This window comes from Oncorhynchus masou, chromosome 30, assembly GCF_036934945.1.
Source record: "Oncorhynchus masou masou isolate Uvic2021 chromosome 30, UVic_Omas_1.1, whole genome shotgun sequence".
NCBI lineage: Eukaryota > Metazoa > Chordata > Actinopteri > Salmoniformes > Salmonidae > Oncorhynchus > Oncorhynchus masou.
Genome location: NC_088241.1, coordinates 27,401,758 through 27,527,628, shown reverse-complemented (window position 1 = coordinate 27,527,628; position 125,871 = coordinate 27,401,758). Strand labels below are relative to the sequence as shown.

At 44.3% G+C, this 125,871-nt stretch overlaps 4 protein-coding genes across 5 annotated transcripts; 2 read left to right on the top strand and 2 right to left on the bottom strand.

Moving 5' to 3' along the window:
• The first annotated feature begins 6,597 nt into the window (after positions 1-6,597).
• On the top strand, positions 6,598-38,295 carry LOC135521622 (microtubule-actin cross-linking factor 1, isoforms 6/7-like). Its single transcript, XM_064947328.1, has 36 exons — positions 6,598-6,611; positions 6,659-6,818; positions 8,432-8,516; positions 8,986-9,230; positions 9,449-9,568; positions 9,818-9,925; positions 10,041-10,259; positions 10,976-11,179; positions 12,945-13,176; positions 13,532-13,758; positions 13,989-14,111; positions 14,212-14,313; positions 16,434-16,535; positions 16,735-16,899; positions 17,147-17,302; positions 17,501-17,698; positions 18,003-18,131; positions 28,633-28,803; positions 29,109-29,264; positions 29,512-29,718; positions 29,922-30,041; positions 30,201-30,370; positions 30,692-30,851; positions 30,997-31,191; positions 31,481-31,606; positions 32,266-32,409; positions 32,896-33,084; positions 33,489-33,603; positions 34,241-34,410; positions 34,698-34,860; positions 35,123-35,277; positions 35,414-35,488; positions 35,636-35,753; positions 36,143-36,297; positions 36,536-36,653; positions 36,779-38,295. Exons 1-36 carry the CDS (start codon positions 6,598-6,600, stop codon positions 36,802-36,804), a joined length of 5,322 nt encoding a protein of 1,773 aa, XP_064803400.1. The 3' UTR covers positions 36,805-38,295.
• LOC135522467 (nuclear factor 7, brain-like) lies at positions 23,631-26,585 on the bottom strand. Its single transcript, XM_064948760.1, has 6 exons — positions 26,157-26,585; positions 25,037-25,132; positions 24,718-24,948; positions 24,593-24,615; positions 24,380-24,507; positions 23,631-24,278 (listed from the first exon to the last, which is right to left on the bottom strand). Exons 1-6 carry the CDS (start codon positions 26,550-26,552, stop codon positions 23,749-23,751), a joined length of 1,404 nt encoding a protein of 467 aa, XP_064804832.1. The 5' UTR covers positions 26,553-26,585; the 3' UTR covers positions 23,631-23,748.
• Positions 38,296-43,549: 5,254 nt separating the features above from the next.
• Positions 43,550-50,729, top strand: LOC135522464 (riboflavin transporter 2). 2 transcript variants are annotated; one of them, XM_064948743.1, is made up of 4 exons: positions 43,550-43,745; positions 47,834-48,918; positions 49,240-49,363; positions 49,662-50,729. In XM_064948743.1, exons 2-4 carry the CDS (start codon positions 47,879-47,881, stop codon positions 49,872-49,874), a joined length of 1,377 nt encoding a protein of 458 aa, XP_064804815.1. In that variant the 5' UTR covers positions 43,550-43,745; positions 47,834-47,878; the 3' UTR covers positions 49,875-50,729. The 2 variants fall into 2 exon arrangements, with proteins under 2 accessions (XP_064804815.1, XP_064804814.1); XM_064948742.1 differs by lacking the exon at positions 43,550-43,745 and adding an exon at positions 43,760-46,585.
• Positions 50,730-57,504: 6,775 nt separating this feature from the next.
• LOC135522463 (nuclear factor of activated T-cells, cytoplasmic 1-like) lies at positions 57,505-121,902 on the bottom strand. Its single transcript, XM_064948741.1, has 10 exons — positions 121,397-121,902; positions 116,924-118,040; positions 114,835-114,991; positions 104,779-104,981; positions 100,471-100,643; positions 98,997-99,137; positions 88,330-88,385; positions 85,734-85,866; positions 78,666-79,340; positions 57,505-59,193 (listed from the first exon to the last, which is right to left on the bottom strand). The coding sequence occupies exons 1-10, from the start codon at positions 121,527-121,529 to the stop codon at positions 59,138-59,140; spliced, it is 2,844 nt and encodes a 947-aa protein (XP_064804813.1). The 5' UTR covers positions 121,530-121,902; the 3' UTR covers positions 57,505-59,137.
• Between the last annotated feature and the right edge of the window lie 3,969 nt (positions 121,903-125,871).

Below are 125,871 nucleotides of genomic sequence, written 5' to 3'. Positions count from 1 at the left end.
TGATCTTGAGCTGGGGCTTTGTCTGTGAGCCACTCTGCTCTCTGATTCCCCCTGGGTTCCATGCAATGGCCTACATCATCTGGGCTGCAGACATGTGCATAATGAGACTGTAATTACTATAATGCACATGGAGAAGTCTAATCAAAAATGTTCATTTCAGCGACAGCCTTATTATATAATAGAAGACAGACACATCCTGGTATTTCATGTGGACCATGGCTGTGAAACAGAATGGACTGAATAGAATTATGAATAGAATAGAATTACAGTATGACATTACATTTTTTTTTTCATTTATTTCACCTTTATTTAACCAGGTAGGCAAGTTGAGAACAAGTTCTCATTTACAATTGCGACCTGGCCAGGATAAAGCAAAGCAGTTCGACACATACAACGACACAGAGTTACACATGGAGTAAAACAAACATACAGTCAATAATACAGTATAAACAAGTCTATATACGATGTGAGCAAATGAGGTGAGATAAGGGAGGTAAAGGCAAAAAAAGGCCATGATGGCAAAGTAAATACAATATAGCAAGTAAAACACTGGAATGGTAGATTTGCAATGGAAGAATGTGCAAAGTAGAAATAAAAATAATGGGGTGTAAAGTAGCAAAATAAATAAATTAAATACAGTAGGGAAAGAGGTAGCTGTTTGGGCTAAATTATAGGTGGGCTATGTACAGGTGCAGTAATCTATGAGCTGCTCTGACAGTTGGTGCTTAAAGCTAGTGAGTTGCTGACATGAGAGTCAGATAAATGTTTTAACAGCTGGATAGTTTTAGCTCATTCCATGTTATTACAATGTTACAGCTGTACAAGGATAATCAAATCCTCCAGGGTCTTATTGAATAACATGGACTTGTGCACATTATGTAAACGACTTGAGCACTTTGGTAAATGTATTGATAGTTTACACCTTATTCGCAGTAGAGGATAAAACAACCTTATGTTTCAAGATGCGTTTAAATGGTTGTAAATATTAGAGTGGCACAATTAAGGAAGTCATTGTTGAACACTGATCCTAATACTAGGCCAAATTGCTGACAGAGACACAATGAGGTTGTGTTCTTCCACAAGCCGAACAAGCTGTTTTTTCTCCAGGAAAGAGAACAGCCGAATCTAGTCATTCAGCTAATTGTTTCGAGCTCCTAACCTGTCAATACTGAATATTCATTGTAAGCAAAAAACAAAGAGCGGATACAGCCAGCAAGATGGCACTGTAAAATCTGGCGTCTTCTGGTCCAGCGAGCCAGAAAACAGAAAACCGTCTTGGCAGGTTTTTTGGAGCGAACTTCCCCAATTTATCTGACCTGACCATCTGAGACCAGTTGCGACCAGCCGTGACCTGGAATGACCTGTTGTCGATCCACAGGCACTAATCCACTCTGACTTCAGAGGAAGCAGTAACAGCAGAGTATAGCAGAGCCCCTCCCTGGTTGCCCCTGATGGGTCCACCTCAGCACCTATAGGCCAGGATAATTACACTCTTCTTTGAACCCTCTGTTATTACAATGACCATACTGTGGAGAAGTAACAGACAGTCTGAAACCGTCCCTAGTCATGGATAAAAACTCATGGCAGTTATGTTGGAATTAGTCAATGAACTCTTGGAAAAGGATGCATTGTAAGCCATGCAAAGAGGTTAAATACTTGAACATGTTGGCTTACAGTCCAAATTGTTGGGATGATTTGATTCGTTAGTGATCAGCCACAGCAGCCATCATGCTCCTATTATCATTCACAACACTGTACAGTACAAGCTGTTTACAATGCTTCTTGAGCCCAGTGTCTCTGCAGTTATGTCAGGTCATCACAAGTAGATCGGAAAGCGGAACAGTGTCCTGTGTCATCATAGACATCTTTTATCTGCGATTCCCCGACTACGCATCACTGCCCTCAACCGCCACGCCCCCTCCCCCAGCACAGCCACCCCTACTTCCTCCACCCCCTCCTCAGCACACACAAAAAAGAGGGGGCGTTTTTATGCATGTCATATTTGATTATGAGCTAAATAGTGTCCCCAGGGCCGGGCCGGGCTCGGAGAGGGCTAGAGCTGGCAGGGGAGAACTGGTCCTGCCTGCCAGAGCTCAACAGTGGATTTCCTAACAGTGGGTGTCCTTCAACATTCTGCTTTCAGTGGACAGGCCTGTCACACACATTTCAATAGCCAGAACGTTGCAGGTCATCCAAGACCAAGAGAGCCCAGATCAGTGCATGTGTTCCAAGGATGACAAAGAACCAGCCTTGTCTGCACAGTAAGCCAGCCAGGAGTCCCTGGCTCTGCTGTGCTTCAGTTTATTTTACTGTACTACTCCCTCTCTCTCAACAAATGGGCTGTGGCGGCGTGGATAGAGATGGAGTGAATAGGTAGTATCTCATGGATATGTTTCTGCAGTTGTAGTGGTTTTCACCATGTTTTAGTTAGTGATTACTTTCACAAGTCATGCACATTGCAAATAATATGATATTTAGCATTATCCAAAGTTGGTCCAATAACATCAGAGATCAACAAAACATTTCACATAAATCAAACTGTTTTGGGGGGGTCAAAGAGGAATGTTTTACAGTTCGATGCTCACCCCAAGCCCCCTTGTCTCACTCTAGGCATCTGAAGGATCTCCTGCATGCATGGCAGAGGGGCCCACTCTCGCCTATTACCTCACTATACCCTGGGCTGAAGGATTATGGGTAATCTGATCAGCCGGCCCAGCTGCCTGGGCCAGAAGTCCAAGCAGGTGAGGTCCGACGAGGACTTCCTGAAAGAGTGCTACCAGCGGCGCCGCGAATGGCAAGCACCGCCCCTGACGCACCATGGGGAGGCCAGGCGGGAGGAGGTGGTCAGAGAGAGGGAGGAGGAGGAGGAGAGGGTGACAGACAGGACAAAGGAGGATGAGGTGGAGGATGAGGTGTCTCACAGCAACACCCCTCCCTCAGACAAACCCCTCAGGACCAACCCCTCCCCCACCCCCACGGTCACCACCATCAGTACTCTGGACAATGCCTGGCAAGGCACCCCCTCCCCTATCAAGACATCCAGGAACAGCACCCTGACCAGGAAGGCCGTGGTCCAAGAGATCCCCTATGGGAGATCCCCTCTAGCCCAGCCTGACTCAGTCCCAGGCTCAGCGGAGAGGAGGGCCAGCTTCCAGAGGAGAGACTCCAGAGAAGGAAGTCTCCAGAAGAGAGACTCTAGAGAGGGCAGCCCCTGGTCCTGGAAGACCTTGGCCTCCCACGAGGTCACGGAGGTGACGGAAGTGACAGAGACAGTTGTGACAGAGATTGTGGAGGTGACGGAATACCCGTCTGGAGAGAAGGGCGGAGACCCCATAGTCACCAGGACTGTTAGGGTTCTGAATGGAGCAGCTGAGGAACTCGCTGAGGTCAATATAACTTCAACAGCAAACAGCCTCTCTAAAGTGTCTTACTATTCAGTACAGTAGACTAGGATTTGGCTCCCCCCCTTTCCATTCCATTCTTTCATTGAACGTCTGAAATTCAACTTATCATATTTACCGCTCTGCAATCTCCTTAACATCTCTTCAGCAGCATGTGCTACAGAATGTGTTATGTTTTTGACCGGTGCTCTTTTTTCAGAAAAGTAGTTGATTTTTATATTTCTATCCCAGCTGCATAGCGATGGACATTCTAGTTCAGACCAAGATTCCAGCTTGGACCGTTGGAGGGTAAGATATCCAGTGCATTGCTCTGTTTTTATGGGATTGACTATTTAGCATTATCTCAATCGCCTCTGCACAGTATGAAGGTAACACTGATATTACTGCATGGTTCCATGATGTCCGTGGTTTCATATTGTATAGTTACCATAAACAGAGTTAATGCTGTGTCACGCTCTCTTTTACCCCAGGGAATGAGATCTGCCTTGAGTCTGAGAGATGATTTTGCAGATTCTGAAACATTCCATCAGTCCCTGGAAGCACTGTTGACCTGGGTCTGTGAGATAGAGGAGCTGACAGCCAATCAGAAGCCTCCATCTTCAGAGGTCAAAGTGGTGAAAGCACAGCTACAAGAGCAGAAGGTACAGTACCAGTCAAAAGTTTAGACACACCTACTTTTATTTATTTTTTACTATTTTCTACATTGTATAATAATAGTGAAGACATCAACACTATGAAATAACACATATGGAATCGTGTACAGTAGTTACCAAAAAAGTGTTAAACAAATCAAAACATATTTTGTATTTGAGATTCTTCCAAGGTGCCACCCTTGCCTTGATGACAGCTTTGCACACTCTTGGCATTCTCTCAACCAGCTTCATGAGGTAGACCTGGAATGCATTTCAATTAACATGTGTGCCTTGTTCAAAGTTAATTTGTGGAACTTCTTTCTTTATTGCATTGAGTGAATCAGTCTCTGGGTTGGTATACAGAAGACAGCCCTTTTTGGTAAAAGACCAAGTCCATAGTATGGCAAGAACATCTCAAATAAGCAAAGATAGATGACAGTCCATCATTACTTTAAGACATGAAGGTCCGTCAATCCGGAAAATTTCAAGAACTTTGAAAGTTTTTTCAAGTGCAGTCGCAAAAACTATCAAGCACTATGATGATACTGGCTCTCATGAGCACCGCCACAGGAAAGGAACACCCAGAGTTACCTTTGCTGCAGAGGATAAGTTCATTAGAGTTAACTGCACTTCAGATTGCAGCCCAAATGAATACTTCACAGAATTAAAATAACAGACACATGTCAACATCAACTGTTCAGAGTAGACTGCGTGAATCAGGCCTTCATGGTCAAATTGATGAAAAGAAACCATTACTAAAGGACACCAATAATTAGAAGAGACTTGCTTGGGCCAAGAAACATGAGCAATGGACATTAGACATTTGGAAATCTGTCCTTTGGTCTGATGAGTCCAAATTAGAGATTTTTGGTTCCAACCGCTGTGTCTTTGTGAGACGCAGAGTAGGTGAACGGATGATCTCCGCATGTGTGGTTCCCACCGTGAAGCATGGAGGAGGAGGTGTGATAATGTGGGGGTGCTTTGCTGGTGACACTGTCTGTGATTTATTTAGAACATGGCTACCACAGCATTCTGCAGCGATAAACCATCCCATCTGGTTTGCGCTTAGTGGGACTATTTCAAAAGAACAATGACGCAACACACCTCCAGCCTGTGCAAGGGCTATTTGACCAAGGAGAGTGACGGAGTGCTGCATCAGATGACCTGGCCTCCACAATCACCCGACCTCAACCCAATTGAGATGGTTTGGGATGAGCTGGACCACAGAGTGAAGGAAAAGCAGACAACAAGTGCTCAGCATTTGTGGGAACTCCTTCAAGACGGTTGGGAAAGCATTCCTCATGAAGCTGGTTGAGAGAATACCAAGAGTGTGCAAAGCTGTCATCAAGGCAAGGGTGGCTATTATGAAGAATCCAAATTACATTTTGGTTTGTTTAACACATTTTTTTGTTTACTACATGATTCCATATGTGTTATTTCATAGTTTGTATTCTACAATGTAGAAAATTGTAAAAATAAAGAAAAACTCTTGAATGAGTAAATGTGTATCAACTTTTGACTGGTACAGCAATTTACAACACGGTACACAAAATGTCTAAACTTACACAAAGCACCCACGGCTAAGTAACTATAATGTTTGATCAATTGCAAGAGGATACTTTATCTATGGAAAATGGCACTGAGATTATGGAAATCACCCCCACACTAAGTAAAATGCTCCCTTTATTATATGAAATCCCTTGAATTCTGTGCTGAATAGGGAAGGTTCACTCTTACAATTCCTGGGGTTCATTTTATTTCCAGCAATTTACCTTTCAGTGTGAACCAGCTCCCATTGTGAGTACAGTGGGTGAGGTGAAACCTGCCTGGCTCCTCACAATGCAAGTCTAACACTTGAGATGGGGCTTTCACTGCACTCACACAAAGGAAGGAGAGACAAGAATACGGCACATGTACCCAAATGTAAATTCTCAGGACTAGCAAGTAGCAATGACTCTCTGAAGCTAAGACCCGAGTCGTCTGAGCTGTAGTTGTCCTAACTCCTAATACATCTATTTGAGGTATTCTCTGGCTTTACACTTCACTTCTCAATAGTTGTAGCCTATTTTCAAGCATTTGTAAGATTACACTGGATGTTCCAAAGTAGCTTTTCCCCAATTTATCACAGGTTTGGACTTTTTATCATTGTGAAAATATCCACGAGTTTCACTATCAGAAAGACAATGAGTAAGACTTGCATTTTCCCTGGTCAGGTACTGTGGTCAGGTAAAACTCCTGGACATAACAACAATAAGGCAATGGCTGAGTATCCATTATCACCTCACAGCTCCTGCAGCGCCTCCTGGAGGACCGGAGGCATAGTATGGAGACCATGATGCTGGAGGGCCCTCATATGGCCGATGCCTTCCCAGGCAAGGAGGGGGAGCAGGCCAGGGTCCAGCTTTCCACGCTCAGACACAAATGGGAGGCCTTACTGGTAGATGCAGTGAACAGGTCAGCTCATTGAACTGTGGTGCTGTCCCTTCATGTTATGCTATGGTATGCTATGTCATGTTGTGTTCTGTTTTGCTTTGCTTTGCAATGCTATGCTTTGCTATGCTATCATGTTGTTGGCAGCGTGGGCTGAGCTGTAATGTAATGGGTGTTGTGTATTGGGGTTGACAGGCGGGGCAGTCTGGAGCTCATCCTGCCCAGGGCAAAGCTCTTCCAGGAGAGGGTGGACAGCCTGCAGCAATGGCTCATCTCTGTGGAGCAGGACCTGGCCGAGCTACGCAATGCTGAGAGGGAAATGCTACACCTCCCCGAGGGTACGGAGAAAGCCAAGGTAGGATATCATTTATGTATACGTTTCTTCTGTATGCAAGCCTACCGTGCCTTGCAAAAGTATTCACCCCCCTTGGTGTTTTTCCTATTTTGTTGCATTACAACCTGTAATTTAAATACATTTTTATTTGGATTTCATGTAAAAGACATACACAACATAGTCCAAATTGGTGAAGTGAAATGAAAAAAATTACTTATTTCAAAAACAAAAAAAACAAAAAAACAGAAAAGTGGTGCGTGCTTATGTATTCACCCCCTTTGCTATGAAGCCCCTAAATAAGATCTGGTGCAACCAATTACCTTCAGAGGTCACATAATTAGTTAAATAAAGTCCACCTGTGTCCAGTCTGAGTGTCACATGATCTCAGTATATATACCCGTACACCTGTTCTGAAAGGCCCCAGAGTCTGCAACACCACCAAGCAAGTGGCACCATGAAGACCAAGGAGCTCTCCAAACAGGTCAGGACAAAGTTGTGGAGAAGTACAGATCAGGGTTGGGTTATAAACTCATGGACCAGGCAAGGAGGGCATTCATCAGAGAGGCAACAAAGAGACCAAAAATTACCCTGAAGGAGCTGCAAAGCTTCACAGCGGAATTTGGAGTATCTGTCCATAGGACCACTTTAAGCCGTACACTCCACAGAGCTGGTCTTTATGGAAGAGTGGCCATTGCTTGAAGAAAGAAATAAGCAAACACGTTTGGTGTTAGCCAAAAGGCATGTGGGAAACTCCCCAAACATATGGAAGAAGGTACTCTGATCAGACAAGACTAAAATTGAGCTTTTTGCCCATCAAGGAAAACGCTATGTCTGGCACAAACCCAACACCTCTCATCACCCCGAGAACACCATCCCCACAGTGAAGCATGGTGGTGGTAACATCATGCTGTGGGATGTTTTTCATTGGCAGGGACTGGGAAACTGGTCAGAATTGAAAGAATGATGGATGTCGCTAAATACAGGGAAATTCTTGAGGCAAACCTGTTTCAGTCTTCCAGAGATTTGAGACTGGGATGGAGGTTCACCTTCATGCAGGACAATGACCCTAAGCATACTGCTGAAGCAACACTCGAGTGGTTTAAAGGGAAACATTTAGATGTCTTGGAATGGCCTAGTCAAAGCCCAGACCTCAATCCAATTGAGAATCTGTGGTATGACTTAAATATTTCTGTACATCAGCAGGAACCCATCCATCTTGAGGAGTTGGAGCAGTTTTGCCTTGAAGAATGGGCAAAAATCCCAGTGGCTAGATGTGCCAAGCTTATAGAGACATACCCCAAGAGACTTGCAGCTGTAATTGCTGCAAAAGGTGGCTCTACAAAGTATTGAGTTTGGGGGGTGGGTGAATAGTTATGCACGCTCAAGTTATTTCTTGTTTGTTTCACAATAAAAAATATTTAGCATCTTCAAAGTGGTAGGCATCTTGTGTAAATCAAATTACACAAATCCCCAAAAATCTATTAAATTCCAGGTTGTAAGGCAACAAATGAGGAAAAATGCCAAGGGGGTGAATACTTTCGCAAGGCACTGTATACCCTGTGCCATATACTGCATGTTTATGTACCAGTGGAGGCTGGTGGGCGGAGAAATCATATTTTTGTAATACCCCTCAGGCTGTGGTGGAAGAGATCAAGGCGAAAAACGCTGACTTGGTGAAAATACAACAGAGCGGTCATGATCTCAAGGAGATGATTTCAGGTAACATAAATGATGGTGCAAAATCAACGTGTTTGTATATGTTTACCCTTACAAATAAACAAAATCCATCAACAGATGAGTTGCGACATGTCACAGGTGGCTGTTGAGGGATAGAACAACACATAATAATGGCCCGGAGCGGAGCAAATGGAATGGCATCAAACACATGGAAACCATGCGGTTGATGTATTTGATACCATTCCACTTATTCCACTCCAGTCATTACCGCGAGCCCGTCGTCCCCAATTAAGGTGCCACAACCTCCTGTGCTACATACTAATAGTAAAAACATGCTAAAAGCAACAACGTGCTAAGGGTACTAACATGCTGAGAGTATGAACATGCTAAGAGTATCAACATGCTAAGAGTATCAACATGCTACGAGCACCAAAATGATAAGATGATCCACACGCTAAGACTAGCAACATGCTAATCCTACACGTCTTTGTGTTTGGTGCGGTCCCCACAGAGGAGGAAGCCCAGCAGGTGCAGGAGCGTGTGGACAGCCTGAGGATACGCTGCTCGGTGTTGAGCCTGACCAGTGGTGACGTGCTGCAGAGACTGGAGCAGGCCTTGGAGGCATCCAGCCGCTGCACCTCCAGCCAGGAAGACCTTCACCTGTGGCTGGGCCGCATCGAGAGGGAACTGCTGGGGCCTGCTGGGGGGCAGACTGGGGGTGGAGACACGGTGCTCTGTGCTGCAGAGAGACAGAGGGTAAGAGGCGGGGCTTAGCAATGTTGCCCGTGTGCACAACTGATATGAGGTTGATGGACTGCTTACACCCGGGTCATGACTACTCATTGGGTCCCGTGCATTTAGGCAATATTGACAGTCTTCTGATAAGGAGGAAGTAGTAGGAACTCGGCACACACTTCAACTAGACAGCAATGTGTACTTTTATTAACCTGTCTGTATGTGTATGTTATTGTCAGTTGGAGCAGGCTGTGGTGAAGGAGATGGCCTGGTTCAGAGACACTGCCCTGAGCCTGGAGCAACTCAAAGCTATTACTCTGGAGCCTGAGCATATCGCTGCCCAACTCTATGAACAGAAGGTGAAGAAACCCATTGGAAACTGCATTTTAAAAGCTACTTTGTCCCTTAGGGCCAGCCTATACAAGCCTGTTCATCCACTTCTACATATGCTTTGTTTTGTTCTACAACCACCTATGTAGATTTGTATAGAGGTGTGATGTTTGAACATATGTCTTGGTTTGCAAATGCTTGTGTGTTTGCACAGCATTTTACATTACCTTCATTTTAGATTGTAAAATATGCCATGCTTTTGTGTTGTGTACATGAAGATCCTTGCGGTGGAGATTCTGCAACACAAGTTCAACATTGAGAAGATGGTGAAGATCGCTGAAATCTTGCAGACATACGGTGATGAAGGGGAAATAAGGGATCTGCAGGTACTAACTGTACCATCTTACCCATGATAACACCTGACTATAAAACATTCAAACAAACGAGACAAGCTAATAGCATACGGGTCACATTAAAGCTGTTGTCATCCGATCTGCCCAGATCCCGTTGGATGCCTTACAGGAACAATGCAACACCACGTCAGCCACCAACTCCCATGTGGTCCTGCAGCTGGAGCATGCCCAGTCCCTCTTGGTCCAGTTCACTGAGGGCCTTTCTGAGGTGTCACCGTGGCTACAGGAAACCCAAGCGCTCATTGGCCAGCTCTCCCTGAGCACCATTAGTTACAAGGCATTCCGAGAACAACAGGACCTCTTACAGGTAGCAGAGACCTGCCTTTGAGTGGAGTGCCAATTCTTTAAAACGTTTTTTTCCCCCCGTTCAACAATGATGCCCTTTTAGATTTCATAGCTCCCCCTCCGTTTTCTGCTCAAATGTGCTGTTCTACTGTTCTTCCCTTGTAGATTATTCAGCTCCGTTCATTAGAGTACTTTAATCTACTTGAAAGGAAACCATTGAACATTCCCACAGGTATATAAAAGACATCTCTATTCTCCTAGGTAGTTAATGGAAAGGGAGACAAGGTGACCCGTGTTACCTTTCCTCTTCAACAGTTCTCAGGGATAGTAATATAATAATATAATATAATATATCCCATTTAGCAGACGCTTTTGTCCAAAGCGACTTACAAGTCGGCTGGGGCCACTACTTTTGCATATGGGTGGCCCCAGCGGGAATCGAACCCACGACGCTTGGCGTTGCAAGCGCCATGCTCTACCGACTGAGCCACACAGGACTGAGACTCCTCGTTTCTCAAACATAGCCATTTACGTGCACTCAACAATTCCTTTACCATGCCCCAAAAAATCTTCTGGGTCGTAAACATTAGATACCAAATGGAAGAAAATGTGGAGGAACTACCTGAACTTGTCCAATAAGAAACTGTCCTTTTTTACTACTGTGTGCCCTAATGAATACAACCCAGATCGATGTGTCTAAGGATCTATTTCTATAACCCCTAACTGTTTCTCACCTAGGGCCTGAGGGAGTCCATAGCAGAGCATAGACCTCTGATAGCACGGCTGTGCTCGCTGGGGAAACGTCTGTCAGAGCTTAGTCCCGCCCAGGGGAAGGAGTTATGTCATAGCGCCACAGAGCTTAAGGAGCAGCACAGGGCCATCAGGGACAGGGTCAGAGAGGCTGCCAATCTACTGGAAGAGTCCCTGCCCAGATACACACAGGTGACAGTATGCACACACTGCTGCATGACCGCATGCAAGCATGCATGAAGACACACATATTTCACAAACACACACACCCAAAGCGCACGCACGCACGCACGCACCCACACACACATAAAGACACACACATGAAGACATACACATGGTGCATGTACAGTGGGGCAAAAAAGTATTTAGTCAGCCACCAAATGTGCTAGTTCTCCCACTTAAAAAAATGAGAGGCCTGTAATTTTCATCATATGTACACTTCAACTATGACAGACAAAATTAGAAAAACAAATCCAGGAAATCACATTGTAGGATTTTTAATGAATTTATTTGCAAATTATGGTGGAAAATAAGTATTTGGTCACCTACAAACAAGCAAGATTTCTGTCTCTCACAGACCTGTAACTTCTTCGTTAAGAGGCTCCTCTGCCCTCCACTCGTTACCTGTATTAATGGCACCTGTTTGAACTTGTTATCAGTATAAAAGACACTTGTCCACAACCTCAAACAGTCACACTCCAAACTCCACTATGGCCAAGACCAAAGAGCTGTCAAAGGACACCAGAAACAAAATTGTAGACCTGCACCAGGCTGGGAAGACTGAATCTGCAATAGGTAAGCAGCTTGGTTTGAAGAAATCAACAGTGGGAGCAATTATTAGGAAATGGAAGACATACAAGACCACTGATAATCTCCCTCGATCTGGGGCTCCACGCAAGATCTCACCCCGTGGGGTCAAAATGATCACAAGAACGTTGAGCAAAAATCCCAGAACCACACGGGGGGACCTAGTGAATGACCTGCAGAGAGCTGGGACCAAAGTAACAAAGCCTACCATCAGTAACACACTACGCTGCCAGGGACTCAAATCCTGCAGTGCCAGACGTGTCCCCCTGCTTAATCCCAGTACATGTCCAGGCTTGTCTGAAGTTTGCTAGAGAGCATTTGGATGATCCAGAAGAAGATTGGGAGAATGTCATATGGTTGATGAAACCAAAATATAACTTTTTGGTAAAAACTCAACTCGTCGTGTTTGGAGGACAAAGAATGCTGAGTTGCATCCAAAGAACACCACACTTACTGTGAAGCATGGGGGTGGAAACATCATGATTTGGGGCTGTTTTTCTGCAAAGGGACCAGGACGACTGATCCGTGTAAAGGAAAGAATGAATGGGGCCATGTATCATGTGATTGAGTGAAAACCTCCTTCCATCAGCAAGGACATTGAAGGTGAAACGTGGCTGGGTCTTTCAGCATGACAATGATCCCAAACACACCGCCCGGGCAACGAAGGAGTGGCTTCGTAAGAAGCATTTCAAGGTCCTGGATTGGCCTAGCCAGTCTCCAGATCTCAACCCCATAGAAAATCTTTGGAGGGAGTTGAAAATGTTTGACCTCTGTCATTGCCAACAAGGGGTATATAACAAAGTATTGAGATAAATAAGTATTTGGTCAATAACAAAAGTTTTCCACCATAATTTGCAAATAAATTCATAAAAAAATCCTACAATGTGATTTTCTGGATTTTTTTCTCATTTTGTCTGTCATAGTTGAAGTGGCCTATGATGAAAATTACAGGCCTCTCATCTTTTTAAGTGGGAGAACTTGCACAATTGGTGGCTGACTAAATACTTTTTTGCCCCACTGTATACTTACTGTAAATACAGTACATATAGCAGTCTCACCAGACTCTGCATACCTTGAGAATAGACTATACACCTGTAAACATTTGACCGTCACATACACACAGTGACACAATGGTGTCTTGTCTCTGTAGTTGAATGAGAGGATGACGCTGATTAGAGAGAGTCTGGATGGTCTGCTTGGTCACATGCAGTCCCCAGCCTCTCTGCAGGGTCAGACCCCACGCATCCAGGAGCAGCTACAGGACAACAAGCACACTCTGGCTGAGCTCTCCAAGCTGGAACTGGGCCTAGGGAGTATAGGGACCCAGGCTGACGAGCTCCTGGCCAACACACAGGCAGCTGGGGACGCATCCATCGGTACAGGTACACTCATCACAAAGTGCCCGAAATGTTGGTTCTTTGCATTCAATTGTCGGGAGTATAAAGGGTGTGTAACTTTCTTTCATGTGTATTGTTTAAATCAATGTGGAGCTTTTCTGTTAGGCAGCACACATCTGGAGAGGGGGAATCTTGGATTTATCTTGAAACAACTTTGACAGAGATGCTGCCTAGGTTACCTACAATGGGTTTAAAAAAAAATTGGAGTGTGTAGAGAAAGTAATTTGAGAGAAAATGCAGATGTCACTGACTTGTGATATGTGGTTAACATGTGTATGAGTGTCTGCTAAATTACTACAATGCAATGTATTAAAATGACTGTATTCTGTCTTCTCCCTAGCAATCCAGGAGCGGGTGTCCAGCCTGACTCAGCTGTGGGAGGAGGCTCAGAGGCAGGCTCAGGAGAGAGATGGCTGGCTGCTCAACCTGCTGGACCTGGCTCTCAAGTTCTGGAGCGATGTTAGTGATGCGACGGCCGGCCTGTACGATGCCCAACAGGCTGTCCTGGACCTGAACGCCAGCAGGACAGACTCAGAGACCATCCGCCAGAGTCTGGAGACTATGCAGGTAGCTGTGGACAGTGGAGCTATTGGTTTGATCTTAGCTGCTTTAAGATGAATGAAATAGTTCAGTACAATTTCCAGTGAATGTGTTTTTTTCCCATCCTCTGTCAGGTACTAAGATGATCCAAGACAATCTATTTCAACGAATGTACTTTACGCTGTCTGCTTCAATTTATCTCCCTTCTTACTGATTCCATCGTGGGGTCTCTCACCCCTGACAATATCGCCTTACAGACACTCAGGGAGGACATTGACAGTCTACAGGGGGACCTGGACACGCTTGGCATTCTGGGAATGGACCTGATGTCAGCATGTGGGGATACAGACAAACCTGATGTCACCAAGAGCTTAGATGAGGTGAGGAGTGAGAGGAGGTAACATTTATGTTAATATTCATTCTCCATAAGACAATCATTTCCCAATGTGTTTCTAAACAACGACATCACTGACTCCATAGCTCTACTGCACATGGAACAACCTGAGTAAACTCTGGAGTGAGGGTCACAAAAAACTGGAGGAATCTTTACAGATGGCTCTACATTACCAGGACACCATGCAGGTACGTGTGTACAGTATGTGTGCGTGTATGCATGTTTAGTGCATGCGTGCATTCTTGAGTGTGTCTGTGTGTGGGAGCCGGTCACTAACATATCCGTATTGTCACTTAGCTTTGCTTGGCTGCCGCTCCTCCTCTTAACTCCCCCAGTGCAGTGGCAACCAGCCAACAATAAACTCCACTAGGCTTTATGTCCATTGCAATGGCAGAAACCAGACTCTAACTCCCTGTAGTGTTGGTGATGAGTGACTGACAGACTGTGCATTTCCCTGCCAATGGGAAACAAATGGTGTTAACTGCGAGAGACACAGTCGATACCCGAGGTCTGGGAAGCCAGCCGCAGTGTCGCCACTTGTACAAGTCAACAGGATCGCATGTTTCATTGTTCAATATGGAAGTTATTTCACCACTTCAAAATACATACAGTTGAAGTCGGAAGTTTACATACACTTAGGTTGGAGTCATTAAAACTCGTTTTTCAACCACTCCACACATTTCTTGTTAACAAACTATAGATTTGGCAAGTCAGTTAGGACATCTACTTTGTGCATGACAAGTAATTTTTCCAATAATTGTTTACAGATAACTCACTGTATCACAATTCCAGTGGGTCAGACGTTTACATACACCAAGTTGACTGTGCCTTTAAACAGCTTGGAAAATTCTAGAAAATTGTCTTGGCTTTAGAAGCTTCTGATAGGCTAATTGACATAATTTGAATCAATTGGAGGTGTACCTGTGGATGTATTTCAAGGCCTACCTTTCAACTTAGTGCGTATTTGCTTGACATCATGGGAAAATCAAAAGAAATCAGCCAAGACCTCAGAAAAAAAATTGTAAACCTCCACAAGTCTGGTTCATCCTTGGGAGCAATTTCCAAACGCCTGAAGGTACCACGTTCATCTGTACAAGCAATAGTACGCAAGTATAAACACCATGGGACCACACAGCCGTCATTCCGCTCAGGAATGAGTTGCGTTATGTCTCCTAGAAATGAATGTACTTTGGTGCGAAAAGTGCAAATCAATCCCAAAACATCAGCAAAGGACCTTGTGAAGATGCTGGAGGAAACAGGCACAAAACTATCTATATCCACAGTAAACGAGTCCTATATCAACATAACCTGAAAGGCCAGCCAGCAAGAAAGAAGCCACTGCTCCAAAACCGCCATAAAAAGCCTGACTACGGTTTGCAACTGCACATGGGGGGGACAAAGATCATACTTTTTGGAGAAATGTCCTCTGGTCTGATGAAACAAAAATAGAACTGTTTGGCCATAATGACCATCGTTATGTTTGGAGGAAAAAGGGGGAGGCTTGCAAGCCGAAGAACACCATCCCAACCGTGAAGCACGGGGTGGCAGCATCATGTTGTGGGGGTGCTTTGCTGCAGGAGGGACTGGTGCACTTCACAATATAGATAGCATCATGAGGTAGGATAATTATATGGATATATTGAAGCAACATCGCCAGACATCAGTCAGGAAGTTCAAGCTTAGTCGCAAATGGGTCTTCCACATGGACAATGACCCCAAGCATATTTCCAAAGTAGTGGCGAAATGGCTTAAGGACAACAAAGTCAAGATATTGGATTGGACATCACAAAGCCCTGAGCTCAATGCTATAGAAAATGTGTGGGCAGAACTGAAAAAGCGTGTGCGAGCAAGGAAGCTTACAAACCTGACTCAGTTACACCAGCTCTGTCAGGAGGAATGGGCCAAAATTCACCCAACCTATTGTGGGAAGCTTGTGGAAGGCTACCTGAAAGGTTTGACCCAAGTTAAACAATTTAAAGGCAACGCTACCAAATACTAATTGAGTGTATGTACATTTCTGACCCACTGGGAATGTGATGAAAGAAATAAAAACTGAAATAATTCTCTACTATTATTCTGACATTTCACATTCTTCAAATAAAGTGGTGATCCTAACGGCATTTTTACTAGGATTAAATGTCAGGAATTGTGAAAAACTGAGTTTAAATGTACTTGCCTAAGGTGTATGTAAACTTCCAACTTCAACTGTAGCAACTATTCATAGTTTCTTGTGACACGAACTTGTGTGTATATGAAGGAATTATGTTTTTAAGCATATAAAAACAATACATTTCTTGTTTTTCCACAGGGGCTTTTCGAGTGGCTCAAGTCAGCAGAGCTGAGATCCACAGAGGAGTTCTTGGTAGGAACTGACCTGGAGTCAGTCAAAGAGCAGCTGTGTGATCTCAAGGTGAGTCTACTCTACACAAACAGAACCCACTGAAGAGCTCCCACTCTTTCCTAAATTCAAACCAATAATCTGTCATGGGAGCAATAAGCAAGACATTCCATAATTGTCACTTTAAGCACTTGAGTCTTTTGCTGAATCTGACAGTTCTTTCTACATTGCCAGCTCTATAAAGGTTATGAAATGTGCTGTTTCTCCCCAGGGGTTTAAACGGGAGCTATACCAGAAGAAGATCGAGATGGAGAGCCTGAACCACCGCTTTGTGTGCAGGCTGTCTCCAGGCTCTGAGCGTCCCGGATCTGTCTCTCCCCTGTGTGACTTCAGACAGCGCTGGGACAGCCTGGAGGCAGAGACTGTCAGCAGACAGGTTAGACTTCACTCAAATCACTCATCAATATGTGCAATTCAATTGGCTGGGACTGGTTTCCCCAGACATAGATTAATCCTAGTACTGGATTAAGAAATTCCATTGAGGATGTTTTTTTAGTTTAGGATAAGGCTTAGCCTGTGTTCAGGAAACCGACACCTGTTCAGTATTTTTTTTAATGGCTTGGGTTATGGCATTGAAGAGGTCGGACAATGCGTTAATGTGTTTTCACTACTTGTGGTTGCAGCATCAGCTGGAATGTTCCCTGCTGGGTCTGGGTCAGTTCCAGAACACTCTGGATGAGTTGCACACCTGGCTCTCCCACACAGCCGACCTCCTCCAGGGCAGTCGGCCAATCAGCATCGACCTGCAGGCATGCGAGATAGAGCTGGCCAAACACAAGGTTTGTGACTTAAATGAATCAACACAATGTATGGGGATCAATGCCATTTTAAAGCTTCTGACACCTATGGGTATGTGTGTGTTTGAGGAAGGATGATACTATTGGATAATTCCTCTGAGCATAAGATGTTTGTATGCAAATATCATGTGTATTACAGTATTGTCATCAAGTGTGCTGTTATGTTCCTCTCCACTCTAGGTGCTGCGTAATGACGTCATGTCCCACGTGCGTACGGTGGAGTCTTTGAACCAGGCGGGGCGGGGCCTATTGGAGGTGGGGACTGGGGACAGCCCTCACGGTCTGCACCCACAGCTGGAGCAGCTGAATGAACGCTGGGAGTTTGTCCGCTGTGAGACAGAGCGCAGACAGCTGGAGCTGGAGAACAACCTCAGTCAGGTGAGGAGAGATTGGGAATAGACCAAGTGGCAAGTTATTCTTCATGATCACGCCATCTCTTTGTCTTATTCACTATCACATATGCAAAGAGATGCCAAACTTATTAGAAGTCTTAGGACAAACTACTTATTAGGTTTCTCCCAACATTGCAATATCAGTAGTACTGAATGATTATCTGCTTTGTGGTGCCCTCTAGTGGTGAATCAGACTTAGTAAAATCTAAAATATTGCAATCAAAACAGATTAGTAATTGATAATTAAATATGGTTTTCAGAGGTGTATTTATGATTTTGTTCTACCCTAGGTCCAAGATGTTACAATGGAGATCCAGGATCTTCTTCAGTGGTTGGAGAACACAGACCTGAGGCTGTCCTCCAGTAAGACAGTGTGGGGGATGCCTGACTTTGCCAGCGAGAGGCTCAACGCACATCTGGTAAGGCCAACCCAACACCTAACACCAACATGTACATCTTGGTGAGGCAACCCCCCCCCGCAGTTTTGTAATGCATGCCATCAAAGCCACACAACTACACAACTACAAAACACAACTCTAAACAATACATTAATTGCACTATAACGGGGACAACAAACTGTTAGGACCTACATAAAAGCTGTCCTAACAGCAGTCCCAACGCGTTATCACTGATATCTTGTCTATATCTGAGCCTTGTCTGGCAGCAAAACAGTTCATTTAGCTTCATTTACTGCCTTTGCATCCTGTTTCCATTGATCATCCTTGAGATGTTTCTACAACTTGGAGTCCACCTCTGGCAAATGTAATTGATTCTACATGATTTGGAAAGACATACACCTTTCTATATATGGTCCCACAGTTGACAGTGCATGTCAGAGCAAAAACCAAGCTATGAGGTCAAAAGGAATTGTCCATAGAGCTCCGAGACAGGATTGTGTTGAGGCACAGATCTGGGGAAGGGTACCAAAACATTTCTGAAGCATTGAAGGTCCCCAAGGACACAGTAACCATTGGAAGTTTGCAACCACCAAGACTCTTCCTAGAGCTGGCCGCCCGGCCAAAATGAGCAATCGGGGGAGAAGGGCCTTGGTCAGGGAGGTGACCAAGAACCTGATGGTTACACTGACAGAACACCAGAGTTCCTCTGTGAAGATGGGAGAACCTTCCAGAAGGACAACTATCTCTGCAGCACTCCACCAATCAGGTCTTTATGGTAGAGGGGCCAGACGGAAGCCACTCCTCAGTAATTGGCACATGACAGCCCGCTTGGAGTTTGCCAAAAGGCACCTAAAGGACTTTCAGACCATGAGAAACGAGATTCTCTGGTCTGATGAAACCGAGATTGAACCCTTTGGCCTGAATTCCAAGTGTCACGTCTGGAGGAACGCTGGTACCATCCCTACGGTGGCAGCATCATGCTGTTGGGATGTTTTTTAGTGGCAGGGACTGGGAGACTAGTCAGGATCGAGGAAAAGATGAATGGGAAAAGTACAGAGAAATATTTGATGCAAACCTGCTCTTGAGCGCTCAGGACCTCAGACTGGGGCAAAGGTTCACCTTCCAACAGGACAACGAACATAATCACACAGCCAAGACAACACAGGAGTGGCAAGTCTCTGAATGTCCTTGAGTATCCCAGCCAGAGCCCGGACTTTAACCTGATCAAGCATCTCTGGAGAGACCTGAAAATAGCTGTGCATTGACACTCCCCATTCAACCTGACAGATTGAGAGAATCTGCAGAGAAGAATGGGAGAAACTCCCCAAATACAGGTGTGCCAAGCTTGTAGCTTTTATAGCCAACAAGACAAAAGGCTGTAATTGCTGCCAAAGGTGCTTCAACAAAGTACTGAGTAAAGGGTCTGAATACTTATGTAAATGTGATATTTCCATTTTTTAATTTTTTATATAAATTAACAAAAATGTCAATCAGTTTTTTCTTTGTCATTATTGTGTGAAGATTGTTAAGAAAACACAAACAATTGAATACATTTTGCAATAAGGCTGTAACATAACAAAATGTGGAAAAAGTCAAGGGGTCTGAATGCTTTCTGAATTCACTGTAACTATTTGTTTAACACTTTTGAAATGTACAGTGACAGAATTCAGGACGTGGGCCGTTCTTACGGTATTCTCCATGTAACACCAAGTCAGAACTGTAGGATATATAAAGGGGGTGTATAAGCAGACAATGACAGCTCTTACAATATTCAATGAATACTTTTCTCTAAAACAGGCTATAGGCTACATGTGCACCACCAAGTTAGAACAGTAGGCTAAATTATGAGGGGAAAATGGACCACATTGTTAGGGTGAGGCACATGGGCTACTTACAGCTTACTACACAACATACTGTACACTTAGTATTACTTTCTTAGCTACAGTATATATCTCCCTGGCATATTACATTGTTCATGCAGCAGCATACAATACATTTTGGACTCCCCTTGTTGTGCTGTGCTTACTTGAACAGGAAGGTGGTGCGGCGGTCCTTCGTGGGCAAATTTTGTCATCAAAGTCTGGCACTCTCTGGATTTATGGTGCTTTCAAGACAACTGTGAACTCTGATAAAAACAAGGTTGAAACATGATGACATCAGTGATCTTCAGGTTGAAGCTCTAGAAAGAGGCCCGAGTTCCCGACTTGCAGTTCTGAGTTGGATGACCGAGTCAGAGCTATTATTTTTCAGAGTTCCAAGTTGCCTTGAACTCACTGAAGTCTGAGATTTCCCAGTTCTGAGTTTCCAGTTGTTTTGATCGCAGCAGAAGTTATGCTGGATTGACAGCATGACCAATGTTAAATGTTTATCCTTTTAAGCTTGGAAAAGAGACCCTTAAACCCAAACTTGGACCACACACTTTGCACTGCTTGCAGTTAGCCACTGATTCCTTCCAAACCACTCATTGTTGAATTTGCGATTTCCAACTTGCTGTGTAACGTTTATATCCAATGGCCGATGAGCACCAATACATTTTATCTATAATTTCTCTTCATATGACAAGGATTTGCCAGTAGATTGTCACATGATTTAGGATGATGACTGCTAGCTTGCTACTTTTGAAAGTATGATGTTGACATGATCAATCCAATCAAAGCTACTGTAGATTTGATGTAATTTTATCTGTGGCCAATGACCTTGAGCCTTCTTGGATGGGCACTTCTAATGTAACTATGGCAGCACCAAAGGGGCATGCATGTTCTAGGTCTACCTGTATATTTTGCGGTGACGTAGTGTCCCCATGAGTGAAAGAACATTGAGCCAATTACAGTGCAACTAGTGAACATTACCAACTCCTACGTTCCATATATTCTGCTGGCTGCCCCACCACCACAGAAAGTGCTGAGCTAGGCTGAAACACCTGCCTCACTCAAGAATGCTAAAAAAAGAGACCAAGTTTGTATGCAGCTTTACTGACTCAATGTATGACATTTTTAATTTACATTGTTTGCAAACTGATGACACATACTGTAGTAATGCCAAAATAACATGCAAACAGGCAACAAAACAAAAAAACTCAACTGCCTTGAATGATGGGTCGCCACTGGACCTACAGTGCCTTGCGAAAGTATTCGGCCCCCTTGAACTTCGCGACCTTTTGCCACATTTCAGGCTTCAAACAAAGATATAAAACTGTATTTTTTGTGAAGAATTAACAACAAGTGGGACACAATCATGAAGTGGAATGACATTTATTGGATATTTCAAACTTTTTTAACAAATCAAAAACTGAAAAATTGGGCGTGCAAAAGTATTCAGCCCCTTTACTTTCAGTGCAGCAAACTCTCTCCAGAAGTTCAGTGAGGATCTCTGAATGATCCAATGTTGACCTAAATGACTAATGATGATAAATACAATCCACCTGTGTGTAATCAAGTCTCCGTAAAAATGCACCTGCACTGTGATAGTCTCAGAGGTCCGTTAAAAGCGCAGAGAGCATCATGAAGAACAAGGAACACACCAGGCAGGTCCGAGATACTGTTGTGAAGAAGTTTAAAGCCGGATATGGATACAAAAAGATTTCCCAAGGAGCACTGTGCAAGCGATAATATTGAAATGGAAGGAGTATCAGACCACTGCAAATCTACCAAGACCTGGCCGTCCCTCTAAACTTTCAGCTCATACAAGGAGAAGACTGATCAGAGATGCAGCCAAGAGGCCCATGATCACTCTGGATGAACTGCAGAGATCTACAGCTGAGGTGGGAGACTCTGTCCATAGGACAACAATCAGTCGTATATTGCACAAATCTGGCCTTTATGGAAGAGTGGCAAGAAGAAAGCCATTTCTTAAAGATATCCATAAAAAGTGTTGTTTAAAGTTTGCCACAAGCCACCTGGGAGACACAACAAACATGTGGAAGAAGGTGCTCTGGTCAGATGAAACCAAAATTGAACTTTTTGGCAACAATGCAAAACGTTATGTTTGGCGTAAAAGCAACAGCTCATCACCCTGAACACACCATCCCCACTGTCAAACATGGTGGTGGCAGCATCATGGTTTGGGCCTGCTTTTCTTCAGCAGGGACAGGGAAGATGGTTAAAATTGATGGGAAGATGGATGGAGCCAAATACAGGACCATTCTGGAAGAAAACCTGATGGAGTCTGCAAAAGACCTGAGACTGGGACAGAGATTTGTCTTCCAACAAGACAATGATCCAAAACATAAAGCAAAATCTACAATGGAATGGTTCAAAAATAAACATATCCAGGTGTTAGAAAGGCCAAGTCAAAGTCCAGACCTGAATCCAATCGAGAATCTGTGGAAAGAACTGAAAACTGCTGTTCACAAATGCTCTCCATCCAACCTCACTGAGTTCGAGCTGTTTTGCAAGGAGGAATGGGAAAAATTTCAGTCTCTCGATGTGCAAAACTGATAGAGACATACCCCAAGCGACTTACAGCTGAAATCTCAGCAAAAGGTGGCGCTACAAAGTATTAACTTAAGGGGGCTGAATAATTTTGCATGCCCAATTTTTCAGTTTTTGATTTGTTAAAAAAGTTTGAAATATCCAATAAATGTCGTTCCACTTCATGATTGTGTCCCACTTGTTGTTGATTCTTCACAAAAAAATACAGTTTTATATCTTTATGTTTGAAGCCTGAAATGCGGCAAAAGGTCGCAAAGTTCAATGGGGCCGAATACTTTCGCAAGGCACTGTATCTAGTAGCTTCCCACAGAAACGGTCCTGTGCCCTGATCAAAAAATGAAATCCAAGTACAGAGATTCATAGTACTATAGGGTGAGACCCCTTTACCCATCCACCTGGATCTCATTGAAACCTAATATGTATTGTCATTGTATGATTTTTTTTACAAGGTTTTATCTCAACTCAGAGGAACCTACTCTGACTGTACGCACATTTTACAGTGTGGCATTGAGCAATAGGGATGTCTATATAGCTCGATATCCCCATCTAGTGGTTGATATCTTTAATGACAGTACATTCAAACTTTTTATGTGAATGTGTAAATGCAAGTGTTAATTGAATGACTAGGAAGGTGCAATTGAAACTTACATATCATTTATTTTGATTACTGACATTACATTTTTTTATATACTGTATCAACTGCTTAAAACACTTGTTCATTAATTCTGAGATGGCAGTGTCTTATTCTTTCCTCTGGTCTAAAAACTATCCCAATGCACCAGGGCAGTGATTACACTACCCTGTGTAGGGTGCCGTCTTTCGGATGGGACATTAAACAAGTGTGCTGACTCTGGGGTCATTTAAAGATCCCATGGCACTTATCGTAAGAGTAGGGGTGGAAACCCCGGTGTCCTGGCTAAATTCCCAATCTGGCCCTGATACCATCACGGTCACCTGATAATCCCGTTTACAATTGGCTCATTCATCCCCCTCCTCTCCCCTGTAACTATTCCCCAGGTCGTTGCTGTAAATGAGAATGTATTCTCAGTCAACTTACCTGGTAAAATAACTAATAAATACCATTTTAAAAAATATTAAAGGAAAGTTTTAATTTTAATTACATGGAGTTTTAGTCAAACAATTTTCACAACCTTCCAGCTAATGTCAGTACATAATTGCATACGTTTGTCCTCACTTTACCCTGGCAATTAGCTAGTTTTTGCCTTTCCCGCTACAAAAAGGCGCAGTGGGCAAATCTTACTTCCACTATTAAAGTACGGGAACACCTTTTCAGTGAATTTGTCTTTGAAGGTGTAGAGAGTCGTGTTCTTGGTGATGTCGCAGAATGTCACCTCCCCTTTGTCACAGTCCAGTCGAACTCGGATCACTTGTGGGCTCTCATCTACTTTGATCTGGACATGCGATTTTATACATGCTTTGTATTTGCCACTGATGTGTTTGATGATCCACAATCCACTCTGAGGCTCCATTTTGACTTGCTTCTTGCGTGGAATGGACTCTTTGGCTACTCCTAAGATCCAGTTATCATTATCTCCAACCTCCACATCCCAGTAATGGATGCCTTTACTGTACCCTTCAGAACCCAACACTCCTACGTTAAGAAACCTTTCGGGATTATCTGGGAGACTCTGCCTCTCGTCACAGTATGTCATAGTGGTGAGGTCATCAGAGAGTGTGAACTTAGTGGACATTGTGTTCGGATCCATGGTCACAGGGGCTATAGGGATGTGTGCAGAGATATTGTATATTAATATTGAACTATATTGGTGGGAGACATACAGTAGAGAAACCATTTTTTGGGGGGGGAAATGCACTCACTGTAGTCAACAAACTCATACATCTTCTCCCAGACTTTGAACTTGAGAGATCCCACATGTTTGGCCACGTCAATCAGTGCTCCTGACACTACCTGAGTATCTTCAGTATCTGGGAATGTGCAATTGGCTCTATGGTAAAAAAAAGAAAATGGATGGCGTCAGTGGAATGGAAAGAATTATAATAATTTAGACACTTTAAAAAAAAGTGATTTACCTGTTAAGTATGGCCTTGTAGTTCTATGAAAAAAGAACGAGGACAAACGTCACTTAATATCATGCAACTGTGAGAGAAACCGTTTCACAGCAATGGGATTTTTAACATTTTGACAGACCCCTTACCTGCAGGAATGTGATATTGTCAACATCCATTTCCTTATCTATAACTACAATCGTCTCTGAAAGGGTTGTGAGCTCTCTGGTCAATGCCTCAGCTTTTTCTTGCATCACTTCAGATTTCTGCCGTTCTTCCTCTCTCAGGGTAGCTATCCTGGCCGTCTCTTCCTCGTCTAAGAACTGGTGGAGTTTCTGAAACTCCCTGCTGATCTGCTCCTCTGCAAATTGGGCCTGGCCCTACAATAGAACATTCAACTCAACTTTCAACATTGCTCAAACGCTCACTCAAATATTCATGTTACTTAAAATGCATTATAATAGCTACCTTTATGTGCTCCACCCAGCTTTGATGACACATCTTGGCTGTGTTCTTGTTTTCTAGTTTGTTCTTCAAAGTGGAAACCACAGCCTGGATTTCACTCTAGATTGGAAGTGATAATTGTCAAACATCTGATTTTGTTACCCACGCTGTAAAAATAATGTGTGTTGATTCAGCTTCAAAAACCAAGGCAACCAGATTCAATACCATTTTTTTGTTTGCGCAACATTCGGGCGTATAAGCTCAACCAACATTCACAAATTTGCTTGAATTTTTTAGGTTGTTTGAAAATACAATTCAACATGCCCAAATGTAACTACAAATCGTATTGCAGCTGGTTGGTTGCCTTGGGTTTTTGTATTGAATAATATGAAACCCTCTAATCTTTTTTTGTGCTAAATAAGAGTGGGATAAAAAAAAAGGAAAAATTATGTCAGGGATTGAACCCTGCAGGGTACAGTATATGTGCATGGAGCCGGGATGTTACCCCTTTGCCAGTAACTGAAAGGTCGCTGGTTCGAATACCCGAGCCGACGAGGTGAGAAAAATCTGTCGATGTGTCCTTGAGCGAGGGACTTTAATCCCTAATTTGCTCCAGGAGCGCCGTACTACTATGGTTGATCCCGTAAAAAACACATTTCACTGCACCTATCCGGTGTATAATTTAAACTCAATAAAAATATAAAAGCAACAACATCAACGATTTTACTGAGTTACAGTGCATATAAAGAAATCAGTCAATTGAAATAAATTTCTTATGCCTACCCACTTGGGAGCCACGCCCAGCTAATCAGAAGGATTTTCTCCCCACAAAAGTGTTTTATTACAGACAGGTATACTCCTCACAGGACAAGAGCAACGGAAATTGTGCTCTCAAAGACAGTAGATAGTGTTTCTCATCCTCAATGTAAAAAAAAAATAAAGTGCGTGTGTGCAGTGTCTTTTGCCATCGCCTTCCAAAAGCAAACATGAACTTGTAATTTTACGCAACGAGCTTTTTCAAATTCAGCTACGTTTATTTTTTGAAGTCCTGATTAATGCTGATTAAGCAATTGGTTGTCACAGAGAGGTACATTGCCAGTTAAATGCAAGCAAAGTAAACAAAAAGTTTACAAATTGGTCTTACCTTCAAATCCGGCACAGCCTCCTCAACGGGATAACAGTCATGACCTTTATGTTTTTTTGATGTGTAGCAGACAACACAGATGAGCTGTTTATCGTCGAAACAGAAGATTTTAAGTTTCTCCCCGTGCAGCTGGCAGTTGTTATCAGATCTGATGTTTTCACCCCCGTTCTGTAAGGAATCACAGAGACTCTTTAAGGCGAGGCTTAAACTCTGCTCCTCAGATGAACACTCTTTTTTGCATACGGGACACAGCGGATTCTCCATTTCCTTCCAGTATTTCTGCAGACACTCCTCACAGAAGCTGTGGCTGCATTTGAGGACCACCGGGTTCCTGAAGATGTCACCGCAAACGGGACAAGAGAGGTGCTCCTCCAAGAGAGACAAATTGGCAGCCATTCTTTTTCACACACAGGGATCGTCTGTGCTATTCTTTCCTCATTGGTTGAAATGGACCTCACCCACAAGTTACCAAGAAACAAAACAGAAACTAAACTCACTCTGACTCGGTGCAGAAACTCAGGCTTGGACGTATGTACAGTATAGTACCTACCGACAATAATATCAACTGTTTATGATTATAGCTATATGGTAAACAATGATCATAGGCAAAATATTGTACGAACTACTATGTTTTTTTGTCCATTGTGTATTTCCATTTGCGGAATATTTAGTTAAAAGCCTGGAATAAAGAAAATGGGCTACCGATAATTAAATTGTACATATATTTAGCTTCTATGTGGTAAATGGTACTTGTGCATATAGATTGCGCATAGGCTTGTCTCACACATAAATCTTCTCTTTGTGCCAGACTGGGTTCAAATGCCTTCTGTTTCTTTTTTTTCTGTATTTACTTATCTGTATATGTTATGTACGTATGTGTGTGTGTATATATACAGTATTTATGTATGTATATATTTTTTTAAATGTTTGGATAACCTTATTCACTATTATGTATTGATTTGTACCTTACATTATTCACTCTTTATGCGATGCGTAATGCAGAGAACACCAGAAGAAGAAATATAATTGAATTGCCACAGTGAATTTTTGTAATGTTTGTTTATGTGCCAATTAATCCCATAAGGGATGAGTTGCCAAATGGCGATTTGACGCGAAAATCAAATGTTACTCACTAATTCATACTAGAGGGACACAAAACAACAAACATGACCATTTTGTGAGGACTTTTACCTATGTGAGCACACCTCTTTACCACTGGCTGTCAGTAAGTACCCAGACATGGCAAAAGCAATGGTTGTTAATGGTGAAGACATGGAAATTATGAAGGTATTTCTTAAAACGGTGTAAAAATAAAGGCACGGTCACCCCATGACACTGTTGTAATCCAGTATGTAAGATTTTAGTCACAGTGAATCCCATTCAGGGTCAACCTGTCCCAAGGTATGCTTTAATCTTTTTAGCAAGCAGTTCCAAGTCATTGTCTGCCATCTCTCTTTCTTTAAGATGGAGTGGCAGGCAATGCAATGGACCCAGGCTTAGTGATTCATTATTTATCTCACACTGTCCAATGTTCTCTCTCCCAGGTAGCTAGGAGCCTTATTGGGGCTGAGGATGGCTGTCAATCCCCCTTGGGTCCACATTTTTATTTTACCTTTATTTAATTAGGCAAGTCAGTTAAGAACAAATTCTTATTTTCAATGATGGCCAAGGAACAGTGGGTTAACTGCCTGTTTGAGGGTTTGAACTTGCAACCTTCCGGTTACTAGTCCAGTGCTCTAACCACTAGGCTACCCTGCCGCCCCTAAGCTAACGAGCTTAGGCAGTTTGACATAGTGTTCTCTCTTACTGTTATCCCTTGGACTAGTCTCAGTGACAGATGCCTTCTGGAGAGCATCAAGACCACTCCACCAGTCTTACACCACTCTCAGGGTGTAACGGAGCTGACAGAACAGAGTGCTAGTGTGTTGTGCACTTCCCCAGGGGTCCTGGGAACAGGAGAGGGTGCTAGAGCCCAGTGCCTGTCCCAGAATAATCTCTTCCTCTTGAGCTGGCAGCACAGTGTCAGTGTGCTGTGCCTAGTGCTGTAATCAAGTTGCTAAAGTGGACTAAAGTGGAGTACTACAACACTGGCACTCCCCAGAGGGTCCTGAGAGAGGACCGGGTGCTAGTGCTCAGTGCCAGTCCCAAAATGCCCTAATCATCTTTGTTCAATGTCACAATGCCACTGTGCTGTAGAGCTCCTTCCTGCTGCACAGACACTGGAGAGACAGAAGGCATATCAACCGATTTGCAAAAAGATGACAATTAGTCAATAGGCTATTTCTCTTCTGTTCTACCCAGTTACGGTGGACAGTAACTCGTTAGCAGATGGACATTTGACTGCATACATAAAGAATAATATTTTGTCCATAAAAAATAATATATATATATATATATCATTTTGAAAGGAAAGTGGGAGACTTGCTGTATATAAGTGGACATAGTGGATGCTGAGCTTCCCTCTCTACCGTCCCAGGAGCTGTGTAACGAGATGGACTCCAAGCTCCATGCCTACACAGACGTGAGGAACGCCATCCGCAGGATGTTGGAGAGCGGCAATGTGACCAGGGGCTCCAGCACGGAACACAGCCTCTGTATCCTGGAGCAGAAGTGGACTACCGTCTACGGGAAAGTACAGGACCGCAAGGTGAGAGTGAGACTTAGGCTGCTCCCAGATCTATGTGCTTTAGCCAACCCCTCTGACCATTGTCAACCTTACATACAGGGTTGTGTTGATTAGGGCATGCAACAATGTTTTAGCTACAGAAAACGAAAAGGAGCACTTCTTACTGGATAAGTTCAGGTAGTCCCTCCCTTTTTCAGTCAGTTTTCTTCCAACCCAGATCTGGGACCATGCTAAGTGACACTGATGAGGGGCCTAAGAATATGATGATTAACTACTGTAAATTTGTGAATGACAGGGTAAAAGTGTGATATCTGTTCTGTTCGTAGGCTAAGCTAACCGAAGGGTTGAGCCTGGCAAAGGAGTTCCACTGTAATGTCCAGGAGCTGCTGACCAGGATGGCCAAGTATGAGGAGGCCATAGGAGACCTGCCTGCCCCCAGCTTCGTCCTGGACACAGTCTGTGGCCAGCTTCAAGAACACCGGGTGTGTCTGTGTGTCTGTGTGTCTGTCTGTCTGTCTGTCTGTCTGTCTGTCTGTCTGTCTGTCTGTCTGTCTGTCTGTCTGTCTGTCTGTGCCTGCGTGTGAGTTTGTGTTTGTGTGTATTAGCATGCATGTGCACATGCATTTGTGTCTATGTGTGTGAGAGTATGTGTTTGTGCATATGTGTGTGCATGTGCGAATGATGTCTGTGTGTGTATATGATAAATCATAGTGTATTTCCTCCCTACAGACTCTGGTGAGTGAGGTGAACTGCTACGGTGAGAAGAAGACAGTGGTGGAGACTGCAGGCTCCAGGCTGACCGAGCTGAGCAGGAAGGAGGACTGTGACGTGGTTCACAACCTGATCATGACCGTACAGGACCGCTACAGGAAACTTCACCAGTGCACCACAGAGAGGGGCCGAACACTAGAGGACGTCAAGAAGAATGCAAAACAGGTATAGATACAGAACCATCTATGAAATATTTTTTTTTGGTAATTATGAACTATTCTGTATTTTCCACCCCACATAATATTTTTGTTCCCCGACATCCTCTATCTATTAACTCATAGTAACCCTCCAAAACAGTCTTAATGCCTCAGTTTCAATAGTCCAATTTAGAAGGGCTCTCGTGATAACAAGCACACGTTATATTTCAGTTCAGTGAATCTTGGCGCCTTCTAGTGGACTGGATGACTGAGGTGGAGCAGACGCTGGACACACATAAAGAGATCGCCGCGGACCACGAGGAAATTAAACTGCAGCTCACCGAACAGAAGGTAGGCCTAAAGAAATTATAGAAATTATTGTAGCTCTTGTGAATATTATTCTAGCTTAGAATGTATAATTTAAATCCATTGTTTTTGTCCATTGTTTTTGTTCAGCAAAATTACATATTTACCTTTTATTCCTGTATTTTTCTGTATGTGTGCTCCTAGGACTTCCAGAAGCTTCTGCGCTCGAAGCGACCTATGTACGAGGCCACTCTAAAGAGTGGGCGGGGCCTCCATGAGAGGTCTCAGAGCGCCCAGGACAGACAGCACCTGGAGAACCTGCTCTCTGAGCTCCGGGACTCATGGGATACCATCAGTGGCAAATCCATGGAAAGGTGAGGGACACAATGCACTGCTGAGGGAAATGACATTTCCACACAGCTAAAATGATTTAAAATACTGGTCCTAATTCACTCCCTATCTGTTCCCCTAGGCCCTCAATATCTGTAGACCTGAAGGGATAGGATAGGTTCAATCCAAATAGTTGTGGACTATCCACAATTTTGCTTCCACCTTACAGATCTGCAAACATTGAAGGGATCTGCAAACATCAAAGCCAAGGGTAGGGGTAGGGAGTGGATTGTGGCCGGAATCAATTTGGGCAACACGGTTGGCCAACTTTGACAGAGTTTATGATCCAGTAAAATGTTCCTCAGGCAACACAAACTGGAGGAGGCACTGCTGTTTTCAGGCAGATTCACAGATGCTCTTCAAGCCTTGAATGACTGGTTATACAGAGCAGAGCCACAGCTGTCTGAAGACTTACCTGTCAGTGGGGAAAAAGACATGGTCAACAATCTGATCGACAAGCACAAGGTCATTATTTATACATTCTGTGTATGTGATAAGATATTGAGGCTTTTCTATGGACACCTCTTTCTTGAGGCGTCACCTGAAAGCTGTTTGACAGCAATATAGGGTATCTCACGCTGACATTCTCTTGGACTCTCATGTTTCTCAGGTGTTCCAGAAGGAGTTGGGGAAGCGAGCCGGGTGCATTAGGACCCTGAAGCGCTCGGTGAGGGACCTGACCAGGAGCAGCACTGCTGATGCCCATTGGTTGCAGGAGCAGATGGACGAATTGGAGGGACGCTGGGAGGATGTGTGTAAACTGTCCGTATCCAAGCAGGCCAGGCTGGAGGCAGCCCTTCAACAGGTAACTCACCATACTGTCTTATTCACATTTTACGATCACATTTGACTCGTCTTCAGTGTTATGTAATGTACTTGTATAGTATGGACAGGGTATACCCAGAAATTGTTCAAGACAGTTTCCCCCTTCTTGGACAACAAAGTGTATCCTTCCTAAACACTTTACTTAAAGCCTGCAGGTATAATGATTTATGACTTGTTATAAACACGCATGAGGCTTTATAATGCCTTGTTATGGCTTTCTATTACGGACGGTTTATCTCATTGTCCTTTCATATGTGTGGCTCTGTCAGGCTGAGAAGTTTGACAGGCTGGTCCACTCCTTCCTGGATAATTTGGTGGAGGCAGAGAGGCTGCTGAAGTACGGGGTCATCCCTGAGGAGGAGGAAGCTCTGCTGGCCTTTCGCAAACAACATGAGGTAGGTAGACATGTAGGCCTAATATCACTGTAGCCTCCATTATTAAGTGTATAAATAGCTTAAGAACAATTCATATCAGGGCTTGTAGAGGTTGCGAGATACAAGTTATAAAAGCCTGATGCTTTATCTAGCATTTGATAATAATAACAATCATTATAATAATAATAATCGTTCATGGTATTTATAAAGCGCTTTTCAAGTACCCAAAGTTGCTTTAAAATTGTAGAAATGAAAAACAAGAGATTGAAATCAGAACAAAACAACGCCAAACCAAACAAAAGGACAAAATCACGAAACAAAGAGTAGGGTCTGGGCTCAAGGAAGGGAAAAGGTGTGATGTGTCAGTGCATGACTGAGTGAGCCGGTGTTGTGTGTGTCTGTGAGTAAGTAGAAGATAGTGGGTGCTTGAGAAGAGTGTGTGAGGATAGTGGGGTTAAGGGCAAGCCATGATGAAGAGGTAGGGCTCGACTGAAAGATGGTGACGGACTCAGATGGCTGGAGGGAGATAGTTTCAGTTTTGTAGTTGCCTTTTCAGCTTTACTGACTTTCAAGATACCACGCTTCAGATCATTTTGTATTTACTCGTAGTTTTATAGTTTGATGCCATTACCCAGTAGACAGGGGGTGTAATGAGCTCTGTGTTTGTGCCCTGTGTCCAGGAGTCAATCACTTCCCTGAGCTTCCAGGAGATGGAGCTAGAGAGCATCCAGTGTCTGAGTGAGGAAATCCTGTCCTTCTGTCACCCAGACTCCATCATCACACTCAAGTCCTGGATCAGCGTCACCAAGACCCGCTACGAAGAGGTGAGACCACTCTTACCTACTTAGGATTTTACGTAGGACAAAAATGTAATGATAATGACTTAAGCATTGTGTCAGTGTAGCCTTATTTCTTTGAGGTATTTAAATGAGCCTTTGCGGAGCCACCAGAAAACACGAACATCCGGTTTTCAGGGCTACAGCCAAACTTCTGCTTCCCCTAAAAACTGAAGTGGGATCTCTGCTCATTGCCCCTCCCCCACCACAAAACTGTGAATGTTTGATCCATTTTGAAGATAAATTAGGTTTTTGTTGCTGCCTATGATGTGCTAGCCGGTGCAAAGGGAATGAGTGAGTTGGCCAGCCAAACAGCCTGTCAGTCAATTTGCAGTCAGTCAGTCTGCAGTTAGTCATTTTCTATTAGGTGGTCTTGCTGATTCCCTGTAGACAACACATAATCCAGAAGTAACTTTTTGCTGGTGTTCCCTCTCTCTCTCTCTCTCTCTCTCTCTCTCTCTCTCTCTGATTCAGGTGCAGACTTGGGCCCAGCAGCAGGGCCAGAGGATCCAGGCCAGCCTGTCTGCTTTGGAGGATGAGCGGGAGAATCTGCAGCGCCTACTGGACTGGATCTCATCCGCCGAGGAGGCCCTCGACCTCAGAGACCAGGAGCCACCGGCTGAGAGCATAGAACACAACCAGGAACTCATCGTCCAACACATGGTATAGTACATGAACACAGAGTTTCACAGTCACAAACCATAGAGTCTCTACGAGCTACAAACCATACAGAGCACAGGACTAACAAACACAGCTAAACAGTTGCAATCCACACAGTATACAATAACCAAATACATTTACATTTGACATTTTAGTCATTTAGCAGACTCTCTTATCCAGAGATGACTTAAAGTGCATTCATTTTAAGATAGCTTTGTGGGACAACCACATATCACATAGTAAGGACATTGTCCCTCAATAAAGTAGCAATCAGCAAAATCAGCGCTATTAAGGGGGGGAAGTCAAGTGTGAGTATTAGTTCACAAAATACTATCTATTTTGTTCTTTACAGACTCAATTTATTTTTAGTTAAGACTCGAATAATAACTCACCATTCCTCTCTCCAGGTATTCATGGAGGAGTTGAACCGAAAACTACCAGATGTAGAACATGCCACAAAATCCTGCAAACAGAAGCTGATCCCCAAACAGCAGGCTTCGCCGTGCCGCAAGGCACTGACAAGTAAGTGAAGGGTTAGGGTTTGCAACCTGTTGGCTTAGGGACTTTGTATTTTATTGAATACCTGTTTCACTTACAGCACTAATCTGAGCCATATTAAAATGTTGACGTGCACATTTTTTGAGGGATTATGTCAAACATGGACAAATTTTACATTAAAGGCCCAATGTAGTCAAACACGTAATTAATTGTCCTGTGTTTTATACTGTATATATTTTCACACTATGATGTTGGAATAATGATGTGAAATTGTGAAAATTATGATAATGCCTTTTTAGTGTAAGAGCTGTTTGAAAACACCACCTGAAAGTTCTGCCTATTTTGATGGGATTGAGTTTTGGCCTGCCTATCGACATCACCAGGTGGCAAATTACAAGACTAAAGAGTTCCAAACCTCTCTGCCAATAACTGCTCGTTGTCAGTCCCCCCTCCACCCAATCAGACCACTCCCAGACAGTCCTTGCTAAATTCTTGCTTGAGAAATTGCTCTTTGCTGTTTTTGTGCATTTTTGACCACAGTAAGGTTTCCCCAGAAATGATTTGATATTCAGATAAAATATGTTGTTGTTTTTTTAATGTAAAAGGAAGTTTGTAGATACTAAGCTTAATTGAGGTATCCATCTTCCTGTGTTTGCTCCAGAGAGGAGGAGCATTCTGAAACTCCAGCCTATAGTAATCCCTCTCCCCCTGGAGAACCTGAACCCTCAGACCCCTCAGCTGAGTCAGCTGGTCAGCCACTGGCAGAAACTCTGGCTCCTGGCTCTGGTCAGACAGGGCCGCCTAGAGCAGCACGAGCAGAGGCTCCAAGAGGTGACTGCCACAACATACTGCCAGCTATATGTTAACGCTTTGCTTCACAGCGGTATGCTGCGTTCCCGTACATGCTTTATGAACGTTAGTTGTAAACGTTTGTGAGCAGCTTTTGGTGCATTAAAGTGCATTAGTTAATAAGACATAGTAAAAATGCATTATTAAGAGGGTATTCATTGGAGGTGTTACCGAGTTTCCCTTTCAATAGCTTCAAATGTGGATCTAAATTACTCTATGTACAGTGTTAATGTCATTTGTCACTAATATTATTGGTTTTCAACAAACAGATGGAGGAATTTGCAAACTTTGACTTCAACGTCTGGCGAAAGCGCTACATGCAGTGGATCAGCCACCTCAAGTCTCGGATCCTAGATGTGTTCCGAAACATCGATAGGGACCAGGATGGACGAATCAGCAAGAAGGAGTTAATCGACAATGTCCTGGCATCCAGTAAGCCCTGCCCTCATACCCACTCCTAGCCTCTCAGCGTCGGTCACTCAAACCCTATATCCATTTAATCAATATCAACGCCCATCCATGATTGATTTGATTTGTGTATAAAACTGCCACTTGGTACTAATGTCCTGGAGAGAACGATGGCCTTATTGAATCAGCAGAAACCTTTGATCAGTCTGTTATTAAAATCTTATTTAAATGTCATCTCCCATCACTGATTCAAAGTCTAAAACAAATCCACATATGACCTTTTTAGAATTCCCCACCAACTCCCTGGAGATGAATGCAGTGGCCAATATCTTTGACATGAATGGGGATGGCTTCATTGACTACTATGAGTTTGTGAGTGCCCTCCATCCCAGCCGGGATCCCTACAGGAGGACGCTAGATGCAGATCAGATCAACGAGGAGGTGAAATGTCTCCCAGAGTTGTTTTCATGCCCATGATCTCCAACGATGTAACAGCATACAGTTCCACGTATTACACCTGAACACAGCTGTGTTTGATGAACGTTATCTGACTCACGAACTCCCGTATCTCCCTCAGGTGAGTCGACAGGTGTCTCAGTGCAACTGTCCCAAGAGGTTCCAGGTGGAGCAGATCAGTGCCAACCGCTACAGGGTGAGGGACCTTAAACCTTTTGATTGTATGTCGGGTCATTGTAACAATGAACATGTGTTGAACTGAACCCAGAGAAAACTTTGGTCATAGGGTTGTTAATGCCAGACTATTGAAACCAGTTATGTTTTTCGTTGGCCTCTGCTGTAGTTTGGGGATTCCCAACAGTTGCGGATGGTGCGTATCCTGCGCAGTACCCTGATGGTACGAGTGGGAGGAGGTTGGACAGCACTTGATGAATTCCTGGTCAAGAATGACCCTTGTAGAGGTTAGTGGAGACTTAAAGTAGGACCGCATTGATTGATGAATAATTCTCAAATATAAGGTTTTAACTTTTAGTTTATTTTCGTCTTATTTTGGATTTCATCCGAACCATTTTGAAGTTTGTTAGCTGGTCATTTAGCAACATCCATAATCTCTTGGCTCGCATTTTTTTTTAGCAATGCTAGTGGGAAAGCTTGTATCAGTTTTTAGCAGTGCATTCAAAAGCATGTGGACAGCGACCTGTGACCTGAGAAGCACTGTATAAAGCTCTTTCCGCATGCCTTTAATACAGTCCATTTCCACTTGCATTGCATCCACTACATCCTCCCAAAACGCTTGCTTTAATGAAGCCAGATTCACAATGACCATTGATGTCTGTTATTTATTTCACAGTGAAAGGTCGGACGAACCTAAAGATAAAGGAGAAGTATTTATTCGACAACTCCCAGAAAGGAGGCTCGTCTAAAACCCTGACGGTCAGCAGGTCCAACTCCAGCCTGAGTCTCTACAGCAGCGCCTCGGCTCCAAGCAGCCCCCTAACACGCAAAGTAAGATCACGTATATCATAGTGTACTACCAAACCCCGAAACACTATTATCACTACCTGTGTATAAGCCTACAAACCAACAAGGTAAGCTTACCACTGTAACTTTAGTTCTAGCCCCAAACCAACACACTCTCCTTTGTAGAAGTATGCTAGTCCTCAAAGCAATAAGTTAAGATCATCTATTCATGTCATTGAGGTGGTTAGTATCATGGTTTGATCATCTCTATTCCATGGTCCAGGCCTTACTGCGGAGGAGTCTCTCAGGCGACCGATGCATCCGGCCCAGGAGCTCCATAGCTGCTCTGGGGTCAGATCTACAGTTCTCCACTGCAGATGAGGATTCTCTTTCGCAATCAGGTGTGTACAGTAAATCGACCCTCTATGAACGGAATTGGACTTGCAATTATAGTACAGTTCAGATGAGTTCAACATGATAGCCACTCCATTGACATAATGGCTTTTTTTTTTTTTTGTATTTTAAGAGGAAGCTGAAAGACTGCCCACATGATGAGGAAGGTATGTCCACTATGCGCATCATGTGAACGCTACAGTGATGAGCTCCACTACAGCCTTGGGGTCCAGAGAGAGAGAGAGAGAGACCAACAAGACAAGGCCTCAGTCACAAGCCCATAGACTGCCACTAAGGGGAACTCCACAATCTTCAGAAGTGATACAAAAGGGCCTGATTCTCTATTGGACACTGTGTTTGTAGGCTCTGTGAAGAGCCTCTGATTGTTCAGCTAGGGATATGGACATGACCTCTGACCTAAACCTGGACATATCCCACTACACTCCTCTCTGAGTCATTGTATTGATATAGTCGTCATTACGATCATCTATATCAATATGCAACTTCAACACTGGTTTTCCGAATATGACAGAGTCCGAGGATAGAGATACTGGAACAGTCTGCATGGATACACATTGCATGACGGTTATCAGTATAGATTACAATCTAGCTTCAATATTTGTTTCACCCTGTGCCCTTATAATGATGTCAGGGCACGCTGCGATCAAGCAACGATGTGGCCTGAAGCTAAATCACAAAACTCCACAAGAACAAACACGTGTATTAGCAGAAACTGGATTTTCATTTTTGAAGCTATATAAAGTCAGGATTTCATCAGCGACTGTCATAATTAGGTACTTTATGTTACTGTGTGTGCTGCATTTCTCCTTTTAAATAAGTGTGTCTGTAAAATGCGCTCACATGCAAATACGTGAAGGTGTGCTAGTATGCCCTGTGTTTAGTAACAAGACACAGACCGTCCAAAAGATGACTCCAAAAAACCTACACAGCCAATGAATGGTTCCATCATCTTTCACCGTGGTAATTATTTTTCCACAACATAATAGGAAACACTAGCTTGGTCCCAGATCTGCTTGTACTGTTTCGCCAACAACGTCCATAGTAGTTGGCAAGCCAGCACAAACAGATCTGGGACCAGGCTAAGGAAACACTGCTGGCGGGGCCCACATTGCTATTTCATGTTTCCACTTTAACCTGAACTGATGCTACACTTTTAAAGATGTATTTTTGACGTCCTGTTCAAGTATTGTTTTAAATGCTTCATTTTAAGATCAAAAAATGTATGAAGATGCGTCATTATTTTGTTGAGATTATTGTCTCAGGTTTGGTTTTGCCTTTTGATGTTTAAGGGTTCAATGTTTAAGTGGAACATTACTGTGATATTGTAGATGTACTTTTTATGTTACTGCTGTATAGTTACTGGAGGTTTTATATGGCAAGTTATGTTCTTCACACATTCACTTCTCCCCATGAAATGCACTTTTTATTTACTGAACTACAGTCAGTGCATCGGTTTGGTTCTGTATGTGTGTGTGTGGTGACACATTTTCTGATTTCATTCACTTAGCTTCAGTGTTTAGGACTAGAGAAATAGACTGATGTTTATTTGATTTACGATGAACAACTGTATTTCTACAGGGTTTCACGGGGTGTGACCCTCCCAAAATACAAAAGTGTAGTTCTCAATGAGATCTTGACTTTCTTTCTTCCATTCGGGTCTTAATACGGACTATTTTATGCAAACCAACATATTAATTTACAGTTGAAGTCGGAAATTTACATAAACTCGTTTTTCAACCACTCCAAAAATTTCTTGTAAACAAACTATAGTTTTGGCAAGTCGGTTAGGTCATCGACTTTGTGCATGACACAAGTCATTTTTCCAACAATTGTTTACAGACAGATTATTTCACTTATTCACTGTATCACAATTCCAGAAGTTTACATACACTAAGTTGACTGTGCCTTTAAACAGCTTGGAAAAATCCCGAAAATGATGTCATGGCTTTAGAAGAATCTAATTGGCTAATGTATTTCAAGGCCTATCTGCAAACTCAGTGCCTCTTCGCTTGAAATCATGAGAAAATCAAAATAAATCAGCTTCAGTAAAAATTTGTAGACCTCCACAAGTCTGGTTCATCCTTGGGAGCAATTTCCAAACGCCTGAAGGTACCACACTCCTCTGTACAAACAATACGCAAGTTTAAACACCATGGGACCACGCAGCCGTCATTCCGCTTAAGAAGGAGACGCATTCTGTCTCGTAGAGATGAACGTACTTTGGTGCGCAAAGTGAAAATCAATCCCAAAACAACAGCAAATGACCTTGTGAAGATGCTGGAGGAAACCGGTACAAAAGTATCTATATCCACAGTAAAACAAGTCCTATATCGACATAACCTGAAAGGCCACTCAGCAAGAAAGAAGCCACTGCTCCAAAACCACCATAAAAAGCCTGACTACGGTTTGCAACTGCACATGGGGACAAAGATTGTCCCCTGGTCTGGCGAAACAAAAATAGAAATGTTTGGCCATAATGACCATCGTTATGTTTGGAGGAAAAAGGGGGAGGCTTGCAAGTTGAAGAACACCATCCCAACCGTGACGCACGGGGGTGGCAGCATCATGTTGTGGGGGTGTTTTGCTTTGCTTTGGAAGTATGCTTGGGGTCATTGTCCATTTGGAAGACCCATTTGCGACCAAGCTTGAACTTTCTGACTGATGTCTTGAGATGTTGCTTCAATATTATGTGGATATATTGAAGCAACATCTCAAGACATCAGTCAGGAAGTTCAAGCTTGGTCGCAAATGGGTCTTCCAAATGGACAATGACCCCAAGCATAATTCCAAAGTTGAGGCAAAATGTCTTAATAAGGACAACAAAGTCAAGGTATTGGAGTGGCCATCACAAATCCCTGACCTCAATCCCATAGAAAATTTGTGGGCAGAACTGAAAAAGCTTGTGCGAGCAAGGAGGCCTACAAACCTGACTCAGTTACACCAGCTCTGTCAGGAGGAATGGGTCAAAATTCACCCAACTTATTGTGGGAAGCTTGTGGAAGGCTACCCTAAAAGTTTGACCCAATTTAAACAATTTAAAGGCCATGCTACCAAATACTAATTGAGTGTATGTAAACTTCTGACCCACTGGGAATGTGATGAAAGAAATTAAATCTGAAATAATTATTTCTCTCTACTATTATTCTGACATTTCATGTTCTTAAAATAAAATGGTGATCCTAACTGACCTAAGACAGGGAATTTCTACTTGGATTAAATGTCAGGAATTGTGAAAAACGGAGTTTAAATGTAGTTGGCTAAGGTGTATGTAAACTTCCGACTTCAACTGTATGTCCCTTTCTTCCTTTTGAGCCTAGGCATATAAGCAAACGGTCCCACCTATAGCAAACGTTCCTCACATGCGTCTCTCAAACAATTACACCTCCGCATACAACAACTATCAGACAAAGGATTGATTCACTCAATATTACAAACCCAAAGAAAACTGTTTATCGGGTGACATGCTTGTGAAAGTCTACACCCTCAACTCTACCTCCGACAGATGAGGCTTGAGGCTGACGATGTCCTAAAATTGACACTGTACATTTTTTTTGTCTGTAGGTGGCATCTGGACTTGTCCCTGCTCAGTCTTGTATAGTGCTTGCCTTCTCTATGGTTTACTGTATGCTTACCACTGTAAGCAAGTGTGTGTGTGTGTGGGTATGTGTTAAGTGTGGGTTTTCGATTTTATTGAGACTGGTTGAAGAAGGGTCGCATCTTATATGACAAAAGCAGTGGAGTGTATACTTTACATGTGTGTACACAATAAGGTTTGGGCTTATGCAGTTATGAATAAGAAAAACAAGAAACGATTCATTCCACTGTTATTTTACGCTTCAATGTTAGAACATTGAGCAGTACAGATCTCAATGTACTGTAAAACACTATAGCCAGATTATTCTACTGCTATGCACCCCTATCTTTCTGTACTGCACATGTCAATTTCTATATCCAGCACTTGTTCTGGTATCTAATTTAGGAACACTGTCGAATCATGTCACTAATAATGTTTTAAGTCTATTATTGTAAAAAATAAACCATTTGTAATGAAATTAAGAACATTGCTCATATTTTATTACACACTTTTTTTTAGCTTTAATTTCCTATCTTTTATTTCTGACCTTCAGACATCATCTCTGCTCCATTTAAACACATTGGGTTCTCATAGTTAATTGTGACAGAGAAGTGACACGTATGCTAATCATGAATTGTATAGTATACTCTATGTTAGTACTCTGTGAAATCAATTAGAGACAGGAAATCATCCTGATAGCATCAACTAGCACGACCAGGGTGCTGAAGGAGGATGGAACATAAACTCAGGGAAGAATCAATTCCTAGTCTCAAATGACCATGTCTTTTGTTCTTGTACCTAATAAGAGTATAGAAAGAAAAAGATCTAACATCATTCCCAGGTGGTCGTCTTACTCTGTAATCTTTGTTTCTGCTTTCTCCACACTAAGACCCTTCATAAATGTCCAACTTCCTGTTAATACACAAAACACACAAATGTGTATTGTATAAAATGGAGCCACAAGACCCAGCAGAAAGAGAGAAGGGGAAGAAAACAGTCAATTGTGTTTCCACACACACACAGCCAGCACCAACTCAGGTCATGAGAGTGACCTGCTTGACCGGCTTGGCCTGAAGTGAAACCACCATAGTGTCCTGTGACTGGACTTGTGTCCAATTCACGAGTTCCCACCAGACCTGGGTTCAAATAGTGTTTGCTTTTTCTCAAATACTTTGATCTAGGGCTCTATTCAATCTGTAAAGCTGAAGCGTTCCAGAATCCACAATAGAAATGTAAAGGTCACCGTGAATGCAGACTCCGCCGAAGCGGGAACGTTGCCTTTTTGAAATTTCAATCCCGCTGTAAAGCTGAACTTCTGCGGTGCGGAGTGAATAGAGCCCCGAGTTGTGTTCGATTGAGCCTACTTGGAGTGCTGAAAGGGTGCCGTTTGCAGTTTTAGGACTATATTTCCTTGTTGATTCCATTCCGCCAGGCAAGCTCAATCAAGCGCAGCGAAAAGTATTTGAAAGAAGACACAATGCAATCTCAACACAGGTCTGCTTTGCACGCACACATCAAAATGCCACATTAAAAATTCTGTTCCATGTATGTTGAAGCCTGACATTGTCTAACAAAACAACATCAGGACAGTTATGATACACTATCCATGCCTCAAAATAGACCAATGTTCTGTTCTCTCTAGTCATTAACCCTTCACCTCTGGACAGAGGGTGTCTCAGTCAGAATAACACATGATGTAGAATGCCCTGCAGAAGGACCAGAGGGAGTTGCAAAACAAAATCAGATGAGAGTTGGTCATTTACTGTACTGCTCTACTTACTGTAATGCTGGGAAACATGTTTGCCACATTAGGCTGTATACCTATTTATTTACGCTACTCAGTACCTCAGCATCCTAGGCAATTGACTTCGCTGACTATACTTTTGAGTGAACGTGCCCAATGAGAGCAATTGAGAGAAAATTCCTCTAGGCAGACCATGGGCTCCTTCAACTGCACAGTCGAGTGTGAGTTATATTGTCCTGCTTGGCCAGACTCAACACTCTCACTGTGCTGATAATGAAGGAAAGAATAGTCAGAACAATGCCTTGCAGCTTGGATCCCTTCCCAAAGACAGGAAAGAGCTCATTTAATGAGAGACCAATGTGAACTGTGTTACTGAGGATGGTTTGCGATTCACAGCCAAACCCTGCCTGACATCCAACTTAAGCCCGTGACTATAGGGCGCATGAATCTGACAAACCATCCTGGATTACAAAAAGTCAATCTGAGAAAATGTTTTCGTAACTCTAGAACTTTACCAGACAAAATGTAGAAGCCCTACATGATAGGATAGGTTAAGCAAGGGTGGCGGGTGGGCAGAGTTGGAGATGTGTGGGCACATGGGAGGGTATGTTGGGAGGGATGGGGAGGGCTCAGGGAACAATCAGGGAGTTGTTTGTTTATTAGTAAAAAAAAATGTTTTGTGGTATTCGGAGCAGCTTAAATTTTGAAAAAAAGAATGCTAAAAACTTCAAAAATAATAAACAATGTGTTTTCGTAACTCTAGAACTTTATCAGCAGCAAACAATTAAAAGTATACGCCTTGCATTAAAACCTTGTGGAATATAAACGTGACAAAGGATGCTGACAACAAATGTGCAGAGGTAAAGGATCTGTAGGATTATTATTTATGTTTTCTACAATGTTGATTCTGGGCTCAGTAACTCCCAGCACCAAAACATGTGATAAGCTTGGTAGTGTGGGTGTTAAAGATTGCTAGAAATGTTTTCCCTTTGGCAGCACGTTCAGATGACAGATGCTCAGTAAACTGCATCTACTGTACTGTAAGCATGCTCAAGTTTTAACGAATAAGCATCAAATCAGGGTGAAAATAATTTGAGGAAATTAATATCTGGCCCAAATAAATATCTGTCCTTAATTGAGTAGTGGAGGGGGTTTGAGATAGAAGGCGGAGGGGTGCTCGTTATCTGCACTCAAATCAACTCCCATCTAATCAAGCTCCAGGCCAATCAGGTCCATTCATTTGACATCATGGAATTTATGCTGAACAAAAGCTACCATGCAGCCCCCCCCTCTGAAGTCAAAAATCACAAGCTGCTGTCCAAAGCTGTCGTATGGTTGGCTGGGCTGGGCTACACACCAACCCTTCCAACCAGCAGGGAGGGCACAACCCTACTACCCCACCCTACCTCACTTCCACAGCCGCCCAGCTCCTCTCCCCCTCTCCAGCCTCTGTAGCCCAGGACATTGGCTCCCTGAATGGACCCCTGTGAACCAAAGTGCAGCAAAGCCCCCCCCGAGTCACGTGATAGTCTGGTACAGTAGTTATACACACACAGCACCATCCCACTGTTATTTAACAGACAGACACATCAGCAACCTGCACAAGGTCGCTCCAGAGCGTAGCGTATCATCACGGCAGCCTCACACAAACATACTCTGTCAGAGGACCATCACATTGCGCTGTGGAACTCCAAAACCAGCAGCCAATATCCATCAACTGCATCCAACTCTGTCTGACTGAGAGGAAGCTTACAGAGTCAGGTAGGCGCTTCCTGTCGGTCAGGATTGGTGTTTCGGTCAGGATTGGAAATTTGTCATTAGTAGATGAAGAACTACTATATCGTGTTTTGAGAAGAGTTGCGTTAGGGGTTGAATACCATCATGTTACATGGCCATCTGAGGTTGAGGATCACTGGTATAGATATATAATGGGGTGGTATTTTTCCTGGTTGCTTAATTAGTTATAAAATCATCACTTTTATTTTACTGTCTTTTTATAGATTTTATTTGACACATGACAATTACTTTTCAGGTGTGCATAACTATCATTTATCAAGTTTACACGGTAATTGGGATGGACTAACAGAAGCATATTTGACTGTATTTGGAAAAGAAATGACATAACATTTTGGACTGAGAGCTGCAACAAAGTTCATCAGGTCTCTTCAAAGATAATTGAGGAACTTTGTATGTTTCTTACTTTACATCTTACCCAAGACGACATACCTCATAGGATTTAAAATGTCAATTCACGTTAAGTTGCATTCCCCCTTTTCTAGCAATTAGTGGTACAGTACAGTATATCCAATATGAAGTTTGGTGTTCTTTAGTTTCTCTTCTTCTAGCAAGTAATCTGTGTGAAACTAATTTGATTGCAATTATTTCCATGCCTTATTTTACAGTCAACAACATACTGAAACTTTTACCAAGGGTTGCACAAGGAAGAACAAATAGGAATGGTCTTTTTGTCACAATGATTATTCATGTAATGTAGAAATAATGGCTGGAGATTGGTTACAGATGTACAATACCAAACTAGTTGAAATGTGTGAAATACAGTATGGAGGATGTTAGAGCTTTTCCTTGAAATACATGGGATAGTTGAAAAGCAATCGCCATTGCATTGCATGTTAATTGTCAAATGCAGATTAATGCACTTTCTCATCAGTCCTCATATCACTCTGTCTTTCTCTTGTATAACTGTTCTGGGAGTCCTTTCATAAAGAGGCGAAGGAAAAAAACGAAATCAGATGCTTTTAGCACCATCTACTGGTCTACAGGCGATGTACCGTATATTCAATAGCGTTTCAGTAGGACCCGCAGGTCTACTTAATACTCTTGTTGATTTCTACCGAAGATTTGTTGTGAACAAGTCAAACAAAAATGGCATAGTTTAAATACTTGTTTCATCAAACAGAGTTTGCCACGGTGAGGTGTGATTTTATAAATGTATGTATTTTTGCCGAAAGTGCACTTCACAGTCAATTCTTCACTGTGAAGAAACATATGTTCACTCTAGGCTGCATCCATCTGTTTTTTGTTTTGTTTTTGTTGGCAAAAACAAAGCAAGTTGTAAGAGCTTGAGGAAACACCTGCTGTTTCTCTTGGGGAAAATAGAAAAACAATTAGGTAATAATCCTTTAGTATTGTGGAGTTTTTGTTATTGAAAGCTTTAAATTGTATGCTAACATGGGTAACTTTTTTCTCATTAGACTGGTTCATGTGCTCCAGCTACATAATGCAGTGTTGGATCCAATTACGCAGCCCAACATTCATCTGAATCAGGAGACAATCATTAGACCAGAGCAAACTAAAGAAAATGTTAGCTGACAGAATCCATATGTGAGAAAAGGGTAGAGGCATGATGTACTCCAAACAGGATTGTCGACAACATTCCAGGTAAACGCTGCAGATGCCAACTCAATTGGAAATTACCTTTGAATGTCAAGCGAGCTGTAATCCGGTTATGGATTGAATCCAGCCAAAATTGTGTCATGTCAAATTAACAATTAGAAAAGATCAACAGCACAATATGACTGTGACATATATATATAATATATAATATGACTGTAGGCGCCATACTAGAGGGCAGAACATAGAGATAAACACATGTATCAATCTCTATGGGGTAAACACATTTAATGACTCTCCAAGGATTCAAGGCTGTTGGAGAGACGTGCTGAGAATATGGGACAGGAAGAAGATTGAGCAAACAAGTCAAGCCTGCTTTTCATGTGTTTTGGGTGTGTTGTTTTACAGTCAAGTCATAGACATTACAGATACACAGAGTGGTCAAAGTAGCATATACTGCATTTCCTTTGAGTAGGTTATTAAGGGGCACAGTGACAACTTGTTTCATCATCAGCCTTTCAGGTCAGTGCAAAAGGACACCTGTACTGGAAACTAGGAGCAGTGACACTGTTAGTAGTGTCACGGTCTCAGGTTACAGTCTCCTAAAAAAAAACAATCTGGAGTAGTCAGAACTGCCCTCTGACATTATGTAATAAATACACAGTTTCTTATGACTGGTGTGTAGTAGAGTACTTGGCAGCTCTCTCTCTCTCTCTCTCTCTCTCTCTCTCTCTCTCTCTCTCTCTCTCTCTCTCTCTCTCTCTCTCTCTCTCTCTCTCTCTCTCTCTCTCTCTCTCTCTCTCTCTCTGTTTCTCTCACGCTACAGCCAACGTTTTCTGTTTAGGGGGCAGAGCCAAGGTCATATTTTCTAGGGGTGGAGGAGAGGGGGAGGGTACGTAGTTGACCCCTCCCCCTTTTGCTACTGCAACTTTCTCTTGTGCTCTCGGGGCTGCAGGGAGGCAGAGCTGCAGAGCACATGGCGAAATTATTTTTCGAACGAGGCTCCTTTAAATCCGGGGGATTACGGTGTCATAGACAAGAGAAGCCTGTGTACTTCCTGTTCTGTCAATTGAATGGGATACACGGAATTCGTGAGTTTGTGCGTGTGTATGTAATAGCGATAACGAGGGGGGAGGGAATATGAACTGAATGTACACACTTGCCGGATAATGTAATAATGCTCTGATCACAGTGGAGTGAGAAGTTACACAAAAGAGGAGATATAATAGGCAGTCCCACTCCATCACAAGGTAAGATTATCATTCGTCTGAGTCTAAGGGGAATTAGAAAATAATTCCACAAGCCTCTGTAAATCCATCTGCTCCACACTGAAGCTGAGCCTGTTTGTTAATTAGGCAACATGGGATAGAGAAATAGTCTAACCAATAGTATTATTGGTTTGACTATTTCCTCATCACTCACATCCCATGTTGCCGAATTAACAAATTGTCTTAGCTACAGTGTGGAGCAGATGGAATTAGTACGTCTTCCATGTAGGATGGTTTCAAGCTGAAGAAAAACCAGGAAGCGGAACTGAGTTACTGTGAGCATACAGTAGTTCTGTAAACTCTTAAGGTCGTGTGTGTGTATGTGTGTATCAGCATGTATGTAAACAAGAACAGTGTTTCTCTCCATTCATACACTGAGTGAGGTGACTCATCAACTATTCAGTTTCAGACGTTGAATTACAGGCAACTATGAATCAGCAGAAGTCACAGTAACACCCTCTTACCACGTTGTACTTGCACAGAAAATGATGAAGTGTAGGTTCAGCCTGTGTATATGGGGCTGTTCCCGAGACTAGTGAGTTTGTGTGTGAAAGGTCAGGTACTCTGTGCCAGACTCAACATTGGGGGTGGACGGAGGAGAGTCTGAGAGTTATGGTCGCATACTTCGTAGCAGACAGGCTGACTTTGGTAACCAATGACAACGTGGGTGAGAGGATACCCCCACCAATACTTACACATAGGCTAACCTTGAGGAGAACCAAGGGAACTAAGGACATGTGTTCATATAATGTTGTCATTGTGATGATGTTGCAGAGCTGAGAATGGGTATTTTGATTTAGTTCTGTGTTCTGGTACAATGAATAGTTTTTGGTAATTATGCCTTTCAGCACCCCAACAAATGTCAGTTCATGTTGTTCACTAGTTTGCTCCAAATGGGGGAGTGGTGGTTGGGTTGGAGGGTAATAAAGGAAAATATATATATATATATATATATATATATATATATATTTTTTAAAGATCTGTATGAATTTGCACAAAAAAAATATATATATATATATTTTTTTAAAGATCTGTATGAATTTGCAAAAAAATATATGTGGGATTGGAAATTGCAGACAATTGCATTGGTGGAAGCTACAATCTATCTGCAATATTAATGCTGATTTATACCCCACCCCCCAAAATAAAATATCAGTACATGATCAGTATTATGGCAACGTATGTTGTTGCATTTTAATCATGAAATTGTGCATTGTTTGTGTGTTTCAGGTCCTTTATGCAAGTTGTTTACTGGCTGTGCCCCTGCCCTTCACCATGACTCTCCTAACCCACGTGCTGGCATGTCTCTTTGGCATGGGCTCCTGGGTGGCCATCAACGGGATGTGGGTGGAGCTCCCCCTCATAGTGCCTGAAATCCCAGAGGGTTGGTACCTGCCCTCTTACCTCACTGTGCTCATCCAGATGGCCAACGTGGGGCCCCTTTTCGTCACCCTCATGCACCGCTTCCGCCCAGGCAAGCTGGACGAGCGGCCCGTCATCTACTCCATAGTGGGCCTGGGTGTGGTCGCCACCTTCCTCCTGGCCTTCTTCTGGAAGCACACGGTGTCCCTAGCGGGCGCTGCGCATAGTGTCCCCCTCCTAGTGCTCTGTTTCCTACTCTCTGTGGTGGACTGCACCTCCTCGGTCACCTTCCTGCCCTTCATGATGCGCCTCGGGCCCCAGTACCTCACTACGTACTTTGTAGGGGAGGGCGTTAGTGGCTTGGTGCCTGCCATAGTGGCTCTGGTGCAGGGGGTGGGGGTGGTTCACTGTCGGAATGCTACAGTGGCTAGCTTAGCCAATGGGACCTTAGGGATTAACTCCACGGTAGGGGCCAGTGGAGAGCTCCAGGCTCAATACCAGCCTGCTAACTTCTCGGCCCAGGTCTTCTTCCTCTTCCTCAGTGCCATGATGGTGGTGTGTCTGGCCGCCTTCCTCTTGCTCAACCACCACCCGGCCGTGGCCAGGGAGAGGAAGCGCGAGCACTACTTCAACAGAGGCCTGGCAGAGGAGAAGAGTGACCAAGCCCTGTCCCTGTCTCACAGACCTCAAGAAGAGAAGCCCATGATCAGTTCTCCGGATGGCCACCGGAGAGCCCGGCGGAGCTCCTTCGGGACGGGCTTCTACAGTGGGCCGGAGGTGACGTTCATCTTTGTGGTTCTGGCTTGGGTCAATGCCCTGACCAACGCAGTGCTGCCCTCAGTGCAGTCTTACTCCTGTCTGCCCTACGGGAACCAGGCCTACCATCTGGCGGCCACCATGGCAGCCGTGGCCAACCCCGTGGCCTGCTTCATCGCCATGTTCCTGCCCTTAAGGTAAACCCAACTCTGGATTAGCATAACCGACTGATCAGTAATTTACTGAACATAGACTCTCAGATCTATGCAGTCACCAGTGAAGGCTGTTGAAGGTAGACATGGGGAGGAGTCATTGTAATGGCTGGAATAGAATGACTGTCAGTCACTGAATCAAGTTGACGTCTATAACAAAATACAGAATAAACAGCATTACGTAACATTGTACTGTCTCATCCTAAAACATACTTCAACGGATCATTTAAATAATCCAAACCCCTTGAATTTTCCAACCCACTTCCTCAACTCACCTTCTAGCTTGTCCTTGTTCTTTTTTTCCAGGTCGTTGGTGCTGATTGGGCTTCTGACAATAGTTGGGACAGGGTTTGGTACTTACATCATGGCCATGGCTGCACTGAGCCCCTGTCCTCTACTGGTCCACAGCGTCTCAGGCACCGTACTCATAGTAAGGCTCTTTCTGTTATTACGTCATGGAATAGAGAAAATACATGTGTTACGTTGCAAGATTGCTGATAACACCTGAACACTGCATGACTGTCATTGATTTCATTGGGCCATTGAAAACGACATGTTTCTGAGTGAAAATGAGATGTTTGAGGTCAAGCAAAGTCTTCCTAAACAACAGTAAACAATCAAACTCATGTCCATGCTATTCGGTAATGTAGTTAATGATCCTCTAATGTACTGTGAATATTGACACAATGCTAGTATTTTGTTTGTAATGTCTATCTACTCTGTTGTAGGTGATCGCCTGGATGTTGTTTGTCCTGACCCTCTCCTATGTGAAGGTGATCATTGGGGTGATCCTTCGGGATGAGGGCCACAGTGCCCTCGTGTGGTGTGGAGCAGTAGTACAGCTTGGCTCCATGCTGGGTGCCCTGTCCATGTTTCCCTTGGTCAGTGTCTATGGACTCTTCAAATCAGGGGACCCTTGTAACACCATGTGCACAAAGTAGGGATTAAGATGTGGCTTACTGTTGAAACTCACTGTAGAAAACAATAATTGTTGACACTGGAAATGTATATTTCATCATGTGAGTTTGTCTCTTTAAACTGATTTTGACGTATCTAGTCTGTTGCCAAAGCAATTAAACATCTCCCTATGGTTGCGGAAGGATCTCTTTGAAGCACATCCTCAGATTAGAAACTAAATGGCACCAAACCATTTGTGTTTGTTTTCTGTTGAATAAAGTTGAAAAACATAGGGTCTTAATTTAATCACCTTGTTGCAAGATAGCTTCTTCTGCAATGCAGGAGCTATAAAACGTGTATTGTATTTGAGGTTTAAGGCTTCTGAAGTTTGCAATTTCCACTTTGACATTTCAGACTTAATTTTCCCTTGTGAAAAATGTTTCATTCCCTATAAAATGTTCCATGAATTATAATCCACATAACAATTTACATTTCCTGTTGCTGCAGGATTATTTTCCTGCTTTTGCAAACGGGCTCAAATGAAGATCTGAAATCTGTAAAGTGTGGGAGGCCAACTTTTATTGTTACAAAGACCACAAAGATGATCATATTTAATTGCTAAGCTTTTTGCAATTCTTCTTTAAAAGAAGCTGAATGCCTTGGAATATGTTACAGGGACAAAACAGTGCCTTGATTTTGGAGTTTCTAGTACTGCAAATGTCAACCAAAAAGGTTATTTATGTTTATTCTTTACCAGTCTATGTCTAATGTATTTTTTTTCAAAACCAAAATTTGTCTTACATGCTTTGTATACGACCTTACTGCAGTCATAATGTAATGCACTGTAATTATGTATGGCTCGAGTCATTTAAAATGTATACATAAAAAAAAAAGATATATATTTGTATTTCTCTACTAATTGCTTACTTCATTATCAACTTTCTGTAGTTTATTTATCACTAGCATGGGTATAAAGCATCACTGTAATCGTAATCATACTTAGATCCTTTGCTTCCAGAATTTGACCAGTAGGTGTCAGGCTAGGATAATGGTAACACGAGCTGAGAGTGAGATCTGAACAGAGCAGGGGTCCACATCCTCAGACCTATGGATATCACATATGCCTTCAATCTGACTGCAAGATCTAATGGGAAAGTATTTCACTTTTTTTAAATGTATTTTTTTCCCCTTAACACTGCTTTCTTAACAAGTGTGTATACTTCATTTTGTGTAGGCATGTTCCTGTTATTTATTTAAATTTAAGTCCTGTACAGTAGCTAGATCATTGGTGTAGACTTACAGTATGGTTTAGGATTTAAACAAATGTATTGATATACAACACATTTACTCACATTAATGTTACCATGAATATAGCCCTTTTATATTCAAGATCATTTTATAAATATCACTTGTATCACATTGATAATGATGAAGGGTAATTGTTTCTATATTTTTAGGAGGCCTTCTTTTTATTTTATATTTTTTTACATGAGTCATTTTCTATTTGACCTTCCTTCTGCTTTTTAAACGCTTCCTGAAATTGCTCAAATTACTGTAGGAGTTGTGCATGTCTCTTGAGTATTGCCCCATGCCACTAGAGTCATGTCTCGATCATTTCCTGAGTCTCACCCACTCACAGTAACTTAGTGAGAGCAGTTGATGGGTGCAGGTGTGTGTTCCTTTTCTCTACAGACCCCCTACAGATAGAGAGCACTGAGGAACAAAGTCATACCCTGATTCAGGCCCCAGTGGATTCGTCATCTCCTGTCGTCTCATATCATACATATATGCTCTTATGTCTATTTGTGGCTTTAATGGTTGAAGTGTGCAGGGGCCCATCAATAACACAGGTTAGAGAACTTTTAGGTGCTGAGTAATATATGCAGGGATTTCTTTGACTTATCCTCTATTTGTCGAGAGAGCCCTGGCCAATTAGGATGCTTCTTCTGTGAACGCTATTGCTTCTGTGAATGTGCAAACTGAAATGCAGGTGGACTGCCCTGACCTACGTGAAGGTGGGTGCTTTGGAGTAGCAATGGCCATCTCTCTCTCTCTCCTATTGTCTCTCGAACCAATTCTCTCGCTCAGTCTCTCCCTCTTGACCCATATCTCACACTGTCCGTTTCCCTCTCTTGGCTCACTTTGATTATGCGTACAGCATACGTTGTGATCCTAATTTGAATTGAAAACATATGAGGGGAAATCCTAGCTCCCGCTGCTCTTTAACGGGCCGATGTGGGATTGGAGAATGCTGAGAATGATTGAATTTTGTGTTAAGGCCAGGAACGATCAGGTCTCGCCTGGCGTTATGCAATCGACCATTCTCCCCTAACAACGCGACGTCTGGTAAAAGCCAGAGAGGGAGGGATGGAAAGCCCGATGTCTGGACGAGACCTAAAAGGGATTTCTCTAAATGATTCAAGGCAATACTAAAGGAATGCTGAGCGATCAGAGGAGCCAAATGAGATTTGATTCACCACTTCAAATGCAGAAACTCTGGAGGCGACTGCTTTTAATATTGCTAAAATAAAAAGATTTTACACTGTGATGCTTGACACACTATATTTCCTGACGGACGGAAACATATGGTTCCTATAGGAATCCTGCTAGGCACTATTATTTATATGATTATGTCATGTCTGTTTTCGTTCTACTCTTTCCACCTGCTTGGCTGCATTTGAAAGTCTTATTGAGCAAAGGCCGGCTTACTCCAGGCCTTAAAATTACCACTTTGTCCAAACTCATCAAAACACTTTTATTGCAACTTCATATTATCATTTTGGGCCCTTTGGGGAAGGCTTTTGTTTTCCGTTTAGCCCATTACAGAGTTGTCTTGACCTTGCCTACTCCTTTTGTGCGACCATGTACAAAGTAATCAAAAGTTAAAAGCAACACAAGGTAGGCACCTAGCAAAAAAAGCAAATATTTTCTGATAAAACATTCATATGGGCTATATTATATATCAGGCAGGAAATCATTGGAGATGACAGGGTTGCCTTGCGGTTAAGTCCAGTATGGGTTTACAAAGTAGATGGCTACTTCTAGTATCATCCTTCTCCCACCCCTTGTCAACCAATTTTAGCTGACTGACCGACATCCGGAGTGTACTACCAGAGTGTACTATATCTATTTTTTGCAATACTTCATCAAATAAATTACATTTGTGAGATGAATGAAATGAACGAGTTAGGTACTCTATGAGTGGCAAGCTTTACTGCTCTACACTTCATGAACCAGGGCTTGTCACGTCCAGAGGGCCCATGTGGAGAGAGAGTGCACCTGTGGAACCCCCAGACACACTGATGCACACACACACACACACACACACACACACACACACACACACACACACACACACACACACACACACACACACACACACACACACACACACACACACACACACACACACACACACAGTCCCATCACAGAGAGTGCAGGGGCTTCTGTTAACATAATACTCGTCTGTTATGAGTTTTCTGTGCTACAATGCACACAGTAGGGACTATGAAACAGAATGTCCGAGCTGCGGTCAGAGAAGGAAATACCTCTGTGTTCACTGGCTCTCTAAAACGTGGAGGCACTTCCTTGTGAGTCCTCTGCGAGTCATCTGCTGAAGGCCTCAAAGCAGGGCATACAAAACCCATTTGAGATGGATCACAAAAGTTCTCATGTGAGGGGAATTTCTGGATCCCAAATGGTATCAGGTGAGGAAAACCCTGTTGGACCACAGAATGTGAGGAAAAGTAAACTGTTATTAATGACAAAGGTTAGTTGTGATGGAAGACACTATTTTCTTAAGTTACTTCATTGTTTTGCTCTATGTGATATATTTTCGTGAAGGTAAGACTGGGGGGGCTATATTCAATCCGTATCGCCGAATGTCAGCGTTTCACCGGGATTGACATTTAAAGGCAATGTTCCCGCGTTAGCCGAGACTGCATTCACTGTAAACACTGCATACGTTGGCTCAATCAGAAATGACCTTCACATTTCTATTGCTTCAGCGATACAGATTGAATAGAGCTCTAGATGTTCACTAAGCATTTTATTTCCACATCTAACACACATCTTTAGCTAGTCTGGCTATGCTGATTCTCTACGCGCTGAATAAGGCTGCGGCCCGAAACGTGTCCGTGCAGAGCAATTTGGATTCATTGAAGATTATTTTCTGGTGTCCTGTCCATCTCATTTACTGCATTCAGACAGTGAACCAGACTTAAACTTCCTGTTGAGAAGTCCTATAGTCTCCTCTCTGTCAGGAAGCCAATCCACCAGGGGTGTGCCAGCAGGTCACCCCGAGGTCACGCCGGGCATCCATTAGAGTGCTCATTTAGTGGATTGCTCCTTTAAGAGGAGGGATTGGCCTGTTAAGGCAAAGAATCATTACCCCCCTCGTCCCGCCCCCACCCTGCTAACAATCAATACAGAGGGATCATTAAAATGAATAGCTGGACACTCCCCTTTTCTCCGGATCCTCATTGTGAAATCAGTGTCAGGGGATATGAAGATTGAGCCGAGAGAAGGCGTCTAAAAGCCTCCAGTGATTGTCATGAAGTCATCTTAAGCCGAGAGCCCATGGCTGAGAGAGAGAGAGAGAGAGAGAGAGAGAGAGAGAGAGAGAGAGAGAGAGAGAGAGAGAGAGAGAGAGAGAGAGAGAGAGAGAGAGAGAGAGAGAGAGAGAGAGAGAGAGAGAGAGAGAGAGAGAGAGAGAGAGAGAGAGAGAGAGAGAGAGAGAGAGAGAGAGAGAGAGAGAGAGAGAGAGAGAGTACTAAGCACCCACCTGAACTCTGACGAGCCCTGCTTTTAGCCCATTAAGAGCAGCCCACGTGTCTGCTGCTACTGTAACATCAACACAACTACATAGCGTATACAGAACTGTATGGTAGACAAGCTTGAGTGCAAATACTAGGGTCGATGACTGTACAGTATGTGTGTGTTTTGCATGAATTTAAGAGCACTAAAAAGGAATCCGAAGGGGATGTCGGAATTAAATGCATTGGATTGATTGACACACTGAAACCTTATGATGATATCAATAAATGGACTATTTTTGAATGATTTTCAATTCAAGTCTCCTCAAGCACAACAGTATGTCCTCGTCAGAATTGTTTGAATCCTTGCATGACATTTCACCCATCGCAAAAGAGAGATATAGTGAATCAAGTTGAATGATTGCAGATGAAGAAAAGATACGCACACAGTTTTTCCAGTCCATCTGGCTCTGTCTTTTTGAGTGTCTCTTAAAGTCACTTTTAAAAGGGGATTCGTCTTTGTGACCGCAGTGATGTGACCATGTCAGTGGGTCATCTGTTGGGCTTGTCACGTGTCCAGAGGGCCCATGTGGAGAGAGAGTGCACCTGTGGAACCCCCAGACACACTGATGCACGTACGCACGTACGCACGCAAACACACACACACACACACACACACACACACACACACACACACACACACACACACACACACACACACACACACACACACACACACACACACACACACACACACACACACACACACACACACACACACACACACACACACACACACACACACACACACCCTATCAACCCTCCTTCCCCGCTCCCTATGAGGGGCAATATAATCATTCATTCTCTTCACGGGCAGTAGATGCTGATCTGAGACCAGCATTAATATCGCCACTATCCTGCTAAATTTGCATAACGACATACCCTTATGTCTCTGTGATCATGAACCAAAATATCCATGCCGTTTTCTCCTTTACCCAAAATAGAAAAACATCTAAAACATCTCTATTGCTTAGAATGACAGAATATCAAAGTCCAACTGTATGCATGGTCAAGCAATCATCTCTTAAAGCATCTCTTAAAGTCGCCCCCATGGCTCTCTCAACATGCCCTTCATAACAGAGGTAAGTTATATCCCGGATTTACGATCTGCAGATGGCTGAACTGGAGGAGAGGAGAAGAGAGGGCAAGAGCCGAACCACTGTGCCTAGCTATGCATTCACTTTATAAAAGCAGAAATCAAGGGCTCAGTGGGAACACAACGAGAGAGGAAGCGGAGCCATAAAGAACCTGTAAATCTACCCTCTGAAATGTCTTAGCGGTGCCCCGTGCTCCGTGCCAGGTGAAGGGTGCACGAGCGCCCCCAGGGACCAAATGGCACGAGCTGGAATCATTACCATTCATTGGGATCACTGGGATCTTTTGTCACTTACAAAGGAAGCACATAGAATCAAGCCACGTAGGTACACCTGTTAAATCTGTCGATGTATCTCACGCAGTCTTAGGCCACTTCATCAAATAAATGCCCCTATAACATGAACCTGAATAGGACCATTGCTATTTGTCTGTCAGTTAGATTGTTCTTCTAAATCAACTATATGGGTCCTCTAATAAAATGATAGCGGTTTCAATGATTTCTCAACTGTGTCAAAGGGTAGCTGTCTCCGGCAGAGGAAGACCTAGGTGAGAGCGGGCGCCAGGAAAAAGAGGCGTGACTGCGTCTGTAAATAGAGGGGCTATTTTGGGACTGCCGTGGGTGTACAGGGGAGCACCGCCCAGGCCTGCCCGCCTGACTTCTGTCACTATGACGATGGGCCATTCGGAACTTTGCTGCGAGATGGAAAAAGTCTGGAGGACTGGCAGGTGGTACACAGGAGCGTGGTACAGCTCCCTTGGCGAGAAACACCATGCCACTCCCATAACCACCCACTCCACACATGCAACACCTTACTGTAGGCTACACACGTCCATGCAAAGACTTTACACCTGAAGGAAATGCATGTTTAATTGAGTATAGCAGCTAGTCAGGCTCGTCAGGTCAATCTGAATTAAGGTAAAGGCTTGAATCTTGGATCAATGGCTTGAATTGCATAAGAAGAAGAATTCTTTGCTATTTGTAGTTCATTTATGTAAATACCGTGTTGCATCTCCAACCCCCCCCAAAAAAAAACTGCCTATCTAAAAATTCTAAAATATATTCCATATATTTGAATTGTATTTCAACATTTTGTTCATAGATAGGCCATATCTGTAGACGAATGTATTGTTTCTTGCAAGAGACCTTAGAGGAAATTAATGCATCATCAGAGTTTGCAAAAAGCAATGGCAAGATAATTGAATTTGGCCCATGCACATCAAGGTCCTGCTGTGTCCATTTCAAGCTTTATTAGGCATACGGGGACAGGTTGGAACCATCCAAGGTTTACCATGGTCAAATACTATAACACAAGACAAACCAAAAGCTGTTGAGTTATAGAGAAAGTCTTCAACTAAAGCATAGCCATATGGAGCATGGATGGATAAGTCAGAGCACGAGTTCCGTGTGCTTCGAGAGATGCATTTCGTAAGTGATTGATTCTGTGTCGCTGTACGGAAAATATTGTTTCAGTGTTGAGGGTAAATTAGATATGTAAAAATGTTATGTCATTCCAGACAGTCGGAGGGATTAAACACCATATAGGATTCCAGGTAATGATTTGTGCCAAAAGGAAAGGGTTTTTATAGCACACGCAGAGATTCATGGACAAAGCCATCTGGTAAAGACTGCAATATGAAACAGCTAGAGTATCACTGCATGTGTGTGTGTGTGTGTGTGTGTGCGCGTGTGCGTACGTTTGTAAAATGCTCAACGTAAAAATCAAATGAAAATCCAAATAACAGCAATGCACATGTCAGTGTTGTCATCGTTATGTCATTTATTGATTCATTTTTTTTTTTTAATAGAACACATTGAGTTGTACATAAAACACCATTTCAATTTCCATAAATATTTCATATTAAAGAGGAAATATGTTTCACCTTTGTGCCTGGATAGAAAATGAGTAAGAGTTACAATCATGTTGTAGCAGAGAGACAATAGAGAATAAGGCACAATACGTCAATCTGTTACATAGAGCCATGCTATCATATAGTCCACAGGTATTCATGAAGCTACTTAATGGTATTGTAAAGCTAAATCATATATATCTCATTAGTGTTCTCTGCATGCTGAAGAAAGACATTGCACTAGACGACGTAGAAAACGATGGCGGATCTGCCATCCTTTATAAGAAGAGACCCTGTGGCTCAGTAAGGGCTGTCTGTCCTATCATACTAATAAGCATGTGAATCTAGATCCTATAACATTTGGTCATGACGGAAGAGAAAGCCGTGCTGCTACTATGGTAAAGTAGATTACATACTGACTGAAGCCTACTGAGCCACTGTCTCAAACAGTAAAGAAAGAAGAAGCTAGAACAATAATTAGGTAAGAAATCCTTTGATATGAGGAAACCAATTATTGCCAAGCTGAAGGCGGAAGGCCCAACCCTTCTCCAGCTGTATTATACAGGCAAGGGGAATAAAGATGAAGTCTTAGATTGTCCTTATCATCCTATGGTATGTACATGCCAACCCAGTTGTTCTCCTTCGATATGTGTAGGAGGCTCTCTCCTGACGGTCTAAGCAGTTCTGAATTATTTTTTAATTTTTTTTTTAAAGGGAAGAGGGAGAGGTAGGCCAGAGTGGAAGGATAGAAGAGGCACTAGGTGTCAAGACAGACGCTAGCAACGAGATGGTACACATTGGATCATCAGAAAAAGGAAGACGCTGAAAAAAAAACAACAACGAGGAGCTAAACCGCGAAACTGCATAATAGATTTAAGGCATACACAAAGTACATTTCAAATACATGTTTATACAAAGAATATCATACACAACATTCGGTATAAATGGACAAGGACAGAAAAAAAACTGATACACAAAACTAACCTATACACGTCCCTACTTATTTTCCAGCTATTTTTAGTTTCCCTGTAAACGAATGATAGAAGTGATCGAAATGACATTGCATTCTAGTCAGTGAGTGATGTTGTAAGGCACCGCCTGGGTTGCTGTGGTTTGCCAGGACGCTCTGACCAACATATGACACACCCATTGGCTTGTCCGTATATTAGAGTCCAACACACATAAAGAAGAGGTCATCAGTAAAGCAACACGTAATTCAGTCTTACTGAGCTGTTTGGTCCATGGAAGAGCAAGAGTTGTCATTTAAGGCAAGTGTAGTAATTGTCACAGTCCCTCCCATTATATCAAAGGCCGTCTCACATTATATTATAACATTCGTTCATATGGAGCTTTGCAGTTTCCTGTCAATGACCACCAGTCGACCAATCGTTCTGCAGCGTCACGAGGGGCAAGCGAATCAGGCATCTAGGAAATGTAGCAATGAGGAAGTGGTAATGTGAAAGCTCTCTGTTAAGGGGTTCCTCATGTGGATATAGGAGCTTTGGTTTGTGGTTCCTTTGCCTCTGTCCCTTTTTGTATCTGCAGAGAGTTTATGTACTGAGATGCACTGAGATGCTGGACAGGTCGTTTCGGATGATCTCATTAACTGTGGAGAGAAAAGGAGAGATATTGTTACTCGAAAACCCATCCAAAATATACCTCTCATTATAACATCCTCATTGTCACAATATTCATCTTCGTCATCTTCACCATCATCACCACCATTTTCTGCATGACATTTTGGTGGTTAAAAGTTTGTCACAGATTTCTGCGGATTCATGCAAGAGTAATATCTCCACTTTCTCAATAGCAAAGTGAAAAATATATACCTCATTCTTAATCTCTTTTGACACAGCAATAAAATTGTGTTTCTTTAAGAATTTTCAGTGAATCACCACTGTGGGATTTAAGACACAATTACACACTCACACACACCCTTATTCTCTTTCTTGTCTTTCCTGTTCTAGATCCTGTGCCCTCATGTTTCCCACAGTCAGGCAGACAGAGAGCAGTCCCCTCTCTTTATCTGCTGTGTGCTTTGGCACATTGGAGGGGGAAGTGACTGACCCGGGCCCTAGGACTGGGAGCAAACTAGAGGCTCCTCAAGGCACTTTAATGTAAAGCAGAGGAACAGAGAGAGAGAGAGAAAGAGAGATAGAAAGACAGAGAGAGAGATAGAGAAAGAGAGAAGGGCCACTCAGTCTGGAACTCAGTGAGGTCACTATCCACATCGCTGGAGGCGGGAAAGGAAGTCAGCACCCTCCTCATATCCACTCTGCACCCACAGACCAGGGCAGACTGGGCAGACTAGGCCTACTTTATCAGCTCCTGGCCCACTGGACAAACAGGCATACAGTGGAGACAACCTACCCACACAGATATCGCAACCCCCCCCCAAACACGCAGACACAGACATCACCACCCTACACACAGGAAGAGAGGGGGGGAGGGGGGACTAAAAGAGGCGACCCTTTCATTTATTGTGGCAGTAGAAGTGTTTACATGATTAAATACTGTATTTTCCTGGTGTTTCTATGAATATGAATGTCTATGGATATGAGTCATGATAAATAAGTTCAGTGTTTGAATTATGATTGACTGAAACAGCTTGGTAGAGGTAAAAAGAATGAAATAATTCTGAATATGAATGCACGGATGCACACACACACACACACACACACACACGCACACGCACACACACACACACACACACACACACACACACACACACACACACACACACACACACACACACACACACACACACACACACACACACACACACACACACACACACACACACAGTCGGGGCTCACCTCCCTTTCAACTCCCACTGGAAAAAGTCAACCTGAGCCAACACCGCTAGCTGTTTTTACCAGTGATTCCGCTCCGGGCTAAACAGGCTTTTACACGTTGGGGTTATTTTTAGTGACGCCTCCTCGGGACAAAAAAAAAAGGCACACAAGCGTGTTACAATTAAATGATCAAACTTTAATGCCAGTCTTCAATTCCATGGGTGTGAGAGAAACAAGAAAATAGCTTGTGGCAGAGAATAATTGTGAGGGAGGGAAAATCCAACACCTCAGCAGCATATGCCACAAATGTACCTTTTCTCTGAGAGAAAAGCAGTACCTCCCTCTCTTCTTGTCAGTCAGGATAAAAACACTGACATCTCAACACCCACGTACTAACCACAGTGTTGTTTTTCTACGCTTTATCAACTAATATTTTCCACTTTCGAGGTGCAGGGGAAAAAAAGAAAAATTGTACAGGTAGTTCAACTGAACTGCCCTTGACAGCCTCCTGTCTGAGCCCTGTTGACGTCCAGAAAGCCACCGAAACAGGATGTGGCCAACTGTTACACCACGCAACAATCACAAAGAGTTATTTTTGAACTAGCTAATGCCATCAGCTATCTGTATCTCTAGGGGAAAATAATCATTCTTTAGGTAAGCCTCAAAATAATTGACTGACCAGGGACAAATTAGTTTGTATTCGTGTTTGGTGTTTTACTGTGTTTAGAGCTCCCCATAAGATGTCATGTGAAACTTTATTGCAGTATTCAAGGTCCACCCTATTATGAAGTCTGTCTCTAATTATATACTCGTGTTAGTAGGTAGGGGCTGTCCTAAGTTGTAGGCTAGTATCAAGGTTAAGGCGTCAAGCCCTGGATCTTGTTCATGGAAATAGCTTTGGAAATGGTGATACATAGAAATCATTGGACAAGTAAAGGTAGTCCTTCCCTATTTCAGGCAGTTTTCTTACATGTGGTACCTTATCGAATGGACATGACCCAGTTGTATTACTGTACCCTAGGCCACCCTCTCTAGTCCTTGAGGAGAAACACAGGAAAAGAAGGGAAACGGGGTCAGAGGTCAGCCTAGGTCCTCTCATTGCGTTCTTCTTCCATGACTCAACACTAACCCGGATGACAGTGCTTTACTCACTTCACCCCCCCCCCCACCCACCCATCCACCTCACTCTCACTCATATGAAGGAGGCAAGCATGAGGACACAGTAAAATGGTGAGAAGTCCTATTTGAGTGGCGAACATTGTGTTCGAAATGGAATTTTGCTATAAATCAAGGCAGTTCAAGGTGTCACACGGCCTTGTGAGTTGGTGCAAGACGGCAATGTGACCTCGCAGACTGAGTAAGACCCTATCAAATATGCCCAACTGACAAAATAGAAAAAGGATGACACTTCATGCAGATGATAATGTGAATCTTTGGAAGATAGGCAGTCAGTATCAAATGTAGTTACATTATATATAAGTCAAATTAATTTAGGTTCTGAAAATATTATTGCAACCACTACAGATGTTAATGTGCGACTCTCCTTGGATCAAACTTTGATTGATGATAACACTACTATTGTCATTCCAACCTGCTTGACAAGCTTCTCAACAGCATCGTAAACTTTTTTTTTTTCCGGTTCCGGTTCCGGTTTCTCATGTATGGAAAGCTATAAGTGTGAGAAGTCCTTTGTTGAATAAACAAAAACAGTGGAAAATTCAACTGAACATATTCCACTCATGCAAAACAGCACAATCCTCGGCAAAAACCCCCGATTAAAAGCGGCATCCTTTATTACCTTAAGTACCTCTAATCGCGTCCAAACCACAGCCAGAGCTGTCAGCCTGTTTAACAGCACATTTTGTCAGAGGGCTGATTCTCAATTGTGATGCTTTGATTTCTCACCTCCTCTCTCCTCGCCTCTTTCTTTCTCCTACAATCAGTATGGTTACATGCACACAATAACCTGATTACTGTGGCTAGTCAGATGAATATAATTGTTTGTTTAAAACATTGACACATTTTGCAAGAATAACGATTTCCCTAATAATTCTGTTTACATGGACACATCTGAATTTAGGCTACCCGATTGGGACACAGTGTAGGCAATTGGCAAATCAAAATAAACATTTATACCACAGAGAAGCCTTTTTGATTTTTTGGATTAAGTTTCCCGACATATAAAGTTTTGTGAAAACTTAAACTTCTAAGTTTCATACTTTCAGTTTATCCAAACTCACTCCACTCGCTCAAAAGAGGGAGGCTGGCGCTACTGCTGCTGGCACGTGCAGATCAAATACACAGTCTCAAATACACAGTCTCAAATACACAGTCTCAAATACACAGTCTCAAATACACAGTCTCAAATACACAGTCTCAAATACACAGTCTGGAACCCCGATTAAGCTGCTTCCGTGTCCTAATAATTCAAAAGATTACTCAGAAAACCAGGTGTTTTAATCGGTGTGTGTTTACTTCGATTTTGAGGAAGGTAAGCATGAAGGTAAGCATGAAGGTAAGCATGAAGGTAAGCATGAAGGTAAGCAAAGTGTTTGCAGGACTATTGCCATAATCCGCTTTATATTCAAATTATTTGCTGTGCATGTAGACGTACTCAATGTTCGGAAAAAGGAGAGAAGGTAGTATGGAAATACAGTGTGTCAATGAAGCAGCCATCGCTCCTACCCACCTCTATAATGGGTACATTACACATTCTATGTGTTTGTGCGGTGGGGAGTACACGTCGAACCATGTTTCTACGGGCGGACAGGCAATAGATGGATGTATCTGTGGGATTGGCTTGGGTTGGGCTCTCTAATCTCTCTGCTACAGTACATCAGGGAAAGAAGCAGCTTTCCCTCCGGGGTGTGGCCCTACTGAACAAGTGTATAGAGAGAGCTCTCCAAGGTACTCTCTCTGTCGGCATAAACAGTCATTAAAAAGACTTCCCTCATCTCAGGGAGGAGCTACCAGGCACCTCTGAAAGGGCCCAAAGTGCACAGCAGAGGGACTGCAATGCCATGTAATTAAATTTCAAGCTTTGACTAAACCATGTTTGTCAGTTGTACATGAAATTAGAACACAGCACCAAGTGAACCTGCTGTTCGGTTAAGCTACAGTAACGTGCCTGAAATGGACGCCAAGGCAGTAAGCACCAAAAAGGTTAAAGAGCTTGTCATTGTTCAATTCTGATAAAGACTGATCCGAGACCAACAGTGAAGTCCATCAGAGCAGCAAGTGGAGCAATTTGGCCCTATTTTGATTGAGTTATCCAGGCAGAAGCATTATGACTTCATTTGGGCGAGGAGAACGCGCCACCCGAGCTCCTCCAGCCAAACCTGACCCGCGCGGCGGATTGAGTTAGCCGAGGTTAGCAGATAGCGTTGGCGTCGGGGTTCGATAACATCCAGGCTATCCTCTGAGAACAGAGGATAGCCATGTGGTTAGAGGAGACGGAGAGGAGAGCCTCCCAGGCCGCAAAAACACTTGGTGGTCCCTGCAAGCGTAACCCGATTCCCCCTTTACCCAATCAACGACTGGCAATGATCTGGCAGCAGCGCTGACTTCGCTTCACCTTCTTCCTGCTCAACTTTCTAAACATACCCTTTGAACTCTGAGTTGTAAGCGTTGTAAGAGAGGCATCCTCTGCTTGGGAGTTTCTATTCTCTCCGGCCTCCGGCTGCCCATGAAGGAAGGCATAGCTAACATCCCGAAACACTTTCACAGGGTGGATAAACTACATTAACTCCAGTGGTGTTAGGGTTAGAGACCTCGGTGCTGTACATAGGCGTACTCTTCCTCTGCTTACACTTCCCCGGGCCCTCGAGTGCCCCATCATGCCTTGTCAGAAAGACAAGCACAGCTTCCACCTATTGTGTTCTGGCTCCACATGAAGAAGCTGATCTGAATCATCATGGTCATTCATATCAACATGGACACACACCGGCACGCAGGCCCACAAGCGCACCAACACATACGGACAGCATCCATGAATGCACGCACGCAAACAGACACAAACAGGCACACACAAAGGAGCACGCAGGCAGACACACATGCAAACCATGGCATGAAAATCCAGATGATTTAGGAACAATAGCGTAATGCAAACAAAACTATGCATTACCCTTCTCTATTTCAAAATACTGTAATAGGCAGAAGAGGGGAGTACAGCCATTTGGACATCCACAAAACAAATGCTCAACCTCGTTTGAACTCAACGTGTATTATGTGAAATTGATTTGGTGAGGAAGCTGAACTGGAGTATGAAGCTGCTAAAGAGAGACAATTGAATTTCCTGCTACATATTACTTTTGTTTCCCTACAATATCAAATCTGCTCTCGGTTTCAGTAGAAACGCTTTAATGGACAATTTGCAGCCTCCCACGCAGGTCTGCAACAGCTAGAGGGAGAGGCTGGATGCATGTCACTCACTCCTCTTCTCCTACGAATCTGTCAGATCCAGTGTTGTGAAAGGGTCAGAGCATGCAAACAGGTACACACATACCCATGCACGCACAAACACACACACAGACAGACAGACAGACACGTGCACTCGCAGCACACACACACACACACACGCAGCACACTCACGCACACGCATATACAAACTCATCCCTATAGATAAACGCAGTTGGACACAGAGGAATTACACTAAGCCAATTCTTAATCGTGATCGAACACTTCATAAATTTGTCTCAGACTAGCAGGTAGACAACAGAGACTGATACCCTGGGAAGCCCTGTGGGTGTAATGATGTGATTATATGTGCAGATGGGGATATATCATCCCCACAACTCTGCTAATGTGTGAAGCCTGCCTTTCCCCATGTGGAAGCACTCAGCCTCACGACTGACCGGAGGAGACGAAAGAAAAAGTTAAATTGTGTGGGAGAGAGAGAGCGGAGAGAGAGGGCGGGGGAGGGGGGGGGTGTAGCTGGAGTCGACTGTGAGGGTCTCTGCTCGAGTTTTACAACCCTTCCGGCAGCAGCTGGGCTGCTGCGCAGACGTTGCTGTGTGCCCTGGGCCTCGGCCAATCCGCTTCCTCCACTGCCAAGGTGCACACCAATGGTAAGGGGGGGAGAGGAGTAATGGTTAACAGAGGCTGAGCCACGCTGGCGGAGAGAGGGAGAGAGGGAGACCTTGGAATACTTTCCTCTGATGGCTGCTACTGCTTGCAGGACCTCCGAGTATTGCTCCACGGTGGAGAGCAAGGAGTGGAGAGACAGCGAGATAAAGTGAAGTGCTGCTCTCATCTCATCTCCACCTGTGTCTTCCTACGTGAGTCTCTGATGTGCTCCTCGTCTCAGACAGCTTGCTTTATTGGTCTCCGACGTCAGATGAAGCCTGCTCGTTGCCAGGCTAAACGGGTGGACCCCTAGAGAGCTAGCGAGCGTCTGCTCTGTGCTCAGCCCAGACGGAAAACACCAGGCCGTAGCCAGAGGGCTGCAACCGCCGCCTCGCAGACCAAAACAGGCTGAAAAACAATAGCCAGCCACCCCAGAATTACACAGCCAAATCTAAAAACAATAGCTTTTTCACTGAAAACCACCCGACACTGATTTGCTTGTTTTGGCAAGGCACTTTCTCTTTGATCTTCCATGGTGTGTTGCTACTGCTGCCTCTCCGCCCTATCTTACTTCTCTGTGAGATGCCGCCGCCGCCGCCGCCCGTTCCTCTCCTCCTCTCACTTCCTCTAAGGCCCTGGGGGGCAGTGGGTGTGTTCGCTGGGGCCCTTCTCCGGGGACGAGGCCCAGGGAGGTGTTTACATGGTTAGGGCTGCTCTCCTGTGAGCTCATCATTGATGGACTGAAATTAGTCACTTGATCGTCTTCACTGTGTCCTCCCCCAGTTTCTCGACTACTAATAGTACAAAGTAAAGCAGCGGTAACCAAGATTTCATGATATATTTGATCGTATATTTCTTTACGTATAAAAGCTGCAATAAAGCGCAAGTCCAACCAACCACAACGTCTACAAATATCTGAGTGAGAGAGTGAGTGAAACACATGCCTGCATGGTGGAGATATGAAAGGAGTCGGATTTGAAAAGTTCAGCATGCCTCATTGACTTAAAGTTTCATGCTAAAATAACGATGGCCATCAGACATGCCCAGGTCGGATTGATACCGAATTGGAAAGAGGCACGAATGAGGCAACAGTGGCCAATATACATGGATTAAGATCTCACCTTTTGAATTTGACGGGAAAAGCATTGACATATTGAAGCCATCATACTTTGCGAGATTACAGCCACCTGAGTGAGAATTTGGCCGTACACCTGCATATAATGGGATTTATGACATCAGCATTTGTATTCTGCCTCTTTAAATCACCTGTTCCCTGTCAGTTGTAAAGTGGGATTTTGGAATCCACGTTTTATATAGAAAACCACATTCCCTGCATCCAAAAAGGCATACCTCGGTGCAAGTTTTATTAGATCCTATCTATCATAGACATGAGGCTTAGAGCGGTACCTTATCGTTTGAGTGTATGTGTGTGTGTGTGTGTGTGTGTGTGTGTGTGTGTGTGTGTGTGTGTGTGTGTGTGTGTAGAGATCCTGGCGCTTGGCCTTCGACTGGACCGTTGCTCTTTCCATCCCGGTGAAGAGGTAGGAGCTCTTGTTCTTTTGCATTCTCTTTCATGCATTTACAAAAGGGAGCCTTTGAACTTGACAATATACTCCTGGAGCGACCCATCCCAATGCCAGCAGGGATACTGTCTCAATCTGCCTCGCAATGTTGGATATACAGTGAAGATCTTGCCATGAGGAACTTCCAGGAGTCACAGCGCAGCACTAAAACCCGTATGGACTCTAAATCCACAAAAGGCTCAAGCAGTGCAGAGAAACTCCTCCTTTCTCCTGTCTCCAACACTCCTGCTGGGATCTCGGCAGCTGACCTACAAGGTCAGACGTATATTTACTGTAAGTCTCAGATCTGATTCACTCTCAGTCCACTGACCTGGAATCTGGAATCTGCTCTGAGTCTACACTGTTTTAAATCTTCATCCACCTGCTATGATTGGTAGTCTGAGAGGCAAAAGGGTCAACTTAGGGTGACTCATGGACTTACTTACCTGGGCTAGGGTTAAAGGGAAGGGGGTGGGCTGCCTTGGCAAGTCCCTACCTCACGTCAACCTCTTTTTTTGATTTACTTAGTGTGCAGACAGACAACCTCTCTACATCTGGAGGTTCTGATCCAGCCATCCTGGATCCTATAACATCTATAGGGATCCCTGGATATCTGTTCCAACTTCTTCCTACACACATCACAGCAACCCTGCACACACATGCAAACTAACCCACACACAGACAGACACACACACGAACGTACGCACGCACACACACACACACATACAAACAAAAAACCTATCTGAGCCGTCACTGGTAAATCATAGATGGCGGTTTCACCTGATTTTGGCCTATACGACTTCCTCACCTGTAGATTTAATGCTTGCCATCGCTTGGGGAGTTCACCACATGAATGTCTTAGCAGAGATGGAGTCCCGCTCTTTTTCCTAAATACAGTAAATCTTACTGATTCAATTAAAACATATGTGACATCGCCGCTCACCTGGAGCGTTAACAACTGAAATTACCTGACACGAGGAACGTGCGAGCAGATTTGACATGAGTGATTCATAATACCGAACAGAGAGAGAATCTCAATTTACCCCATCTAAAGAGAAATAAACAAAAGTTTTCAAGAGTGCAGCTTTGCAATCTCACATCACCTCCGAGTTTCAACCTGGACTCCCCTGACTAGCTCTCAGAGGTCTTACCTCTTAGTGAGGTATGGCAGTAGACAGGACCGGCTTAGCTTCCACCTTCTATACATGTTATACATATACATATCGAGACGAGAACTTAAAATTGTAGTGTGAGAGAAAGAGGTCAGTCTGGGGAGTCTAGGGACTAATTGAGATTTATATCCTTTATATCCTCCACGGTTCATAAGCCAGCAATGGGACACTGAACGCTCACCGCTTCTGAACGATCCTTAAAAGCAAACCCATTCAACCTCAGCGTGGTAATTCTCTGCTCTACAGGTGCTCAGTGGGAAAATGAGAAAAAAGAGAGAGAAATACACTCCTCCACTCTGAGCCGTGTTTTTCTTTCTTAGACTTCTATCGATTCAGTTAAAAACAGCTTCAGCCCAGTCAGAAGCGAGTATGTTCTGTCTGTGTGTGAAGTACAGGGGCGTTGGGGGAAACGGCCAGGGAATCTAACCAGAGATTGCATGCTGCTTGCTTCACTCTCACATTTTCCCCTCTCACTCTCAGTATGTCTGTCAGCCTTGTGAGACTGCCCTGTGTGTGTCTGACTGAATATCCCTGGATCTAAGCAGGTGTTGAGGGTGCCTGCAACCCCACCCCCCCATAGCCATTCTCATAGCAGCTTCTGCCCCATTGCTTCCTATCTCTCTCTTGGAATAGATAGATATATATATATAAATATATGAGTATGCCATTTAGTAGACACTTTAGGAGACCCAAGAAATCAATGTGATGACGTTAAATCAACGTGGAAAACTGATTGGATTTGAAAAAGTAATCAACGTAAGGCTATTTTAAGTGCTCTCTTTTGAAGAGATTGGAAACCCAAATTGGTCTACACGGACAAGTTCTGGCCTGGTTTAGATCTTATCTGTCGGAAAGATATCAGTTTGTCTCTGTGAATGGTTTGTCCTTTGACAAATCAACTGTAAATTTCGGTGTTCCTCAAGGTTCCGTTTTAGGACCACTATTGTTTTCACTATATATTTTACCTCTTGGGGATGTCTTTCGAAAACATAATGTTAACTTTCACTGCTATGCGGATGACACACAGCTGTACATTTTAATGAAACATGGTGAAGCCCCAAAATTGCCCTCGCTAGAAGCCTGTGTTTCAGACATAAGGAAGTGGATGGCTGCAAACTTTCTACTTTTAAACTCGGACAAAACAGAGATGCTTGTTCTACGTCCCAAGAAACAAAGAGATCTTCTGTTGAATCTAACAATTAATCTTTTTTTGTGTGTTTTTGTTTGTGAATTTTCATGGTATCCAATTGTTGTAGTAGCTACTATCTTGTCTCATCGCTACAACTCCCGTATGGGCTTGGGAGAGACGAAGGTTGAAAGTCATGCATCCTCCGATACACAATCCAACCAGCCATACTGCTTCTTAACACAGCACGCATCCAACCCGGAAGCCAGCCGCACCAATGTGTCGGAGGGTACACCGTGCAACCTTGGTTAGCGCGCACAGCGCCCGGCCCACCACAGGAGTCGCTGGTGCCTGATGAGACAAGGACATCTCTACTGACCAAGCCCTCCCTAACCCAGACGACACTAGGTCTATTGTGCGTCGCCCCACGGACCTCCCGGTCGCGGCCGGTAACGACAGAGCCTGGGCGCGAACCCAGGTACTCAGATAGCACAGCTGGCGCTGCAGTACAGCGCCCTTAACCACTACACCACCCGAGAGGCCTTAAACATAAATCTTGATGGTTCTACAGTCGTCTCAAATAAAACTGTGAAGGACCTCGGCGTTACTCTGGACCCTGATCTCTCTTTTGACGAACATATCAAGACTGTTTCAAGGACAGCTTTCTTCCATCTACGTAACATTGCAAAAATCAGAAACGTTCTGTCCAAAAATGATGCAGAAAAATTAATCCATGCTTTTGTTACTTCTAGGTTAGATTACTGCAATGCTCTACTTTCCGGCGACCCGGATAAAGCATTAAATAAACTTCAGTTAGTGCTAAATACAGCTGCTAGAATCCTGACTAGAACCCAAAAAATTGATCATATTACTCCAGTGCTAGCCTCCCTACACTGGCTTCCTGTTAAGGCAAGGGCTGATTTCAAGGTTTTACTGCTAACCTACAAAGCATTACATGGGCTTGCTCTTACCTATTGTTATATCTGGAGTACTTCTCCTGTCTTATCCGGTGTCCTGTGTGAATTTAAGTATGCTCTCTCTAATTCTTTCTTTCTCTCGGAGGACCTGAGCCCTAGGACCATGCCTCAGGACTACCTGGCATGATGACTCCTTACTGTCCCCAGTCCACCTGGCCGTGCTGCTGTTCCTGTTTCAACTGTTCTGCCTGCGGCTATGGAATCCTGACCTGTTCACCGGACGTGCTACCTGTCCCAGACCTGCTGTTTTCAACTCTCTAGAGACAGCAGGAGTGGTAGAGATACTCTTAATGATCGTCTATGAAAAGCCAACTGACATTTACTCCTGAGGTGCTGACCTGTTGCACCCTCGACAACTACTGTGATTATTATTATTTGACCATGGTGGTCATTTATGAACATTTGAACATCTTGGCCATGTTCTGTTATAATCTCCACCCGGCACAGCCAGGTGGCCACCCCTCATAGCCTGGTTCCTCTCTTGGTTTCTTCCTAGGTTTTGGCCTTTCTTGGGAGATTTTCCTAGCCACCGTGCTTCTACACCTGCTTTGCTTACTGTTTGGGGTTTTAGGCTGGGTTTCTGTACAGCACTTTGAGATATCAGCTGATGTACGAAGGCCATTTTCAATAAATTTGATTTGATTTTAATTTGATATATTGTCTTTTTTTTCATCCACCTTTTAACCTAAATCCAATGACATGGTGACATGTATTGTTGATTTCATGTTGGATTCATGGTTAGTTCACAACTCCAAATGTAAATAAAAACTAGATGTTGAACTGAGGTCTGTGCCCAGTGGGTTCTCTCTCTCTCTCTCTCTCTCTCTCTCTCTCTCTCTCTCTCTCTCTCTCTCTCTCTCTCTCTCTCCCCATCTCTCTCTTTAACAGAACACAATGGAGACAGGGTTCTTTTCCAAGAGCAGCAAACCCCACGTCATTCCCCATCCTGCCTGGCCTCTTCTGTTGACATCCGTCACTACAGGATCCTATACCACTGAGCAAATACATTTCAGATGGGGCCTATTATTAACGAGTCAGAAATGAGAGATCTGCTTCTGTTTACCGATGCCACAGGTATTTACGTTCCCCAACAAACTAACAACAACAAAAAACCACCGGTATGAAGAGTGTCAGAGTGAGGACTTACAGTGTGGCAGTGGCAGACACGCTTTGTAAAGGGGGACTTAACACAGGAATGTGTGTTTGTCTGCCTGTGTGTGTGTGTGTGTGTGTGTGGGTGTGTGTGTGTGTGTAATCTACGTGTGGGCTTAGATTGTGTGTTGTGTGTGTGTGCCAGCAGACAATCACAGCAGTGAGAAAAGATTTACCATGAAACCATTCAGAAGCCAATATGTTAGTGGTCTGGAGAAGAGGAAGCTACAATCATATCTAGTATAATGTCTTTGCCAGGCTACAGATAACCTCAACGGCTCACAGGCCAAAAGGGAGTCAAATGGGAGTCAATCAAAGCCTGTGGAGAACAATATAGATCACCCTGTCAGTGTTGTAAACCACATGCACATCAATCATCTTTAGATGCTGTGGAGAGAATGCATGGGGCTATGGGGCGCAGAGGTACCACCACCACCACCACCTCACCCAGATGCATGGCCCATCCCAGGCCAAGCCACAGGCCTCTCTTTGGGGCTTGACCCGCTGCGAATCGCGTGGCTCCGTGGCTTCTGGATGTGTACTCTCAGAGCCACAGAAACCAGCCATCTAAACGGCTGCGTCAGGAGAATCTGCATAAACACACATCACACGCCCATCCAGGCAAGTACAAATGACAGAGTAATGAAAAGTCCTACCGACACACATACACACACACACGCTCACACGCATCGGCACACGACGCACACACCTTACTTTCATTGGATCAATGATGAGAGAGCACAGCAAGCCACCGTGTCAATTGGCCACTCTTCAAAGAAGTGGAGTTTGTGACGCCATAGATTGGCTTCTACCTAAATCAGTTCATCCACTGTACCTAACCATGTGCGCACAGCATGGAATAATTAGACAAAAATCAGACACTCTCACAGTAGCAAATCGTCTAGAAGCATTCCTGACATCTGAGCATTGTTTCATAAACACAAAACTCATTAAAAAGGAAACCTGGTCCCGCATCTAATTACATCAGGCCTCTGACATGGAGAGACCCAATTTGTTTCGATGTAGAGCTGCAGTTACGTGGTAGACGGATTCTTTCACAGCGACTGTGGATATTATGACGGAGCGGCCCGAAAGCATAGCAGACTACTGTGGTGAAGCTGCTGGGCCTGTAGGAACACATTTGATAATACCCAGAGTCCAATGGAACTTAATAGGTTGACATTTAAAGAGAATATACAGAACTTTTGTCTTTTGGGGGTGCTCTTGAGACAAAAGAGGTCCCCTAAATATAGATATTGCCCAGAAATGACCTAATTGGACAGAAAGGGACACATATTTCCACACCCGTGAGCAAAAGTATACATTGTTAGCTTACAACTAAGGATTGTGTGGTTGTATTAAAAAAAATGGATGAATGCTATATTAATGAATACAACAAAAATACATCTAACTTCCATGTAGTATGTTTAAAGTTAGAGTCTTCATACAGCTCATCCCACCAATCACCTTCCTCATGAGTTTACGACAAGGATACTGCAATTCAAAGCCTGATGGTGACAGCCTATCATACTTTCACCATTATATGTAACCACTTAAATAGGACTATTTCCCCTTTCCTCATTATCTTGGACCAGAGAGCCTATAGCACCATGACATGCCATAATAGGGGGAACAGTGTAGAAAGCAGCTGGTCCCAAACAGCAACCAGAGAGCTTCTCAAGCCTGGCCAAGAGGACAGAGATAAAAGCACACTGAGAGGAAACAGAACCCGGTGCAAAAGGTAATCCAAAGTGCTTCACACACACACACACACACACACACACACACACACACACACACACACACACACACACACACACACACACACACACACACACACACACACACACACACACACACACACACACACACACACACACACACACACACACACACACACACACACACACACACACACACACACACACAGTGCAGAGGTAACCTATTCCTCAATGCTCCATGGGATCTCACTATGACCATGAGATCATGGTATATTCTGATTTCAGGGTTTCATTTGAGTCCAGCATGCATTTATTATATTACAGAACATCAAATAGTTCAATTAAAAGTGTAAGGAGTGAAGAGATCGCCCTGAAGGCTTTCCTTGCTTTGGACTTAATCCTATTTCTAAGACATTGCATATCATATCCTACTATATGCATAAATAATGTGAAAAGCAAAGAAGGAAATTGTGACTAATAGTACATTGGGCCAGTCTATGATAACAATAGTAAAACGAGAAAAATAATTGTTTAAATCGCAGGGTACAAGACATGGTTTTGATTCCACTAGGAGAACTCTGCAGTTGACACAATGTCCTAGTGATCTTCATCGTCTCTCTAACCATCTCCTAAGCCATCAACGGCTCTCATAGGCCTATCCTACATCCTTGTATTATTTCTTTCCTACCATTATAAAACTTCCCAAAAGCCTACACCCTCCTTTATCCACCATCAGTTCAAGGTCCTGCCAGGAAAACAAGATTCCTAACACGAAAACGCAGCAATAACAACAATATTAAAAAGTCCACATCCTCTCTGAAGTCATAAATAATAAAGAAGCCATCCCCCTTCTATTATACCTGTCAATAACATGAAGCATAAGCCGTGGGGATAGGAGGTCTTGACACTGCACTTAACCAACAGAGAGTATTGCTCTCCCGCCTCTATTAGCCCAGGCTCCGCCCCCTCCCAGCAGAGCTGGGGTTCAAAGGGTGAGTGTTGTGAAAGCACAGGCTCTAACCGCTAACGGCTGACCGTCAGATGGTCTACCTTTCCTCCTCACACACACACGCGGGCTCGCAGACACAGACACACACACACACGCAGGCAGGACACACACACACACACACACACACACACAGGAGCAACTCAATAACAGCAGCTCATAGAGTCCGTCCCATTAGACACCCCTCACCCCAACCGCAGCTTCTTTAATGAACCCCCTCACCCCAACTCCGCGCCAGTCTCGCGACACACACTCCGATGTTAGAGACTCAGCATGTTTTCAGAGTGGTGCGGACACGCTCTCAATCATCATTAGGGGTTTTGCAGAGTCCTGGGGTCTGGGCACCTATCCAGGATGTGTAAAAGTTTCCATGAGAAAAGCTTGAGTTGCCGTTGGAGGGGAACGGTCGCGGACGAGGATCCTTAGAAATGTTAGAATTCTGTATTGTTGTTGGGGAATGGATGAGGGAGTGAGAGAGGGAGAGAGAAAGAGAGGGAGGAAAGACGAGGTCTGTCTAGAAACCTGTTGCCACTGACGTCTGCCACTCTGCCTCATGCAACACCGGGTCTGTTTTCAGTTTAGAAAAAAAAACGTTTCAATTGTACAAAATTTGAGTTGAGGAGGAAACAACTACTGGAAAGCTGACCTTGAAATATAAGGCAATCAGAATACACATGTCAAGTGTCAGAAATCAGCAGTGTACATTTGGTTGTGTTTTTCTCATGTGGGTGAATAAGGCCCCTCTGTATTCGGCTGTAACCAGATGGTAAGAGTCTGGCTGGCTGATTAGCGTTAGCCCTGTGCTAGTTCAGCTGCGATTCATTATATCAACCATCACACCAGAAGCTAATGAGAGAAGACACAGAGCGGCAGCCTCGCTGGATCAGACAGATGTCCAAGTCGGGAATACTATGACTGCATTACACACATGCGTGCACGTACACACACATACACACACGTACACACACACACACACACACACACACACACACACACACACACACACACACACACACACACACACGCACACGCACACGCACACGCACACGCACACGCACACACACACACACACACACACACACACACACACACACACACACACACACACAGGCAAAGAGGCCTTCATGGTGCGCAATGTGGCTCAAAGCCTTCAAATCTGATGTGTAAACAGCAGCCAAGTCTAGGATCAAAGCGGCTATGTGTGTGCGTGTGACGGGAGGGGGTAATGATGTCACCGCAACTGCAGCTCAGGCTAGGAAGTGTGACAAAAACGTGGCGTCATCACAGGCCCCTGTTTTATGGGCTAATTAGCCAGGCTAACAAGGCGAGCGTAAATATACCGCCCTCCTCATTCTTCATCACTTCTATTGTTTTTATTGATGTCGTTTGCATGACATTGTGCTCAATGCCATATGTACTGTAAAGCGCCCCGGATTAGAGGGAGCGAGGGGTATGACTCAACGTGAAAGGTATTTTTATTTTTTTTACTTGAGAAACTTCTGTTTAATGTAAACCTCACATTAGATATGTATATATTGCGTTTGGCGTATGACAATGGGCCAGAAACAATACAAAGACCTCTAGGGCTTTTGAAAATTCACTTTAACATACATCTTGCTTCCATTCCCCCGAAGCATCAATCCATGGACTTTGGTCCGGGTTTATTCGCTCACTCAACTCTTCTGGCTATCGTGAGACAGACAGACCCCTGCTGCAGCGAACCAATGGCAGCCGCAGGCCTACAGTCCTAAATACATCCCCAGCACAACAGATCATTCATCAATTGAAATACAATCGCAGCTCCTGGACATTACCCAAAAAGCCTTGGGGCATCCTTTTACAGACAGACAGTGCGTAATGTCCTGCAGTTAGCTAGCCTCGAGGCTCCAATGCTCCATCACAGAAGTAGTGGATGAAGTGGTGCTAGCTGGGAGGGGGTAGTGGGTTAGGGGGTTGAAGGGCAGTTAGAGGGGCTTATGTTCAACTTGTTATCCCCTCCCCCTCTAGATCTCCTACATATCTACCCCACACTGACAACAGAGCTCCTTGCGGTACAGTAGCTCAGCCTGTTGATAGGTTGAGTGATTTCTCGGGGGCTGGGTTAGCAGTGCGAGCCGAAGGCCAGTGAGAGATATTTCCTCTGGCTGATGAGAGCCTGAGGCTTGAGCGTGGGAGGCGCTCCACTCTGGGGAAGCTCAAGTGTCGTCTCGCTGCAGAGCTCAAATCACTGGCTCCAAACCAGCCAGGCTGGGACTCTATGCTACGCGGCTAACGCTAAATCACCACCGCCCGCCCAACCGCCTGGTGAGGTCATCCCCTACCGTCGCCCTTTTAATGGAGCAACTCGCTAACATATGATAATAATGGAAGGTAATGACTGTGGAAAGGGAGCTCGCCACTCACCGACTTCTCCCAGCTCTAATTTTTATTTATTTATCTCAGGCTCATTCGAGGGGTCTGGAATGGTCCGGAATGGGGCCGGTGGACCTGACTGGTACAGCATGCAGAGGCCTTTGGAGTATGCTGTTACCACCACATACTTACCGGTACTCCAGGAGCACAGTTAGCCCACCACAGATGCTCAGTCAAGACATTAGATGAGGCGAGATTGCAGCGGGCCAAGGTTTTACCAGGGACGCCTTGGTAGGCCTCTGCCAATCAATACGCATTCCTGTGAGTCTCTAATGCATCTGTAATCACAGGCCCAATAACATTTGGTCACTTGGTCCAGAGATATTGGCACCGCTAAAGTGACAGTTGATGGGGTGGTGTTGGCGGTGGTGGATTATGAAGACATGGTTACTACTTAAGGGTTATAACTTTAGCAGAGGGCAAATGACCCCCTAACAACCTTTTACCTAGCGCAAAATAAAGCTTGAGTTTCACTCTTATTTGATTAATTCTCATACTCTGGCTCCTCTGCCTGCCCATAACTACTGAGAAGTTTGAAAAGGAATTAGACATGTACATGACAATGCTAATTGTATTTCCTTTGGATTTAGCGCCAGTGTTCTCTTGTTTCAATGTACAGTAGGGGGAAACATGCCAGGAGCTGGCGCGGAGTCTGAAGATAAATGCTAGCTCTGGATGTGTGAAGTGACAAAGACCTGTAGAATGTCCTATTTGAGTGTTGTGTTGTGCTCATTTAATGGAGTCGATAACAGACAGACGTCCTCACTTCTCGCTATTGTCTGTTTACGAGGCGAGGACAAACGGGACTCATCAGGCTGGACAGATTTGCTGACAACCACGTTTCAACTCAATTACAGCACTGCCCCCAATGCCCATCACCCCTGTGCTCCCTTGGCTCTGGAGCACGCACACATGCAAACACACACACACACACACACACACACACACACACACACACACACACACACACACACACACACACACACACACACACACACACACACACACACACACACACACACACACACACACACACACTGCTGTAGGTCTACTGCTGTTTACAGTAGGAGTGAAACAAAAGGTGCACAGGAAGAGGGATGTTCCTGAGTTGAGTGGGGAATCGCATTGTTCACCCTGTTTGGATGCAAGTGGACTTTATCTCTTCTGGCATACCGCCACGTATGCTGCATACCGCACAACCAGAGCATAAGAATAATGTGATGAGCAACCCCGACAGGGCCATAACAGGCTGGGAGTGACCAGTGGGAGGGACGATTGTGAGAAGGGAGGAGGGGGACATGGAGAGTTAATAGGGGGTCTACACACACAAATGCTGCATTCCCCCATTCCCCTGGCTGTGCCTGGGCTCACATCCAGTGGGGCTCTTGTGACCCCCCCAGCCTCCCCAGCCTCCCTCGATGACGTCAGCTCCAACACTACACTCTCCGCAGGGAAAACACGGGAAAACAAAGCGCCTCCTGCCTCCTGACATACCTCGCACCGAGGGGGGGGGAGAAGTGTTGCAGCTCAGGAAACCCCTACCTATTGTTTTGCTTCCTTCATTAGTCCTTGTGTCAACAGTCGGGGCCGGCACGCGTGCGCCACTGTTTTTGTTCTCTTGCTCCCTGCCTGACCTCGTTGCTTCTGATGTTTTGACAGATTGTTTCGCAAATCCCATCAAGGCCCAATTGACTGTTAAAATAAAGCTGTTACTAACTCAGACAACATACACGGTAGTTGCGAAAACAAAAAGAATCTGTAATGTCTAAAATGAACAAATCTGACGTAAACCCATGGTTGATAGCGCTGCAATTTGCCAGGAAAGAGGGAGATGCAGGGGAAAGGGTGTGGGTGGGTGTGGTGTGTAGATAAGCAAAGGTGTAAAGTTAACGCCATGTGCACTGTAAATGGAACGTTCTAGAGAGAAACGAGAATTGTGTTTTTTATGACCCTGTGTTTTCAAAAGGAAAAAGGAAAAAAACACCAATTATCACACCAATGCAATAATGGCAATGATGATGTGATGTCACTAACTAATAGAGAGCTTTGATTGACAGGTCTAGGTAGATAAACCTTGTTCTTGTCACTCACCATCGTCCAGGTACATCTGGTCCAGATCCTGGGGTTCCCGCTTGACGGTGACGGCTAGGTCGCGGGGGCTGGCGTCCACCGGCAGCAGGCTGGGAGGGCTGCTCCTGGCCTGAGTCTGGCTCTGTCCCTGGGTGGGGCTGTAATCTGGTGCCTGGGCGAACGGGCTCTCTGCTGCCCCCTCTGGAGTGGAGGGGTGGGACCCTGGGGAGGTGGAGGGGCTGCTGCTGTGGTAGAGCGGGTGGAAGCCATGGGGACTGGGGTTACCAAGGTGATGCGGGCTGTTGCCCTGGGAGTGAAGCATGCCCAGTGGAGCTTGGTCGGGTGAGGAAGGGCAGACCAGCGGCGCTGGGCACAGCCCTGGCGTCTCTTGGATAGCGGACGTCAAGGGGCCATTGTGGGTGTGTGTAGGGCTGGTGGAGAGGCACTTGGGGTAAGACACAGGGGACAGGTCGTGCAGTGTTGGGCTGGACCTGGGGGAGGAGGGGGGCATGCTGCCAATGCTGCCATGGCAAGGCGGGCAGGGAGAATAAACCCCGACCAGGCATGTGTCAGCGTCGCCCACAGGTATGATAGGAGTGAGCCTGGGTTGGCCATAGTAGAGCTTGGAATGAACAGACAGCCCCTGAGCCCCCAGAGGCTCATACTCATCATTCGGTTCTGTCTTTATTATCGGGACTGGAAAAAGAGAGGGAGAGAGAGAGAGAGAGAGAGAGAGAGAGAGAGAAAGAGAGAGAAAAAAGACAGATTAGAAATGTTGCGTAGGTCCACGTGGCTGAACGAGCAACTGAATGTATGAGTAAAGGAGTTGTAGTGAGATGGATTGTGGGAAGGATACCCTCCAGAACCAAACAAACAACCAGCGATTAAAAGAGACACAGTGTCATTTGCTTGGCCTCTCAAACGCCAGCTCAGAACCCCCCCACCCCCCCTCCATCCCAAAAAAATAGATGAGTCATCAGAGCAGAAAGCCACAGCTGGCTCGAATCATGAAACGGCACTATTTTCTTTGGACTCTCCTTTAGCTCTGATATCCTATGAAAGAGTGCTTTAAAGAGTATGGACTGCTGCTGCAGGAGCCCGGGACCCCTAGGCCTCTTCCGTGCTCCAAAAGCAATTGTTGCTCTCAGGACAAAAAGAGAGAGCGAGAGGAGAGAGAGAGAGAGAGAGAGAGAGAGAGAGAGAGAGAGAGAGAGAGAGAGAGAGAGAGAGAGAGAGAGAGATTTGATTGGGGTGGTCCGTGCTCCTTAAGAGAGTATGGTATGCCTGCGGTTTCAGGAGCTCTGACTTCAGCTAATGGCAGGAGGAGAGTGCTATGACCCCACTTGCTCATGCCGCCGTCTTCCAACTCACTCAGAGTCCATTTGGGAGATGTTTCAGCCATTTCCTGATTAGTTTGGACTGACAATCATCGTACAGTAGGTTTCCTGGATGTGTGATCAAGATCCGTGTTCATCTTTCGGAGACTGACCATGACGTGTGCACTATTTATTGGATATGTAAACATTTCCTCCAGTTGCGCACGCACACACGCACGCACGCACGCACGCACGCACACACACACACACCAGAGCCAAACCCTAAAGAAAAGATGAAAAGACCCAGTTTCTCTGAGAAAACCCTTTATAAACCCCCACGTGCTCCGATTCTGCCACGAGTACTGTGACACAACTACTGTAGGCTTGAATTAAGACACCCAGATGAATAACAAAAAGCTTCTGAGTCACAATACATGCACTGTCTGTTGCTCTTTCTGCACACAGTGAAATGTGTTAATGGGTGCGGTTAGTGTTTGATGCCAATCATAAGTGTTTTGGCAAAGCCTTCTGACACTATTCAGCCTACTAAATCTCTTCTGACACTCTATTCAGCCTACAAACAGGCCATCATAAGTGTATTTCTTGTAATAGTTTACTTTTTACTAACAAAGTAAGAATAAGTCAATCCTGATGAAGGTCGTAATAATACTAATAAGCACTTCTTACTTCCATTGTCTGAATAAATGAGTGTTGTGATTTGATGACAAACAGCCCTATCGTGATGTTATGATGTTATTATTGTTGGGACAGGACGCAACTGAGAGATTCACTTTCACACCCCCAGTCTCCTTTGGGGAGAGATGAGCTGGTGTGATTACCCAGTGGGAAGCTCATTTACGTCAGTCTTGTCATAACCACGGAGCCGGTCCATCTGTCTTAGAGGCTCCCTAGGTAAGGTCTGTATCCTTAAGAAGGTCCCAGGATGACACCTCCATACACTTACTAGGGAACATCATACGAGGCCTTGTAACAGGCTCTCCATAGTACAGACCTGGGTTTATGCTAGGTCTAGTATTTTAGCTGCATTTCATTGAGCTTGCCTATTGCAATGGAACCAATGGAATAGTCCCAAAAGTGTAAACCCTACATACATAGCAATACATGGAATACTTAGCAATCTGATTTATTCTGTAAAGCTTCATAGTCCCCCAAACGCTCTGTCACACATTCCCCCTCTCCTACAGTATCTGCGGAATGAGATCCTTTGAGGGATCCTTCGAGCTTGCCTCTCCTCCACCCAGCTCTATTTGTCTCCCCCACTCTAACCGATCATTCCTCAATATGTCTCCCCCCCCCCGTCTCTCTGACCACTCCTTCCAGCTATCTGCGTGTGTGTCCCCCTCCAAACACACAACCTTCCCCTTCCCAGTTCCATGAAAGCAGATTCACCCTGTGAGTCCCATCCCCAGCTGGCTTCTATTTCCTCCCAACCTGCGGGTTATGGCCCACATGTTTTTCTCCACATCTCTGCCTGTCTGTGTCTGTCTGCTCGCATTAAAGTGATCAGGCCTGATCTGAGTATTTATTAGGAACTGGTTTCCTCCCAGGGATGGGGGTGATGGTTCGAGGACGGGTTTGCGGGGTGTTGAACACAGAGGGCCTAGGCCCGGTAAGTTGTCGTGTGAAGGGAAGAGACAGCCGGGCAAGAGGGTTTTCTGGGATGCACTCTGATTCTCATTACGATTGGCTGCTCTGCTCTCAGAGTGGAACTATGGAGTGGATGACCTACTGTCTCCATAAAAGAGCTGTTTTGATTGCACTGTGGAAAGAGTGTGCACAATGCATTATACCTGGGGCCCTGAGTTTTTCCTGACCACGTGACCTGACTAAGCCCTAGTTTTAGCGACCAGGCGGTGCTTCATCGTGATAGTCATCAACTCGCAGGTATCTAATTCACCACGTCCCACTGTGTTGGCAATCTGGCTGATGGCTGGTGTCCTAGTCTACGTGGGCCATGTAAAGGTGTGTGTGAGTGTGTCTGCTCGTGTTTAGGTGCGTGTGTGTCTGTCACTGCCCTAACTTGTAAATAAGGAATCGTCTCAGTCTCCAGTTTGGTTAGCATGACACATCTTTGGGGAGACGTTCACGGCGTGCGGTTCGTTAAGTTTTCATGTATGTGTCTCTCCTGTTTCTTCTGAACATACCCCTCTCCCTCCTCCCTCCCACGTCTCAGACCACAAACCTACGGCCAGGAATCAGCAGCAGCCCCCCCGCCCCTCCCCGTTGGTGTTAATAATAGAACCCGATCTACACGAGGAACCTCCAAAATGGCTTGTGAAATGAAAGCCATTCCGAGAACTGACTTTGGTTGGGCTTTCGTCAGCGCCAGCAATTTTGGCGTTTGTTGTTTTATGTGGTTCTGTGAAACTTTTTCTTCTTTAAAGAGAAGAAAAGGGCGGCGTGTCACGTCTTTACTCAACGCAAGAATGATTGGAAATGAGCTCGGAAAAGAAAAGTAACGCTCACTCACACACACACACACACACACTAGGAGGTAGACAAGGACACTTGTGCTGCATGTTCGTCGCAACATCGAATATGTGGTGATTTATACAAACCAGAGCGGCTGCCAGCAGCTCATTTTAGAGTCGACAAAAAAAGAGTAACTTCAGAGTGACATATTGCTTAGATTCTTGGATCTTTCTCCTCTGAAATTGTAACTCATGACAATGCACTTTCCGGACAAGCTTACTGAGCTTTCGTCATCAAATTCATTGGACTAACGTGACATTGTAAAGGAAAGCGAGGACAATGAAGAGCATTTTGAGAGACACAAAGACAAATAAAAATAAACGTTTCATGAGACAATCTACATTCTATTGTTTGGCATCAATATGCAACGGCATGATTACCATGCTAATTGCCAATTTGAAAAACTCCCTGTGCGAAATCCGGGAAGAATATTTACCGATAACATCTGGAAAAAGTAACGGAAATCAAATCCGCTACTCCTTTCTTGCTTGTGTAGGACGAAACAGGCCTGCGACAGCCTTGTCATTCAAGCTTATCTTCACCTGTCAAACCTGGCAAAGACTCAATCGTTTCCAATCCTCCAGACGGCATCTGATAATAATATCCGCACTCGCTCTGAGGCGTGACTAATCTAAAGGGGAGATAAGAATCAGATGATGTTTACACGACAGAAACAATGCCTCTCCCGTGAGATATGACTGAGCTATTTAGAGGATGAAGAGGAAACGATTCAAATACATATTATCTCTTGTTTCCTTACTTGGGCATTTAGCTGCTCTGTACAGGTTTGAGGTTCTACAGTGAAAGCTTTGGGCTGTCAACACGTTCAGTAAAACCTTTTCACACACTTGTCTGATAATGTTGTGACATGAATGAGCATCCCGTGACTACAGTGGAAAATACACGTTGTTTTCAATAGCGATCGGAGGACCGCGGATCGTTTGTTTCGCCCTCTCACTTTTTTCAAACAAAGGGGCTACTTTTAAGGGGCGGTTTCTAGATGAGCACAGAGACAAGCACACACCCGAGCGTGAACAAAACATTATTTTTTAGAAAGCATCATTGACCACAACAGTGATTAAAGTGGAGCAGAGCGCCGGAAGCTCCACTCAGATGGGTGAAGGAGGAAGTGATGAGAACGAACTCTATCTAGCCCCCCCCCCTCCCTTACCTGGTCACAGTGTTCAAACACTCACACAGTGAAAGCCTCAAAAGAAAACAACCAGGTTTTCCTCTCCTCTGCTATTTATATATCCACTGTTATAATTACCCTCATTGTGATTTAAGAGATCTGTTTGCTTTGATGCCGTCCTGCATCTTATCTTGGACAGATATAATCTCTTCGACCTCGGCACAGTTGAAAACGGCTCTGTTTGCTGAAGTCATATACAGTAGAGGCCACTTCACCCAGACACGTGCCCATGGGCAGACAGACATGGATTCAAACTAGATGAGTGGCAAACTCAGGGACTTTCAAGGACTTCGGATGGAAATGAGCTCTGTAGCAAAATGCGCCACTATTGCTACTCAGTATTGTCTGAGTTGTTTATTATGGCTTGTTGACTATTGTGTTGAATAAATTATATTTAAGTGTTAAGGCCCGAGGAGGTGTGGTATACAGCCAATATACCACGGCTAAGTTTATAACACCTTATTGCTATTAGAAAAGTGTTACCAAATGTAAATAAAACCGTAAAAAACAACAACATTGGGTAATACCTGTGGTATACCACAGCTTTCAGCCAATCAGCATTCAGGGCTCAACCCATCCAGTTTATAATAGATGAATAAATATCAAAATAAGAAATAAGAAGATCTGGTGAAGCACAGCAAGTGCCTTCGACTGTGACTCTAGTGGTACATAGTATTCCGTCATAAAGACACTGCCCCTGCTTGTGTGGTCCCCACTGAGGTTTACTTGGCATCGTAACAGAAAGCACACCCCATTCATCTGTTAATTGGACCATGTTGACTCTCTGTGAAAATGACTTGAAGATGCAATTGGTCAAAGCGTCATAAGTCTTCTCCTTGTACAGCTTATCTCCTTGTCTGTCTCCCTGCTTCGTATGGGCCTGCCAAATATGGACAGAGTTTGTCTGTCCTCCCACCAACGCTCGCTCGCTCTGCTAAGGTCAGTTACCCCAAAATGTCCTGTCTCTCATATCTCTCCCTCTCCCTCCTCTCTCTACTCCCCCCTCCTCACCTCTCCCTTTCTCAATCTCTTTCTCACTCACTCTCTCGTTCACTCTCTTGCTCCCATCAACCGTCTCTAAATAGGGCCCTCTGTTCGTTGTCAAGGTGGTGATGCGGTCTCTCTCTCTCATAGTCCCGTCCAAAAGCCTGAATCATTGCTTCTTATCTCTTCCAGGCTACAATAGCGGCCGGTGATCATTGAATTGTTTAGGGAGTCTAAGAATCACATTTTGTCAGTTTAAAGGTGAAGGCTGCCTTAAAGCACAATTGGACCTGATTCTTAATTTAATATGGGATATAAAGAGAGAGAGACATTTGAAATGTCTATTATTTTGGAACTTCTGTGAGTGTAATGTTTACTGTCAATTTCTATTGTTAATTTCACTTTTGGTTATTAACTACTTCACTTGCTTTGGCAATGTTAACATATGTTTCCCATGCCAATAACGCCCTTACATTGAATAGAGAGAGAGAGAGAGAGAGAGAAAGAGAGAGATAGAGAGATGCGCAAGCTGTGAATAATTAACAATGTTGTTTCTAGCAGCATCAATGGTTTTCAATCAATATCAATGTGTCTATGCATGAAACTTGGATTTGGCCAATTTACTCTGAGCCCAGAATGAGAGGCTTTTATTTGGTGATGTAAGACGGTGAAAGGACTACTAATCCCAATATCTTCTTCACATTCCAATGTGTCAAGCCAACTATAAATGGGGAGACCAGGGGACCCGTGAGTGTGCAGTATTTAACGTCAACATCGCCCAGAGGCTCTGTTAGTCAACCCTTCACACCTCATCACCGGAGAATGCAAGCTCCCAAACCAAACCAACACAACTCACAATCTTCTGCTTCTGCCCTCTCCCGACAGAGCCAGTGATGCAGCGGTGTCAGGCACTACCGAAGCCGCAACAGATTGCGTGCAACATATTTCGGGCGAAACACCGAAAGGTACAATTGGGTAACATTGCAGGTATAACGCATGAGCATGTATGACCCCTTTATAATTTACCAAGCAACACTAGTAGGACACACAAACCCCCAAACCACGTGGAAGGGAGGCGGTAAACCTGAAGGTTGTTGGGGTTACCATTTGGTGAGAGATAGGTGAAGCGCTGGTACTGGCTCCTCTTTCTCTTGCCATTGCAGACGTAGAAGTTGACCTGCACTGGGCTGGATATCCTCTGGTTCCTGTAGGGGGGGATCTCCACCACCAGCGCGGTCTACAACACACAGAAACGGCACAGAATGGATACACGTACAGTACGAACCCTCCAGACGCACTGTAGATCAGTGCACAGTGTATTTTTTGTGAGCGGAGCAGATTTTCAAAAAGCTGTCAAAAAAAACATGCATCACCTAAACATTATGAAATCAGACTAAGACGGCATGGTGAAGATTTTAGTTTGAACTTCCATCCCTAGTTTAGGCCTTTACAACCCCTTTCAATGCTCTTCTTAAGACACAAACAGAACTCCAACTACTGAGTGTCAACTCGTTAATTAGCAGGTGTGTATGCTTGTTTTGCTTTCAGGGAACCCCGGGGAGTGTTCTGAACAAGCTTTCTGAGCTGGGTCTTCGGCCCAATTTGGATGGGCTCAGCAGGAACCCCAGAGTGTGTACCACGCCCCTGTTTGTGTCTGTCTGAAGCCCTGAGGGCCTGGGGTTCGAACCCTATCCCTGGACTACTACAGCGGAGAGATGTGAGGCCTTTGGCCTTGTTTCCACAGCCCCTGACCAGCGTGTCGCTCCAGGCCCAGGGTGAAACCTCTGTAATCAATGTGAACTTTGGAGACTGCAGAGCAGGGATTGAGGTGCATGACAAAGGCACCATTGGGACATGACTGAGTGTCTGCCTGTGGAGAGCCTGTCTGTCTTTGTCTCTCTCTCTCTCTCTCTCTCTCTCTCTCTCTCTCTCTCCCTCCTCTCTCTCTCTGGGGGCCAGCTCAGGCCATATGGGGTGGTGGAGCAGAGCAGGAAGCCATTTCCTGTTGCTCAGCATATTTTGTGGGGTCTGTCTACATGTCTGTGTGTCTGTTTATAAGCCAGGTCTGCCCCGGACTGACGGGGTCAAAGACAGCACAGACACAGGTGTCGATGACCTAACACCCCCTCCACCCCCCTCCCCTCCCATCCTCCCACCCAGTGAGCAGAGCGATCCAAACAGGAATAATGAAAACATATGGCAGGCAGAGCATGGGTGACCTAACGGTGGCCGGGGGCAGCAGGGGAGAAAAGGTCAGCAACACTGTGGCTTGTTTGTCGGTACGCCAAATAAGCACATGGTACTATTTGTCTTTCACCGACCTAACCCAACCCTTCACTGTCATTTTCCAACATGTGGGACTAGCCTTAACATCAGCCAGCCCTTAAGGCCAATTAAACATTGAAGCATCAGAGAGGAGGAGGCCGCATTCAACACTCCTGACGCGACAAAGCCAGCCACCTGAACGTGAAAACATATGAAAAAAGAAAACATCATCATCAATAGAAATGCCACCGTATTTCGACCCATGTTCCATGGGCGATGATTCACTCGAGACCCCTGCAATTGTCAATGACAGCAGTTCGTTTACAGGGAGACAGAGGGACGGTGAGACCCAGCTGGTGAAAGAGAAGAGAAAGGGAGGGGGCATGGATGATTTGAAACGCATTGTCATCACACAACCTGACGTGCGCCCGAAGACACAGACGCACACACAGGCAAACACACAGACCTTTACGAGTCTCTCCTTAATTAACTCCAGAAGCACATGTAGCTTTTCTGGGGACACGTACAACATTTACCGTCCCCTCTGACGAATCCCCTTTGCCTTGTATTTTCTGAACAGAATGTAGGCCTAAATGTGTGACTGGGCATCAGTAGAAAGGTGCACAGGTTTATTTTCTCATTACTTCTCTCGTGAAAACAGCAGGTAAAAAGTGAGGGGGATAATCCACCCGAGGCCAGGCCTCGCGCGGAAGGCCGAGCTCAGACAAAGTGGTTCAAGCGCTCCTCGTCCCTGAACCACAAGTTGAACAGTGAACTAAATGTCTGGCTACGCTGGCTGAGGTGTTTGGTAGGGCAACTGGGCTTGCATCAGTATTCATTAGGCAACAAACTGAAGAAAATGCACTGAAACTGGGAGGGACTACCTAAACTTGTCCAATGAGAAACATCGTTTTTTTCGTTTCCCATTACAAAATGGTTTGCTATGGTGTGCCCTAATGAATATGACCGACAGTAGTAGAGAGAAGGTGGGGTGCTTGTTGATGACGAAGCAAGATACTCTAGGTGCAATCACTATGTTTACTGTGAGAGAGAATAATGTGTGAAAATTCCATTCAGGATTGCATGGACTAATCAACATGACTAATCTCTCTCCTTGGTAATGTCTTAGCAAAAGTTACATCCGCAAAGTGAGTAAGGGGAAGTGAGGGCGGTGAGGGAAGGAAATACATGGGGAGAGAGGGGGGAGAAAAAGAGAGAGAGAGAGCCAGAGAGAGAGAGAGAGACAGAGAGAGAGAGAGAGAGAGAGCGAGCGACAGAGAGAGAGCGAGCGACAGAGAGAGAGAGAGAGAGAAAGGTGGGTAATATGATGGAAGAGAAAGATGCATGGAATGTATGCCTGAGTCAATTTACACTTTTAATCTAAACAACAGTAATACAGTACTGTGTTTTACTGAAAACACTGAGGAATACTTACAGACTTGAAGGAGTCCTTGTCAACTTTGGCTTCTGTCTCCCATAGGTGGTGTCCATCTATAAAAAAAGGACAACAGAAAATATGAAACACTACATAATCACACACAATATAATTGCAAAAACGAAAGTTACGAACAGGAAGCATAGAAATAGCGCACATAGAACAGATCTGCTGCTTCTTAGACTTGCTTTCGATGAGAATGACAGACCTATAACTCCAATTTCTATGTGAATTTGGTCGGATCGGCCAAAAAAGTTACACATTGCAGCTTTAACTCTGCTTCATAAACGCCTTTTGTTCGTTTCATCTTGACAGTGTGTTGTGGTGTCGAGGCCTCCCTGTCATGCAATAAAAGCCCAGGGATCTGCAGCAGCTGCCGGGAATCTGTAGCTGTAGCAGTTCTCTCACATTCTTTGGGTCTCTCTGGGATTTCATGCCACACCTTCGCGAACAGACGCTCTTGTGCTCTGTTTATACAATCAGGCCCAAACCACAGCACATTTTCTTACAGCATATGACTCGTTAGTGGCTGTCAGAAATATAAATGACAATATCCAGTCTTTGTGTGTCTGTTTCGCAATGTCTGGCAGTGCCTGTGTGAGTGTGTGTGTGTGTGTGTATGGCACTGCCATGCTGGTTGCCAATATAGTTTCGTCTATGGCACTACCATGCAGTGTTGGCTGGCAATACAGTTGTGCCAATGTGTGTCTGTGGCACTGGCTGACTACATCATTATGTTTGTGGTCCTAATTTTACAAGGACTGTGAGATATGTGTGAAGTAACAAACACCAAATATGTTATGGCCATTGGGCAGCTGTACTAGTATAACTAAAGACCCAAGTAATAAGATGTGGTCTCTACACCAAATTGTTCTCCCAGTGTTCTTTTTCACAACGCAAAAAGAGAAGGAAAAGATCCCAGTCATGCTTGGCCTGCTATCACTCGTGAAGAAGGGTGGAGCTGGGGTTGGGAGAGAGCTTAGGAGGATGGAAGTCTCCATGGATCGGTTTCCAAAAAGAAATATTAAAAGTGAGGAAAAGAGAAGGCCAGACATTGAGAAAGATCACAGACAGATTTCTTTATTTTGAGTTCAGGCAGAAGTGAGAGAAATTAAGACAGAAGAGAAAGATGAAGTGAGTAAATAGACAACTGTGATAATTCAGTAGGGTGACGAGTACGCCTATATGACCGTGTGATGCTTTGTGCAGGTGATCATGATGTGCCATGGAGCTGATATGCTCGTCAGGATGTGAGATGGGAAGAGAGAGACAGAGAGAGAGAGAGAGACAGAGAGAGAAAAGAGAGAGAGAGAGAGAGAGAGAGAGAGAGAGAGAGAGAGAGATGATAGGGAATGCTCATTCCTCATATTACATCTGGGGAACCAAGAGGGAATCTCGCCCACCCCCGCACTGGGACTCCCTCCAAGAGGGGAAACCTTAGACGTCAACCCTCCACAAGTAAACATGTTTTTCAGGCTTCTCTCTCTCTCTCTTTCTCTTTTTCTCTATTTCTCTCTCGCGCTCTCATTTTCTTTCCCCATCTGTCTTCATCTCCCTCTCTTTCCTGATCTTACTCCTCTCAATCCCGTTGACATTCTCTTTCGATTCACCTCACTTTCACCCTCTGTCTGTTTGTCATCTACAGAAGCAGCCATTAAACAGACCCTCCTACTCTTTTCAAATAGATGAAACAAGAGGAAACAAAGAGAAAAAGCAGTCATTTCCCCCTCTTCTCTCTCCTTCACCTTCGCTGAATCGGGAGACAGCCACATATGTGGCATGCAAACCTTTTCAAGACAGAGAGTGCCGTAGGACTGAACCGCAAAACGTTATGCTCTCTCTCTCGCTCCCTCCCCTCTCTCTCTCTCTCTCTCTCTGTGCAACATCTGTAAAACGCTTCTGTTCCGTCAACGGAACCGCCCCTTCCTATTTCGCAAAGCCCCCACCCACACACAACCCCTCCCTCCATCTATACCTCGGCCTCCTCCTAAACTCTCCCTCTATCAGACTGGTCACAACACAGAGCAGTGGTAGTAGGAGGCAGAGCAACTCCCTATACGGGTCAATAACAATTGCACTCAACACATTTACATCAAAAGATTTACACACACACATACACACCATTGTCTCAAGTAAAGTCTTTTGGGGAAAGATCAGCCAGCTGCCTTTTAACTTCTTGACGCTACCCATCCCTGTCGCGGGATCATTTTCATCAGCAACCGCTGAATAGCGTAGCGCAACAGTCAAATAATATTACTAAAAAATATTCATATTCATGAAATCACAAGTGCAATATTGCAAAACACAGTTTAGCCTTTTGTTATTCCACCTGTCGTCTCAGATTTTGAAATGATGCTTTACAGTGAAAGCAATCCAAGCGTTTGTGTAAGTTTATTGATAGCCTAGCATAGCATTATGTACACTTAGCATCAGGAAGCTTGGTCACGAAAATCAGAAAAGCAATCAAATGAACCGTTTACCTTTGATGATCTTCGGATGTTTTCACTCACGAGACTCCCAGTTACACAACAAATGTTCATTTTGTTCCATAAAGATTGTTTTATACCCAAAATACCGTTTGTCGCGTTATGTTCAGAAATCCACAGGAAAGAGCAGTCACGACAACGCAGACGGAAATTCCAAATAGTCTTCATAATGTCCACAGAAACATGTAAAACGTTTTTAATAATAATTCCTCACGTAGTTTTTAATATATCAACCGAGTGTGTAGGTTTTTCAATAACAGCGGGAGGAACAATGGCGGCTTTACTCTGTTGCGCAAAAACTCACTCTGAGAGCCCCCACCTATCCACTTATGCAATGTGATCTTTCACGCTAATTTTTCAAAATAAAAGCCTGAAACTATGTCTAAAGACTGTTGACACCTTAGGGAAGCCAGAGAAAAAGGAATCTGGTTGATATCCCTTTAAATGGAGGATAGGCATGCATAGGAACAGAAGGGATTCAAAATAAGAGGCACTTCCTGATTGGATTTTCCTCAGGGTTTCACCTGCAATATCAGTTCTGTTATACTCACAGACAATATTTTGACAGTTTTGGAAACTTTAAAGTGTTTTCTATCCTAATATGTCAATTATATGCATATTCTAGCATCTGGTCCTGAGAAATAGGCCGTTTACTTTAGGAACGTTATTTTTCCAAACATAAATATAGTGCCCCCTAGCTTCAATAGGTTAACATGTCTAAACTGGCGGGGATAGTCCAAAAGACTCACATTGCACAGTAACACACACCAAAGGACCTACTGACGAAGGAAGCATCATCACGACACAGTTGACGGAGAGGTTTAACTTCTCTAGGGTAGGGGGCAGCATTCTGAATTTTGGATGAAAAGCATGCCCAAATTAAACAGCCTGCTACTCGGGCCCATATGATATGCATATAACTGGTAGATTTGGATAGAAAACATTCTACCGTTTCCAAAAATGTTAGAATAGTGTCTGTGAGTATAACAGAACTGATTTGGCAATCGAAAACCTGAGAAAAATCCATTCAGGAAGTATTTTTTGGGGGTGTTTTGTAGTTTTCTATTCAATGTCATCACAGTATCCATTGACTTAGGACTCAATTTGCAGTTCCTATGCCTTCCAATAGATGTCAACAGTCTATATAAATTGTTTCAGGCTTGCATTCTTATAAATAAGGGAGTAAGACCAGTCTGAATGAGTGGACTCTGACGTGTCCCAGAGCTTTTTCATGCGCAATCGTGAGAGAGTGCATTTCTTTGTTTACCTTTTATATTGACGACGTTATTGCCCGGTTTAAATATTATAGATCATTTAGGCTAAAAACAACCTGAGGATTGAATATAAACATTGTTTGACAAGTTTCTATGAACTTTACGGATACAATTTGGATTTTTTTGTCTGCCTGTTTTGACTGCGTTTGAGCCTGTGGATTACTGAAGAAAACGCGAACAGGTTTTTGGATATAAAGAGACTTTATCGAACAAAAGGAACATTTATTGAGGAAATTAATGTCTTCTGAGTGCAAACATATGAAGATCATCAAAGGTAAGGGAATAATTTTATTTCTCTTTCTGAGTTTTGTAACGCTTCTGCTTGGCTGGTTACTGTTTGTAATCATTTGTCAACTGTTCTCAAATGTTCTCAAATAATCGTAAGGTATGCTTTCGCAGTAAAGCGTTTTAAAATCTGACACCGTGGTTGGATTCACAAGAAGTTAATCTTTAAACCTATCTAAAGTATTTTTGTTTTCTGAATTTTTATAATGAGTATTTCTGTATTTGAATTTGGCGCTCTGCAATCTCACTGGATGTTGGCCAGATGGGACGCTAGCGTCCCACATACCCTAGAGAGGTTTAAACCATCTAACCACAACTCAACTCCCAGGACTAAGTATTTCTAAGCAACAACACGGTCCCTATGTTTATTCTATGACTCATATAATACAGTACATGCTCCCACATGACTACAATAACAATAACCTCCCACTTGTTTTCTTTCTTTACAGTAATTGCTTGTAGATTTTGTAAATGACAGGAGACACAATGTGGAACGCAAGACAGGATGGTGGGACCACTCTGGTATTTATTGAAGAACCTTTCTTATCAGGCCTCTCTTACACTTGTGCCTGCACTGACCTGTGGTTGATTTACACCCAAACACACAGAGAGAGAGAGAGAGAGAGAGAGAGAGAGAGAGAGAGAGAGTGAGAGAGAGACATCTCTCTCATCTCTCTCATCAACTTCCACTGGCCAAAGAATGTTCACTTTGGTGGTTTGGGAATGGAAAATCTGATTCACCCCATCTTAATTGCAGAGGCACTTGTGAAACAAGCCAGCCTTATTTTTCGACTTTTGTCCCTCCCAGAGATAATTTTTTGGGGGTGTCTTTTATCTCTTTCTATCCCTCTTTCCTGTTTCTATAATACAGTCAGTTATCAAATTTGTCAAAAATTCTGCTGCCACTTGTCTGGCAAAAACTGTCAGTAAATTTGGAGCCAAAATAGCAGGCAAAATCGCAGGCCAAACAGGGTCCATCACACACCAGACCAGGGGTTGGCTTCTGCGTCTCTAAGACACCTGGTACAGTGCCTGCCAGTCCTTATACCGGTGAAACCTGACAAATCTGTCAACAGAGGTGGTAGGATGGTAAAGTTAGAAGTGGGATCCAGGGTAGAGGTGCTGGGCTAGGGGCAGACCTGACTTCTCTTTCCCTGCTGTGGAGCTATATCTGTGCTGTATGCTCCAGACCTCCAGGCACAGCTCCAATCACACCAGATGTAAAAGCTATCCTGCTCACAAGGGAATTCCCTCCCTCCCCTCTGAGTCAGAGTGTAGGCTTTCCCCAGCTCTCCCTCCTCTCCTCTCCTCCTTCCCCAACTCCCTCCGTGCATGGAAATCAGGGCAAGCCAGAACACACAGTCGATAAGGTGCACCAGGTATGCCTTCCTGCTCCTGTGCCAAAACGAGAGGGTTGAGCGAAGTCAAAACACACAAACACGCCCTCCCCCCTACACACACACACCACTGTACTAAAAATAACAGAGACATCATAGCTAATCCAACTGATCAGCAACACAAAACGAAATGGAAAGTCTCTGAGATATGGAAAATAAATATAATCACTCCGAAAGCCTATAAAGCAGTACTTACTGGTACAGAGCGTGAGACTCTCAAACACAGCAAAACAAATCTCCGTTAACATATCCACTATGATCACTCTCAACCCACATGGGGCATGCAGAGGTTAACATCATACTTATGAAGCAACTGGTAACTTCAAAAGTTCTCTCAACAAAACGTGGGTGAAATATCACAGATCGGTCTCAGAGCTTGGAGTTGAAAGATAATAGCCATCACCAAAACCTTGTTGGAACTCACTCACTAAGCAGAGAGTCAGCAGTGAGAATCGACAGTGAGAGTCAACAATGTGAAACACACCCAAGGAACGGATGCAGGACATCCACTACTGGACAATATCCGTCTCTCCTGCCCCTGGCTTTCCCGAACAGCACTTTGTCTCACCCTGCCTGTGCTCTCTCCCCTCTACTCCTCCTCCCTCCCTCCTCCCCCTCTGTTCTCGTCTGTTCCGCTTCGCCTTTCTTCAGGGAATCCTTCGCAGATGAGTCACTGAAAACACTTCCTACTGAACACACAAACAGGCCCGTAGGCTAGCTACCCTACCCCTCAGCGGCAGCACACACACAGACATGTACACACACACAAGCACACACACACACATGCATATGCTGTTTGCATCAGTCATCCTGCGGGTCCTTGATACAGAGCAATGGGGACGGCCTTAGCATTTGAAAAGTAGAAATAATTATATTTCTGGGCACATTAAACCCTCCCGCAGTGCCACCATCCTTGAGCTTTGCTCTTTTTTTTACCGAGAGGGAGTCTCAGGGGGATCGAGAAACAAGCAAAACAACACATGAGAGAGGAAGAGAGAGGGAGAGGAACAGAAAGACAGTCCTTTATGAGCCTCTTAAATGGATACCGGTCGACTGCAAATCTTAACCACTGTTATTGTGACAACAAATCAATCCCTTTTGGTTGGAAAACGGACAATTCGTTATCTAGTTGAAAACAAGCTTCTATATGTTTATCGCCAAATCAAACTATATCTCTGTACAGGTAATGAAGTTTTAGTTTGAACAATAGATGCGGTGTAGAAAGGTTAATGTCACGCAGGATTCTGTGATATATCCGATTTGGATATATTTGGCTGTTTTTCGCTGCATAACATTTCACAGTGGTCCCGTTTCAGGTTGAGAAGAAGGGGCTGCTAACTCAAGTTCATATGAGCTGGTAGCATAGCTAGCGTACAGAAATCGGTGGTAGTGGTCGTGGTTTAACTGTAACGCACTTGATTGGGGACGATGACGTGAACATATATTGGGTTTGACATCCATCCAAGTATTTTACTCCGATTCTAACCTTAAACTATTGTGAAATACAACAATAAACCTAGATTTGATTTGATTTACAATACACATATGACTCATTTTGCTGGGGGGCAATATGGAGATTCGGGATCTTTCTCCCACGGCATCTTTCCCAACCCCGCGCGTTACCATGGCAATTCCATTGTTTTGGTCGAGTTCCATTGACCTCTTTACCCCATCTATTGAACATCCTACCAATAAAGACTGTAGAGCACCAGTTAGACCGCTACAACCAAAGGAAATGGCAAAATATCAAATATGGGCATTGATATACAGCATGAAGGAGGTGGCCTCTCTGTTTAGCAATGGAAAACAGTATCATTCCATAGTTTGGCATAGAAAGCTCAAGTTAGGTCAAGTTAAGTCCTGTCTATTGGTCTTTTGTAGCGTTTGAAGAATAGCTCTTTGGAATTTTCCGGGCGGTGCTTATTGGAGCACATTCTAGAAAATGAGCAGCTCTCCTCACCTTTAATCACTGCAGCAGTAATGGATGTCACCACTGGAACACAAGCAGTGATGGCTATAGTGTGTGTGTGTGTCTGTGCGCGCATGTGTAATTAGTGTAAGGCTATGAATTTGACTCGTGAACTTTTTCCAGTGTAATATAAAACCCGATTTACGGCATACAACTTTAATATGAATATATTTCATTGGATAGCTTTTCCATTTTTTTCCTCTTTAGTCTTCCCGACCTAAATCAACAATAAGAGATTTTCCAAACTCAAAAACGCTTCTCAAACTGCAATATTATGTGATCAAAATGCCAAGATTTCATTCTACAGAAAACATTTAAATAGAGTATAAGAACATTTCTACAGATGTATCAACCCCTGTGAAGTGACTATTATACAAAGGTTTCTGTTTGTGTGTGTGTGTGTGTGTGTGTGTGTGTGTGTGTGTGTGTGTGTGTGTGTGTGTGTGTGTGTGTGTGTGTGTGTGTGTCAGTGTGTGTGTGTCAGTGTGTGTTTGTCAGTGTCAGTGTCAGTGTCAGTGTGCGTGTCGTACTGTGATAATGAGCTTTGAGCTGGGAGACCCTTGGAAGTACTGGGTCCTTTATTGTTTACATAAGAGCAGACAAAGCAGACGAGACACTGAGACAGGGTCAGGGAGAAAGGAGGGGGGCATGAAAAGAAATCCCTCACTTTGTGCACCTTCTCAGAAGTCTCACTCCCTTGACACCACTGAGAAGGAAAACAAGCCACTAAAATTGTCGATAGCAGGCAGCCGTGTGGGGATCCCTGGAGCACAGAACTCCAAACCACATTGGCTAATTGCTTTAACGGGCCGACGAGTAGAGAGAAAGATAGTGAGGACAGGGCTGGTAGAGAGCAGAAGGAGTAGGAGGGGGGAAAAGGCAAGGGGATAAAAGGTGAAGGGTGTAAAATGGGTTCTGGACTAGACAGGGCTTCCCTCTCTTCCCCTCTCTTCCCCTCTCTTCCCTCTCTTCCCTCTCTTCCGCTCTCTTCCCCTCTTCACCCTCTCTTCCCCTCTCTTCCCTCTCTTCCCCTCTCTTCCCTCTCTTCCCTCTCTTCCCCTCTCTTCCATCTCTTCCCTCTCTTCCCTCTCTTCCCTCTCTTCCCCTCTCTTCCCCTCTCTTACCTCTCTTCCCCTCTCTTCCCTCTCTTCCCCTCTCTTCCGCTCTCTTCCCCCTCTCTTCCCCTCTCTTCTCTCTCTTCCCCTCTCTTCCCTCTCTTCCCTCTCTTCCCTCTCTTCCCCTCTCTTCCGCTCTCTTCCCTCTCTTCCCCTCTCTTCCCTCTCTTCCCCTCTCTTCCCTCTCTTCCCTCTCTTCCCTCTCTTCCCCTCTCTTCCCCTCTCTTCCCTCTCTTCCGCTCTCTTCCCTCTCTTCCCCTCTCTTCCCTCTCTTCCCTCTCTTCCCTCTCTTCCCTCTCTTCCCTCTCTTCCCCTCTCTTCCCCTCTCTTCCCTCTCTTCCGCTCTCTTCCCTCTCTTCCCCTCTCTTCCCTCTTGTCCCCTCTCTTCACCCTCTCGTCCTCTCTTCCCCTCTCTTCCCTCTCTTCCCTCTCTTTCCCTCTCTTCAGGGATCCACCTTCATGAGGAGTTAGTCCTGGGCATATTAACAAGTCAATCCCCCCTCAACCCGGTGGGCTCTAAGGGGCTGAGGGGTGAGCCAGCCATCAGGGCGAGAGAGACAATGACACAGCTGTGGAAGGGTAAGGGGTTGATGAAGGGGTTTCGGGAGTGGGAGGATATGGGGATGGGGGAGAAGTTACTTTTGGCAGCAGGGGTGTTCATGACAGGGAGACTCCAAGGCCAATAATACCAGGCGTGGGGAAATCCTCTCCAAAAGAACAGAAGCAAATACCTCGCTCAGAGCTGATAAAGCAGCTGCAGAGTCCTAGAGCCTGCCATCTTCACCCAATAGAAAACAGACACCCTCTCAGGACATAATGACGTGTCAGGGCTGATGCTTCAAGTCTTGTACCAGTCTACTGAGTTATCCTGGAGTTGGAATGTACCTATAGTCGTCTTTCTGAATAGCCCCTCCTCTATAGCTTGTCTAGCAACTCCAAATCATTCCTACGAGGGTAAATGAAGATATTATGAAAACCTCTCAAATATAACTCTCTCTTCTTACAGAACAAACGTCTTCAAACATGAGCAGTAAATATCAGTTGACAAATGCTAAAAAAACACCACAGACAGTATATCTATATAAACCTATACCTAAAATGAAGAAAAGGTAGGATTTTCCTCTTTCCTAGGAAAATGTCTACCACTATCCACTATCTCCTCATGATCATCATCATCATCGTCATCACATGTGTTTACACAGGCCATACTTGGCCAGTACAGTTGCCTTTGATTCACTGGACCCAATCAAGGAAATGACTGTTTGTAAACTTGATCACCAGTGTCTTCACATAGTCATCTCTCCTCTCCCTCCCACACAAAGAGGAAATGAATGGGAAAAATTTGAAATGCAAGTAACAAGTAATAACAAATCACACCGCAGGAGGGGGGAGACAGTGTGTGTGTGTGCATGTGTATGTGGCAGCATGAGAGAGAGATAATGAGTGTGAGATGGAGAGACAGAGAGAGAGGGAGAGAGGGAGAGAGATAGAGAGAGAATACAGGATAAATGGTGGGACAGAGGTACAGATGCCATGTCTTAATTTGATCATGCAGTTGTTGCAGGAGTTTGTCATTTCCTATTTGCCCTTACAAAAAATGTATCAACCCCTACTAAAATGTCAATTAATTATAATCCTGTTGCTGCAGGATTATTTTCCTGTTGTAGCAAACTGTCTCAAATTAAGATCCTACATCTGTACGAAGGTAACTTGAAATACGTGAAAGAGAGAGAGAGAAGCAAAGAAAGAAAGAGAGGTTGCACATGCCCCGCTTGTGATTCCTTCCTTAACTTGTGGCGAGCGCCACTATACAGGCAATGGAAACTTCTACAAATGTAAATACGGTTCGGTTAAAAAATATAGCTCCTTAATGCACACCACATGTGGCTCTCTGGCAGACCCTGCTCTATTTTGACGGGAGGAGAACCGAGGGAACGCAATGAAGGGAGAGAGAGAGAGAGAGAGAGAGAGAGAGAGAGAGAGAGAGAGAGAGAGAGAGAGAGAGAGAGAGAGAGACAGACAGAGGGATAAATTAAAAGTGAGATATCAAGGAAAAGTGTGAGAGGAAGACAGATATATAGAGAGCGATAGAGAGAGATAGTGATAGAGTGTGTAGCTGCTCTGGTTGCGTCCTAACTCACCTTGGGCCTTCTCCATGAACACCACCTTGGAGTCTGGCAGAAAGTTGTGTCCACTCAGGAGGATCTTCTTTCCCCCCGTGGCGGGGTAGCTGTCCAGGCTCTGCTTCTCAATCAGGGGAAGCTCCTGGGCCGAACGCTGGGCTGGAAGAGGGACAGACAGAGAGACAGACAGGCAGGCAGGCAGACAGACAGACACGAGGAGAGAGTGTTAATTCACATCCAACTTGGCACAATAGCTGGACGAAAAAAAGAAAAACAGCGAGCGGACATACACTTTATACTACATATACAACAGCACTCTATATTGCTGAGACTTTTCTTACCCACTCCCCATCTGCCCCCGGTCCTCCAGATCCCCTACCTCCCCAACTCTGCCATGTCACAGCAGGAGTTGGTTAGCAACCGCCTTATCAGTTTACAAATGGCTTTTAAACACCACTGGCCATTTTCTGATATTCAGACAACAGATGTTTTATTGTTTTTACTGTCAAATATATAAAAATGGGATGAAAACAATCAGCTTTTCTACTTTCTAGATTCATTATTTTTCATATTCACTCAGGGAGGAACAAGCCAAATAACGAGTCATACTTTGGACATGCATTAAACACCACCTGTCTCTGCTTTTATCAATGTACTTCGGGGTTCTTGGTTATCAAGACCATGTTCACAGCCAGACACACAATGCTCCGTCATTACATCACTGTGAAATGTACTTGATTCATTCATCTGTAATAATGATCCATCAGAACATTGTAAAAAAAAATAATAATGTAGGCACCAATCAAAAATGTGCCATCATCAACCTTGGATTATAAACTACAAGACTGGCACATTCCTACCATCTACCACACACAGTCTATCTCCTCAGGATGGACATGACCGTGCGCGCGCACACACACACACACACACACACACACACACACACACACACACACACACACACACACACACACACACACACACACACACACACACACACACACACACACACACACAACTGATTGACATAGTTAGCGGTTTCCATACACTCTTCCAACCCCGCCAGATCTAGGGCTGGGAAATGACCCTTCATAAACCTGTGATAATAGGGTAGCCTCACCACAATAAGTTAGGCATAAAGTCATAAAATGCACTGAGGGATAAATAACATATGTGTCTGACCTCACAGTTAACAATTAAAGTACAATGCATTCAATGACTTGGCAAATAGCTTTCATCATATAAAGATTTGAATTGGGTCCAAAAGGCCACCTCATACTGATTTCCGTGCTAAGAGAGTGTTATTGGGTTTGTGTGTGTGCACCTGTGGATATGTGTGTTCATAAGGAACAGTCATTTTGTGTGTGTGTGTGTGTTTGTGGCTGTGTTTGTGTGTGGGGGTGTATGTGTGTGTGTGTGCGATGGTAAGTCCATGTGTGTGTATATGTGTGTGTGTGTGTGTGTGTGTGTGCACATGTGCGTGTATACTCACAGCACTCAATGGGGTTGGAGGAGGCCTGTAGGGAGATGGTCCTGCCATTGGGCTGGTTGATGTGCACACGGAACACCATCCTCACGCGCGTGTTTTTGCGCCCGATGTCCGTCTCGCCCTTACGCAGCTCGATGTCAGAGTTCCGCAGCTTCAGGATCCCTGCACAGTCAATGCTGTCACACAGGGGAGAGGATCCATTTTAGCATCAGAATAGTGCTACTAAGCAATATACTGTCTGTAGGAGCACTATGCTACGGCTTGTCTCAAGAATCCAGAGTTTATTACAGGCCACGATCATGGGACTATATCGAGACATACATTACAGATGGAATATACTGCATCATACTGTATCATCATATCACATAAACATCACAAGTACAGTCTGCTGTTATTAGGACATCATCATTAGACCACAGTGACTATCTATAATGCAGATGTACAATATGTTCACTGTCACGAACAAGTCCTGGAGCTCTATTTGATCAAAGAGACTAGCGCCAGATCCGCAAAGCCTCTCCCAAGGTAAGAGTGCATATAATATGATTAATTATGATCTAAAAGGCAAAACTGACTCTACTCTTAGACGTCTCGTCTAAAGTTCCGGGTCACAGATATCGGAAGTCCCGTAAGAACACTACTGAGTCGCTACCCCATCTGTAGCTACGTTCTTCTTAGAACAACATTCCATTTTTTGATGTGACTTATAATGTTCCTGGTGCCCCAGAATACAGCTCTCTGGAGCAATCTTCAGGGCAGTGTTCATTAGGGCAAGTAACAGAACACGCTTTAAAGCGATTTGCAACTGTTTCACTCAGTTTATCGTCTATTTGGTGCCTAATGAACACGGCCCAGGCCATTGGTCTCTCCACTGTCTCCTCCAGAGGAAAAGCCCATTGGCTGCCGCTTGCATTCTCACAGCCACTTCATAACCCTCTGCCTTTCCTCCCCCCAAAAAATATGCTCCCTCTACACTGTTCATACTTTTATCATTTCAAACATTTACGGTTTCAACCTTACTAACCAATGTCACATTGAGCTTTTCCTATGCTGTCTTTATTTATTTTATTTTATTGAATATTTTTTTTTTGCGGGAGGATTTACTTTAGGGGGAAAAAAAGGCATCACTTTTCAGACTGGTCTTTCAAGAAATTAAACTAAAACCAAAACGTTGCTGGTAAAAAAAAGTCAGGAAATGACATATGGGATATGGCTTGGCATTTCAATTATTTTTACACTGAAGCTTTTTGGGTGGAATTCTTGGAACATGTTAAATGTCAAGTTTTACACAAATCCATTTTCCCCCTTCATTTTGGTCTATCTGAATGTGATTCTTTTTTTTTGAGAAAGAAAAATTTCAACAGGTTTCTTTAGTGGATAATGCCTGATGAAAGTGTTCAATCATACAGTTATGGTTTTAAAACAAACACATTAGAGGTAGTGTGCCATGCTCTATTTGACTGTCAAACGACTGTTGGAATTAACATTAGTGTCTCTCCTCATGAACTATGGTGTGGAGCAGCCAATCACGGCTTGCAAAAGTGATATGTTGAAGTCAGCTCAAAGTCAAGATCTGTAGGGACAGCAATGGCGACTGTTGGTCATAAAAAAACACTCCAAGATGTATCCTACACTTGTGGTGGAACAGTGTCAGCAAAGAATTAAGTCACTGACTGCGATGGTGGAAAGGGAAAGGGGGATACCTAGTCAGTTGCACAGGAAAGGTGGAAGGAAAGGGTTGCCGAAAAAATAAATAATTGATTTGCATGTTGACGGTTTATTTTACATTTGAACGGACACATTTGGACTAGTTGATTGAAATTTTCTTTTGTTTCCAACACCAACTCTACGTGTTCAGTGAATGTCACATGATTCGAAAGCATAGTATAGAAGTAGCCCAGAATTGTCTAGATTCTCAAAGACAACACGTTGTGTAATAAAGCAGAAGCTACTGGCTACTATCCATTTCAATGGGTGGATACCAAACAACAGATAAAACTTAATCGGCAACAATACGGGAAGAAAGAGATAGATTTATATGTGTCTGGAGTCTGACATCGGTTGTCTACAGTGCCGTCTATGTAACGTCCCACACAGTGAGTGAGCGAGAGAGAGCTGGCTTGAGAGCAAAGGGCTAGCCGGAGTGTTATCAGGCTGACTGTTAACAGCTCAATGGAAAGACTCCGTCAGCGACCAACCCTCCTCAGACAGACCCTGGCCCTTACAGCCAGAAGAGAGAGAAAACACGGGCTGTGTTCATTAGACACCAAAGAGATGAAAACAGACTGCAACATGGAAGGACTACTTGGACCAAGAAATGCTCATTTACTTGTTCGGCTGCGATACACTTTAAAACGTTTTCAGTGATGTGACCTAATGGACTCTAACCTGGCCTACACTGTTCTACCCCCAACCCCGAGGCTCAGTTCTACTATATACGTTCACTGCCTCTCTCCCTCTAGCTTATACGTTCACTGCCTCTCTCCCTCTAGCTTATACGTTCACTGCCTCTCTCCCTCTAGCTTATACGTTCACTGCCTCTCTCCCTCTAGCTTATACGTTCACTGCCTCTCTCCCTCTAGCTTATACGTTCACTGCCTCTCTCCCTCTAGCTTATACGTTCACTGCCTCTCTCCCTCTAGCTTATACGGTGACGACAAAGGGGAAAACCTGACGTCATCTGAATAGTTTTCTCGAATATCAGATTTATCCGTGGTGCCCTGTAAAGTGTAATGGCTGAAGCTCCACAAAGTATCCCCTGTCTGGATTTGATACATTTAAAAAAAGGTCATCATAGCATTGTTGGAAATCAAAAGGCATTTTAGGTTGAACCATGTTAAACCAACAAAGTTAATTTTCTAGTCAAAGAGATCTGATATCTCATGGTGCTTGCCAAATATCTTTGTAACCTCCCACAATATCCAAACAAATATTAAAATCCGCTTGAACTTAATTTAAACCCATTCAATCTACATCAGGTCTTCTAAAAAGTACATTAAACCAATGAAACACAGAGGAGAATAAAGCTACAGTTCTGTAGGTGGTGATGGAGCTTATATAACCGGGGTTGAGTTGAGATTTAGCTGCCTTCTCCATCAGAGAAAGTCCTGGGCCTCGGGACAGCAGACCAATTGTGGCGTGAACAGAGCCCCAGGGCAGGAGCTGCTGCCTGGGTACCCTGCGGAGAACAACCTTCTGACCTGCTGGATATCCGGAGTTGGAGAGTGGTTTAAAACTGCACAGCGATTTCAGGAATTGTATATTTTTATGCACATGGCAGATTGGGTACAATGGGTAGAAAACCAACAGAAATAGGGCCTATTGGATTTCATGGGCATTATTCCTTTTAGACTCTACATTATGTACTACACTGGATTAGGCATGCTATGGTTGTCTTTCTTCCTGAATTCCAACACACACAGTTGGTGATCATTGCAAATACTGCAAGGGTACCAATACTACAAGGGTACCATTTTTAACCTTTTGACTGCATATTAATTTAAAATAGAAACACCTCTGCCATTGTTAGTCATGGCCCCCCTCCTAAATAAGTCCGTTGCTAGAATTTTGTTAGACGTTTTGAATCCAATATAATATCAGAAAGAGCAGATTCTGAGGTTTCCAAAACACATTTGTCAGAAAACTCAAAATTGAAGTGATACGCTCAAAATATATATCTCTCCAAGAACAACCGCTGTTTCATGTGCTCCACGTGAGAGTGTGCAGCAGCAGATAGCTTACTGCAGGGTTACCCAAGGGGCAGCCAGCCGGTGATTTTATTTGCCCTCGCCCAAGTTTTGCGAGGAAAAAAAAAAGGTAAAATAAAATATCAGATAATCAGCTCCAAGTTATTTTAATTTTGGAAGTCTGTTCCCGAGTGTTCCCACCCACAATAGAAAGACACGATCGTATAGAAACGTAAGCCAGGTTTGAAATTATTCTGTTTATGTCAAATATTATATCTGTTTGGGCTTCTTGCGGTCAATTTGTCTACATATTAGTCTACATATTATTTGTAATTATGTACCTGTCCCTTGATCATCCGCTCAAGGAAAAATCTGCCTGTGGCTAAATCTAGTTGAGTATCCCTGGCCTACAGTAACACAAACAAATGAAAATGCTACTGTGTTTTAATGTTATCCAAGACCTTCATAAACACAACCAAATTATAATTAAATATGAAAAGCATTTATTACACTGTTGGAATATTGCAGTCAAAATGCTTGCTCGTTGCTTCAAAGTGGGGTCCCTTCGAGGCCTAGTTTTCCTAGTGTTAAGTTAAGACAGGGGAGTGAAAGGACAAGCACTCACATGGCTCTCATGTTGTTCTCGGGCAGCAGAGGGATCTCCAGCACCTTGGTGTTGGACTGCAGGGCCTCGTGGCTGGCGGTAGAGACAGTCTTGCCCGTGATGCGGTGGACCTGGTAGAAGGCGTGCGGTCGCAGGAGGCGGTCGTCTGCGGTCCCGATGAACAGCTGCAGGGTAAGGGGCTCGCTCTCCATGTAACCGTAGAGCTGGCGGGAGAACAAAGAGATCCAGGTGAGACCCAACGTCAGGTTTTAAAGCACCTCATAAACAACCCGTCATTTTGGGGAAATAGAGATTGAACATCACATCAGCTACTGATAGTTAAGAAGCCCTTTAATGAAAGGATTTTAGGGGGGAGGTTTCAGAAAATAGGCCCTTTGGTCGGATTTGTGTTTCGGTTGGGTTGGAGACCCGTTTCCAGATTCTTGGTGTCTTCTGTTTTTTGAATTTGGGAGCGGTTTGTTAATGTACATCCCTTTAGGGGAGGGTTAAAGAGGGTTTTGATATTTTGGAGGTAGTCTGTCTGGGGTAGAGATCTTCTGGGCAGCCAGACTCAAGTGCTGATGGAGAGGTTGGCTTCCCATCACTTCACTGTTCATTAAAACCTCACAGGCACCATAAAAAAGTGCCCAAGGAGAGGATAGCAGTCGACAGTGACTCAATGGAAAGTGACCATTTTGGAGACCAAATAGAAAACCAAGATGATAATTTAAAAGTCTGCCTCTGAGTAGAATGCACAATGTTTATGAGGATTTGATCCCCTCGGCAATGGACTAACGTTAGTAAACATTAATTTCCATGTCAGAAATGGAGTTGAATTCATAAGGGGTAATCATAAACAGTATTTTGGCAATCTACCTTGAATATTTCTGCTGGTGCACCATACGTATTAAGTATTTTAAATGCAATCCTTTATAGAATTGCTTTTTAATGTGATCAGCAATATCTCAAGAACAATAAATCCTAGATGATTAGTAGCTCCACACATGTGCTCAATAAATGTCTAGTACACAAAATATCAAAATACTAATGTTTATGAGAAAAGATCAATTCTGGACAAAAGTCACGCACACTCGTTTGAAACAAAATTTCATGACTCTATAGCGATTTGTTCCTATTTCTTAGGTCGTCTGTTTGTTCTACATTGTTGACTACATTCTTCCGTGTTTGGTCCCAAGAAATCATAAACTTAGTGGCCTTGTGGTTATAGTGCCGCCCTGAGATTGGAATGTGGGAGTTCGATCCCTGGCCGAGTCACACCAAAGACTGTAAAAATGGGTCCCGATGCGTCTCTGCTTGGCCCTCAGGAGATCGATTGAGGATACGGCCCTGCGATAGACTAGTGTCCTGTCATATTAAGCTGCCTCACACCACAGAAGCAGGAGATAGACTCCAGCTACTTACTTTTTGCTTGCAAAATACAGAAGAAAAACCGCTAGCCACATTTACACGGATAGCTTGACTTTCACACAAAGAAAACACCAGATCACAGTGAAGCAAGGCTAGCTTATTCTCTACAAGTAGATTACTCCCGTTAAAAAACATTCACATACTTGTGCCTAGCATGCTGCCAGCATACAACCCCTTGGCCTCTGGGCATTTATGAACCTGCATTATGATTTCCATTAAGGCCTATGAAGCTCAGGAGCGGAACCAGAGATGGTGTCACACAGAGATGAAAGAGGCCCCTTGTATCGGAACCAACACTTCAAACAGTTTTACACTTCCCCTCTTCCTCTCACGGACCACCTTTAGCTGCTACTGATTCCCCAATAAAAGCAAGTACACCAACAAAAACAGAGATGGTTACTACATCTTCTAGATAGTGCAGTAGACTTAGTAGACAGCGTTGCTCGGTGTGATCTCCAATGACCCCAATAGCCAAACAAGAGATAAGTGAGAAGACGATGCCTGTCAGTTCATTGAACATTTAGCCAACATTGGAACAACTAGAATCATCTAAAACAAACATAGACCAACCAGGACAACCATCTAGAACAACCATAAAACAACCAGGACAACCATCTGGAAGAGAGCTCTACAACTCTGTTCCTGGAGAGCTTTACCATCCTGTATGTTTTCACTCAAACCCTATTCTAGCGCATCTAGTTCTAATAATTAGCTGGTTGATAAGCTGAACCAGGTTAGTTGCAACTGGGGTTGGAGCGAAAACCTAGCGGAGGGTATTTCTCCAGGAACAGGGTTGGAGAGCCCTGATCTAGAACAACTGCAACCATCTACAAACACTGTCTGCAGAAAGCAGCATGGGGGATGGTTGAAACCCATTTGGAGAGGGGGAAACTACTTAAACCTCAGGAGAAATTGGCAGAGGTGCACATTCCTCAATGTGGTGAATGTTACCAGATATTTTTGGGTAAGAATCCTGACCCAGGCCCATTTGCTAACCCAATGGACCACTTCTGGTGCTACCAAATTTTTAGACCTCCCAGCTCCCAGGCAACGTTTGTTCAAGTGTGTGTGTGTGTGTGTGTGTGTGTGTGTGTGTGTGTGTGTGTGTGTGTGTGTGTGTGTGTGTGTGTGTGTGTACGTGTGCGCATTTAATGTGGACTTGGAAGAATCTCCAAACCTAGAAACCCTCCAAAAATTGGGGACCCGCTCCGAACAGTCAACAGGCAAATCTCACACTGGGTAACGATGGACAGACCTCAAATGCTTCACACAGCTAGGTCCTTGACCACATCAGAGACCGTCACAGAAAAAATCACTTCCACTAGACAGGTCTAACCAAACAACGTCCATCTGAAAAAAATCCCACAAATTGCTCAATTATCTCCCCAATAAAAGTGTATATCATTTAAAAAAAAAACCTTCTTAAAGATCAGTCTTATGGAAGTTCAGCAGGGCTGTGTCCGACTGAAAACAGCGAGTCAAACAGAATAAGCGACTCCGTGTTTATTTAACGGATTGAGTCATAGAACAAAACACAGACCACATGTAACCTATGACATCATCTGATTAATGGATTTATAATTACCTTTGCGAGGGGTCAGGGATTGGGGAGTACGTGAAGGTAGAGAAAATACGTCATTGGAAATCTTGTGTCCACAGTAATTCGTCTGCCTTGTTGGACATGTTGACACTTGGTAACAACCAACAATTAGGACCCCACTCTGCCAAATACAAAGGGGAACGACCAACCGAAGACACAATCAGCACGCATCTATGAAGACAGTGTGAAGAACGACTGAGCTCATTTTGCTCTGGTGAGACAAACTGACGATAAACTTACCAGGTGACTGTGAAAACAAGTGAGGTGAGGAGATCTACAAACTGAAGGCATCATTTGGCTGGTGCGACATATTGAGTTATGCTCATGCCTGCTCATGCAGTAGCTCTCTGTTGGTGATTCTCAACACAGTACTGCACAGAACTAGACGTATGCTATCCAAGGGTCTCAATAATGGACAGACCAGCAGCAATCATTACAAAACGATCTGGTTTTCTAGTTCTCGACTTGATATCATCACTTGTTTGATTCAGATATCAAGGGAACTAGTTAAGCAGGCTATACTCTCCTTTCTTCATTCACTTTCCCCTTTTTTCGTCTTCACAGCTCCACACAGTGTCTCCAGCAGCTGTCCTGAGCTGTGTGCTAGTCACACATGCTAGTCATCAGTGAGTTACGCTGGGGTCAGGCGCTTCTTGAAGTCTCTGTGTCTCCAGAGAGCACTTCATCTATGCAGTGATCTCACCAGCAGACCCCTCTCTCTCTCTCTGCTCGCCTTGTTATATTTTACTTACAGTGTCACCAGTGGTAATTACGCTTAGCCGCCACATGCTACCAGTTACTTACACATAGACAAGTCGACCGAGAAGGAAGGAAAGAGTTGTACCATCATGCTACAACGGAACCGATGGAACCGGGCACGAGGTACCAATTTGAAAACGCAAAACGGTCTGTTAAAAATGGCATAATTTCTTTATGATTTAATAAAAGGCAGGCTGCCACTCTGCTAAGCCTGTGGCCTCTGTCCCTTTTTGAGCTTTGCTCCTCGGTAGACTTTGCTATTGAATTTCTTTGTGACCTCCAACCGTTACCTTAGCCTCAGCCTTCACGTGTCTGCATATGGATAAACCACAAGAGGTGGTGAAGTGCGTGTGTTGGGGGTAGTCTTTATCCCTTCACTCGGCAATGCTGCGGTAGCGCACGATGACGGTGGCGTCCTCCGGTGGGGTCGGGAAGTGATTAATGAGTTCAAGCAACCCTCCAAGTGATGCTGGTCTTCCCAACAGCAAATTAACGTGGTTGTGATCCCCCCTGGGCTACCTCCCTCAATAAATTTACCATATGTGCTCCCTCAGCCCTCAGCTCTCCTCTCCCATATCTCCTCTACCTCTTTCCCTCTCTGCTCCTGTGACGTTCCCTAGTCCACACACACCAACCACAAACTGAGTGCAAAATGTACTTCTTCATTTTAAATCCTCACAAGGGCAATAAGAAAAGACAAAGTTGAGGAACCGTCGTAAAGCTTAAGTGTGGTTCAACGAGAGAGGCTTCGCACACCTGTGAATCCTAATTCACATTTGCGTCTCTAGCCATCTATGAGTCTTGATACACAGCCTAATCTTGACCAGATGAGTTTAGCTAAACTATGAATGTAGTCAAGCTGGGCTACGTATATTCACCTTCAACCAAATTTAAATCGAAGCATAATTTGCTGCAGTCACACTACACCAGCTTCTGCCACTGCATGTGCCAAATTAATTTACACCTCTAACCCCCATCTACTGGCAAGTTAGACAGCATCTCCTCTTCCAACACCTGCCATGCTGGATAGACCGAAATCTCAAATTAAACAGGTTGTATATGTCAGCTGAAGCGTTAATTGTTGTACACAGCTGGGTTGCCTAGGTCAGACTGGGTTTTGATGATGTGTAACAATGAGGGTGTTGAGCTCAGAACCAGAGCTCACCCGGTCCTTTTCCACCATTCATTTGACATGTACCATTACAGATCCATCATCACGGCTGCTAAAATTCAGCCCAGAGATGATGGTGCTCTGAAGAGGTTTTTCCTATGGATTTCAAACTATGTTTGCTATGTCCTCTTAATGAGAATCATGTGTCCTTGTCAGTGATAGCTTAATGAAGTTGTTTTTTTTTTTCAATTCTTTTTTTTGTTGTAGCTGTTGCTTTATTACCTTGGTTTACTTACTGTTTACATAAAAACTTGACTTCACACTTGTAAGTGTTATGCTCAAGATATAGAGACAGACCGGGTTGAAAAATGTCAGAGAAAAGATTTGCACATGTTTGTTTAAGAATGTGACTTGCTGGTGAGTAGCAGCACAGTCTGGCCTGTGGGGAGAGTGTGAATATGGGCCTCCTGAGGAACACTCTCTTTCCCTCTCTTTCCAGCTCCCAGAGATTTCATCACCGCCTGGAGAAATGTCATGACTCGTATTCCACGTGGCGCATGCAGCGGAGGGGAGAGAAGACTGGTGGCGGGGGAGAAGGGAGGGCAGCTCAGGTTTCCCCCATTTTCGCGCTCCCTCTCTCAAGTGCTGACAGTCAGTCACACGGCGAGACTTCGCTGTACCCAATTCAAACACTCATCCCAAGTTCTCTCTCTCCCCCCATACTGTCTTCATTATCCCCTTCCTCCTCCTCTTTCTCCAGTGCCTCATAGTCATAGAGTGTGCATATATCTACATGTGAATTGTTAATGTATTGGGTTTCCCTGGTTCCAAATGGCACTTCTTTATACAAGCGACAAAGGGGCAATATTCCTCAAAGTGTGTATTTAAGCGTATTCCCCAATGTCATGTAATCAAGGGCAACGTTTCAAGTCCTGGCCCATGTCTAGACCAGCAAAGTCCAAATTCCAAATAAAAGGACGACTTGTTACCAAAATGTCTAGGCATTACGTTTTAGCCCAGGTACAGGGTATTACATTTGGGCAGAGTGATGTGTAGATGATTTCAGTCTCCCCCTGATATAAAGGCTGGCAACCAGTGTTTTGCCTCGTAAATTTGGCGGCTACTGGTCCTCACCTCAAACTAGTGAAAATGCAGTCATTTAGTCCAATTCTTTCCAGTTGCTGTTCAATGGTAATTAGTGGTTGCCCAATATACCAAGGCTATGAGTAAGGGAAGCCCCTCGGAGGCCTAAAACACAGTTTCATGGGAGCCTAATGGGAGCCTAACTGCTCCTCGGGGCACAGATGAACAGCCATGACTGCCTCTTGTAGAGCAGTACATGGTCGTGTTCAGTAGGGGCAAAACGAAATAACGCTCTCGAAGTGAAATGAAACAGGGAGGCACTATCAGAACTTGTCCAATAAGAAATGCTAATTTTCATATGTGTTGCGAAACGTTTCACTACGGTGTTCGTCAATCAACAGAATCCGGGAGTCTGCACGGAAGAACAAAAGGCATCTTTCATGTTTTAAACAAGAGGCGGCACCAGATTTAAAACACAATAAATGACAGTCTTCGCAGCGAACGTACATTTACTGTAGCTGTTGCCGAAGACGTTACACAGCCAGCATAGATGTCAAGGTGAAACGGCACATGTTCAACCAGCAGCACATATGCTAAGGTTCTTCATGTCATTCTAGATATACTCTATCCATATGTAGTACTTACTATAACACTGTGTGATGGGTCTAATATTCTACAGGTGTCGTCTAACACTGTGTGCCCTGTGCGCAGCTACGTGTTTCCGGTGGTTTCCTGCCTCAATGTATACCTGAATGAAATTCCCCGAGAGGGTCACGTCCCAGGTCGCTACCCCTCAATGCAAATATAATTCCATGTAATTCCACTTTGGCAATCATTCAATTCCATCATAATATCGGTTTCTTTGAAGAAAAAAAAACATCCATCATGACGTGGTGGTCTTTGGTGTAAAGGAAGGTAGAAGATCAGGTTTGGATTTTTCCTGAGCATGCCTTTAGAAACCATGTTGTAGACGTTGGACATAACTGTGGTGAGAGGAGGGGAGCCTGGTGAATCATCAGGGGGAGAAATTGGAGGCTAGTTGGGGTAGAGCAGAGGACCCTCCATCCCGTTAATGGGCGCTGTGGTCTGCAGCCAGTAAGTAAAGTGGAAAAGTGGCCGCGGGGGTCAGGACGTGGTACATCACCATGAGAAGGGGCTGAGAGGCCTGTGGGAGGAGGTCTGCACTGTAGCGATCTCCAAAAACAAATGATGGAATATCTGATCGAGGAGCCAGAAAGCAAACCGGTGGGGTGTGAGGGGATACGGACAGCAGAGTGCAGTCAGTGTACCCCGTAATCCGGAGGTTACCGCGAGTGTGCGGCAGTGGGCCTCGGGGCCTCCCCAGATTTACGTCTTCATCCTGCCAAGAGGGGCTGGTGGAGAGCCGTATGGTGGAGGAGACGGAGCAAGGAGCTGGGGATGATGTCACTGTTACAAAGGGACGGTTCCTGAACAAAGGGGAGCCTGTGTGCTTGGATTAGAAAAACACCTCCGTTCATTAAGTAGGAGCAACAGGAGGACTTCCGTGATAGCAAATTGAGCGGTCATGAAGACAGAAACAGTGGCGTTGTAAAGGTAGCAAACATTGTTTTGAGTAACTGCTTTTCAGTCAGGTGTTTGTCAGTCAGTGCTCTTGGGGTCATAGCGTGTACTGCAACGCTTCATTGACTGATAGGTTAGATACACGGTGTCTCGTCATGTTTTTCAACATGTTATTTTTAAACTGTTGCGCACAGCAATGGGATATGTCACAATCACTCATAGGTGTTGTGCCTGTCCAACCCTGAGCCAAAACCCCAGTGCTGGTGTTTAGCCAGCATTGGAAATGTCGGTGTGGGAGAGAGGTTTGAGGAATGAGTGGCTCACGAGGAGCAACATCGGCAGTGATGCGGAGGCCCACTGGGCCAGGATGGTGGTGGGGGAGGAGGCATCGGATGGGCTCTGGGACTAGTCTCACCTCACCCTACCCCTCTTCCTCTCCCTCCACCCAGCCCCAGGGCCACCCGGGCCCTAATCAGCAGGAAGCAGAGTCTCTCTGGGGGTAACACAGCCGAGACCCAGCTGCCTGCCTGCCTGGTGACTCCCTGTGCCCTCCCTCTCTCCCTCTTTCCTCTGCGCCGCTCCCTACGCCTCCCTCTGCCCTCCCTACACCCTTCCACCGCCTCACTCTCTCCGTCTGCCCTCATCACATCTGTCTCTGCATGTGCTCGCTCTCCCTCCATCTCCCTCTATTCCTGTCTTCCTTCTCCCCCTCCCACATCACTAAACACTCACCCATTCTCCATGATTGCACCACCCACCGATCGCCTGCCGCTCATAACAACAGGGCACCCCAGGGACTACAACATGCCCTATCACCCCTATCCAGCCTCCCTGGGGACTGCACAGGATGAGTGAAGAAAGAGAGAGAGAAAGAAAGAAAGAAAGAACGAGATATGTGCCCCCACATCCTACACACGGGGAAAGACATGATGAAATTCTGTCTTCATTTTGCTAATGTTGTGTGTGTGTATCAAGTATTTACCTGACCTTCTGCATTAATCGTGCTCTGCCAACAAACCTCCAGTCAGAGGCTTGAATCTTGTGAAATTCCCCAGATTCTAATTCTCTCCAAATGTAATATTAGAGGTGTTGAATCACCTCCAATATCATTGTTCCATAAAAGTAAAAGTAAAAAACAAATGTGAGTGGGTGAGAATATGTGTGTCACTAGAGCAGCTGTCATTATGTTTATCTGAACCATTGCAATATTACCACCATAGGCTGACACACAGCTGTTGACACCTCTTTAATAAAACACATTTTTAATCGAGTACTCTACACTGAATTTTTTTTGGACCCCAGCACCCCAGTGATATTGGCTCTTTCAATGAATCTTTCCTCGATTCCTCACATACTCTCTCTTTTCCTCCTCCACAAAAGGCATTGGAGTAGAAGACCTGAGGGGAGGGACCTTGGACCTTCTCCAATACAGCTGAGAAGGAGGCGAGGAGATAAGGTTCTGAGGAATCAAAAACGGGCCTCGGGGAAAAAAGGGCCTCGATGCTTGATGCTCTCAGTAGACATTCGTCAGGGTTTATGCAGGCGTGTAGTGTGTTGGAGTTCCTTTTCAATTCACTTCACTGAAGTATCCGTGTCGTAAGACAGCAACTCACCATTACCATCACCCACCTGTGAAAAGTTTCCCCCACGTACACACACACAGGATGCTAATTCCCTACTCCTGACTCACTCCTTAGACCCCCTTAAAGACTGACATACAGGCCGAGTCACAAAGTGGTATAAACTAAACTAAATGTAAATCATGTTCAGTTTCACCTGCCAAAACACTGAACGTTGGTCAAAGTCTCTCAGTGCAACAGAGAAGAATGTCAACAGTGCACTTGTATGTCGTTACACAAAGGGTTTTAATGAAGGGGGTGTAATGACTTTAAATTTAGAGAGAGAAACTGAAACTTGACAGGCTATGTCTACGACACCTTGTTGGGCGCAACAGCTGTTGTCAGACTTGAAACTCAGCACGTTAAGTTGGGTTGAAAAGATCTATTTGGAAAATGGGGTGCAGTGCAAACAACACATGTTGAGTGTTTTGGAGAGAAGTAGGAACCATCAAGCTGGACCAAGAGAAGAGGGTTTGCTCAGCCCTTCTAATAGGCAATGTGCTACGCTATACTGTATTTGCTATGTTTTTATATATAAGATATGTGTTGTTATATTTATTCACAGTACATAGATAATGAGACACACAACCCCCCCCCATTCACACACTACTGTCTTAGTAGCTTACCAGGGTCCCCATCTTGAGTAAATCAGCGTGACGGCCTTAGAGAGAAAGGAGCTCTGTGTTGGGCCCCTGTGGTGAGAGTGACGTGAGCTCTAGAAGCATTGCCAAGCACAATACCGAGAGGTGATGGTCCTGCTCCATGCTAATTGTGTCAATATGTGCAACTGCCAGCCACAGTGACCTCTTACTGCAGTAGGTTGGCTCCCGGCTTCAAGGGACATTAATAATAGAGAACACACGCACGGATGTATGCACGCACTGGTGCACACATACACACCTACACACACACACACACATTATTGAGAAAGGTACCTGTACGACTGGATGACCTCCGGATGGAGCTTTGACTGCCCCGCGGCTGCCCTCTGTCTCGTAGTGGGCACGGTGGTGGGACTTGGGCTGCACCTCGATCTGCAGACTGTACGGGCCAGAGCAAGATGGCAGCTGCCAATCCAGGGCGGGCAGGGAGCTAGAGGAAGAGAGACCGTGCTTGGTATTGTGTGGAACATATAGATAGTATTTATAATATAATAATATAAATAAGAATCTACAGAATAGCTTGGTCCCAGCTGTATGAGCCGTAGCCAACTCTTCTATAGACATCATGCAATACATGGAAACATATGCATGGCATGACAATGAACGAAACCAGAAAGGAGTTGGATAAAACACAAACAGACAGGGCCACCAGGCTACCTACAAGCATGCACGCATGCACAAAGACAGATCCATTTCACTTAAGTCCAGATCTCTGTTTCCCTTGTTAAATAATGTCCTGATCCTTTCCATTTCATCATTGGCTCTAATCGAATCAATTGAAGTCCTAGCCTGACGTATGTAATTCCTAAAGCCTGGGCAATAACGGCTCTTTTGATGAAAACTAAATGAAACGAAATGAAAAAAAGTATGTGGTCTGGTTAGTCTGCTGTGTGTGTTTTTTTTTATATTGCTGTGACAGGTGTCGATAAGCGGACTCTTAGAAAAAAAGGGTTCCAAAAGGGTTCTTCGGCTGTCCCCATAGGAGAACCCAATTTGGTTCCAGGTAGAACCATTTTGGGATCCCATGTTCCAACAAAGGGTTCTCCTATGGGGACAGCCAAAGACCCCTTTCAGGTTTTAGATAGCATATTTTTTCCTAAGTGTGTGGCATTTCAGCAGCACAATGATACAACATGCCAAAAGGCTTAACATAGATAACCTAAGTGCATTGATGGTATCAATAATAGAAGTAGAGCTATCATCAAAAATCATTGAATCCCACACAGTCCTTTATTTTTAAATAAACAAACTCACCAAGTAACCAGACAACTGTCTGACAACCCGAAAGACCATGGTATCTCAGAAAGTGTCACAGCTGGCTACTCATAATATCATTGTTCAGATGTCGCCAGGGAATTAGCCTATCTTCCCATGTGAAGACCGCAGAGATATTGAACCAAAACAAACATTTGCGAGACAATATTTCACTGCGCCGGATGCCTGTGAAGCATAAAACCCCTGACCTAAAGGCTGGCCATGAAAAGCAATCTCTGGCATCCTCTTGGAACTTTCAGGGTGTTTGTTGACCTAAAACTAACTGATTTCCCCCCTCTCAGGCTTTATCTGCTCTGGCCTAACATTACATCATGTTTAGTGGCCAAAGAAGAGAGGGGGCACATGACAGCACAGGGAAGCCGGTTGTGTGATTACCCCACCAACTGTTTCCTTGAGCAAGCTTGTCACCATCACTTCCTGTCTCTGCATTATCTTAATCAAACATTTGATTTCCAACAGGAAAGTGTGCCAGGGCAGGAAAGAGAAAACAGAGAAAGGGTCGCCGTGAACTGAAAAGGTTGCCTTGTTAAGAAGGGAGTCTGTCTGTGTGTGTGTGTGTATGTGTGTGTATGTCTATCCGTGTGTATTGTTTGTGCGGGGGTTTCTATGGTAACAGGGCACATGTGCTACACTACTCCTCCCTGCGAAATATGATTTACGAAATGTTTTGTTTCTTCAAAGAGAAGCCCTCTTGGACGCGATACAGCGACTACGTTTCGACTGCTGCCTTTCTCTGCGGTCTATGAAGACTAAAACAATTTGGCACTTGCAATAAATAAACATGTCTATATTTGGAAAAAGACAAGACAAAACCTGGGATGGCAAAATAAGCGGTGCAAGTGGAGGAACTGTTTTTCGTGTGGTGTGGATGTTAGTCCATAAATCTTTTGTAATAAGTCAACAGCTCCATGAGCGTCATTGTCTTTTTCAAGGCCTATTAACGCTTAACAATGCTGCCTTATGTTCTAAGTGAATTCCCTGCCGACGTCAAAATTACTTTGTTTTAAACTATTGACAATAAATGATTATACAGTACAATTAATTGACCCAAGCTTTCCCAGTCCATCAATATTTTATTTCCACCTACCTGAGGTAGGGCTTTGGCTTGGACCAGGAGTAGGGGTGCTGGGGCACGTCTAGGAAGCCTCCACAGTAGCTCTCCTTCTTGAAAGGCAGGCGGGAGATGTAGTCCTCCTGGAGGAGCTCACTCCCAAGGCCCATCTCCTCTCCTCCCGGCTCCGTCTTCAGGCTCATGGTGGGGCTGTGGTCTAGGTTGGTCTTGCGGGCCTTGACGGGAACACCCTCGCCCATGTCGACCAGTCCGTCGGTGGTGAGGGCGTTGATGGCTGCCACGATGGCAGAGTTGGTGTACTGGTTGGTGTTGGTCAGCCAGCTATCGTCTGTGACACTGACCCTGGGCGAGCCGCGCGGGGAAGGCGTGGACGACTGGTTGGGCGAGTAGGTTGGCTGTCTGTAGGTGGTGCCGTTGAAGCTGTATTTTCTCTTCCCCACGCCAACACTGCCACCTCCTCCGCTGCAAGCCGGGGAGTTGGGCCTGGAGCTTCCACAGGGCCCCTGTCCCACCCAGCCCTCTTCGGCTTGGGCCCCGATCAAGGGGGAGGTGGATGGCGAGTGGCGGGGGGAGGTCGAGGGGGGGCCGAGAGGAGCGTGTGGGCAGGAGAGGAGAGAGGACGAGCCTTTCGGAGAGACACAAGGAGACTGCCATGGCGAGTTCTGGGATGAGTTGTCATAGTTGTAAAAGCCCGACTCGTAGGACGACGCATCCGAGTTGCAGCTACGTGATGACACGCTGCTGGCCGGGCTGAGGCAACTGGGGTCGCGGTAGCCATCGCCGTTTGGCAGCGTCAGGGTCACAATGGAGTTGACCCCCCGCTTGTGGTGGACGATGTGGTCCATGCTGCTGCTCTCCTCCACCTCCTCCTCAGGGTACTGGTGGTAGGCTGTGATCTCGATGCGAGGACTCTCCAGGGCCGGGGCCCCGTTAGGCCTCAGGCCGTGGGACATGTAGTAGCCCTGGGCTGGGTTGTGGTTGTTGTGATCGTGGAGACCGTAGCCTGTCTGGTGGCAGGAGGACACGGAGATAATGGGGCTGGACTGCAGCGTGTGGTACTGGGTGGCCAGACAGGGATTTCCCATGCCCAGTGGCAGGGACAGGCTGACGTTTGGAGTGTAGCTATATGCATCTGGAAAATACAAACACACAAGGGCACTGTAAATATAGGCCACCATCCAAGACATCACAGTATTTTTCATTATATTTTTGATTTTTTTTTTACTTTAGGTCACCTATGCATTCATAACGCCTTTATAAAAGCTATATTACAGGTATACAACATAGCAGGCTAGCAGATACCCATAGATACCCATGCTAGTTAGCATTAGCTCTCAAAAGTACCTCTAACTTCCTTCATACTGGACACAGAGACATAAACATGGTATCCACGAGTTGACCTGACTCTGGGGGAGTAGATAATGGGCTGCATTGCCGAAAATCCCAAAATGATCCCTTAAACCCTACGTCTATTGAACTGATCAAGGTCCAATGAAATGTGTGAGATATCAGCAGATTGTTAACAGTCCGTCTGGAGCTGTGCAGAGATCCACGGTGTGCTCTCTAGACTATAGGACCTCCTCCAGCGAAGCAGTGATGGAGACCTTATTTGATTGATGGCTTCACTCACTGAGTGAATTAGGGCTCGCCCATGTTGAACGCTAACAGCACTCTGCTTTGCTTTGAGCTCGTGATTAAGTCAGAGAGTTTACAGCTGCTGAGGCATCACACACATACAGAATACATGCTCAGAAACAAATGGTTGGACACACACACACACACACACACACACACACACACACACAGGTACATACACACATTATCTGCCACACAACACACACACACACACACAAACAAACACAGAAACATTTACTTTAACAATTCACACAATTGTTACAATATAATGATTTCTGTCTGATAAGGGTAATTTTATTTTACAATCTCAAATGCATACCAACTAAATGTTGTGCAGTGTACTAGAGTAAGGCAATCCCCTTCCAGCTTGTGTGCTATATTTGTTAACCACAACGCTACGCTAACAGCACGTCACATGAAATGATGAACCTGTCATGCACCACAGAATACGTGGGTAGACTGTCTAAAATTAGTTCACGACAGACTATTTCCAGAAATAGTGGCAGGTCAAATTCTAATTGTATTTAGTAGTTCATAAAGTTTTTTTAGTTTTTTTTTTGCTCAATGAAGCAAGTAACAGTAGTATGAAACGTTATAGGCACACAAACTTACATTAAAGCACATTATGGTGGAGAAAGCAAAGGAAGGGAATGCAAATGTGAAATGTTCTTAGCAAAAGGGCCAAAGGGCACGAACAAAGCTCGCAATAATAAGGGAAGCAAACATAACTACATTATTAGATTTTCTAATATGTGTAATCGTAATAAATTACAAGCCTAAATGCCTCTACGTACATGATTCTGCGAAGCAAGATAGGACAACAAAACGTGTATTGTTCTATACTTATTATGGTCTAAGTAGCCTATGTATTATTAATTACACACCAGAAACATGAAAAAAAAAATGGGAATAAGTCAGCTCTGACAAACAGATGAAGATAATCACACTAGGCTCAACAGCATAAGGTAAAACATACACACAGAGCAAAATAAATCACCAAAACCGTTTGAGCAACCACAAGTTCAGGGACAGACACCAGCCCCTATCCAGAGATCCGTCACCACCCACCTCTGTCAGGCCTGTGGCCACACTCTCCCCCTTGGCTGTACTCAAACAAAAAGTTGAAGTCAAACTCCGGTTCTTCACGAAGGGAGCTCATCTTAGCCTCAGCTTAAGGGTGATGAGAACAGCCTCCAACACCTCAGCTCTAACTGTTGTCTGTCTGTCTCTGTCTGTCTGTCTGTCTGTGCCTCAGCACACTCTCTGTTTCTAACACATGAGCTACATCCACCCACACACATCGGGACTTTCACTCATTTGTGTTATCGCTGCCGATCTTGAGCTTTGTATTTCCAGGTTGCGTCTGCTGAACACTGAACTAACAAAGTGACAGATAGCAAATCGAGGGTGAGAGCTCTATGGGATAATGGTATCTAAAAATCCAAGGAAAACAATCACTGACGCTCTGTTTCGGTGACTTGCTTTCAGGAATTTCTTATGACAGTAAGTAATCACATCTGCAGAATCATGGCACTATTAACACTGTATAAACTGTGTTTGCAGTTTAAAGTGACTCACATGGCTTGCTTTTCTCTCTCGTCACCATATTCCAAAATGTTTTCACTCTGGTTTTGTTATTACCATCCATAAATCCTTTCCCCCAGAATATGGGACCAAGTCAATCTGCATGTCTCCAAATACAATCTGCTTTCATTCACACAGATGGTGGGGCTCTGCTCGGCCCAGACAGAGTGAACCTCAGGAAGAGCTAGGTGGTCACAGATAAAGTCCTCTGTAGGCTCAGAAAATCAGCGGCTTCGTGGCTTGCAGTCAGTTATCACGAGCACCTTTTTTTGTGTGGCTAAGTCACCGTAGAGAGAGGGGCTGCGTGTGTGTGTGTGTGTGTGGGCATGGTGGTACAGGCTACTATACAGGGTCACAGGGAAAGGAGTCTGACTCTATGTCTGCAATACTGCAGTTGTCAGCAGACTGGTGAAGCAGAGTGGTTATGCATATACCATAGCCAAGCAAGCTACACATAGAAACACACACACACGCACATGCACACGCATCACGCACATGTGTCTGCTATTAATTATGAGTCTTAGGAGGGACTAAAATGAATAAATAACACAGCCCCCACCCGTCCACATCTCGAAACCTCAAAGACAAATTAAATCCCCAAACCACAAAAAGTCCATGACATCAGCACTGGAATAGCCTCAGCTACTTCCTGAATTAAGTGTCATGGCAGATAGAGCACCGTCAGTGAAGTGGATGGTCCAAGTATGTGTGCATGCATGATGTAGATGTGTCAAGGTGGTAAAGCACAACCATGAAAATATACAGGAATATTTTCAATCAACATGGTCAAATAAATAGAGCAAAATGTGGGCTGTGAATGATTGATTATTGACAATAAGGGCATTGTGAAGCCTGAGGGGAAAAAACATACAAATGAGTGTATCTTACCAAAAACAGCGTTCCCTGCACTCAAATGTCGCCTACACATTGCTATAAAAGTGTTACTCGCGCACTTCGGGCTCTGGTTATCATATGGATGCCCCTCACCGCGTCAGGTATAGCGCGATACGCACAGCATCAATTGCGCACTTAGGAGACTCCTGTATTGAAAACACCGACACCGATTGGTAGCTGAAGAAACCTTCCCAGACGGTTGCAACTACTGTAGTGTATACCTTCGTAATAATAAGCATGATTTCATTGATAGCAACTCACGATTTGAGAATCATTACAGTAAACATGACACAAGCACTCCAGTCAGATAATAACATTTGAACATTGCCACGTCAAATTAACGGAAAATATAGGCTAGACAGTGAAGCCGGTTACCTTCTTCTGCAGACTTCATCTCGGTAGCGAGAGAGTTGAGAAACTGCAATCCTCGTTCCTTTCCCAAAGCCGCTGGGAGGACTGGTCCAAAGTTGAATTTGGAGCTGAGTCTCAAACAGCTGATATCCTGCATTCAACTTGCGCTTGGTCTACTTTTGTGGTGGTGACGGTTGACAATAATATCACAGGCAGTATCATATGTGAACTGCAAGAAAAAAACGATTTCAGGCTGTAGAAATGTGCATTAATCAAAACAAAAATAAACGCATTATTTGTCAATAAAAAAGTAAACTCGAATGCTGATTTGAGATTAATTCAAACACTTTCATCTACGTGACAGCACTCCAATAGAAACTGAGATGGAAAAGAGAGTAGAGTATGCGAAAGGGTTATCTTCACAGCACTTCTCACACACTCGGGGTTGGTCTGATGGTTAGATGAGTTGTGCTGTCGTTTTGTTATGCTTTAGCCTAATTAAGATTTCCTGAGACTCATGGTAGCTGAGACACAGGGCTTGTCAGAAGGGGCTGGCTCCATCCCTTTTAAAGCAGGAAAACACCTCCTGTTCAGCGCGCCGCCCCTCTAGGAATGACGTTATCGCTGCCTACAAGCTCCTTTCTGGAGTACTGACGGTGCTTGATCGAGTCCGCCAAGAGATTCCATTGTTGTATACGCGGGAGGGAGTCGGGAGGTGTTTTGAAAATCCTCGACTATTTATTTGTGTCTTACATTGCTCACCTTTCAGGTCAGTTTGGGCAGTTTGAATGCAGATAGCCTAGTTCAGGAGTATTCAACCGGGGGTCCGAGGCCCCCTAGAGGTCCGCTGATGCACTGCAAGGGGTCCGCAAAAATATAAAAACAAAAGAAAATGGAACAAATCTTTTTTATTTCAATGTTATGAATATTGCTAGCAACAACATAAATAATACATGTGTTATTATATACCTACAGTATAAAATAAGATAATGTCTTTTTTCTAACTTTCTATTTCTCAACTACTAATATTGAGGAAATAGGCTTTGTCGTTGGCTGCTGTTAAGCTTTCTTGACTTGGACATACATTTTTGCCAACACACTAACCTTTGTTTAACCAGCTAAACAGCTGCTCTTAGCGAAAATGTGTTCGGCGTGACCTTTCTAGCTAATTGGCTATGTTAGTTTACACTTCCTCTTCCAATTATAATTATAATGGGGCGGCAGGTTGCTTAGCGTGGAGAGCGATGGGCCAGTAACCGAAAGGTTGCTGGGTTAAATCCCTGAGCTGACAAGGTAAAACATGTTCCACCCCTGAACAAGGCAGTTAACCCACTGTTCCCTGGTAGGCTGTCATTGTAAATAAGATGTTTTTCTTTACTGACTGGCCTAGTTGGGATGTCCTTGTCCCATCGCTCTATATCAACTCCTTGTGGTGGCAGCTGCATGCACGCTGACATTGGTGTGGCTGGCTTCCCGGGTTTGTCAAGAGGCAGTGCGGCTTGGCAGGGTCGTATTTCGGGGGACGCATGGCTCTCGGGGGACACATGAGTCCGTACGGGAGTTGCAGCGATGGGACAAGACTGTAAACTACCAATTGGATATCATGAAAAGGGGTAAAAAGTACAATAAACGTATTAATAATAATACAAATAAATTCTAATGTATGATGGGGATCCCTGGCCAAGAAACGTTTGCAGACTCCTGGCCCAGTTCATAAATAACTTGAACATCCATAGCCACAGTTACAAGTGTATGACCTCATTAGAATTGTATTACAACATAATAGCCAGGTGAATGCAAATAATATTGACCTGGGTAAAAAAGTGATAATATGCTCACCTCAAAAATACCAAAATTAGGCTAGCCTAACCTGCCATATACATTACAGAGCTCTTGAAATTTGCATAAATGCAACGTGCACTGTATTTCTCTTAAATTGTGTGCACACATTTGTTTACATCCCTGTTAGTGAGCATTTCTCCTTTGCCAAGGTAATCCATCCATCTGACAGGTGTGACATACCAAGAAGCTGATTAAACCGCACGATCATTACACAGGTGCCCCTTGTGCTGGGGACAATAAAAGGTCACTCTGAAATGTGCAGTTTTGTAACACAACACAAGGCCACAGATGTCTCAAGTTTTGAGGGAGCGTGCAATTGGCCTGCTGACTGCAGGAATGTCCACCAAAGCTGTTGCCAGAGAATTGAATGTTAATTTCGCTATCATACGCCACCTCCAATGTCGTTTTAGAGAATTTGGCAGTACACCCAACCAACCTCACAACCGCAGACCACGTGTAACCACGCCAGCTCAGGACCTCCACATCCGGCTTCTTCACCTGAGGGAATGTTGGAGACCAGCCACCTGGACAGCTGATGAAACTGTGGGTTTTACACAACAGAAGAATTTCTGCACAAACTGTCAGAAACCGTCTCAGGCAAGCTCATCTGTGTGCTCGTCGTCCTGACTGCAGTTAGGCGTTGTAACCGACCTCAGTGGGCAAATGCTCAACTTCGATGGTTACTGGCACACTGGATAAGTTGCGGTGAGGTTCTGGTATGGGTAGGCATTTGCTGATGTCAATGTTGTGAACAGAGTGCCCCATGGTTGCGGTGAGGTTCTGGTATGGGTAGGCATAAGCTACGAATTTCAATGCACAGAGATACCATGAAGCTGAAAATGTCCCAGTTTTTCCACGGCCTGCAGACTCACCAGACATGTCACCTATTGAAAATGGTCAAAGACTCCAGTAACCCAAGTCATAGACTGTTCGCTCTGCTACCGCATTACAAGAGGTACCGGAGCTCCAAGTCTAGGTCCAAAAGGCTCCTTAACAGCTTCTACCCCCAAACTTTAAGACTGTTAATTTGTATTTAATGTTTTACTTTAGTTCATTTAGTGAATATTTGTACTTTTTAAATGTATTTATTTATTTATTGAACATCCGAAAAATACAATATACTTGCAGTGAAGCTGCTCAACAACTACATCATACCAGTCATCCAACAGATTCCCATTCAGAGCGACACACAGAAGCATCCAGGGTAAACGCCCTGCTCAAGGGCACGTTGACAAATCTACCACCAGGCTAAAAAGCGTGAACCTGAACCTTCCAAGATCCCCCCCCCCCAGTTCTCCAATAGCTGTCCTTCAACCATTTGAGACCCATGCCACAGCCCCTCCTCCCCAAGAAGAAAAATTAAAAACACAATTAATTCCCCCCCCAAGAACCCCCCAATGCACCAACAACCAAAAGAATGAACTTCAAAGGGAAAGACTGAAGAAAACAGCAAACAAAAATGCCAAAAAATGAATACAACAAAATAATACATTTAAAACAAAGGACATCAAGGACAACTAAAGTCATAACAGCAATGCCAATCGATGTAGTAGCCAATCATTTAGCCGAAAATGTAAAGTATTTACCACGATTTGCCTCATTATTGAAGAGAGTTTTCTGTCCGGTTCCTGGTCAGAGGTTGACAGTCAAACAGCGGTGCATTCTGGAGCGCAAGGTTTATCCTGTTTTGCGAGTATGAGTGCAAAGGTTACCAATTCCCAGGGGGAGGACATGTCTGTATCCCTGAGCTATGTGTGTTTAAATCATGATTCAATCACTTCTGTTGACATTCAACATGTGTTACTTGGACTAGCGGTAGAATATGTACCGTGGGTACTTTACATAGGCTACCGCTTGTCTATTAGCAACACTTCATACAGGCAAAAGAAGAAAAACTAAGGCTTTACACACATTCAGGTAACACATGATAAATATCAACAAGTCGTTGTGACGTCTTCAAGTTCGTCACCCCTCACCCTCACCCCGTCCGTCCGTTGGTTGGTTGGTTGCGCCTGTTGGTCTGCCCTGTACGGCGTTACCTAGTTTAAATAACAACAGTACTGGCACAGCAGCACAACATTTGATTAACACCTGATACCACTTGATTTGCATCACCATCAATATTCGGTCTGGCTGCCCGATATGCACAGAAGAGAGAGGTAGTAAGCAAAGACATAGAGAGGAGCAGCTGCATCAGCACCCCCCCTCAGCTGACAGCCCACCCTCTTTTCCGGTGTCATGTGTTTAGGAGGCACTCCAACTAGCTTGCTTACAATATGTGATGAATGCGTTGTTGCATAAATATATAGGCCTATGCTAAAACATTGAGAGAGAAAAAATGGCTACAGAGGCCGTTTGTATGTTATGAATTTCGAGATATGAATTATGTGAAAGGTCTGTTCCCCCTGAAAGGTCTGTGCATGGCCCTGTGTAACTCCATTTATTGAGACCAGGGGCCAGGGCAGGCTCATCTTACCTTGCAAGGACCATAGGGAGACTTTCATTCATGCCAAGCAACAAAAAACAGTCATGTAGTTTTTAACCAAGGTCTTTGATTAGTAGAACATAGTATGCTGCTGCATGGCTAAAACAAAAGCCTGCACTCACACCAGGCACTGTCGCATGATATTGCCCACATGGTAGGACCTGTAATCAAA

Bases quoted from the DNA above. Each gene is read 5' to 3' on its own strand.
- LOC135521622 (XM_064947328.1), top strand. The intron at 29,265-29,511 runs GTGTGTCTGTGT...TCCTCCCTACAG, and splicing joins GCCAGCTTCAAGAACACCGG to ACTCTGGTGAGTGAGGTGAA. The intron at 36,298-36,535 runs GTAAGATCACGT...TCCATGGTCCAG, and splicing joins GCAGCCCCCTAACACGCAAA to GCCTTACTGCGGAGGAGTCT.
- LOC135522467 (XM_064948760.1), bottom strand. From the start codon at position 26,552: ATGGCTGCCAATTTGTCTCTCTTGGAGGAGCACCTCTCTTGTCCCGTT. The intron at 24,949-25,036 runs GTAGCTATTATA...GTTCTATTGTAG, and splicing joins GCTGGGTGGAGCACATAAAG to GGCCAGGCCCAATTTGCAGA. The intron at 24,616-24,717 runs GTAAGGGGTCTG...CTTTTTTCATAG, and splicing joins ACAATATCACATTCCTGCAG to AACTACAAGGCCATACTTAA.
- LOC135522464 (XM_064948743.1), top strand. From the start codon at position 47,879: ATGACTCTCCTAACCCACGTGCTGGCATGTCTCTTTGGCATGGGCTCC. The intron at 48,919-49,239 runs GTAAACCCAACT...CTTTTTTTCCAG, and splicing joins GCCATGTTCCTGCCCTTAAG to GTCGTTGGTGCTGATTGGGC. The intron at 49,364-49,661 runs GTAAGGCTCTTT...ACTCTGTTGTAG, and splicing joins TCTCAGGCACCGTACTCATA to GTGATCGCCTGGATGTTGTT.
- LOC135522463 (XM_064948741.1), bottom strand. From the start codon at position 121,529: ATGCAGGATATCAGCTGTTTGAGACTCAGCTCCAAATTCAACTTTGGA. The intron at 118,041-121,396 runs GTAACCGGCTTC...TGTATTTTCCAG, and splicing joins GATGAAGTCTGCAGAAGAAG to ATGCATATAGCTACACTCCA. The intron at 59,194-78,665 runs GTGAGTGACAAG...TTCTCTCCACAG, and splicing joins CCAGATGTACCTGGACGATG to TTAATGAGATCATCCGAAAC.